The sequence below is a fragment of the Helianthus annuus genome, chromosome 4 (assembly GCF_002127325.2).
Source record: "Helianthus annuus cultivar XRQ/B chromosome 4, HanXRQr2.0-SUNRISE, whole genome shotgun sequence".
Classification (NCBI taxonomy): Eukaryota; Viridiplantae; Streptophyta; class Magnoliopsida; order Asterales; family Asteraceae; genus Helianthus; species Helianthus annuus.
Window position 1 is genome coordinate 279,428 of NC_035436.2, and position 144,179 is coordinate 423,606.

The 144,179-nt window shown below is 39.2% G+C and overlaps 4 protein-coding genes and 1 non-coding gene across 8 annotated transcripts; 2 read left to right on the forward strand and 3 right to left on the reverse strand.

Moving 5' to 3' along the window:
• Nucleotides 1–18,799: 18,799 nt before the first annotated feature.
• On the reverse strand, nt 18,800–18,906 carry LOC118491810. The gene has a single exon (XR_004892255.1). It is a non-coding gene; the product is annotated as a small nucleolar RNA R71 (small nucleolar RNA).
• A 19,818-nt stretch (nt 18,907–38,724) lies between these two features.
• On the forward strand, nt 38,725–44,199 carry LOC110935430 (E3 ubiquitin-protein ligase MARCHF8). 3 transcript variants are annotated; one of them, XR_004891878.1, is made up of 10 exons: nt 38,725–38,879; nt 39,575–39,639; nt 39,712–40,010; nt 40,095–40,180; nt 40,261–40,407; nt 40,509–40,611; nt 40,800–40,912; nt 43,662–43,738; nt 43,811–43,884; nt 43,969–44,199. XR_004891878.1 is itself a non-coding variant. In XM_022177814.2 (9 exons), the coding sequence occupies exons 3-8, from the start codon at nt 39,785–39,787 to the stop codon at nt 43,752–43,754; spliced, it is 768 nt and encodes a 255-aa protein (XP_022033506.1). In that variant the 5' UTR covers nt 38,725–38,879; nt 39,575–39,639; nt 39,712–39,784; the 3' UTR covers nt 43,755–43,773; nt 43,969–44,199. The 3 variants fall into 3 exon arrangements, 2 of the variants coding, with proteins under 2 accessions (XP_022033506.1, XP_022033505.1); XM_022177814.2 differs by lacking the exon at nt 43,811–43,884 and having other exon boundaries at nt 43,662–43,773; XM_022177813.2 differs by lacking the exon at nt 43,811–43,884 and having other exon boundaries at nt 43,662–43,773; nt 43,939–44,193.
• Nucleotides 44,200–46,794: 2,595 nt separating this feature from the next.
• Nucleotides 46,795–48,677, forward strand: LOC110935431 (beta-glucuronosyltransferase GlcAT14B). The gene is made up of 4 exons (XM_022177815.2): nt 46,795–47,630; nt 47,705–47,774; nt 47,855–47,970; nt 48,040–48,677. Exons 1-4 carry the CDS (start codon nt 47,081–47,083, stop codon nt 48,528–48,530), a joined length of 1,227 nt encoding a protein of 408 aa, XP_022033507.1. The 5' UTR covers nt 46,795–47,080; the 3' UTR covers nt 48,531–48,677.
• A 464-nt stretch (nt 48,678–49,141) lies between these two features.
• Nucleotides 49,142–50,460, reverse strand: LOC110935432 (B-box zinc finger protein 32). Its single transcript, XM_022177816.2, has one exon. The coding sequence runs from the start codon at nt 50,081–50,083 to the stop codon at nt 49,457–49,459; it is 627 nt and encodes a 208-aa protein (XP_022033508.1). The 5' UTR covers nt 50,084–50,460; the 3' UTR covers nt 49,142–49,456.
• Nucleotides 50,461–60,622: 10,162 nt separating this feature from the next.
• Nucleotides 60,623–62,993, reverse strand: LOC110935433 (D-3-phosphoglycerate dehydrogenase 3, chloroplastic). 2 transcript variants are annotated; one of them, XM_035989644.1, is made up of 4 exons: nt 62,973–62,993; nt 62,217–62,889; nt 61,568–62,148; nt 60,623–61,482 (listed from the first exon to the last, which is right to left on the reverse strand). In XM_035989644.1, the coding sequence occupies exons 2-4, from the start codon at nt 62,797–62,799 to the stop codon at nt 60,817–60,819; spliced, it is 1,830 nt and encodes a 609-aa protein (XP_035845537.1). In that variant the 5' UTR covers nt 62,800–62,889; nt 62,973–62,993; the 3' UTR covers nt 60,623–60,816. The 2 variants fall into 2 exon arrangements, with proteins under 2 accessions (XP_035845537.1, XP_022033509.1); XM_022177817.2 differs by having other exon boundaries at nt 62,217–62,982.
• Nucleotides 62,994–144,179: the final 81,186 nt, after the last annotated feature.

Here is a 144,179-nt window from a genome sequence, read left to right on the forward strand (position 1 = left end):
AACAGATTACCTTTTGCCAGATTTCCTTGATCGGTTTCCTGATCTCTATCTGTTAGGATCTCATCCTCTTCCTCATTTTCTGATTCAGAGTTGAGATAAAAGGAACTAGTAACCTCTTCATGAACATCAATCTTTTTATGTTCTAACTTGTAAGAAACATGAATTTAACTTTCTGATTTTGTTTCTTTTGAGTGAATATCAACTAACACAGTTTTTGAAAGAGATGTACCAGCAATTTGAGATTCATCATGATGTATAATTTCAGTGGCTTTAGTTTGAGCACTGTCAAAGTGAGTTTCTTCATAATGTTGGTGTTCAGCATCTTCATGAATTCCTCTAGCAATATGTGACTCTGCATAGTGTTCATGTACTTCCTCTTGATGACTATCAAAATCATGATGAATTCCTCCTTCATGAATCTGTTGACTATCAGCATGTTCTGTCTTGTTTTCTGGTGAGTTAGTTATCTCCAGAATTCTTTCTCCTCCTGCAGCCTCTGTTCCTGATGACCAGGACTTCTCAACTTCTTCTTCTTCTGGTGATAAAGAACAGTTAACAACCTCTTTGCTGGCCCCTTCTGTTGGAGAATCTGATTTGGTCAGAAGTTCTTCATGTTGTATTCTGTATTGTGAGTCTGGTGCAATGAGGTATAGCATGCTTTCTGGTAACTCAGGGATATCTTTGTCAGATTCCCATCCATGATTGGAACTCCAGGCCTTCATGGTATTTGAACTCCACATATCTTCCAAAATTGGAATTTCTATGTCTCCTGCAGCAAATGTTACAGAAATAAAAATAGAAATTAACCTTGGATATGGCAGATGGGAGGTTATTCTTCCATTTCTGGTGATGATTTACCTTTTGAGTAGGTTGAAAATTTCTGACCCATAATCAATTTTAAACCCAGTTATGAGTCCATACATGATGGTCAGAATAGCTTGACTGACTTGATCAGTTCCTCCTATCTTTGAGGTGAGACATTTGTTTAGCACTTCCATCATCACTTGCCAGATGGCTGGCATTTCATTTCTTCTAATTGCTCCAATTTTGTTGATATCCTTTTTCTTGTAACCAAGCTCAATGATGAAGCTTATTAATTCTTCTCTGCTTGGTGCTTCAATGTAATTATCAAGAATAGGTAGTTCAAGCCATTCTCTTACCCTTGCAGGGGTTAATGTTAAAAAAACATTTCCCCATACATGAGCAGAGACCTGATTTTCTTCAACTTCATTAAAAGTGTGAACAAATTGCTATAGTAGCTTTTCTGGTACTTCTCTTCCTTTTGTTAGTGCTCCTGAGATTGGACATTTCATGAGATATTCTACCAGAAGTTGACATCTTACATCATACTCCGAATGCTCTGTATTCATCAGCAGATTGTTTTCTTTCATTGGTAAAAATTCTGTATCTTCAACAAAAGGTACTTCATGTTGAACAATTGGGATGTTGAGGTTCACTTCTGCCATTGTTGAATTTTGTGAAGTTGGGTTTGAAATTTAGGGATTTTTGGATTTTGAGTGAGGAACAGGGGATGTTTCGGTTTGAAGTTTTTGTGAGGAAGGTGTGTGATTTTCGACTCTCTGCTAAGTGTGAGTTATATAGTGAGGGTTTTAGCAGAGAATTGTGGGTTTATGGAGTTGAAGGGATATGGAACGTTCCATGTAATGGTGGTTAAAAGATCATTAAATGTCTTTATTACCGTTAGATCGTGTGACGTGAGTTTTGGTTCAGAATGTAACCGTTGGATCGTGGATATCAAGACGTTAATGATGGTTGATCATTTAGTCGTGGTTATGCCCTTTCAACTTGTTCTTTCAATTTGTCGTTTCTTCAATCATTCCTTCATGGAAGTGTTAAACTGAATTTTGATTGGAGAAAGCTATCGGTTATATGACACCTTTTCAACTTTGTGGACCCCATTTTGTAAAGAGGTCCAATCATTTTTTTCATCTGCATCCTCTCTTTCATGTAAGTCAAAGTCCCATTCTGATGATGTCATCAGAAATTCACCATAAATTCTGTTAGAAATATGTATTTCCTTTTGTTCTGACTTCTGTTGACCTTTTAGATGTGGTCAACAGAAGTCAACAATTTTCAACAGAATTTCTTGGTTGTGTTTCCCCCTAAACTTGTGACCCTTTTCAGCAGATTTTGATGTTAAACTTTTGATTGATATAGAGGTAAACTGGCAATTTATTTTATTTTATTTTATTTTATTTTATTTTGAGATGAGAGGGAATGAGATAAGTTTAGAAGACTCACATTTGTTTTTCTGATGGCATCCAGGTCTCTTGGCTTTTTCTGATACTTTCTAAAATTTTTATCATTTTGAAGTTTTACCAAAAAAAATTTAGAGAACCATTTTAAGCTTAAACTACCAGATTTTGTCTTTTATCATCAGAAACTCAGAATTGTGTGTCAAATTTTTGATTTTTGGTGATCATTTTCATTTTATTTACCCATTACCCAATCCAAAAGCCAGTTAACAAAGCAATAGAAGAAGCATACCATATAAACATATTAACATGCAAACTATCTACACAAACAAGATTCAAACAAGGAAAGTCCTAATCAATATCTATCCCTACTCCATGCTCTATCTCAATGAGTACCCAAAGTTCAGTCATCAAACCAGAATTCTGATTAGTAGGTCTGAGCAGACTGATATTCATGTTTTCTTGGAGACTCATCTCAGCTCTGAGATAACCAGCAGGAACTCCTCCAAAGCCTAGCTGGCTTGTGATTATCTTCATTAGAAAATGAGGATACATCAAAAATGGCCTGCTCGACCACATATTACTTGTAAAATCTTTCATTAAATAATAAGAGAAGTTGTAAGGAATGTTTAATATGAGTGCTCGAACAGTTTCCAACAACCTATGGGATGCTTCATGATGATTGATGACCTTCTTTGAGAAGCTTGCACCCATTTGTGTGATCAGAAATTGCCATGGCTTGATAAAGCCATTTTTGTTGACTGCTCGGGGTTCGTTTATAGGAATGTACCCCATTTGCTGCAAGGTTTCTTCAATCTCAGTCTTTGAGAATATCAGAACATTATAATCATCATTGAGTTGTAGAGCCGTTCTGATGATACCTTCAGTTACTCGAACTCTTTGGTTGAACACAACATTTTTAATAAATATCTGTCCCCTATCCTCAGAGTCTGACAAAGTTGCATTTTGCCAGAACATTTGAAGAATTTCCGGGAAGACTATTATATTGGCTGTGAGGGCATACTTCAAGTTACTCCCCATAAGCAGATTCACCACTGTTTGGCATCCTTCCCAGTGAGGACCCTCAAAGCTGGTTCTAAGTTTGAGGTTGTGGTATGGATGGTGAGGAAGTGGGAAATGATCAGCTCTTATTGTAAGCATTTTTGTGAGTGAGTGAAGATGTGAGTGTGTGTAGAAGAAGATGAAGAAGTTTTCTGGTGATTCCTTATGTGATGGTGACAGACTTTGCTTAATGTGGTGATCATATATAGTGAACTTAAAGTTTGCCATAAATGGCATCTACCTACTAATTGATTTTGTTTACCACAATCTTTGTTATTAAATTTCTATCAGGTGGCATAAAGAATAACTTAGATAAAACTTTCTGCATTAAATGATTTAGGCGGCCATTTTCAGATCATCTATCATGATTACCTACCATTGTCACTTCAGTGTATTTAATGAAGGAGAGAAAAAGCTTTACACCCACTAACGGGTTCCCAGAAAAACTTCTGTCATATGACGTTTTCAACACAAGAGAAAAAAATAATACAGAAAAGAAAACAAAATAAAGAAAGCTAAAACACACATAATACAGATTATGAATTTGCCAATATGAGATATAGATAAAGGGATGACATGCATAAACTTGTTCTAATAATCATTCAATGATTCTGATTTTTCAAAACGTTTTCTGATGAGGTACCAGAATTTATGATGATTTATTAGATATTCTGATGATGTATCAGATTTTCTAATGATACATCAGATTTTCTGATAATTTATCAGATTTTCTGGTGCTTTATCAGATATACAATCCTTTTCTTTTGATTATCACTGAGACAAGTTGTTAAGCATTTTTCTGGTAATAAGGTTATTTGAAAGACCTTTATCACAAAATTGACCAGGATTTAGCAGATTGTACCTTAAGCCTTCAACATAGGCTACTTTCTCTATGGTCAAACATCCATACCTTATGCATCCATATCCCATGATTCTCCCTTTCACTCCATTTCCAAAGTTTACCAATTTACCCAGCTTTGAAACAAAGTTGCTGAGTAAGCTCCTGTCCCGAGTCATGTGCTTGGAGCTTCCTGAATCGCAGTACCAGATCTGCTGCACATGATGGTCCTGAAATGGAAGAGTTAAAGGGTTTTTGGTACCCAGGCATGCTTGGGTACTGTTTCTTGTTTTGGTCAAAAATCACACAAGGATAATGTAACCAAACTTTATGTAAACGGGGTATGATGCTTGGTTAGCTATGAAAGTAAAGGATCACTTCCGTGATAAAGATACAAAGACACAGTGATTTATACGAGGAAAAAGCCCTTGATCAATGTATGATCTCCGGCATAAAAAACCTCGGGTGATGGCAACTACCGATCACCAACTTCAATATAATAAAAATGTAGTTACAACTTCGGATGATAATGAGCTGAGTACAAGGATCACTGAGTGTCTAAGTGTTGAGAGTTGTGTCGTATGTTGTGTGTGTTCTTCCGAATGAGGAAGATGGGTATTTATACATGTGTAGGTAACTTATTTTAGGTAGATAGACCACTAATCAGCTCATCACCCCTTTAGAAATAAAGATAATCTAGCCTAAATTGCTGCCCTTAGATCAAGCCATGTTTCCATATCCGGCACAACGTTCATCTTCAATTCAGCTCTTGCCATATTTGTAAAAGCGCGTCCCTGGATCATGATATGTAGGGCATATCCTGCTAGATATTCCTGCAAAATAATATTGTAGTAATCGAAAATGACCGTTAGTACTAGGATCACCTCAATGTCCCGTGATCCTGATCCTGAGGTCCGGCTGAGGATCACTGCCTGCCAAAGAAATAAGGATCACTGGTTAGGATCACGTATAAGGATCATTCATAGTAAAAATCCAGCCCTAACAATTGCCCCCAAAATATAAGGAGTTAAATGTAAATGGATGAGTTATATTTTGTTTTGAGCTTATCTCTAACGGACGATTCCGATTTACTAGCCGTTGCACATGGACTAGCCGTTATGATATTTACGTCACTGATGTGACAATCCCTGCGAATCATCATTATAAATAGGAGATAGGGTTAGGATCACTTTGTATTTAAATTCGAAGTATCTCCCTTTATAATCGTCACCGAAGGCTTTGATCAGGTATCATTCTCCTCTTTCTCTTCTTTGCTCTGTTCTTTCGTGCTTTTACTCTGTTTTCATCTCGAATATGCTTCTTCGGAATTCACCGCACAAAGGCTCTAAGAAGGATAGTCCCTTGAAAAGCCAGGGGATTATCAAAGATTCTCCTATGGAGAGATGCTGTTTTACCGATATCCAAATAGACAAGATTCGCCATTGTTTCCCAGCGAATGTTGTTTTCAAACCCTTTGATCCTACTGCTCTGAGTGATTTTGTTTCGGACACTTGGGTGGCCTTTCCTGCTACTCCTTTCCTCATCGGGTATTCATATCCTTTTCCGACATTTACCCAATCTTTCTTTTCTCTTACCGGCATCTCATTTATCCAAGCTATGCCGATGATCTGGAGGGTTCTATATACCTTTGAGAGGATCATCGAGCAAGAAGGGATTGATTTGGGGATGTCAGAGTTAGCTGAGCTCTATGATCTCACCACCTTTGGTTCTCACCGGTACTTGTTGAAACGGAAATCTGGGGAGGATCACCCTATCTTCAAAGTTACCAAGAATGATAAAAACTGGAAACGTCGGTTTTTCTTTGTTAAGAGGGATTCCATCCCGGATGGGAAGGATCTGCCCGAGGAATGGGTCACTCATGGTAGGGTAGAGGATCCTTGAAGGATCACTATCAGTCCTGTCTCGTATGATGAGGATCACTGATATCTTTTCTTTTTTGTCTTTTTATGCAGCTATCTCCGTTGCTCACTTAAGGTTGACCCCTGCTGCCAAAGAAAGAGTGTTAGCTTTCAAGAAGCTTGATCCTGAAGTTCGAAGCTTTCAGATTATTATCCAAGATTCTCAAGAGATATCCTCTGCATCTGCCACAATGTCAAGTAAGTATCTTCATAAAAAAAATAAGTCTTATGTGAAAGTATTCAATTTAATAAGGGAACTTATCTTGTTTTTGAATTGTGTAGGTGCCGGAAAGTCTGCCAGGTCCGTTAAGTCTGCCTCCATGTTTGGGATAAGTGACCTTGCCAATGTCACGTCTTCTAAGAAGAAGAAGGCTCCTGCTGCCAGCCCTTCAGTCTCAGCTCCTAAAGCGTCCATTCGGGGTAAGGGAAAAAAGAGGAAAGCCTCCGATGAACTCCAAGGATTCCCTCTCCTTCGTCAGCAATTTCTTGACTATGTGAACGAGGTGAGGATCACTGCCCCTGTTGGTTATCTAGTATCTTTCGAGGATCACCTGATTCCGAGCTTGTCTTTATTTCTTTTGTTTGCAGAAACTTGCTGAGATTGAAACTTATCTTGGCAATGTTGAGGACCAGGAGAGCCAGATTGCCGATCTTCAGCAAATGGGTGTGTTGAAGGATCTCAAGATAGCGGATCTTGAGAAGGAACTCCAGGCCACCAAGGATGAAGCTGCTCAGAGGCTGATTGACATGGATAATGAGAAGCAGGAGATCATCCAGGATGCCAAGGTCTCTGCCGCAACTGCTATGTACAAGATACAACTACAAATGGCTGCGGAGGCTCAGGATCCTGCCTTTGACAAGAGCTCATGGGATGTTGAAGGTTGGAAGGCAAGGCTGGTAGACTTGGATGATGAGGAGGATGCTGAGGATATCCCAAGGCTGGAGGGAGGTGATGCTGGCAAGGATCATGGTGAAGATGCTGGTGGAGATGGAGCAGCGGAGAAGTAGGCTGCATGATTGGGCGATGATGGATATTGTTGACTAGGCCGGAGCCCAATTTTTTAGGTTTTTTGGTAGTGGTTTGTGGTTTGTGAACAATTATGGTCTGTAATCTCTGAACAGTAGTTTCTTTAGGGTTAAGGATCCTGGATCCTTTGAACAATAGGTAGGATTACACATGGTGGAGGGATCCTCTGTTTGGGGGATGAAGCCGTTGTGATCCTGCCGCCTTCTAATTTCCCTGCAATACTTTTGAACCTATTATCATGGACACCCTTTACCTACCCCAGCGGACGGGCCACGTATTGCTGGTAGAAGCTTTGGGTAGGTAATTTTGACAACTTTTTTGAAAGGGTTAATGATCCTTTGGTTTAATAATATAACTTCAATCTTTCTGGCTTATCTTGTGTTGTTATCCTTTTTGATTTTCAATTGTTTTGACACATGTTTGTTTGAAAAGTTTGAGCAAATTATGTTTAAGAAATTTAGGATATGATCCTGGATCAAATATCCTATAATCGAAAGTTTCCAAGATAGTTTATTTTAAGGATCATAGGTTCAGTTGTCAAGGTCTAAAGGTTATTCAAATGAATAATGAAATTAAAAGTAGTTAAGGATCATACCTGAGGATCCAAGTTAGGATCCTAACCTTTAATCGAAATTACCATAGGTAAAACTTTAATGGATAATAAGGATTAAGGATCCTTAATCGTTTAACTTCGAAAACCTGAAAAAATGGAATATAACTTGGGACTAAGCCAATATAAAAGATAAGTTAGTAACTGGGGACAAGCCCAAAGGATAACTGAGAATGATCCCGGAGGATCACTGGGGACAAGCCCAAAGGATAACTGGGGACGATCCCGGAGGATCACTGGGGACAAGCCCAAAGGATAACTGGTGATGATCCCGGAGGATCACTGGGGACAAGCCCAAAGGATAACTGGTGATGATCCCGGAGGATCACTGGGGACAAGCCCAAAGGATAACTGGGGACAAGCCCAAAGGATCGTATGTAAACTGGAGTATGGCCCTTTCTGGCAACTATCCAAACTTAGTGACATGAAAATGTCAAAACCTTAGCTAACGTGAAAACGTTAGAAACCTTAGGAACGGATGTATGGTGCGTCCACCATTATACGTAGGATCCCAAGTATAGCCAGTACGATGAGGTCGCCAGCCCCGAAAATGGGTACTGATCCCAAAGACATGAACTATATCAGGATCATCGTGCGCTGCTGGCGGAAACTGGGGATAATCCCAAGGATAACTGGGGTTGGACCCGAGGATCTGTGATGCTTTTGAAGATCTTTGATGATATGCTGGAGATACCTGAACTATCATAACTCAAATGGTTTGTGAGTAGAGGATGAAGGATACATGATCCTTATCCTTAGGCAAAAGGTAAGAAAATGCAATAGTTTTAGGATAAGCATATTACCTGAGTAGGGATCAACGATATCTCCAGGATCCTTCAAGGATATTTCAATGTAAGGATCACATGCAGGAGGGATCATGTTCACATGAAATATTTCTTTAAGTGAACAGCATTCCAGGCTCTTGGTAACAAGTTTCCTTCCATGGTTAGCAACCTGTATGCCCCCTTTCCTGCTTTAGCTTCAATCAAGTAGGGACCTTCCCATTTTGGTGCTAGCTTCCCGTCAGCAGGATTGATGGTGTTTTGAAATGCTTTTCTCAACACCATATCTCCGACTTGGAACTTCCTTATCCTGACATTCTTGTTGTAGGCACCAGCCATCCTTTGTTGGTAGCTTGCCATCCTTATCCTAGCTAGATCCCTGTTTTCCTCAATAGTATCCAAATCCTGAGCTAGGATTGTAGCGTTTTCTTCAGGATCACGAGCACTTGTTCTAGCGGTTGGGATCACCATCTCTGTTGGGATCACTGCTTCTGCCCCAAATACTAAAGAGAAAGGTGTTTGGCCAGTGGCATTCTTGGGAGTTGTCCTATCAGCCCATAGCACATAAGGTAACTCCTCTGCCCATTTTCCTTTCTTGGATCCTAGCTTCTTCTTCAGATTGTTGATGATGATCTTGTTGGATGATTCTGCTTGACCATTGGCTTGTGGATGAACTGGTGTTGATGTTATCATCTTGATTCCCCAACTGTCACAAAAGTTAGTGGTTCTCCTTCCAATGAATTGAGAACCATTATCACATATAATTTCAGAGGGGATGCCAAATCTGGTTATAATGTTTCTTTTAATGAAGGATATGACTTCCTTTTCTCTGACTTGAGCGAAGGCTTCAGCTTCTATCCACTTGGAAAAATAGTCAGTCATGGCAAGCATAAATACTTTTCCACCAGGTGCTTTAGGGAGCTTGCCAACTATATCCATTCCCCATCTCATGAATGGCCAAGAGGATGGTATGGGGTGTAGTAATTCAGCTGGTTGGTGAAGGATATTGCTATGTCTTTGGCAAGGATCACATTTCTTAGCATACTCTACAGCATCCCTTTTCATGGTTGGCCAGTAGTATCCTGTTCTAAGGATCCTTGAGAATAATGCCCTGCCCCCAGTGTGGTTTCCACAATCTCCTTCATGGAAATCCTTCAACACCTCTTCAATTTCAGGATCCTCGATACATCTCAAATATGGTCCTGCAAGAGATCGCTTATATAATACATTATTCAGAATTGTGAATTGAGATACCTTAATCCTGAAAGCTCTAGGATTTTCTCCCATCGGGATCTCCCCGTGTTGCAAATATCCCATGATCGGTGAGATCCATGATCCTGAATTAGGTTGGGCTTCTTCACTAGGGATCATTGCAGTATCCTCTTCTATTTCCATGGCCACCTGTTTTTCAATAGCAGGAGCCAGGATATGGATGATAGGGATACTTATATCTTCTGGAATCTTCAAAGATGATCCTAGGTTGGCCAATGCGTCAGCTTCCGTGTTATCCTCCCTTGGTACCTGTGTTAAGCTAAAAGAAACAAAAGAGAGTGCCAATTCTTTGACTATCTCTAAATATTTGGTTAGTTTTTCACCTTTAACAGCATAGGATCCATTAAAGTGATTGGTGATCAATAATGAATCTACATATACTTCGAGATACTTTACCCCCATATCCTTAGCAATTTGTAAGCCAGCAATTAAGGCTTCATACTCAGCCTCATTGTTAGTTGCCTGGAACTCACAAGCTATAGAGTGGGGTATTATGTCCCCCTGTGGCGATTTTAGTAGGATCCCTAGCCCTGTGCCTTTGATGTTTGAGGATCCGTCAGTGTGTAGGATCCAAGGATCCTTGGTCTCATCCAGCTGCTGGACCTCCAATTCTGCTTCCTTTTGTAGATCACTACTGAAATCAGCCACAAAGTCAGCTAGTGCTTGAGATTTAATGGCTGTTCTTGGTTCGTATCTTATATCATGGGCACTAAGCTTCACTGCCCACTTAGCCATTCTCCCTGACATATCCGGTTTCCTGAGGACATTCTTAATTGGAAAATTAGTTTTAACAATAATAGTATGAGTTTCAAAATAATGCCTTAACTTCGTGGATGCCATGATTAATGCAAGGATGAGTTTTTCGAGGTGTGAGTACCTGGATTCGGCATCAAGTAGACTTTTACTTACATAGTAGATAGGATATTGTGTACCTTCGTGATCCTTAACGAGGACAGCACTTACAGCGGTTGAGGATACCGCCAGATATAAGGATAACACATCTCCTTTTTCCGGTTTTGCTAATGCTGGTGCTGAGGACATATACTCTTTTAGGGCTTGTAAAGCATTTTCATGCTTCTCAGTCCATTCGAACTTCTTATTCTTCCTTAGGATATCGTAGAATTCTTTGCACTTTTCTGAGGATTTCGATATGAACCTGTTCAAAGCTGCTATCCTGCCTGTTAGTCTTTGAACATCCTTGGCATTGGCAGGAGACTTGATATTTATTAATGCTTTGATTTGTTCCGGGCTTGCTTCAATGCCCCTCTGGGTTACCATGTATCCTAAGAACTTTCCTGCCTTAACACCAAAATGGCATTTTGAAGGATTAAGTTTCATGTTGTAACTATCAAGGATATCGAATGCTTCTTCCATGTCCCTTAGGTGATCCTCAGCTTTCTTTGACTTGACCACCATATCATCTATGTACACCTCCATAGTTTTTCCAATTTGATCTTTGAACATCATATTTACCAGCCTTTGATAGGTTGCACCTGCATTTCTTAGTCCAAAAGGCATGGCAATATAACAATATAAACCGGTTGGGGTCATAAAAGCTGTATCCTCTTGGTCAGATGGTTCCATCTGGATTTGTTGGAATCCAGATGATGCATCCATAAAAGTTAACAGTTCATGCCCCGCTGTTGCATCCACCATGGAGTCAATGTGGGGTAATGGGAAAGGATCCTTGGGACATGCCTTATTCAAATCGGTGAAATCGACACATACCCTCCACTTTCCGTTTTTCTTTTGGACAACAACCACATTGGCTAACCATTTAGGATACTTTACCTCTCTGATCATACCTGCTCGAAGTAGTCTCTCTACTTCTTCTTGGATAATGGCATTCCTTTCTGGTGCAAACTTCCTCCTTTTTTGATGGATTGGCTTGATAGACCTGTCAATGCCAAGTTTGTGAGTAATAATATCCTTAGATATACCTGTCATATCTTCATGTTTCCAAGCAAAGGTAGATTTTCTTCTTTTGAGGAAGGATATCATGTCTTCTTTCATCTTGCCAAGGATCCCTGATCCGATATAGATTTTTGATTCAGGATCACTAGGGTCCAAGAGGATTTCATCTACATCTTGTTCCCTTGCCTCCAAGACGTTCCTCGGAGGATACTGTAATTGCTATTGCTCCCTTGGCTTCGAGGTTGGCTTCATGGATGAGGTATAGCAATCCTTAGCTTCCTGCTGGTCACTGTCGATCTTGATTATCCCCCATGGGCTAGGGAGCTTCACACATTGATGGTAGGTAGATGGAACTGCTTTCATGTCATGTATCCAAGGCCTGCCAAGGATAACGTTGCAACAAGATAAACAGTCAATAACACAAAATTTTTGGTAATTATGTAATCCTTCCACGTAGATTGGGAGTTTGATGTCCCCCAGAGTTTTCTTCGTTTCTCCACTGAATCCTACAAGCACGGAGGATCTTGGTGTGATGTCTGATTCTGGGATTCCCATCTTCTTCAAGACATCAAGCTGGATTATGTTCACTGAGCTCCCTCCATCGATAAGGATCCTGCGGACAAAATGGTTAGAGATAAAGAGAGTGATAACTAAACTATCATGATGAGGATCCTGGATGTTGATGCGATCATCCTCATCAAATGTTATCATCTTTTCTTCTGAGACGCTTGAGGTTCTAATAGGCCTTTCTCCATTGTCCATTTTTGATTCCTTTGCATGTCTTTTGGCCGCTGAAAAGGATGTTCCACAAATGTCTGATCCTCCGGATATGAAGTTAATCACTTGTGCGTTTGCCGGAGGTGCTGGAGCCTTTTCAGGGATCCTTTCAGGATCCTGGGTCCTTTGCTTTTTTCTTCCCAACAATTCCTTTAGATGCCCCTTGCTTAGTAGGTATCCAATTTCTTTTCTTAAGGCTATGCAATCTTCAGTTAGATGGCCGAAATCCTCATGGTATGCACACCATTTGGACTTGTCTTTAGTCCCGGATGGTTTATCATTCTTCCTGGGCCACCTAGCCTTTTCACCTAGATTCTGCATTGCAAGGATTAGTTCGTGATTGTCAACGGAAAAACAATATTCTGAGATTGGAGGATATTCTTCATCATCCTCTTCTTGGTCGACAGCATGCACATTCTTGTTCTCGTTTCTATGGTAGGATTTGAGCTTGTTGTTTTTGAAGGAGGATCCTTGCTTATCTTGTTTTGAGGATCCTACTTGTCTCTCCTGGATCCTCTTGTCATCCTCTAGCCGGATAAACCTGAGTGCTCGAGTTCTTACTTCATCTAAATTCCTGCAAGGTGTCATAACAAGATCATCATAGAATAATGAATCCTTAAGAAGTCCCATTTTGAAGGCTTCAACAGCCGTAGCCATATCCAAGTTGGGAATATCCAAGGATTCTTTACTAAATTTAGTTATATAATCCCTTAATGATTCGTTATTATTTTGAGTTATCCTGTACAAATCACTAGTTAATTTTTCAAATTTTCTACTACAAGAGAATTGGTTATTGAATAAATTAACTAAATTAGCAAATGAAGTAATAGAGTAAGGGGGAAGACTTAGCAGCCACTTAAGAGCTGATCCAGTTAGAGTGGATCCAAATCCTTTACATAGGCATGCTTCCTTTAACTTTTCTGGGATAGGATTGATTTCCATCCTTTCCCTGTATTGTGCTATATGCTCCTCTGGATCCGTCGTGCCATCATACAGCTTCATGGTAGGGATATGGAACCTTTTGGGCACCTCTGCATCACAAATTGGTGGTGCAAAGCGTGATACCTTGTGGCTTCCATCTGCAATCTCTGGGATAGGCTTGACTACCCCTGGAACACTTGAGATCATGTCCTTTAGTTTCTGTAATTCCCTGGCCATAGCGTGATTGGTACCTGTATCCTGCATGAATCCATGGTTAGTGGTAGGATAATTATTTAAAGTGTTACCTCCCATTGGGTTCAAGTTAGGGAATCCGTATTGCTGGGATTCTGGAATAACGGAGGGACCAGTGGAAGCAATGGTCTGCATTGGAATGAAGTCCCCTTGATGGACATCTAGATTCCCTGCTTGCAAACTTTTTAGGGATCCTGGCATCTGTAAGGATCCTGGTATCTGGGATGATCCTGGAACGAAGGAGGATCCTTGAACCTGGGATGATCCTGGAACAAAGGAGGATCCTTGGCCCTGGAACGATCCTGGAATAAAGTAGGATCCTTGAAACTGCTGTGCCCCCGGATAGGCTCCCGGATTCATGAAGGATCCCATATATTGAGGATAGGATCCTGCTGGCTGAAAATACGAGCCCGATGTCTGAGTCATTGCTGCTGACTTGAGATGTAATCCTCTCGTCTCCCCTGTGATCTGTACGTCTGGGATCCCTGATGGCTGAGAGGTGACCATTGGAGTCTCAAAACTCAAGGATTTTGGCATCAGTGGGGAATGATCCTCTGCCGCTTTCTTTTGTCTTTTGAGATCTCCAATCTCCCTGAGGATCCTGTCATTAGTTTCATCCTGCCGCTGCATACGATCCTTCATCTGCAAAATTAAAGCAAACACATCACTAGTACTGGGAATAGAAGAATTCATAGCAGAAGAAGATGGAGTTTTAGAGAAAGAAGGGGTTGGTCTCTTCTCAGCATTTCTCTGGGATCCTGTCGGTGGAGGAGGTAGAGTGGTTTGTGCTGAGGTGACTCAGACATCGCCGTGGAAGTGTTCTTCGATGATGAAGCCATGTAACTCTTTGAAATGATTTCGAACAAAAGATTTTCTTTATGAATGAAGCACCAATTGCCCCACGGTGGGCGCCAAACTGTTTTGGTCAAAAATCACACAAGGATAATGTAACCAAACTTTATGTAAACGGGGTATGATGCTTGGTTAGCTATGAAAGTAAAGGATCACTTCCGTGATAAAGATACAAAGACACAGTGATTTATACGAGGAAAAAGCCCTTGATCGATGAGATTTTAATCTGATTATTTCTTCTTAATGGCTGTTCATCAGAATTTCTGTTATATGCTGAGCCATAAACAGATTCTTTTTTTTCTTTTGGAGTTGGTGTTGAACAAGCTTCAGTATGTCAACACACATACAAGATTGATCAGAATTTTCTAATATTCTTTCTTGTGATGGAATGATGAGATAGTTTTGAAAAGATGAGTGAACTGCTTCTGGAGTTTTTACAAACTCTTGTTTGCATTCACTTCTTTTTGGTTCAAAGTTGGGTTTATCAAAAGAGTATTCAGAACAGGTAGACTTGCAAGTTTCAGAATCAGATTCTGATGTAAATTTATCATAAATCTGTTGAGTTGCTTTTACAAAGACAATGGGTTTGCTGTTACTTGTTCTTACATATCCCAAACCCTCTCCTTTGTTCTTTGGTGTGGACTCAATGAAATTTATGAATTCTTTGGCTTGTTGAAAACATCTTACATTAATTTCTTTATCATTGATTTTCTTGTAAAGATCTTTTCTTTCATTTTCATAGAACTCAATTTTAGCTCTTTGATCTAAACTTTCTTCTATTAGTAACTGGTTTTCAAGAATAATTTTGTTCATGGTCCTTTGCAACTCATCAGATTTTTTATTATCTGATTGATGTTTATCTTGCAGATTTAGAAAATCTGACATGAGCTCATTTAGCTTGTGTTCAAGATCAAGATTATCTAAATTTACATGTTGTCCTGAAGTTTCTGGTATGTCATCAGAAAGTGCCATGAGGCAGAAATTGGCCATTTCTTCTTCTTCTTCTTCATCAGAAGAATCATCAGATAGCCATGTATCTGTCCCTGCAATTAAGATGACTTGCTGCTGCTGCTTCTTAGCTTCTTCCAACTTCTTCTCATAATAAGCAACATCTTTCAGCTTCGTGGTCTTGCATTCTGATACATAATGACCTCTTTGCTTGCACTTATAACACACAACTTCAGCCTTCCCTTTATCTTTAGATCTAACTTCTTTCTTAGATCTTCCACCCATCCTCCCTCTGTCACTTCTCTGGTACCTCTGGCCTCCTCCCCTCAACCTCTGCTCAAATGTTTTGGTGAGCAGTGCTATTGCTTCAGCAAAAGCTGAAAAATCTGATGTTGTATCAGAAATTTCATGATTTTGGTTGTTTGATGATTGTGGATCATTGATAGGTTGTATTCTTTGTGAGTTTGAGATAAGAGCTAAAGATCCCTCTCTTTGAATGGTTCTTCAAAGATTTCTTCCTCTCTGGGGATCAAGATGTTGTATAAGTCATGAAGACTCCTGTTTCCTAGTTCTAAGGTTAAGGACAAAGTCATGGTTAGACTTCTCCATTCTCTAGGTAAAAGCATCAAGAAATTTTATGTTTCTTTCATCATTGGACTTTGTTATACCAAATTTCTTTAGCTTGTTTAAAAGTTTTGTAAATCTTTGATATGTATCATTTAATCTTTCAGTGGGTAAACTTTTAAACCTCTCATATGAGGAAACATTATTTGTTCTCTTGTTTCTCTTCATCCTTTCTCCTCCTTCACAAAGATTTTCCAACTAATCCCATATTTCCTTGGCTGATGCATGATGTGCACAAAATGCAACATATAAATTACATCAATTGTGGCATAAAACTAACCCTTTTTTAGTACTAATGTTGGAAAAAGTGTGCTTTTGTCTTCCTTTTGTATTTTCAGGATTAAATGAGCTCAAATGAACAAAAGAAGCAAAAATACAGCTAAATCTAACATAAATATAAGAAAAGGAACAAACGTGGCATGCCCGACCTCCCGACAGCATCTTCCCAAAGTAAAACAAGAAGACAGAAGACTGAACACGCCCCGTGCTCAGTGAGCACGGGGGCGTGCCCAAGTGTCAGCAGAAAAGACAAAGTGATAGAAGCTTCTACTGCCCACCACGGGGCCGTGCTCAGCGGACACGGGGGCGTGGTCAACTGTTGCAGACGCATTTAATGAAATTGCGAATTGCAATTAATGAAGAGAGAGAGTCGGATGGACACGGGGCCGTGCCCAGGCTTCTGTTCAGCCTATAAATAGGAGTGCTTGGAGCTCTTGCAACTCATCCCTTGGCAAACCACCTCTCTCACACTTCACCCACCACCCACCACCATCATCCACCACCATCATCCATTATCCATCATAGAGTGTGTGAGTCGTCTCGGGATCCAAGATTGATCGTAAGAGTTCTTGACAATCAAAGGCCATGTTTGCCTAAGTCTCTTACATCACTTGGTGAAGACAAGTGTTTAGTGTAATACTTTTTATTTTTAATCTTTTGCACTTTTTAATTGGTTTTGTATTAATGACTTTAATTACTAGTTTCTTATGTTGAAGGTGATTCTTCCTTATCGTTTGTCCATGGTGTCTTGGCATTATTTTACCGTATATATAAAATAAAAGATTTTCACCATTCATATCTCCATGGTCTATATGGAGGTATGTTGGCTACCTGGTCGGGGGTTAAGGGAATGGTTTGGTAAGAGTCTTGCCATTGTTTAGTGTATAGATCCTGCAAAGGACCTGGATCAAATTTAGTAGGACCTCCTTCAATACCCAACGATATTGGATGGCGGGGGTCCAAACTCTTTGATCCCCTCATAAGTTAAACTACTATTAAAACTTTAACCCGGCTACTTAGGACTGTATCCCTGTTGACTCAGACTACTTAGCCGAGGGTAACGTCGCCTTCAAAAGAGGGGCCTACCACATTATGCATTAATAACTTAATTAATTATCTTTCAATAATCCGACCCTTTAGGATTGTATCCTTGCTGACTCAAACTACTAGGTTGAGGGTAACGTCACCTTCAAAAGAGGGGCCTACTACAATAACTAAGATAATCTCTTAAACAAGTGCAAAAGTGCGAAAATAATCAGAGGTTACACTACACACGAGTCGGATCCAAGTGATTCATCTTGTCTATCTGTTTTTACTTTTATTTTCTTTTTCAGCATTTTAGTTAGTTTTATTTTTCTAGTTTAAAAATCTTTTTCTAACATTTTGAGTTGATTAGACGTTAAGGATAAATCGGTACTAAAAGCTCTTGTGGCCTTGGACGACCTCGGTATCTTACCAACACTATACTACGTCCACGATGGGTGCACTTGCCCATATGTGTGTTTAGTGTTAGTGAATATCGTGTTTATAAATTTAAAACTTGGCTAAAAAGTGTAAAAGGGGCTTAAAATATACACCTAAATTATATTACACCTAACGCACATCAAGTTTTTGGCGCCGTTGCCGGGGACACAAGGGTTTTAAGAAAGTTAGGAATCTGCGGCCTAATCATTTTTTCTGTTTTATTTTTATTTTTTAGGATTTTCTTAGTTTTTCAGCTTCTGCAGAGCTCAGCACGGGCCGTGCCTGGTCGGACACGGGCCGTGCCCAGCAGTGTCACTGGCAGTTTTTATTTTCCGAGTTACAGAGAGCTGAGCACGGGGCCGGGTTGCTGCAACACGGGGCCGTGTCCAACTTTTCAGTAACAGGGATCCGGAAAACAATCGTTGTATCTCCGACCACGGGCCGTGTTCACTGAGCATGGGGCCGTGGTGAACTTCCTGACCAACATTCTTTTCTGTTTTTATTGCAGGACTTGGAACCAGACACCACATCTGAACCTTCTACATAGTGTACGAGCTCCAGTTCTAGTAGAGACATAAAAGAACCTCTAGAAGAACCCGAACGCTTTCTCAGAAAAAGACTTAAAGCTAAAAACCAAGAGAAGGTTTCGGGGGACCCACTTCCAATGGCGGACCAACGTACCCTCATGGATTACCTACGACCCACCGTGGGTAATCTCGGCGCCGCTATCAATGCACCGAATGTTGAAGCTAATAACTTCGAACTTCGGCCACATTTGATACAAATGCTTCAAAACTCCGCAACCTTCCACGGGCTTGTGGACGAGGATCCCCATCTACATATTACTAATTTCTTAGAAATATGTGATACCTTTCGGATCAATGGAGCATCAAATGACGCCATCCGCCTTCGAATGTTTCCATTTTCACTAAAAGACCGAGCTAAAGCTTGGCTCAACGCCCTCCCAGTTGGTTCGGTAAACACCTGGGATGAACTAGCCCAAAAATTTCTATATAAGTATTTCCCTCCCGCTAAAACGGCTAAATTAATGACTGAAATTAATACATATTCACAAGAGGATAGGGAATCCTTATATGAAACTTGGGAAAGGTTCAAGGAGCTATTGTGAAAGTGTCCTCATCACGGTCTTGCGGTATGGCAACAAGTATCCACTTTCTACAATGGGTTGTTGCCACACACAAGACAAACACTTGACTCTAGCTCCGGGGGACTTTTAGGTAATCGCCGCCCACATGAAATATACAATCAAATTGAGGAAATTGCTCAAACCAATTTTCAGTGGCACACTCCCCGAGGCAATAAATCTATTGCCCCGGGCGCCCATAAGGTTGATGAAAGCACTTCTTTACATGCCCAAGTCGAGGCCCTTTCTTCAAAAATCAAAAAGTTAGAAATGACAAAAACGGTCTCGGTTATGGCTTGTGAAGGGTGTGGTGGGCCACATGAAAATTGGAGTTGTATGAAAGAAACAGATAATCAACCAGAGTCGGTAAACTACATTGATAATAGACCTAGGCCCTCGGGTCCTCCAACGGGTACCTACAACCAAGGATGGTGTAACCACCCTAACCTTGATTGGAGAGAACCCGGCAATAGTAGTAACCAACAAAGCCTAAACCAACGAACAAACTTTCAACAACCAAGAAATGAGTCACAAAATTTCCCTCAACAACAAGGTGGACGAGAAAGGCATGAAGATACTGTATCTCGCCTCATCTCCGACACTGAAAAGAAAAACTCGGATCGATTTCAACAATTGGAATCGAATTTTAGAAATCAACAAGCTAGTATACAAAATATTGAAAAACAAATAAATTAATTAGCTCAAAATTTCTCCGAGAGACCACAAGGAGCATTACCAAGTAATATAGAAACAAACCCAAAAGCACAAGTCCATCTCATAACGTTAAGAAACCGTACCGTAGGAGCTCCACCACCGCCAACTGAGGGAAGCACAACACCGCCCCAACAAGAGAAGACTTCTCCTCTAATTAAAGAGCCTACCAAGGCTCCTCCGGTTCCATACCCGGGTAGGTTAATTCGTCAAAAGACCAATGAGCAATTCGCAAAATTCGAAAATCTACTAAAACAATTGCATGTTAATATTCCTTTTGTCGAAGTCCTAACTCAAATGCCTAAATACTCAAAATTCATGAGGGACTTCCTCACTCATAAAAGGAATATTGAATCATTGCAATTAGTTAACTTAGGCGAAGAATGCTCCGCCCTCGTACTCAACAAACTGCCACAAAAGAAGATTGATCCTGAAAGCTTCACAATTCCTTGCTCGATCGGGGAATCCCCCGTTCGTAATGCACTAGCCGACCTTGGGGCTAGTATTAACCTCATGCCTGCATCAATGTTCAAACGACTCGGCCTAGGAAAAACAAGCCCTACCAAGATGAGTATACAACTTGCCGACAAATCCGTCAAATACCCACAAGGTGTCGCTGAAAATCTATTGGTCAAAGTCGACAATTTTGTCTACCCGGCCGACTTTGTCATACTAGATATGGAAGAGGACACCGAAGTCCCCCTCATACTAGGGAGGCCATTTCTAGCCACCGCGCAAGCAGTGGTAGACATGAATGACAGAACACTTACTTTGAAGTTTAGGGATAAGGAAGTGAAGTTTGGAGTTGGGAAGAAAGTAGAGGACGATGACCCGGTCAATTACATGAAGGTCATTGATTCGAGTTTGGATGATGCTCTTCGACGGTGCAACATGGGATGCAAAACATCCCGCTCGGAAAAATATATGACCTTACTTTGGGTCTAGCCAAGGACCCTTATAAATGTGGCGCACCACGGAGGCATTCCGCGGAACTATCCTTAGTTTAGCTTAGATTAATTTTTAGTTTAGTTTTAATTTGCAGGAATAAAACACACTCGGGATGGTCGAGGATAACAAGGGAGACGAAAAACATCACCCCATGCACGAAAACAGGGCAATCCGACAAAAATTTCTTCATTACAGCAAGTTCAGCATGGGCCGTGTCCGCCCAATACGGCCCCGTGCTGCACAATCTGCAAACATTGCCCAGTTCAGGTAACTGGACATGGGCTGTGTTCACTGAACACGCCCCCATGTCCAGGCTTCTGTTTCTCTTTACTAAATTTTATCACTGGCACCTGAAAACAGGGCCGTGCCCGGTCACCACGGGGCCGTGCCCAGGATGCCAGTAACATAAAATTTTGCTTTTAACACCCTTTTACACATTCAATCAACCTAAAAACTTATTTTTGGGACACATTGAGGACAATGTGTAATTTAAGTGTGGGGGGGATGATAAAACTTTGAATCTTGCAAGTCCTAGTTAACAAGCCTTACACAAAACTCTATTGGAACCGCTAATCACCCCAAATTTTTTTCAAAAAAAAAAATTTTCAATTTTTTTTCTTACTTGTCTAAGTTTAAGTTGGGAATTTCAAGTTCTAACAAGGTTATATTTTTACAAGTTTACAACCGATAGCGGCGTGATAAAAAGAACCAACATAAGAAAATTATGAAACGGCATGACAAACTTAGTTAAAATTTGATTATATATACTTGATCACATAAAAACTCATTCCCACAAAAGTGAGTTTTGAGCCTTTATTGAGCATACAAATACATATCTTTACACTAAATGCTCATTTTTCGTTTCTTGTGTGAATAGCCGCTTAGTTTGTACGACTCTAGAACTTGCCACGACAATGCATTCCCGGTCCTTACCAACTTAAACCCGAGTAAGTAAATGATGGAGGCATTAGAACTAACCCTTTTTTCTTTCTACACCATTATTTTTCATTTTTTTTACCACCTACCCAAAATCCCCCTAGTTAACCCCTTTGAGCCTAAACCTTTTCATTTCTTAACCCAAAACAATCACCCTTTTTACCCACCTAAACATTTTTATTTTACCACTTTCTTTTAGTAACAAAGCTCGGTTTTTCCTATGACTTTCCTTAAAAAAAATTAAAATTGTGAAAAATAAAAAGTCTTTGAAAAACCGATGCTTTTTACGCTTTTCGCCCTTTTACTAACCACTAACCCAACCACCCACCTTTAGCCCAAGCCTAACCCTTCACCCAAAAAGTCCTCTTGCTATTTACAAAGGTATATAGTTAAAAAAGAGGAGGATTGATTGCTTGGCAAGCCTATGTTAAGAGTAAGTTCCATGCCGCTCTCGAGTGATTTACTAAAAATACACCTTCGGCCGAGTGTTGAGTGATCCCCCGTGAGGTATGTGAACTTGTATATAAATGGAATTTTAAAAAGGCATGTTATGCCCTAATAAGTAATTTATCTTATGAAACGTTTTTCATAAATCATGACGAATAGGATTGTAAATAAATAAAAATAAAACTTAAATAAAGAATCTTGGAAATCCCGACACTCTATGACAAGTCCAAAAACCTTCTCTTCTACCCATTCCATTTGGGAGTGAAAAAGCCACATTAAGGACAAGCAAAGATTCAAGTGTGGGGGTATTTGATGTGCACAAAAGGCAACATATAAATTACATCAATTGTGGCATAAAACTAACCCCTTTTTAGTACTAATGTTGGAAAAAGTGTGCTTTTGTCTTCCTTTTGTATTTTCAGGATTAAATGAGCTCAAATGAACAAAAGAAACAAACATACAGCTAAATCTAACATAAATACAAGAAAAGGAACAAACGTGGCATGCCCGACCTCCCGACAGCATCATCCCAAAGCAAAACAAGAAGACAGAAGACTGAACACGCCCCGTGCTCAGTGAGCACGGGGGCGTGCCCAAGTGTCAGCAGAAAAGACAAAGTGATAGAAGCTTCTACTGCCCACCACGGGGCCGTGCTCAGCGGACACGGGGGCGTGGTCAACTGTTGCAGACACATTTAATGAAATTGCGAATTGCAATTAATGAAGAGAGAGAGTCGGATGGACACGGGGCCGTGCCCAGTGGACACGGGGCCGTGCCCAGGCTTCTGTTCAGCCTATAAATAGGAGTGCTTGGAGATCTTGTAACTCATCCCTTGGCACACCACCTCTCTCACACTTCACCCACCACCCACCACCATCACAACACCATCATCCACCACCATCATCCATTGTCCATCATAGAGTGTGTGAGTCGTCTCGGGATCCAAGATTGATCGTAAGAGTTCTTGACAATCAAAGGCCATGTTTGCCTAAGTCTCTTACATCACTTGGTGAAGACAAGTGTTTAAAGTAATACTTTTTATTTTTAATCTTTTGCACTTTTTAATTGGTTTTGTATTAATGACTTTAATTACTAGTTTCTTATGTTGAAGGTGATTCTTCCTTATCGTTTGTCCGTGGTGTCTTGGCATTATTTTACCCTATATATAAAATAAAAGATTTTCACCATTCATATCTCCACGGTCTATATGGAGGTAGGTTGGCTACCTGGTCGGGGGTTAAGGGAACGGTTTGGTAAGAGTCTTGCCATTGTTCAGTGTATAGATCCTGCAAAGGATCTGGATCAAATTTAGTAGGACCTCCTTCAATACCCAACGGTATTGGATGGCAGGGGTCCTGTAACAACTCTCACTAAAACCTATAATTGGGATAGTAATTATTAAGGAAACCCTAATTGAGACACCTAAGTGATTTGGCATAAACCCTGAAATTTCCGGAACAATCGGAATCAGGATCAGGGCCCCTAAAACTCAAGGGGGGTTTACCCTAGTTAAACAGTTATCTAAATAAAACGTTGGGTAGATCTGATTGGGCCAATTAGTTGATTCAGCAAGCCTAGTCCCGAGCCTAGGCAGCCTATAATTAGACTACTTAGCTTACGGACCGTAAGGGAAAGGGCATACGGTCCGTAAGCGTGTCCCAAAAATCAGTATAAATAGCAGACCTTGGGACTTGCATTCTGTTGCTAGTTCGACGAAGAAATTCGTTGTGTATAGTACGTTATAAGCAGAAACAATCTATAACACACACGGGTATCGAAACGCTGCCGCAATCAGGGTAATAACTCGATCGCTATTACGATTCAACGTCCGATCGATTATAACTATCCAACGATTGTCCGAGTGCTGCTCAAATTGAGCTTGTACTTTGATTATTCGTCGTGATTTCAACTTGAATATTTGAGTGCTGTTCGAATTCGGACTATGCTCTGTTATTCGTTGTGAATCCGATTGAATTATTAAGTATTGCACTTGTTAATCATTGTGAGGGTTTAATCTCGTGAATTGACGTAACTGCTGTATTAGTTACTAACCCGTTTGTGTGTGCATTGTGTTAAATTAGGTTTAATCAAGGCTAATCAGTAGGCTTATATCCGGCTCGTTAAATCTGCAATGTGAGTCATTCTCTTTTTATCAACTATTTTACAAAACTCCAAGTTATTTTTAAAGTTATAATTACAGGGATTAAGTCTTTGTAATCACCATATTACAGCCGGTATGTGGGGTTTTGTATACATTACTTGTTTCCCGTCACACTTGGACAAACGGGTGGCCAAGGGGTGATCTGACCACAGTCACAGACACCATTGGACAAATGGGCTAGCCAATGGATGGTCGAGTGACAAATACTGTGGGTAGTTGGGTTGATATCAGAAACATTGTAATCGCTCTTAATACTGTAAATTGTAACTAATGGGTCGTTTTAGAAAAACTGAATGATTCACTCAGTATTTCCCCGCTGACAAAACCTTTTTCAAACATGTTTCAGGTGATCTGTGTGATCTAGGAAAAGTGCAGTGAAGCACTACAAGCTCTGAGAAGTGGCTCATTGTGAATAAATAAAATAAACATGTTTTGAGAAATAAAGATTTCTTTGTGAAATCAACTTATTGTAAATTTGGGGATTTTATCCCTAAACTTGATGTAATATATTAAACGAGCATTTTCAAAATATTAAAAGATCCTGTATTAAAAGACTTCCGCTGTCGCCCAAATTAGATACCGCAGGTTTCCTGACTCGCGGCTCTGGAACCGGGTCAAACCGGGGCCGAGGGCCGTGACAGGAAAAAGGTGGTATCAGAGCCACTGATCGAGCCACTGATTTAAGCCTATAAATTGAGTATTTAACAAAATACTTAATATTTGCTATTCTGTGATTCTGTGTTTTATTAACTGATTATTTGTTAGATACAGTATGGGTAAACAAAAGCTTTCTGCTATCTACCACAAATTAGATACTGCATCCCAGGAAAAAGGAACTTCTTCCTCCAAACACCCAGCAACCCTAGAAGAAGGGATTTTTGTCCGAAAAGCCCAATATGAAAATCCTCTTACCCCAGAGAAAAGAAATTCGATTATTAAGAAAAGTCGGAAACCCCAAGTCAAGAAAGTGTGGTTTAATCCTGAAACCCAGGAATTAGGCAATAGTCCACCTTGGGAAGATAAACTAGACGAAAAATGGGCAAATCTTTATATGCTAGCTACTGTAGCAGAAAATGCAAACCTCTAAAAATCCAATAAGTCGGGTCTAGTAGAAAATCACTATCTAGTAAATAAATAAATCCCAGTGTGTTTCTTTCTGTTACCCTCTGTACAAATTAGTATGCAATAAAACTTTAGTGTTTATTTGTAAAACTTTGTTCCAAAGTTTTAACTTAGCATTTTTGTGCATTTCGCATATATGCTATGCAGCATGAATGAGATCTCGGAAGCATTCCAGAATCTCAACTTATATCTAGTGCCTATCGAAGTCTCCCACGACTTTACTGGTTATATTGCTGACATAGAAGAACCTCTGGAATTCCAAGCTCCACCGCTGGAAAAAGCCAAACCCAAAAAGAGAAGAAGATATGTAGGATGGAGGAAAGTGCGCAGGAGGAAACCAACAACTAGGAGACTCCCTAAAATAGAAAATCCGGTGAGTAAAGGGAAAGAAATAGAGATGGGAGAAAGTTCAAGACAACCAGGAATAGAAATAAGGGAATATATTAAGCAAAAGGGAATAGAGATCGGAGAGAGCTCTAAACAACCTGAGGAGATCACATTCCAAGACGAAATAGACCGTCTACTGGCAAATTGTGATATCATAGAACCTATTAACAATAATCTCTACTCTTACCCTGCCACAGCCCAATTCCCAATAAACCTAGGACCAGCTATTCCAGACCCACTAATCCACACCCGACCTTTAGGCCAAATGGAAGAATGGTGGACAAATGACTGGCAATTCCAAAGCATAGTTAATAACCCCTACACCTTCCTTCCTCAATTCGATCCAGAGCCTATCCCCAATCCTCCAATGAGCAATGAAAACTTAGCCGAACTTCGTCAGTTTGGTGAAGAACTGATATGTACCGGGAATAGGATCAGGGAGATGGGGGAACAACTATCCTGGAAGTACGATGAAAGGGAACATCGTTACTAGGACTGCCAGCTAAACAAGCAAGAAAGTGAAGTCAAGGAAGTAGGTTGTATAATAGCCGTTGATGTGTGTAAAATGCAACATATAAAACACATCAATTAAGGCATAAAACTAACCCTTTTTAAGTACTAATGTTGGAAAAAGAGTGTTTTTGTCTTCCTTTTGTATTTTCAGGATGAAATGAGCTCAAAATCACAAAAGAAGCAAAAAGACCACTAATTCTACCATAAATACAAAAAAAGGAACAAAAGTAGACTGCCCGGACCCTCAACGGCACCTCCCAAAGCAAAAAGAAAGAAACGGAGTCTGAACACGCCCCGTGTCCAGCGAACACGGGGGCGTGCCCAGGAAGCAGCAGAAAAGACAAACCAGTAGAAGCTTCCATTGCCCACCACGGGGCCGTGTCCAGCGAGCACGGGGGCGTGGTGAAAGTACAGCAGGCGCATTAATTGTAATTCGCAATTACAATTAATGAGGAGAGAGAGTGTCAGGCGGGCACGGGGCCGTGTCCAGCGGACACGGGGCCGTGTCCAGCCTTCTGTTCAGCCTATAAATAGAGGAGCTTGGCTTCATTCTCTCTCATCCCTTGGCACACCACCTCTCTCACACCTCATCCACCACCCACCACCACCATAACACCATCATCCACCACCATCATCCATTGTCCATCGTAGAGTGTGTGAGTCGTCTCGGGATCCAAGATTGATCGTAAGAGTTCTTGACAATCAAGGCCATGTTTGCCTAAGTCTCTTACATCACTTGGTGAAGACAAGTGTTTAGTATAATACTTTTTATTTTTAATCTTTTGCACTTTTTATTTGGTTTTGTATTAATGACTTTAATAACTAGTTACTTATGTTGAAGGTGATCTTTCCTTATCGTTTGTCTGTGGTGTCTTGGCATTATTTTACTGTCTATATAAAATAAAAGATTTTCACCATTCATATCTCCACGGTCTATATGGAGGTATGTTGGCTACCTGGTCGGGGGTTAAGGGAACGGTTTGGTAAGGGTCTTGCCCTTGTTCAGCGTTTAGAGGTCCTGCTTGGGACCTGGGTCAAATTTAGTAGGATCTCCTTCAATGCCCATAGGTATTGGATGGCGGGGATCCAAACTCTTTGACCCCCTCATAAATTAACTACTATTAATACTATAACCCGGCTATTTAGGACTGTATCCCTGCTGACTCAGACTACTTAGCCGAGGGTAACGTCACCGCCAGAAGCGGGGCCTACCACAATTTGCATTAATAACTTAATTCATTATCTTTCAATAATCCGACCCTTTAGGATTGTATCCTTGCTGACTCAAACTACTGGGTTGAGGGTAACGTCGCCTTCAAAAGAGGGGCCTACTACAATAACTAAGATAATCTCTTAAACAAGTGCAAAAGTGCGAAAATAATCAAAGGTTATACTAATACACGTGTCGGATCCAAGTGATTCATCTTGTCTATCTGTTTTTATTTTATTTTTATTTTCAGCATTTAGTTAGTTTTTATTTTTTTTAGTTTAAAATATTTTTCTAACCTTTTGATTTGATTAGACGTTGAGGATAAACCGGTATTAAAAGCTCTTGTGTCCTTGGACGACCTCGGTATCTTACCAACACTATACTACGTCCACGATGGGTGCACTTGCCCATATGTGTGTTTAGTGTTAGTGAGTATCGTGTTTTATAAATTTAAAACTTGGCTAAAAGTGTAAAAAGGGCTTAAATATACATCTAAAATATACTACACTTCACGCACATCAGCCGTAATAGTAAAAACCAGAACTTTGTGAAATGGGCAATAAAACCTTGTAAGATACTGTGTGTATGGACGCATATATATATATATATATATAATTTACAACCCTAAAATAGAAGTCGAGAAATCGACAATTTTGCTAGAAATGTGTCGTGATAAGATTTTGTGATTATGTGCAATTATTTTACTAAATTTGCAACTACTTGACACTAATAAATTTATATCTATAAAAATCATCAGATGGAAAACGTTAATAATGAGCCAGTCAATGAAGAGAATCAATCTGAGCAAAACCAGGAAAATTAGTATATGACTAGACAGGATATTGAAAATATCATTACTCAAGGGATAGCTAATGCTATTCCAGAAATCATGGCTGCTGCTAGGAACCCTGTTGAACCGCAACAAATTATTCCTAGTAAACGCACTCAGGAAGACAATTTTAGCCATAGTGTAAATGGAGGAAGCCATCATGATAATCATGATAATGATCCACGACAAGTCCCACTTCCTAAGAAAATGAAAGCTGCAACGTCTGGTTGCACTTACAAAGAATTTCTGGCTTGCAAACCCACTGAATTTGCAGGTAACGAAGGGGCAACTGCAACACTGCGTTGGTTAGAGAAAACCGAAGCAGTAGTTGCAATAAGCAAATGTGCCGAAGAAGATCAGGTCATGTATGCTTCGAATCTGTTCAAAGAAGGGGCACTAGAATGGTGGAACACCATATTACAGGCAAAAGGAAGGAGAGTAGCCTATGCCATGAGCTGGGAAGAATTTAAGAGTCTTGTAGAAAGAAAATTCTGTCCCGAATATGAAAAAGATCAGATGGCAAACAAATTCCTAAGTCACCGCATGACGGGAGTAGATTGTCGTAGTTATACTTTGACATTCTTTGAATATGCGAGAGTGGTACCAACACTGGCTTCGCCAGAACCGGTACTCATTTCCCGTTACATTTGGGGTTTAATTAGTGAGATCCGTAACATCGTTAAAGCTGCGAGACCTCGTACTATTGACGATGCTGTGGAATTAGCTAATACCCTAACAGATGAACTGGTGCGCACAAGAGAGGAAGATCGAAAGAAGGAATTAGCTCAAAAGATTACCCAAGGATTTCGTGTGGGTAATACTAAGAAAAGAGGAACAGGGCAATCCTCATCACCTCCTTTCTGCAGAAATTGCAAGAAGAAACACTATGGACAATGCAATATAATTTGCAATTTTTGCAAGGCAAGAGGACATCGTGAACAAGACTGCAGAAGGAAAACAAGAGTTTGTTATAATTGCAGAGAAACATGACATTTCCAATCTGAATGTCCTAAGTTAGCTAAACCAGCAGACAATAAAGCTAAAACGGCTGAGGGAGCAACCAAGAAGAATGTACGAGCATTTCAGTTGACCACTCAAGAAGCCGAACTCATTCCAGACGTGATAGCTGGTACGTTCCTAGTTCACGACGTGTTTGCAAAAGTATTATTTGACTCTGGCGCAAACCAAAGTTTTATTAATACTTCATTTTGCCAAGCTCTTAAGCTACCCTTAACCACTCTTAGGCAGATGTTTACAGTCGAAACAGCAGAAGGAAATTCTGTTAACATAGATAAAGTTTTGCAAGAAGGAAAAATAAAACTATTAGGCCATAAGTTTTCTGCAAACTTGTTACCTATGAAATTAGCCGGATTCGATGTGGTACTAGGAATGGATTGGTTAATAGCCAACCGTGCTCGAATTCTATGTGATAAGAATTCTGTAGAAATCCAAACCCCCACAGGAGAAGTAATTTTAATTACAGGAGATAGACCGCGAAAGCCACTAAAATTCATCTCAGTAATGAGGTTGGCTGGTTATTCGAGAAAACAGGAAATGGTGTATATGATTTCCGTAATCATTAATACTAAAGATAAGGAACTTCAGGACATCCCTGTAGTCTCAGAATACGCAGATGTTTTTCCAGAAGAATTACCTGGATTACCACCCGATAGAGAAGTAGAATTTAGAATTCATTTAATTCCAGGTACTGCACCAATAGCTAAAGCACCTTATCGATTAGCACCCACCGAAATGCTACAATTGAAAAAGCAATTAGATGAATTACTAAGCAAAGGATTTATACAACCTAGTTCATCCCCTTGGGGAGCACCAGTGTTGTTTGTAAAGAAGAAGGATGGATCCATGAGAATGTGTATCGATTATAGAGAGCTGAATAAGGTTACCATTAAGAATCGATACCCATTACCTAGGATTGACGATCTTTTTTATCAACTCCAAGGTGCTAGGTATTTTTCTAAGATAGATTTAAGATCCGGATATCACCAGTTGAAAGTACAAGAAGAAGACATACCTAAAACTGCTTTCAGAACTAGGTATGGTCATTATGAGTTTACGGTCATGCCATTTGGATTAAGGAATGCACCCGCAGCATTCATGGACATGATGAATAGGATCTGTAAACCATACTTGGATAAATTTGTGATCGTTTTCATCGACGATATACTTATTTACTCCAAAAGTCAAAAGGAACATTGTGAGCATTTACATGTACTCTTAACTTTGTTAAGAAAAGAGAAGCTTTATGCTAAATTCTCAAAGTGTGAATTTTGGCTGCAAGAAGTGCAATTTTTAGGTCATGTGGTAAATCACGAAGGAATCCATGTAGATCCTGCTAAGATAGAAGCAATTACGAATTGGAAAGTTCCGCAAACAGCTATGGAAATTAGAAGTTTTCTAGGCTTAGCTGGATACTACAGAAGATTTATTAAGGATTTTTCTAAGATAGCCGTACCCCTGACTAAGTTAGCTTGTAAAGCCGCTAAGTTTGAGTGGGGATCTAGACAAGAAGAAGCTTTTAAGATTTTAAAGCATAGATTGACAAATGCACCAATCTTAGCCTTACCTGAAGGAACAGAAGATTTTGAAGTATATTGTGATGCTTCAAAATTAGGATACGGATGTATATTGATGCAACGCAAGAAGGTAATTGCGTATGCTTCTAGGCAATTGAAAAAGCACGAAGAAAATTACACAACTCATGATTTAGAATTAGGAGCCATAATTTTTGCCCTTAAGATCTGGATACACTATCTGTATGGAAGTAAGTTTACTGTTTATACAGATCATAAAAGTTTAAGGTACATATTTGGGCAAAAGGAGTTAAATATGAGGCAAAGAAGATGGATGGAAATCCTGAGCGATTACGACTGTGATATTCAATATCACGAAGGAAAGGCGAATGTAGTCGCAGATGCCTTAAGTCGTAAGTATCACGAGAAGCAAAAGCGAGTCCGTGCTCTTAGATTAAATCTACAAGTAGATTTAATGGAGCAATTGAAAAAGGTACAGGAAACAGCAATCAAGGATGATGCTGAAGGAATGAAAGGTTATCTGAAAGAACTAGAACAGGGAAACGATGGAATTTGGAGATTCCACAAGAAACGAATTTGGGTACCTAAGCAGGGAGAATTAAGAAATAAGATTTTAGAAGAAGCCCACAAATCTAGATATACTATGCACCCAGGAAATAATAAGATGTACCAAGATTTAAGAAACCATTTCTGGTGGATAGGAATGGAAAAGGATATAGCTAAATACGTATCTAAGTGTCTAACCTGTTCACAAGTAAAAGCCGAACATTAGAAACCTTCCGGACTACTACATCAATTGGAAATGCCTGTATGGAAATGGGAACTTATAACAATGGATTTTGTTACTAAGTTACCCAAAACCCAAAAAGGTAATGATGCGATTTGGGTAATTGTGGATCGATTAACCAAATCAGCTCATTTTCTACCAATGAAAGAAACCTTTAGCATGGAAAGGTTGGCCCAGCTGTACGTAGATGAAGTGGTATCTTTACATGGAGTTCCGCTCTCCATTGTATCGGATAGAGATAGTCGTTTTACTTCTCATTTCTGGACTAGTTTCCAGAAAGCAATGGGAACTCGACTGAATCTAAGTACTGCATATCATCCGCAAACAGACGGACAAAGTGAAAGGACGATACGAACTCTGGAAGACATGCTCCGAGCATGTGTAATAGATTTTGGTGGAAATTGGGATAGCCATCTACCTTTAATTGAATTCTCCTATAACAATAGTTATCATTCAAGCATTGAAACTGCTCCATTCGAGGCACTGTATGGACGAAAGTGCAGAACTCCAGTTTGTTGGGCAGAAATAGGAGAAAGTCAATTATCAGGTCCTGAAATTGTACAAGAAACTACTGACAAGTTAACTCAGATCAAGGAAAGACTTAAAACAGCTCGAGATCGCCAGAAGAGCTATGCGGACAATCGCCGTAAGCCGTTAGAATTTCAAGCCGGAGATAAAGTACTTTTGAAAGTTTCTCCTTGGAAAGGAGTAGTACGATTCGGTAAGAAAGGAAAGCTGAGTCCAAGATACGTAGGACTATTTCCAGTAGTCCAACGAATAGGACCAGTTGCTTATCGTCTACAACTACCAGAAGAGTTATCAGGAGTACATGATGTATTTCATGTATCCAACCTCAAGAAATGTTTATCCGACGAATCCCTGGTAGTACCTCTTCAAGATGTAGAGGTCAACGAAAAGTTGAAGTTCGTAGAGAAACCACTGCAGATCGAAGATAGAAAAGTCAGGTTTCTCAAACACAAACGACTAGTGCTGGTCAAAGTCAAATGGAATTCAAAGAGAGGACCAGAATACACTTGGGAGCTGGAGTCAGAAATGAAGCGAAAATATCCTCATTTATTCCAGTAAATCTTGAGGACGAGATTTCTCTTAAGGTGGGGAGGATGTAACAACTCTCACTAAAACCCATAATTGGGATGGTAATTATTAAGGAAACCCTAATTGAGACACCTAAGTGATTTGGCATAAACCCTGAAATTTCCGGAACAATCGGAATCAGGATCAGGGCCCCTAAAACTCAAGGGGGGTTTACCCTAGTTAAACAGTTATCTAAATAAAACGTTGGGTAGATCTGATTGGGCCAATTAGTTGATTCAGCAAGCCTAGTCCCGAGCCTAGGCAGCCTATAATTAGACTGCTTAGCTTACGGACCGTAGGGGAAAGGGCATACGGTCCGTAAGCGTGTCCCAAAAATCAGTATAAATAGCAGACCTTAGTTCGACGAAGAAATTCGTTGTGTATAGTACGTTATAAGCAGAAACAATCTATAACACACACGGGTATCGAAACGCTGCCGCAATCAGGGTAATAACTCGATCGCTATTACGATTCAACGTCCGATCGATTATAACTATCCAACGATTGTCCGAGTGCTGCTCAAATTGAGCTTGTACTTTGATTATTCGTCGTGATTTCAACTTGAATATTTGAGTGCTGTTCGAATTCGGACTATGCTCTGTTATTCGTTGTGAATCCGATTGAATTATTAAGTATTGCACTTGTTAATCATTGTGAGGGTTTAATCTCGTGAATTGACGTAACTGCTGTATTAGTTACTAACCCGTTTGTGTGTGCATTGTGTTAAATTAGGTTTAATCAAGGCTAATCAGTAGGCTTATATCCGGCTCGTTAAATCTGCAATGTGAGTCATTCTCTTTTTATCAACTATTTTACAAAACTCCAAGTTATTTTTAAAGTTATAATTACAGGGATTAAGTCTTTGTAATCACCATATTACAGCCGGTATGTGGGGTTTTGTATACATTACTTGTTTCCCGTCACACTTGGACAAACGGGTGGCCAAGGGGTGATCTGACCACAGTCACAGACACCATTGGACAAATGGGCTAGCCAATGGATGGTCGAGTGACAAATACTGTGGGTAGTTGGGTTAATATCAGAAACATTGTAATCGCTCTTAATACTGTAAATTGTAACTAATGGGTCGTTTTAGAAAAACTGAATGATTCACTCAGTATTTCCCCGCTGACAAAACCTTTTTCAAACATGTTTCAGGTGATTTGTGTGATCCAGGAAAAGTGCAGTGAAGCACTACAAGCTCTGAGAAGTGGCTCATTGTGAATAAATAAAATAAACATGTTTTGAGAAATAAAGATTTCTTTGTGAAATCAACTTATTGTAAATTTGGGGATTTTATCCCTAAACTTGATGTAATATATTAAACGAGCATTTTCAAAATATTAAAAGATCCTGTATTAAAAGACTTCCACTGTCGCCCAAATTAGATACCGCAGGTTTCCTGCCTCGCGGCTCTGGAACCGGGTCAAACCGGGGCTGAGGGCCGTGACAGGTCCAAACTCTTTGATCCTCTCATAAGTTAAACTACTATTAAAACTTTAACCCGGCTACTTAGGACTGTATCCCTGCTGACTCAGACTACTTAGCCGAGGGTAACGCCGCCTTCAAAAGAGGGGCCTACCACATTATGCATTAATAACTTAATTAATTATCTTTCAATAATCCGGCCCTTTAGGATTGTATCCTTGCTGACTCAAACTACTAGGTTGAGGGTAACGTCACCTTCAAAAGAGGGACCTACTACAATAACTAAGATAATCTCTTAAACAAGTGCAAAAGTGCGAAAATAATCAAAGGTTACACTACACACGAGTCGGATCCAAGTGATTCATCTTGTCTATCTGTTTTTACTTTTATTTTCTTTTTCAGCATTTTAGTTAGTTTTATTTTTCTAGTTTAAAAATCTTTTTCTAACATTTTGAGTTGATTAGATGTTGAGGATAAACCGGTACTAAAAGCTCTTGTGTCCTTGGACGACCTCGGTATCTTACCAACACTATACTACGTCCACGATAGGTGCACTTGCCCATATGTGTGTTTAGTGTTAGTGAATATCGTGTTTATAAATTTAAAACTTGGCTAAAAAGTGTAAAAAGGGCTTAAAAATACACCTAAATTATATTACACCTAACGCACATCAATGCACATGCATCAACTTGTGAAAATATGTCATTGGGGATGGCCATAATTAAAAGTGACTTTGCCCTTTCATCCCCAGCCACCAGATCCTTGTCTTCCGTGCTCCAGTTTATTTCACTTTTGGGAACACAGGAGGCATGGATTCCTGGTGATTGGTCTGTTGCTGGAATTGCTGGTATTTCAGTCATTGGTATATGTGGAGCCTTTCAATGGATTGAAACAGAGCTCGGTCATGACCATTAAGGAACTGACCATCCTGATTTTCCACTCGGGGTATTCCTCTCTGACCAGAGTCGGAGGTTTAGACATAGAACCAATGTTAAAAGCATTATTCCAGGATTGAAAGCTGGCCATATTTAGAGAAAAGAAAATGAGCCATTGATCGTTTGAAAATAGTCTATTTAATCTGCTCTGATACCAATTGTTGGACCCAGTATGGCGTTAACAACTTCTTTTCACGTAATATGGCAAGTGATTTCAGTAGATGTGAAAAAGATGTGCTGAAATGGAAATCAGACTTTCAGAAACAAGACCTACAGAATTATCAAGTTTATATCACTTGAAACAAAATAGTTTACAAGGTGATTGTAAGATTATTATCCAATACAAATGAATCCTGAATTCTGTGGGTGAGAAGGGCAATGGAGTTTGTATGGTATATATGAATGCTAAGCTTCAAACTCACTTGTCTTCTGCTGGTTGAGCCTTCTATTTATAGAAGGCTGGGTACATGAATAAACAATAGTTTATTCATGCAACAAGTACTGCAAAAAGTAGTAATTTGACATATTCATTTAATCCAACGTTCAAGTTGCTTTTGTAATCATGATATCCAATAATGTCAAGTTGTTTTGGTCATGGTGGCAGGATAGAGTTGAGTTTTAGACAAGTGGGATATTCATCAGAATTTCTAATAAACCACTTCATCAGAAATTCTGGTGAACAAATCATCTGAAAATCTGATGATCAGAATCGTCAGAAACTGATGATATTTCATCAGAAATATCATGTTATTTTGGGTACTTAGCATGAAGTCTAGTAACTAGGAATACTTAACCTAGTTAGATAATGTTGTCTTTTTGTAGTAAATAAGCAGCGGTGGCTAAATAAGATAACTAATAAAACTATAGGGACTCAAAGTGCACATTTAGAAAGATGATTTAACAAAAAGAAGGAAAAACAAAAATTTGTGCAATGTGTGTGTGTGTCCTGGTCAGAAAGAGAAAGAAAGAGAGAACACACTCTCTTGAATCCAAATTGTTAAAATTCAGCAAGATTGAAAAGAAATTGGTGACAATCCCCTGCATAAACTCAAATTCTTAATCTTCTAAACTTGCTAATCATAAGGTATGTTGCCATTTTCCATTTAATGAAGTTTGCATGAAGAAGGAGTATGAAAGTGCCAATCTTGAATGGGTTTTGATAGTATGATATAAATTGTTGTAGGGATTTGGTTTGAAAGCATTATATGAATGAAAATATGTGTAGAAATTGTGTATGTATATGTTATAAGTAAAAACCCTTATGTAGGATGAACGATGAAGTGGGTTGTTGGCATGATCATGAAATTCGAGCTTTTAGGTTAAATTGTTGATACTAATTAAATAACACGGAGCTTTTAAGACACCTTTCGTTTGGTAGCCCGACTCAACAATAACAACTATGTTATTCGTGGGACTTCTGATAAGGTTCCATCGAAGAACGCACACCAAGCCACAACTGATACCACCACCGTTGAACACTCCCCCTCGCAGTCATCCAAGAAAAACAAAGGCAAGAAGCGGAAGGCTTCAAGCCAAAATGGTGCGGTCGTCACTCCGCCAAACCCCAAGCCATTTCAATCTGTCGCTGCAACTCCTCACCCTGAACCACAACGCAAGGCTTACACTGGGACTCAACCCAAGTGTAACAATTGTCTTTACCACCATTCAACCAACGCACCATGTCGTTTGTGCACGAACTGCACTCGGTATGGGCATTTTGCCCCTCAATGTCACAAACTCACAGCCAATCAAAACCAGGCCATTGTAGCCCATAATCCTGCTCCTAACCAAGCTCAACCACAAGCCAACACCGGTCGGGTGTGTTACAAATGTGGTGACCCAAATCACCTTGCCAATGCTTGCACTCAACGCGCCAACAACAACAACAACCAGCAACAACAACAGAAAGGGTATTTTTGGTAATTTTTAGTATTTCGGTGTGAAAGTTTAAAAATTTAACGTTTTTATTCTTGTTTTAACCTTACGAAATTATGGGCGTTATAGAATTAGGAAAAATTGCCATGCCTTTAACCTAGTATATAGTTAAGAAGTCCCATACTTGACCATTCTTGTGTTCATGCTTAAAATACTTAAATTCTCCCTAATTTCATCTTATCTTTTGTCATAAAATACACATGTCTTTCCTAAGGCAAGCTATACCACAAACACGGAGACACAAAGATACTCTTATACCACAAATGAGACGATCTCACCAAAATAGGCGTGAAAAGCCTTGCTTTAGTGATATTTCTTAATCCGCCTTCATCAATTTTCATGAAATTGTACAATCAAAATAGGAGTGATTTCTTCACCTTAATGGAGAATTTCTCATTCTCATTCTAGTGGACACTTACCAACGAGTCAGATTTAGTTCATTATCTCGTTCAGTAAGTACTAACCACACTTAGGGAACGACGTTGTCAAGTTAGGGGTGACACCCACATCTTGATAATAAGTCCCACTCCTCGATTTTCAATCTCGCCAAGGTCTCGAACTTTCGTTTGAATTGGGACATGTAGTAACCGGAAGGGTGAATATCGTTAACTGAAATTTCGGCGAGAGTATTCTACCTATTAGGCCAAAGCATGTTTCCCAAACTCAAAGGAATTTTCGACCACTTTGGAATAGTCTTAGTTTCATTCCAAGACACTCCAAGGTTTTTACATTGAATCTCTTTTATGCTATATCAATTATAATGTGTTTTACATTTGATACCTCTTCATTTCAAAGTCGAAGACCCGAATCACACTTTACTCGCAATCTAAAGCAATAATAATAGCCGAGAACAAATTATAATCCTTACATCACTATTTGTTTATATTCAAGGTGAGTTCATGCTATGTATATGTGACTTAACTTGAAACTTACGTGCTACGTGACATACTACCATGCTAAAATATACAACTTATTTTCGAACACCTTATGATCAAGTCTCATCCTATCCTTTCACTTGATCTTAAAGATGTCTTCAAGCCGTCTCTCCAACTCCAAGAAAAGCTCCAAGTCGAGCTTTCCACCATTGCTATTCATTCAAAAACTCTAAAAAACACTAGAATCAAGTAAGAATCCCGAAATCCACCAAAACAACCCGTGGAAACCAACCAAAAAACAACTAATACACAATCCAAATGGATTAACCAAGCCGAAATCTATCAAGAATCACCAAATTAGTTTGAAAATCAAGAACCCACAACCAAAACCTCAAGAACATGAAAAACACCCAACATAACCCAAAAGTCCCACGAATAAACCCGAAATCATTCCCAAATGAGAAAAAGGCTCTAAGACCACATGTAAGTCCCCTAAAACACGAATCAAACACGAGATAAATGTGTTATGTATCCCACTAATTAAACACTTTGAGAGCAAAGGTCTTGGATTCAAGTCCCACAGAAACAAGAATTAAAGAAATTTGTCGTTCAAGTCTCACAGAAAACAAGAATTAAAAACTTTTGCCCGTGCCATTATAGCCTAGTGGCATATGGGGGGGGGGTGAGATAAGACTTAGGGACCATTAGGTCGCGAGTTCGAGTCTCATAAAGGGGGTTTTTTCCCAGATTTATTGGGTTTCCTCCTGAATTGGTGTAGACTGTAGAGGCATTATTGTCTAGTGGAGATGGATATGATCGGGTGGAGATGGATATGATCGGGTGATTCCGCTGGTGACACGATGATACTACAGTAGTCCGTTAGTGATTAAAATTTGAGATTCAAAAAACAAGAAAATATATAATGAGGTTAATGAGGTGTATAATGAGAAGCACAATAATTATGGGAAGATGGATAAAGACAAAGTTGTTTTTCAATTTGTATCGTTGATGAAATCTCCGAAACCCAATTCCCATCGGCCGCCAATCCTCAGGAAGACTGGAATGTCAACAGCGTTCGTAATCGTTTCTTGAATTGAAAGCACCCAGGTCAACCCTAATTTACCTTCTTCACCATTGCCCCCGCTTACATCTTTGTATTGTTTTGATGAATAATAATATCTATCTTGAATTCCCTCCTTTAAACCAATTACTCTGTTCTTTTCTGATCTAATCGAATTACTTAAATTGTACTTGTGTATCCTAAGATCTTCTTTCTTTCTACCAAGGAGAAGGCTTAAAAGATAATTCAGTTTGTTCTTTCTTTCTTTCTGGCTGGATATTATTATATAAGATATTGATGAGTTGAAAACTTAACTACCTGAGTGGGTTTGTTTGTTTGTTTGTAGAGGAAAATAATAATAATATTGAATTGAACCTTGAGTTCATTCACCAAGTTATATAGTGTTTGGTTCCCCCCAAAATGAACTCGGGGGATTAGAAGAAACAAACTGGATTGTTTTGCCTTTTAGCCAGTTTCTTTCAAGTATAACAACAAAACAAAACAAATCAAACCGGTACAATTGATGTATCTGATTTCATACTACTGTAATGCGTTTTTCGTTTACATGTTGAACCTTGCCTCGTCATGAAAAGAAATCTCCTTTTCATGGTTGAATGACAAGCAATGCTTTTCCCTTTTTTATGTGTTAGTAACTTTACTCATTCTACTTCACTCAAAGTTGATGATGATGAGGCATGAACCATTCATCTATCTTGACGTCTTCCTTAACCTTTCTATACAGTAACTCAAAAAGAAAGATCCACACTAGTTGATTTTGGCACCATGAGAAGTGATGAATCCTAGAAGGTGAGCAGAATGCTTTTTTTTTCCCTCGGGTAGCATTTTGCATTGCTGATTCTGTTTGTGCTGCTGCTGCAGGATTTGGAGTTTATGTTGAAATGGTACATAGGAGAAATTTGTTTGCCTGGATCCAGATTATTATTATTATAAGATGCAACTAATGTCGTCAAATGACAGTGGAAGAGAAGGCAGTTCAGAAACAGAACCCATCTTAAATGAGTGTAAGAGTGTGGAAAGCTGTTCATCTACATTTGAAATAAGAAGTGATTGTTCAATAGCGGTTGTTGAGGAGGATTCACAAAGTCCGGATTTCAATGAAAATAGCAGCCTGGTTGCTTCAGACCAACCCCAGTGCCGCATATGCCTGGATACTGAAGGTCTGTCTGATGACTCTTTCTTAATTTATAAATGAAGTAATAATTATGTGATGTATAAGATTGTTAGTTTAAAATGATTGACAGGAGAAGACTTGATTGCACCATGCCATTGTAGAGGCACCCAAAAATATGTCCACAGGTCATGTCTTGACAATTGGAGGTCTGCCAGGGTAAGTTTTTTTAAAATATACTCTAGTATATTGAATAATTAATAATAATTAACTCTTACTTACATATGGGTGGGGTGCAGGAGGGGTTTGCTTTCTCTCACTGCACAGAATGTAAGGCAGTGTTTATACTACGTGCAAATGTCCCACCTGATCGCTGGTGGTTGAGGTTGAAATTTCAGTTACTGGTTGCAAGAGACCATGCATTCATTTTCATCATTGTCCAACTGGTATGGTATCATCAACAAATTACATGAATCCTCCTTGTTCCTTCCTTCCTTCATATCTATCCAAGGAGTTTCTTGCGTGTAACAAGAATTTTGTTTGGCAGATTGTGGCCTTCTTAGGTGTCTTGGTCTACAAATTTTATGGAGATGAACTGAGAGAAATGTTTGGATATGAAGAACACCCATATGGGTTTTACACCATGGCTGGTAAGCAGCCCAATGCTAATTTGATATGTGTGTGTGACAAGGCAAGAGAGAGTTGTTTATACTTTTCGGAAACTATTAGTCTCAAGTACCTTTTGAGTGTAGTTTATTTTGGGTTCATGCATATTTCTACAATCTGTCTTTTTGTCCGATCATGCAATCTATTGTAACCTGTCATTTGTTAATTTCAGTGTTAGCAATTGTGTTGGTGGGGTTGCTCTATGGTTTCTTTATAGCCATCATCTGTGGACAGCGAATCAACGAACGCCACTATCACATTCTTGCCAAACAGGAACTCACAAAGGTTAGCCCTTCTTCCATTGCTTTTACGAAAATCATGGATTGGTAGGAGTTAAAGAGCCTGTCCATACAACCTTTATATAACATCATCTATTGGTAAATTTCTAATCTGGAACACCAACTACCTGACATTGTTACGACCAGAAATGGATGCAAATATGGTTCTCATGGTTGAGAGAAAATGCTTCCTTCTTGAGGAAGGATCTTTAATATGTATTCAGACAACTATAGTCTTCTTCGAGTACATATTTAAAGGGTTATTTCACTTTATAAAGATTATGCATTATGAAATAAGAAGAAACTAGCAATAAGACCCGCGCGCGTTGCGGCGCGGGCACATCACAAACATTGAATGGATTAGTTCAAGCATTATGTGTTCGTTAACCATATGAAAACGCGTGTTTCGACGTCTCTGGTTGAACTCGATATAACCTATATGAGCATTGCGACTAGATCAAAACGTAAAGTAAATCGAGTTTATACCGTACAATCGTAACATATTATATGTGACACGACTCATACATAGAAAACGCAACATGTATAAAGGAAAAACTAACACTATGATCAAAAGGGATAAATTGTTTTTTAAGAAAAGGAAAAAATGAAACCACAATTTGACTCCACTCAGCTCGGAACAAAATTCACGAAACATACATAAAATAAACATGAAAACGTATTATATTTAACCTGACTCGTTTCTCAAAAAAAATTACATTGAAACGTAGACCAACTCGAATTTATATCGACACGTAAATAACTATATGCACGTAAATAATTTATATTTCAAACGAAAACGTATTATACTTGATCTGGCTTATTTCAAGAAAAAGTTTACGTCAAAACCTAAACCAAATCAATTTTATATCTACACGTACATAAAATTACGCTACATATTAGTTTTGGATCAATGCTATATATATTTAATGTACGAAAAACATTATTATTAGAATACTAAAATAACACACAAAATTCTTAGCTTAAAATTAAAAATTATTTTACAATATAGTCGAATTATTTATTATTTACTTCTTAAGTTGTAGAAATGAAGCAAACAAAAATCAAACATGAATTGCCAATGAAAAAAAAGGAGGGGCATAAGATAATGGTAACGAAGATATGAAGAATAGACAGGGGTCAAAGCAAACAAAAAAACAAGAAGGATCAAGGTAGAAAAGCAAAAGGGAATAAACACGAAAAGTCCACCGACTTTTATGTTTTAAGTTATACTAGTAATAAGACCCGCGCGCGTTGTGGCGCGGGTACTTCGCAAATATCGAACAGATTAGTCCAAGCGGCGTTATGTGATGTGTTAACCATATGAAAACGCACGTTTTGACGTATCCGATTGAACTCAATGTATCCTATAGTTGCATTGCGATTGGATCAAAACGTAACGTAAATCGAATTTATATCGTACAATCATAACGTATTATACGCGATCCGACTAACTCGAATTTATATCGTCAAGAAAAAAACTCTCGAGAGGGTCAAAGTGGCATTTACAAAGTTCATAAAAAGTTAAGTGGTTAAAAATTGCATTTCCTAAACTTAAGGACTAAGAAAGGGTAAAGATAATATTTGATAAAGTTTTGGGTAAGAAGGAAAAATAACAAAGTTGGGGCTGAAAATGAAACTACCACAAAGTTGGGGCGCTAAAAGCAAACTATTTGTAAAATGGAGTAGTAGTTTAGGGACTAAATTTACCATTTTATGAAACTTTGAAGGTACCAAAGTCAAGGGACTAAAATTGCAAAATCGTGAAAGTATGAGGGAGGGGGAGGCAAAGCCGGTGGGGTTTCCACCGACTTTGTATTTTAAGACTATTAGTAATAGTAATTACTTGTCAAGTAGGTTTCACATAACAAGTGTGACACTCGTATTTTTATAATCCCTTTCCATGATAATACCGCTAGATTTCAATCCTTCTTTTCAAATTTTAATAGTGATAATTTACAACTAAGGTGGCATGCAAGTGGTGACCAAAACTTGATCCTAAAGCTGGTTGAGCTATATTACATAACGATTATACAAATACATGATTTGTTCACTTTATTCTCGAGGCTCATTGTTCCATTTTAACTCGTTTTGGTGCTTTACATAAAAGCGTACACCACAACACATTAGCACAGCTAAATGAATACACAGATGTTAACCTTGAGAGCTAAATTGAAATTTTACAAAAATAGGGCAATTTACTAAAGTGACATAAGGGAGGGACACAGGTATATATATAGCATTTCATCACATTGCCGTTTGATGCACTGTGCAAAATTTGGAATTCAGTTCAAGGGACACTATTATGTGACTTTGCAGCACAGCCTCGTGGCATGTAATTGCCAAATTGACCAAAACTCAGTTTTTAATACACATCGTAATTGGCCAATTCATCAAATTGCTATATTTGGCCAATTTTTTTGGTCAAAATCGCTATCTTTGCTAAATGTTGCACTTAAACCTTGGATTATTATTGACTGAATCGCTATTTTTTTGGTCAAAATCGCTATTTTTTTGGTCAAAATCGCTATTTTTTTGGTCAAAATCGCTATCTTTGCTAAATCGCTATTTTGCTCCCGCAATTCATGATTTAAATTGGATTCACCAACACTATTTAAATGTAAATTTCTCATTTATTACTAGAATTTAAATACATTGAAAATTTGGGATAGGTATCCTCTTGATATGTATTTGTCTTTGTTAATTTTCTTGACATAGTTGTGCAAAGTCTTATAGATGAAAGGTGGTTTTTACCGCAGGAGTACATTGTAGAAGACAGAGAAGTGAACAATGATGTTGCTGAACTTGACCCCAGCCATGTGACAGAGCTAAGAATGTTGGGTCTCTATTAAACTTTCAGTTATTTGCTTGGTAAGCTCCATCTTATTAGTCTATTCATTGCTTCTAGTTTACCTTGAAGAGCCCAAGAAGTGTAAAAGGAGCATGGGTTTTTGTGTGAATATCTTTCGCTTGTCCACTTTGGTACCAATAGATGCTTAATTTACCTTTTTTTAATGATGTTTTGTAATTTGCTAGTGAATCGTTCACTTCCATGTCTTGTGGTAGGAGATATGTGGTATTTGAGGAGTGAAGCTGTTGCATTGAGCAAAGTATTTTTATTCCATATAGACTGGCTTGCTGGCTGATGATTGGCTTTGAGTTTCTACTTGGAGATAATTATCTTGTGTTGTAAATGTACTTTTTTACACGTACAGATGATTCATTGATCCCGTATATGTATATGGATGTAAGCTTGACATCCATTATATAAAGATACAAGATTAACCCTTGCTTTTATGCATTGATTGGAGGGGAGGGGGGGGGGGGTGTTTGAGAGGTTGATTTACCTTATACATACATGTGCACGCAACTTGTTTCTTTTTAGAATGAAGTTATTTCCTTAGTGTCTTAGGCTATAGGGTGTGGTCATGACCACTATGACCCTCCACGTCAATGCCATGTTACCCACCTCTAATCCACAATCCAAAATCACTACCCTAAGAGTGTGGTCATGACCCAAACCACTATCCTCTTATTTATTTTAATTTATCTTTGTTTAAAGAAAAAAGAAATGATTACTTGAAAAATAGAAAGGAGGACCATGGTTGCTATAGTGGATTAGGGAAGGGGGTGGTATAGTCTTCCATTCGTGTTCCTACGTGACGAATCATGTCCCAACCACACCCTTTAGCCTTATAAGTCAACATATTACTGAACAGAGAAGTTGAAAAAAAAATATGCAACAGCTTACAACATAGAATCTCCTCCCATAAATAAACTTGTTTCATTCCACGCAAGGAAGATAAAAAAAACACATGGTGGAGGCGGAAATGGTTCATAATAATAAATTAGTTTAAAATCAAAAGCTTAATTAAAGGTGTTCCAACTAATCCAAAGCCGTTAAGGGTCTTTGAAAGTGAAAAAGATTTCACATTGGGTGCCAGCCAGCCAAGTTTGAAGAATAAAGTCTGGTTGAAATGAAAGTATTGTATAAAAATTGGAGTTGAAGGATAGGTATTAAAGAGGAGTGAATTATTTGGGCCATGGGCAGGATTCAGAAGAAACGAAAGCCCCTTTGTGGAACGTATGGTATTAGGGTTGGTGGGTTGTCTGAAAATGACGATGAGGCAGGCAGGGGGTGAAGGTGAAAGACGTCCCTGCCTGGTGACTCCATCCAGAGAGACCCCATCCAACCTCTGTATCATCTCCAACATCACGTATCCAAGTTCAGTTATAAATCCTACCTTAGCTTATTAGTTCATGATAACATGGAATTCCTATTAGTGGATGATGTAACTTGTTGTTTAAACTCTATCAAGTGTTGTAAAAACTGTGGGATGATTTTCTTATCATTGCAGTGATGATGATGTGGAGGATCAATCAATCTCTTGTATTGTTTTCTTTCTTTCTTTGGTATCAGCTATCTGAATAATTAACTTGAGACTTTCATTCATCCTTATCTGATTGTTATTCACCTTCTAGTGTTTTTTGATACTTGGGTCGTCGAGGAGGAGATAACTTGTTACCAGTATGCTGCTGCAAGTGTTGGAAATGATATTATTCCTCACCAATGGCATAACTACTATTTCTTCATTTGGACTATTTTTGGGTCTGATATTGTTCTCAATCGCAGGCAGGTTTGAAAACTAGAAAATAAGAGTGCAGGTCAGATTAGTTGGAAAAAAAGAAAACAACTGGTCGTCATTTGGCTCTCCAGGAGAACGCATCTGCGGAAACATCTTTACCCTTATGAAATTAGTTTGTTAGTACTTGTGATTTCTTACTTTTGACGATTGGGGGCATTTGAAAGTTTTCTTGCTTGATTGGTTATGCAAGCCTGACTTTTTTGAATGATTTTTTGGCGATTGCTTTCTTTTCACATAGACCTTAAGTTATTTTTTTACCTTTCAAATTAGGTGTTTCACATTGCTTTCGTTGTTGCACAGTATAAGAAAAAATCACATATGTTCTTAAATTGACTTTTTACCAACTTGAAATTTGGCATTTCACATTGCTTTAGTTGTTTCTCTAAATTAAAGCAATAGTGTTTTCCTTAATGTAATCGCTTGTGTTTTCTCTAGACCAGGTAGAAGGTGTTATTTAAATTGCGACTATTTTTTATGCCTACACTGTTTTTAGTATCTTTTATGTCAATAGGATTTAAATTAACATGTTTTGTTGAAAACATCATGTTCAATTCTTAACATAACTTAATCAAATACAATGTGACGGGGAAATTATTATGATACAAAAAAACATGTCCACTTGCAAAGTTTTATACGCACAAATAAAAGACCACCCGTAGTGGGGCGTGGTTTTTAAAAAAAATTGAAAAAAAACGCCCCCTCCCCCACTACACCGGGTGTTATCCGGCGTTTTTTTTTGAAAAAATTTGTTGTTGGCGTTTTATTTAAAACGCTGAATTTGGTTTGTGGTCTCTGACAATCACTTTTGTCCACCAATCACTTTTGAGCTACCCACATGGTCTCTGACAACTTTTGAAAATGGTTTGAAGCAGTGTGTATTTCGTGTGTTTTTTTTTTTTTTTTTTTTTTTTTTTTTTTTTGCATTAAAAATAATATGGGCATGTAATGAATCTAAGTCGATAAAAAGGTATATATGAATTATTCTTGCTTGAAGCATGAAAAATGTAAAAGAAAATAAAGAGGGAAAAGGAATTGAAACGCAAGGGGGGTTAGGTTGTGGGTTTTGGTCCAGGACGTGGTTCGTGATTATAATAAATAATACAGTAATATATTTAAAGAAGGTAACAGCAATGAGTAATGAATAATTATTTAATTTGTCTCTGTAGTTGCATTGAAACCTCGCACATGATTCCCAACGCTTTTGTCTTATATACATACTAGAAAGAAAACTGCCATGCGTTGTGCAAGCCCGGCCGTAATATTATTATTATTATTATTACTATTATTACTATTATTATTATTATTATTTAATAAAAATCAAGCATCTCTTGTAGCCAGCCAGTCCATCTGTTTGACAATGGTTGGTCCATCACCATCTACCCTATTTGACGTTTCTTCTTCCTTCACTCGATCTATCTATCAAACTACTGAATTTCACTTCATTCTATTTCTATCACCCCCTTTTTTCTTTTTCTTTTTCTTTTTTTTTTATTATTAAATTTCTTGCTTATTATGATTAATAATTCAAGATCATGAAACTTTCCAAGCTTCAATCTTTCATTGTTTCCAGTAATACCCACCTCAAGTTTCTGGCTCTTGTTACTTTATTATTGATTCTTGGAGCATCATACTTCCAGCAGCAATATGGGGGTTACTCAGATGGAGGCACAAAACTAAACCCTGTTCCAAACAGAAACAGAGCATTGATAGTTCCATCAAAAAGGGCAGGTGAGCCTCCAGTGTTAGCTTACTGGATTTACGGATCCAGTGGAGATGGGCAGAGGATACGGAGGGTGTTGAAGGCTGCTTATCATCCCAGAAATCAGTACCTTTTGCTACTGGATGCGTCTTCCTCATCAGATGAGAGGGCGGATCTGGCTCTGTATGTCCAATCTGACCCCTTGTTTGCTGCTTTTGATAATGTCAACGTTGTTGGGCGGAGTTATGCCGTGAACCAGATGGGAGGATCTGGACTGGCTGCCTTGCTCCACGCCTCTGCATTGCTCCTCAAATTAAGTACCACCTGGGATTGGTTCATCCCACTTAGTGCTACTTCTCATTACCCACTCATGACTCAGGATGGTATTATATTGGTCAACACAACACAATTTCTGAATGTGATTCTTCAAATGTATACTGATTATTCATAAATGCAGATATCCTCCACGCTTTTACACTCTTGCCCAGGGACCTCAACTTTGTACATTTTGCAAACACCTCCCATGAGTAAGACATACACGATATATATGCTGCTTCACCAGAAAGAATGAATGAATGAATGATATATAACATTTAATGCGGTGCAGGGATCAAAGGGTCAAGCAAGTGGTTGTGGACCCTAGCGTCTATGACACAAAAACCACTCCAATTTTCTATGGTAAACAGACCAGAAATGCGCCCAACACGTTCAAGATCTTAGCAGGTAAACTTGTTTTAAATTCGATTGATGTGTGGTTTGGGTTTGGGTTTGTCACATATAGGTTTTATGCAGGTTCCCCTTGGGTGATCCTAAGCCGATCTTTGATAGAATTCTGTGTCAAAGGATGGGACAACTTCCCTAGGAAACTGCTTATGTACATGACCAACTTAGCATCTCCTCTAGAATTCTACTTCCAAACCGTCATATGTAACTCGCCCGCTTTTCAAAACACCACAATTGACAGTGATTTGAGGTATGTTATGAGCCAAAACGATAGCCTCAGCAATATGGGGGACAGCCTGATTGTTGCAAGGCCTTTAGATGATGATGCACTGCTGCAGGAGATTGACAACAACGTATTAAACCGTTCAGTAGACGGGGTTGTGCCTGGAAAGTGGTGTTTGAAACAAAAGCAGAATGTGACTATAAATGTTGAAATAGAAGATAAATGGAAATGGGGAGATATTAACTCCGTTGAGGCAAGTCCTCAAGGGGTGAAGCTGGGACTAGCACTGTCCCGGCTTGCGAGTCAGAGAGTTGATGTGTGCCAAAGCAGACGGTGAAAATTTAGTTTAAGAAATATTTCGTTCGGAAATTAGGAAACATACTAGTGCATTGTTGAAACATGTGTTCTTTTTCATCTGTATTATTAATAAAAGAAAAGTGTAGTTATGTAATTAGTAAAACAAATATATTGATTGTTTCAAGTATAGAGTAAGAAAGAAGAATTATTGGTGAAGAAACACCCCACCCCACCCCACCGTATGGCTTATGGCTGAAATGGGCCCATTTAACTTTAGATTCATGTGTCTACTAGAAGCTCAAAATGTAATCAATTAATATTAACCAACCATTTGGACCATTGGTTGGTCAATTGAAACTATGATTGGTGCAACTGCAACCTCACTTGATTGCTTCTTTTTCAATTCAGATGATAAAAAAATTAAAAAAAAAAAAAAGAAAAAAAAACAAAGGGTTGTAGAGATCAGATCAGCCTACAGTCTTCTAAACAATTCATTTTATATTCCTTTTTTTTAATGTTTGCAATATTTTCTCCATAACTTTTTCCAATTCGATTCTAACCCACACAATTTACTTTCTATTTTGTATGCTTCTAATTTGTTTATACGAAAGATTTTCTTCCTTGTGAATGTTACCAAAACACACTCATGAGTAAGTATCAAGGCACAAATAATCTTGCAATATCCCATAAGTTATGTGTATTTTGATCAATCAAGGGCCATGACTAACCAAGATCACGAAATTGAGAAAGAACACACACCCTTTTGATCTTTTCTTCATAGAATATGACTTGTCTATGTATTAGAAGAAATAGTTTCTCATTTTGCAACCATACATGTGTTCTTTTTAAGAAAAGTGAAAACAAAGATAACATGCTAGTGTTATTTGGTTGTGATTAGTCCGCATTCTTAACACTCCATTCTTGCTACAAAACCAATGATTTCTACATGCAAAAATTAGTTACTAGCTAGCATTCCGCCCAGCTCTCCTCCTCCTCTTGGTGTAGGTGGTGGCGGTGGCGATGTTTCATGGTTTTGGCAAGTAGTTTTGATTGCTCAAGCACTATGGATTTAGCTGGCACCCCGGAGATCTCCTCTAGTCTTTTGAGCAATCTTATTCTCTTCTTCATGTCATGCACGTCCTTTGTGAGTCCCAACCAAAGCGAAGCCGCCAAACCCACCCGATATGGGCATTCCATTTCCGACCTACTCCTATTCACCCACCACGCTTTAAAAGCATGTCTAGCCGCCTCTATCACGCTGCTGCTACCACCCCCGAGCCTTGAACACCAACTCACCAACACCTCTCTCGTCTTCCAGTCGGCTGATTTCGTTGTCTTAGAATTGGTCTTGTTAGAGATGCAAACAGTGGATGAAGAAGATGAAGACAACGCATCATCATCATCATCATCATCTGAGTGATATGATTTGCAAATGGGAACACGGATATGGCGAGCAACGAGAAAGTTGGCGGTGTGAACTTGAGAGTCACAATGGAAGCAAAGGAAAGCTGAGTCGGAGGAACAGTAGAGAGAAGGTTGGTGGTGGTGGCAGAGGTCACAAACCGCACCTGCTGCTGCTAGTTTCATGGTCATGTTATTTATTCATGCATGAGGTGAGCGGGTTAGATATATATATATATAGGATTTCTAAGGCGGAGAAACTGGTGGCTGACAAAAGACCCCAAGGGAACACACACACACCAATGTACAATATTATTATATATGTGGTTCATATATGTTTGCTCATGTGGTTAACATTACCAATCTAATAGTATTCATTCGCTTAATCAGTAATTTCAATCATTCTTTTCATTCAAGAAAAAAAAAAACAAAATAGTTTTTACTAGAACGTACCCCTCTTTTGACTAAATCATCAGCATCACCTCTCCTTTTTTTTTTGTTTACCGTATAGGCTGCCATTAAGACTTAAGCTTAAGCATATAGGACGAATACTTTCAGCTTCACCCTTTGTATAAGCTCCCTTGCATGCGTCTTCCATAAAATGGAATTGATTATAGTTTCTTCCACATGTGATTAAAAATTAAAACAATAGCACGTGTAATTTCATACAAACGCGTTAGTTGTTTGTCTAAAATTTACAACCAAAAAATATATATAAAAAAGGGTTTAATTGGTTATTTGAAATTATTTACGGTTGAAGGTGGGTCAATGGACGAAGACTACCACGAATCCCAACGGTCCATGGGAGTCGGGGTATGTGGCAAGAAACAAAAGAAAAAACGTGTCGTACTAAGAAATGGTCGAAATCATCTGATACGCTTCAATTTCTTCCACCAACCACACAATTACTTTTCAACCATCCAAATATTTGAGGACATCGACGACCCTTGCGCTCAATACCACCAAGGTTTTCAACAATTCAGGCGAAGCCAAGGTCTATCACGAAATAATCCAAAATTTCTTTTGGAAAATCAAATTAACATAAATACTCTGTTTGTTAAAAATAAGTCATTTATTCAACCATGTTGTCTTTATACTTTCCAACTATGAAATTTTATAAAGAACTAAAGGGGTATAGTCTCAAATCCTGTCTGTGCGAAGAGATATAACACGCGCGTGCAAGGGGTTATACCCACACTTAGCAGAACATTTCCTGATGGTTATTAAACGGGCACGCGAGCCCTTGATGGTGCACCCAGCACAACGACAACTAATATAAGTACAATTAGTATAGGTGTTAGGTGGCAGGAGCTATAGCCAATCAACTTGCACCAGACCTTGATCAGACAACTCTCAGGATGGTCAATCGTGCAGAAGACAAGAAGTAGAAGAGGATGGTGACATGGAACCAATCAGCTTTCGCCGTTCACTGCTCCATATCATAAAAGAAAATTATATTCCAATAAATTAATAATAAAAATGAATGCTAAAAACTATTTACAACGTTAAAAAAAAAGTTCACATTTAAATAATAGAGTAAACTGCCATTTTGGTCCCTGAGGTTTGGTCACTTTTGCCACTTTAGTCTAAAACTCAAACCTTTTTACATCTGGGTCCCCGTGGTTTCAGTTTTATTGCCATTTTGGTCCAAAAGTGAAATTAGATCATATTTGTTTTATAAAATCCTGCTATTTTGTCCTTTTCCCCAGGGGCAAAATAAAGGACAAAATAGCAGGATTGTATAAGATAAATATGACATGATTTCACTTTTAGACCAAAATGGCAATAAAACTGAGACCACAGGGACCCGGATGCAAACGGTTTGAGTTTTGGACTAAAGTGGCAAAAGTGACCAAACCTCATGGACCAAAATAGTAGTTTACTCTAAATATTAAAATATGTTTGTGTTTGCTCCTCAAGTAGTAGAGTTTCACTTTGTATAAACAGTACCTTTTCCAATTTTTTTGTTTTTATTTAGTTTCACCTTCCTTTTCTAAGTAAAAAAAGTAGAAAAATCGACACCTAAGGACATACTTCATCGGCCAAATATGTTCTCATGCAAACCGTGTGCCATACCCGTAGACACGTCTTTTAAACTCAGTGATTTGCTAGGGCACTTCAACATCTCACCTTTATGTGTTCTGCCATCCGTATGTTGTGCAACAGGTTTGCCTCTTTATGCATGCATCACGAGAACCACACTTTGACTTTATGAAAAGAATTCTCAGATACATACAATTCACACTGAGTATGGAATTCTTCTAGTTCCCTCACAGTGTAACTCTATTACGGCATACTCAAACGCCGATTGGGATGGTTGTACGGACTCCAGACCTTCTACTTCAGGTCACTATGTATTCATGGGTGACAACATTTTGTCGTAGTCCTTCAAAAGACAACCTACAGTTTCTAGATCTAGTGCAGAGGCGAAATAAAAAGGCCCAGCAAATGCGGTAGCTGAGACTAGTTGGATCCAAAATCGGTTGCTTGAGCTTCATTTACTATTTCTCTTAGCTACTGTCTACTATTCCGACAATGTGTTAGTTGTGTATTTATCAGGTACTCTTGTTCAACACTATAGAACGAAACATGTAGAGATTGACATTCACTTCATTCGAGAGAAAGTTCATCTCGGTCACATTCGAGTTCTACATGTCCCTTCCTCCTTTTAGTATGTAGGCCTTTCTCGCCATTTATTTTAGAATTTATGAGATAGTTTAAGCATTCGTCAATGCTGTGCTCAAACTGAGGGGGATTATTAGCGAATATTACGATATATATATATATATATATATATATATATATATATATATATATATATATATATATATATATATATATATGTGAGAAGGATCCGTTAGGAACCACCCTTTATTGCGAGAACCGCGACAACCAATGTGAACACAACAAAAAATACCTAAAAATAGCTAAAAAACACACAATTTTTTAAATATTTTTTTATCAAAAAATCGCGACTTTTAGTAGCCAAAAACTTTTTTTTAATTTTTTTCTAACTAAAAGTAGCGACTTTAATGTAAAAAATATTAAAAAAAATTGTGTGTTTTTTTGATTTTTTTTAGGTTTTTTGGAGATTTAGTTTTTAGCATTTTAGCTTGGGGGGGGGGGGGGGGGGGTTAGGTTTTTTTGGGGGGGGGGGTGGGGTGAGGGGGTTTAGGTTTTTTTTAAGGTTTTTTGGAAGAGTTTAGTTTTTAGCATTTAGCTTGGAGGGGGGGGTTAGTTTTTTTTTTATTTTTTTTTTTTTGGGGGGGGGGGTTAGGTTTTTTAGCTATTTTTTGTTGTGTTCACATTAGTTCTCGCGGTTCTCGCAATAAAGGTGGTTCTCGCATGAACCTTACCCTATATATATATATATATATATATATATATATGAGTAGGAGTTGGGTGGAAAGTCTATTTTTCCTAGAAAGTCTAGGAATGAATAAGAATTGGACATGTGTCATTGAGAGATTTTAAGTAGAAGGGCTATCATGTAATTTCACATTTTAATTTTATTTTTGGAATGTATCTTCATTAACTAAAATTCCATGATTTTCAGAATTTTTATTATTTTCGAATTCAAATCTGGAAGTCAATGTGTTCATTAACTAAAATTCTATGTCACATTACATCGCATATTCCATTGTTCAGAAAATTACTAGAATTTATCAGCATGTTCTTGGTGCTGTGTTTTAATAGTTTACAGGGCTAAAGTCAATTTTTTTTATAGATCCCACAATATAAAGATGGTAAAACACACGGTATGAATCTGATTGCTGTTAAAACACAACTGTATGAATCTGAATGCTAAAACACAACTGTATGAATCTGATTGCTGTTAAAACACAACTGTATGAATCTGAATACTAAAACACAGCTGTATGAATCTAATTGCTGTTAAAACACAACTGTATGAATATGAATGCTAAAACACAGATGTATGAATCTGATTGCTGTTAAAACACAACTGTATGAATCTGTTTGCTGTTAAAACACAACTGTATGAATCTGAATGCTAAAACACAACTGTATGAATCTGCTTGCTGTTAAAACACATCTGTATGAATCTGGATGCTAAAACACAACTGTATGAATCTGAATGCTAAAACACAAGTGTATGAATCTACTTGCTGTTAAAACACATCTGTATGAATCTGCTTGCTGTTAAAACACAACTGTATGAATCTGTTTGCTGTTAAAACACATCTGTATGAATCTGAACGCTAAAACACAACTGTATGAATCTGCTTGCTGTTAAAACACAACTGTATGAATCTGCTTGCTGTTAAAACACAACTGTATGAATCTGTTTGATGTTAAAACACATCTGTATGAATCTGAATGCTAAAACACAATTGTATGAATCTGCTTGCTGTTAAAACACATCTGTATGAATCTGGATGCTAAACCACAAATGTATGAATCTGCTTGTTGCTAAAACACATCTGTATGAATCTGAATGCTAAAACACAATTGTATGAATCTGCTTGCTGTTAAAACACATCTGTATGAATCTGAATGCTAAAACACAATTGTATGAATCTGCTTGCTGTTAAAACACATCTGTACGAATCTGGATGCTAAACCATAAATGTATGAATCTGCTTGTTGCTAAAACACAACTGTATTAATTTGCTTGCTGTTAAAACACAACGTCAAGAAAACGGAGATGATAAGAACAATATTTGAATGGTGATGATGAACTCGGAGATGGTGTAGATGGAGCAGTGTTTTAATTTGATCCGGTGCTCTCCATCGTTTCTAAAGTTATCTTCTTCCATGATTGTAGTTATTTTTGGTAGGGATTGGGGTTTCCAAGATGGGTTTGGAGAGATAGAGAGAGAAAATCGCTTGAATTTAGGAACTGGGCGGTTATCTAATTGATTTAAAACACGTCCATTGACAAAATTGCCCCTACTCATTTCAAACAATCAATTAATTAAACTCAAATATTACAAGATTGCCATTGATTTAATCTCAACCCTTAAACACACCAGTCGGATGGACCAGATCGCTTCCTAGACTTTCTAGGAAAAACACACTTTTCGTGCGAACCCTACTCTATATATATATATATATATATATATATATATATATATATGGTTGGAGTTGACTACAAAATCCAAATTTCCTGAAAAGTGTAAAAAGTCTTAAAACACACAAAAAAACTCACAAATAACATAATGAATATTACTAAAACATCATATCAGTGGGTTTTGTGTTGTGTTTTGGATGATAAGGCTCTAATTATGGAATGACAAACATTATAGTGTTTTATGTTGATTAGCATGTCGTGTGTTATATTCATAGTTCTACAATGGTGTGTTTTTATTTTAAGGGTATATTGATAAACTTACATTGTCACTAAATTGTATTCTTCCTTTTTAATAACTAAGTAAATTAAATTTGTAACTCCTTTTCAAATTATATATATTTTTTTAAATTTAAAACAACTTAATTTAAATTGTAGAATAAATTACAATGTGTGTAAGATAAATTACGAGATGTGTAGGATAAATTTTGACGTGTGTCGGATAAAATTCTATAATGTGTAGGGTATATATAGAAAAATTTTGATATGTGTAGGTTTTGTAAATTATATGTAGGATAATTAATGATTAGTTAACTAATTAATTAAAGAGAGAAAATTAATGAGATAAGTTATAAATGAATTAGTATTTTACCAATATGTTCTTTCTTATTTTCTTTTTTCAATAATTTTTTTCTCATTTAGTCATCTCCCTGTATGAGAGGCATGACTTCATCATTTAGACAATGTCATCGTGTAATTGGAATAACTTTTTGGTAAAAAAACATTTTCAATGGCTATTCTCTATATATATTAATTTGTAACACACACATTGAGGAATAGTACCATGTTTTTTTTGTCTTTTGTATCTTTTTTAAAGTCAAATTTAGGGTCTTTTCATTGTTTTTTAGAATAACTTTGGGTTAGTAACATCGTTGCCACTATCATAATGAATTGAACCGATACCGACTGAATTCTCGTTGCGTCCCACCGCAACAGGCGGGTTTCGTCACTAGTTTTGTTGATTTTATTAGTTCAAATGATTATTCATTTATTTGTATCATCTTCCCTTGTTGGTCAACATGATTTTTTAATATTTTTCATGCCATTATAGAAATTGTGTTGAATTCAAAGGTTGTCCATCTTTATTTTCAGTAATTTGACAAACCGTGACCTACTCAATGAAAGCCATTCTTGAAGGTTCCATCTGCCAACGTCCTAACCTAATAACTTGAGCGAACTTGTATTTCTTTAAACATACACAAAATAATAAGTAAGCTGTGGAATCATGATTGGTTTAGAGATAATTCATAGTTTTTGACCTGCAACCAAACACTAATCTATATTTCTTCTGTGGATATGATTTTGTGACCTTCATCATCTGATCTGACTTCCAAACTTCATTTCATCAGCTAATAAGAGTTGAAATGCAATTGATTAACCAATCCAAACTTCATTTCGCTTTCTTCTTCTCCAGATCTTCCTGTTTAACCAATTTCAAACAGTTTCAAAATTTAAGAAATCTATTCTTTCTTTCTGTGCCCTAATTTTATTTTCTTTTTTATCCGTGGGTTTGTTCCATTTTGCCCTCTTCTTCACACCCACTTCGCCCCCATTTCTCGTTAAATCACTGTCTCAAATCTCCATTTTCAAGTAAGTTTTGGGTTTCCCATTTCATTTTTAAAATGAGATCTGAAAGTTTTGGGCATTTTTTTCGAAATCCGGCGTTTTTCTGTTGAAGATTCTGTGTTTTTATCATTCCGGTGACTTTTCCGGCGAAATTAATTTCAGGCGAATTTAAATCTTGAACGCGAGTTCAAGTTCTCCGGCGTATTTGGTAAATACGCCGGTGGGTCACGTTTTCCGGCCTCGTTATTCCGGTGGTTTGTATCAAATTGGCTGGGTTTTCATCTCGATTCACCAACCTAAAATACTTTCACAAAACCCTAATTCTTCAATCTTCATCTGGTCAAAAGTGGATGATTCTTTTTGTTCAAGATTGTTAGGATCTGGTGATTTGGGGAAAAAAGGTCTGATTTGGGGAGGAAAGATTTGATTAAAAAAAAAAAAAGGGAAAAGGTAGCCGAGATAATACTAATAAATAGTTGTTATTTCTTTTTGTTTTTGTTATTGTTATGGGGTGACACGCTTGTGCAGGGGGCGTTTTTTAGGGTGGGCAACTTAGGGTTGCTACCCTCCCCCGTCTTATAAAGGGTCTTTTCTTTTGGTCCCTGAGTTTGTTCTCTTTTACCCCTAACTCCCCTTGAGTTAGCGGTTTATTGTGTTGTTTTTTTTTTGTTTGCGTTTGGCTTTGCGCATGGCCCCCGCGCGTAGAGGTAGAAATGTCAAGACTGTTGGGTTGGCGTCAGCGTGTGATAGTGGGTTAAGGGCTTGCCCCCTAAAGCATTTCCACGAATGCAAGGATGGTAAACCGGGGTCTAGTGGGTTTTTTCGCCTTCTTGAACACATGCAAAGCACCCATCTTAAGACTGAAAACAGGAAGATTCATGTGAAGGAGGCTATTACTAAGGATTTGGATCTTTTTCTGGATGTGGGGGAAGTCCTAAGGGAAGGAGGCAAATGGTTATGTGGGGAGTGCATGGTTATGCATGCTCTTAGTAGGGGGTGCAAGCATGGTGATGAGATGGTGTCTTTTGCTCCAACCTCGGGGGACGTGGATGATTTCATTGTTGGGATTAGGAAGCCATGCCAAGTGGTAGCCGACACTTTTACACTCTCTCCGGAAGGGGTGGTAACCGATGTTGCCCTTCTCGAGCGTGTTTTTTCCCTCCGTTTTCAAACCGTTAAATGCATCCCCCCCAGTTGTCGACTTGCGTTCGCTCAGGTTTTAACGGGTGCCCTACGTAAAGTGGTGGCGTCTCCAGGCTCAATTGAAAATTGGGTTCAGTTGCTTTTGTTGCCGTGTTGTACACTGAGGGTTGTCAGGCCTTCTTCCAGGCAAGAGCGGAGATCAGGAAATAGAAAATCCCTGCAGTGCAGCAGCATCTTGCAGGCGCTTGCATTGTGGAAAGATGGGTCTGGTTTCACAGATCTGGTCTCTTCTCTCTTGAATAGTGGGGGGACGTTCGGGTGCCTAAGGGGGTTTTCCGGAAGGGGCGAAGACAATAAAAAGGATCCCAATATCAAGCAATGCCTGCGGAAGGTCAGGGATGGGCATTTTACGGCGGCGGTCAAAGTTTTATGTTCCAGTGGGGTTGCCCCTGTTGGAGAATCGACCATGAAAGCTCTTATTGATAAACATCCGGTGGTGCCACCCCCATCACTGCCTTCCAACCCTATTGCCCAACCCACTATTATTGCAGCAGAGGATTGCGTGCTTAAATGTATCCAATCCTTCCCTAGAGGGACATCTTGTGGCAGAGATGGGATGCGGGCTCAACACTTGTTGGACGCTATTGGTTGTGAGGGTTCGGTTAGTTTCTCGGGTCTACTCACAGCTATTACTGGAGTCGTCAACCTATGGCTTGAGGGGCTTTGCCCTAAGGTGTTGGCAGAGTTTGTGGCCTCAGCCCCCCTCACCCCCTTATTGAAACCTGATAATGGTATTAGGCCTATCGCCGTGGGGGGCATCTGGCGTAGGTTGGTCTCTAAGGTGGCTATGAAGAAGGTTGGGAAGGACATGGCCCAGTATTTGGGGGATTTTCAATTCGGGGTTGGTACACCAAATGGGGCGGAGGCGGTGCTTCATAGTGCGAACAGGTTCCTGAACTCTTTTCATGAAGATGGGTCCATGGCCTTGCTTACGGTAGACTTCACCAATGCTTTCAACATGGTTGACCGCTCAGCGTTCCTCCAACAGGTCCACCAACGTTGTCCATCTATCTATCGGTGGGTCAAGTTCCTGTACGCCCAACCCGCTAGGTTGTATGTTGGCAGTGAGTGTATTGGGGCCACCACTGGAGTGCAACAGGGAGATCCATTGGGGCCCCTTCTCTTTGCCCTAGCCTTACACCCCCTTATTCTCCGTGTCCAGGAGCACTGTAACCTCCCCTTTAATGCGTGGTATTTGGATGATGGCACGATTATAGGTAATGCAATAGAAGTTGCTAAAGCCTTGGACATCATCAACACGGAGGGACCATCCCTAGGGCTCCATCTCAATATTAAGAAAACGGAAGTGTACTGGCCATCGTGTGACGGTCTCAAGGATCAGGACGGCCTTTTCCCGAGAGGGATAGGTAGACCTGAGAGGGGGGTTAAGCTCCTTGGGGGGGCGGTTAGCCGAGATTCTGCTTTTATCGGGGAATTAGCTGGGCGGCGGGCATCGACAGCGGTTGACCTTATGAAACTCCTGCCCTGCCTCCAGGACCCCCAGTGCGAGCTTCTTCTTTTAAGGTCTTGCATGGGGGTAGCTAAGTTACTATTTGGGTTGCGGACCTGCCAACCCCACTTGATGGCAAATGCAGTATCCTGTTTTGACGATGGTCTCCGAGAGGCTATTGAAGACATTGTTGTTTGCGGGGGGTCCTACTTTGGTGACCTTCAGTGGCGTTTGGCGTCTTTGCCGATGCATTTGGGTGGTTTGGGCATCCTCTCAGCTCGGGAGGTTGGAGTTTATGCTTTTGTGGCGTCTAGAGCTCAGTCGTATGTATTGCAAGACCATATCCTTCGGAACAGTGGAGTTGTTAAGCTTGATGTAGACTACCAACAGGCCCTTGAGTACTTAAGTGTCTCTCTTCCAGACTTTGATATTGGCGGTTTCTCTAATATGGACCCCGCCCCCCCAAAGCCACAAAAAACTTTGGCGAATGCTCTATTTGACAAAATCGCTCAGAGTCTAGGAGAAACATTTGATCTGTCTCCCCGCCAGAAGGCGGTGATTGAGTGCTTGAAAGGCCCCCATGCGCAAGACTTTTTAACTGTTATCCCGATCGAGGGGCTAGGGCAATGCATGTCGGCTGTTGAGTATAGGGCTATCCTCAAATACCGGCTGATGATCCCTATGTATACAGAAGATGAAACCTGCCCAATCTGCCGTAAAGCCTGCATGGATAAATACGGGGAGCATGCTGTTCATTGTAAGGAGCTCCCTGGTTTCAAATATCGGCATGACTGGGTGAGAGATGTTTTGGGGGACATCTTGAGGAGAGCGGGGATTTCTGCGAAGAAGGAGGCCCCTGTGAATTTCCTTACAGACCCCATGGAAGGGAGATCTACACTGAGACCAGCGGATCTGCTCGTCTTTGGCTGGGCAAGAGGGAAACATGCTTGTGTGGATCTCACAGGAGTCTCCCCCTTAGCTGGTTTAAGGGAAAGCGGGTTTGTAGCAGGACAAGCTATAAGGAAAGCAGAATCAAAAAAGGTGGATAAACACGCTAAAGCATGTGCTGATAACCAACATGTATTTGTCCCCTTCGCCTTCGACACCTTTGGCTCCCTAGCTCCAGAAGCTATCCGTTTGTTGACTAGGGTCCACAAGGTTGTCCATAACAGTTGCTCATCAACAGGGGGGCAGGGGTTTGTCTTTAATAGGCTAGGGTTTGCTATTCAGAAAGGGGTAGCGGCGCAGCTTGTTGCTCGCTTACCTGCGCTATTGATGTAAAGTAATCAAATATTATATTAGTAACAAAAATGAGAAAACCATAGTTTCCAACCAAAAAATTAATATCAAAAAGGGTTTTTTCTTTTTCCAAGAACGGAAGGACAGCTAAACTATGCGTTTTGCAGAGCCATGACAGAGCAAATATTAATTAAGATTTAAGGCTGTGTTATTTGATCATATAAATGCATGCAGGTTCTTGATTGTAAGCACGCTATTATGTGGTACAACACAAGTAAGAATATCACAACCAGCCTAACTAAGCATACATACATATTAAACACTCAAATACTGGTGGCTACCTTATTCTCTGGCAGTGTAATAAGAGAAGAGAAGAGATTATAGGTTGAGGAACACAAATTCTTCGATCGCAGGTACATGCCCTATTTTGTCGAGGGTATCCTTGTCCGGTTCCTCATCCACACCAATCGCCATGATGGCCTTTTTCCTCCTAACATTCCTTCCAACACTCATAAAGCTCACATTCACATTCTTCTCCCCAAGTATCCCTCCCACCTTCCCTATCATCCCTGGTTGGTCTACCTGCCGGCACAGTATCAGGTTTCCTTCCAGGCTTACATCCACTTCAAACCCCCCCACCCGCGACAGGTGTGGCTTTCCGTATTTCACTTTCCCTTCCACGCTGATCTCCTCGTTCTCAGACACAGCACTTTGAAACTTCGATTTTACATGGCCTATCCTCACCTGAATCGAATCTACCGGACCCCCCGAGTTGGCAAACACTCTTTCCTCAGAGATGACCAGGCCTTTCTGCTTAGCAATGAAATCAGCATTCACCAGATTGATTATGGTATCAGAGATGGGTTCGATGATTCCTTTTATGATCATGGCCCTCAAAAGTCTAGTGTCCAGGTCATCCGGATCCCGGCCTGATCTGTACACCACCTTCACGGACTGGATTCCACTTCCTCCGCTAACCAACTGCACAGCTAGTCTTCCCAGCTTCTCAGCTAGTGTCACATAAGGTGCCAGCTCAGACAGAACCTGCAGTGCAGATCCGATCCAAGGTTAACTGTTTATCTCAAACAATCCCTCTGGTTAAGCTATATATATATGTGTGTGAATTTACCTCAGGAGGGACCATTGGAGCGTTGACAGCAGTTGCAGAAAGTTCACCTTGTAAAGCTCCAACTACAGCCTCTGCTATTTCCACAGCTACACCTTCCTGTGCTTCTTTAGTGCTAGCCCCAAGATGAGGTGTGGCTGTCACATTCTCATGCAGCACCAGTTTGCTATCCTTTGGGGGCTCCTCACAGAACACATCTAACGCCGCCTGTGCAACAATTCCAGAATCAAGGGCCCTCAATAAGGCATCTTCATCAATGACTCCACCCCGAGCCACGTTGATGATCCGGACTCCCTTCTTCATCTTAGCAAAGGTTGCATCATTGAACACCTTTGAGGTAGCAGGGGTAAGTGGCATATGAAGTGAAATAAAATCTGCAGTTGAGACAGCCTGATCAAAGGAGACCAATTCAACACCGATAGCACGTGCTCTGTCTGCGGGGGCGTATGGATCATGTGCAACAACATGCATCCCAAGCCCCTTTGCACGTCTGGCTACCTCAGATCCAACTTTTCCAAATCCCATGATTGCTAATGTCTTGCCGACCATAGAGACTCCAACATACTTGTTCCGCTGCCATTTCCCTGTCGTCAAAAAGTATCATGAATGAATTTCGAGATCTAGTTAAAACAAAAGAAAAATAGGTGTGTACCAGCTTTCATGGAAGCATCAGCCTGTGCGATATTACGCGCCATGGCAGCCAAGAGAGCGATGCCGTGCTCGGCAGCAGCAATAGTGTTGGCGGTGGGAGCATTGACAACAAGGCATCCAAATTCAGTAGCAGCCTGCAGATCGACATTGTCGATGCCCACCCCAGCCCTACCGACGACCTTCAAGCGGCCTTTGGCGGCTTCGAAGACCTGGCGGTTGACTTTGGTACCGCTCCTGACGATCAAGGCATCGCAGGAGGAAATTTTGGAACAGAGGTCTTCAGGAGAGAGGTTGTAGCAGCAGTCAACGTTAGCGAAGCTTCGGAGGAGGTCGAGGCCGGCATCTCCAAGTTTCTCGGAGACAAGGATAGTGCGCTTTAGATTGAGAAGGGAGTTGAGATCTGGAGCAGCAGGTGAGGATAGATTTAGGGAATCCGCGATTTTAAGGACACTGGTGATAGTCGTCAGAGGTTTGCGACATTTGAGGGGAAGGGGGGAGGAGAAAAATCTAAATCTGGGTGGTTTAGGAGTGAGAGTGGTGTAAGGCGGGAGGGTGGTGGTGGTTAATCTTGAAGAGGCGATCATGGCGAAATTTGAATACGGCTGGTTCCTCTCTCAAGTTAAAGTTGCAGTTGAAGTGATCTGCGTCGGTTGTTTATAATAATTCATGAGCATCTGTTGCAATTAAAAAAACAATTCAATTATTAGTGGAGGAGTATGGACAGGCTATTCACTTTTACTTCGCATATTCGACTTACCCGTATGTATGTATGTATGTTACTCCGACTTAACATTAACGTTACTAGATTTTAGAATAGTAGTTATCTAATTTCATATTTTTTTTTGTACCATATTTCATCTATTAGTTGTTTACAAAATTCCGTTTTATCCAATCTTTAAATAAGTATTTTGTAACAACTTTTTAAATGAACAAGGTTGTTAAAATTTTATAATATAATAATAAGACCATGGGGTGTGGGGGTCGTTCCCACCCCGTCTCGGCTCGTCCCCCACGTCGAACACCGCCCCCTTGGGCTCGTCACCTCGCCAACGGCGGAAGGAAGACGGAGGCGATGATGCTTCTTTATTGGCTGATGGGTGATGGTGGGGACCACATAGAGAGATAGAGAGAGTTTCTTTTTTAATTATTTATTATATATTAGTTTTTTATTAACTTTGGGTAGTCCCCACACCTTTGGATAGTCCCCTTTCGGATAGTCTTTTATCGAACGTGACGTGGCGCCTACGTGGCAGATAGTCCCCAAAGGGACTACCCAAACCACACCCAATGATCTAATAGTCTTGATGTATTTTAATCATCCGTTTACTAGCCAATTTGCCCGTCTCATTTCGTTTTGTGCAATAAGGTTCTCAGTTTCTCACACATTTTGGGAAATGTGAGGAAAGTTTCAAATCAACTCAATCTTTTATGACTTCCTATGCTTAGTCTTGTGGTGGTCGATGATTTGAATTTGAATTTTTAAGTTTTAACCACTAACGTAATCAGACTGGTATACTGGACCTAGAAGAAAAATTGAGGGGTACCCTCAGTTTTTTTTAGCTGCGTTCATTCTTGAGAATTAAAAAGTCTATGCGGGTAGTAAAAATGGGCCCTTAGTTTTGTTTTTTTTTTTTAACCTGGGCCTATCCCCTGAGAATTCAAGAGCCCTTAGGGGACCTCGGCGGCTAGTAAAAATGAGTCTTAATATATATAATTACACATCTGTGTATTACACGGGTTGAAATTATGTATTGTTAGGGATAGACACATTTATATTGAAACTATTTTTGAAAATAAAATCGTTAATTATTTCTTTATAATCCATACTCTATAATAGAGTGTTACTCTCTAATAAAATGTGAGAACAAAATTTATTGACTTGCAAGATCCGAATATAATTTTATTTCTATATACATTGATTATCATTTTTTACTAATGAGTGTATGAAACACACAGTAGAAGGTTATAAATTATTTTTATAAAACTTTAAATGTTATTAAAAAGTTTTATAGATATAATTTGTAATAAAAATATATTCAACAACAAAAAGAATCAAAAATTAAAAAAAAAGTAAATCTAACACTTTTTTTGAACGGAAAATTTGGATCACTGACGGACCACTGGAGTATCATCGTGCCACCAGCGAAACCACCCGATCATATCCATCTCCACTAGGCATAATATACTTAATAAAAAGGATAAACAAAGAAATAAAAAAAGACAAACAGATAATGTTTGTAGTAACAAATTAAATATACTAAATGTTTAGATATTAATTAAAGTAAATTATTTTTTTTTCTTGATAATTTTTTTTCTTGGTAAATATTTTCTTACAACATTTTATGGTTTTATTAATACTGGCCTTTAAGAAAAAATAGAGTAAATGGGTAAATGCAATAGTTTGACTATTGACTTGAATATAACTTCTGGCATTCCAACTTGCTTTGTTTTTTATGTTTCCAATGCTCCTCACTATTATTATTTATTATACTTCATATTTTCCATCTTAAACAATTTTTTTGCAGGTCGACCGAAAACGTTTCCGTCGATTGAAAATTTTGATTTCATTTAATCTTCACCTATTTTCACCTTAGGTAGTTGTTTAGGGGGGTCCTCGTAGTTGTTTAGGGGTGTCCTTAGTATAAATATCAAAAAAAAATTACCCGGAAAAAAGTTGAGCCGTAGCCAGAGGCAGTTCTTAATGGTGCTGTGGCAGGGCCACGGCCGGGGCAAGTTTTTCGGCCGTAGTGCTAATTTTCCGTATTTCGATTGAAATTTTTTATATATACTATGTTTGGCCCGGGCTTCCCGGGTTTTTTTTAGTGCCCGTGTCTTTCGGCCCTGACACGTTCAACGGGCAAGATCCGCCACTGGCCGTAGCCCGGGCTACGCCTAGACCTACACTAGGTCCGCCCCTGCCATATTTATAAGAGTAAACTTTCGTTTTGCTTCCTGTGGTTTGGTCGTTTTAACGGTTTTGTCTCAATCCTTTAATAATAGTCATTTTAGTTCCTGATCTATAAAGGTTATCTCTATTTCACACCCCGCCCCTAACGCCATCCAGTTCTACTGTTAAATCCTAGTCACATGCCCCTCATATGAGGGGCAATTTAGTCTTTTCTCACTCAAATTTATTAATATCCCTATTTAATTTTTTCTCTCTCTCTCTCTCTCTCTCTCTCTCTCTCTCTCTCTCTCTCTCTCTCTCTCTCTCTCTCTCTCTCTCTCTCTCTCTCTCTCTCTCTCTCTCTCTCTCTCTCTCTAATGTTACACCACTCTCAAACCCTAATGTTTATGTGTTATACTTCAACAACAATCTCTATACAAAATGTATACATCACACTTCAACTCAACTATGCAGTAACAATCTTCATCATTTCATAAATTGCATCCATCCTAAAACCCTTTTAGGGTTCATAAACCCACACAACAATCTCTATACAAAATGTATAGATCACACTTCTACTCAACTATTCAGTAACAATTTTCATCACTTCATCAATTTCATCCATCCTGAAACCCTAATTTCTGTCGTTGTACGTTCGTACAACGAGATTCGTCATGCGCAGCGGCAAAACGGCAGCTCCGGCAATAGTCGGATCTGAATCGGCCACCGGAGTTAGGTACAAAGGCATAAGGAAGCGACCGTGGGGAAAGTTCGTTGCGGAAATAAGAGATCCGATGAAAAAGCTAGGGTTTGGCTTGGTACTGTTGTTTAAGTATAACAATCAGAAGACTCTAAAATCGAAGAACACCCTGGATATCAATCTTTCCCCATTATATAACCCATCTACCTCTGATCATCCTTCTCATCGAGAAAAAGAAAAACATTCTTTACAACGAGTTTCTTCCAAAGCTATTCCGATCCGTCAATGCAAAGTGACATGAAGCACCGGCCTTTCAAAGTAGTCCATAGAGCTGGAGACAAGCCGATGATTGTTGTCTCATACAAAGGCGAAGAGAAACAGTTTTCTGCTAAAGAAATCTCTTCAATGGTTTTAATTAAGATGCAGGAAATCATTGAAGCTTTACTGGAGACCACCATAAAAAATGTTGTGGTCATATTCCTGTGGGAAAAGACTAAAATGCCCCTCATGTGAGGGGCATGTGACCAGGATTTAACAGTTGAACCGGATGACTTTAGGGGCGGGGAGGAAAATAGAGATAAGCTTTATAGATCAGAGAGTAAAATGGCTATTTTTAAAAAAATGGGGCAAAACCGTTAAAACTACCATAGTTTTGTCAAAAAAAAAAAAAAAAACTAAAACAATGGCATGATTATAATTTTACATTGGGGGCAAAATCGTAAATTGACAGAAAAAAACAAAAACGATGGCAAAACAATACATTTGAACTGAGGACAAAATCGTAATTTGGTTAAGAGGGAAAAAACAATGACAAAACTATAAATTTAAACATGAGTAAATTGCCAAAATCGTCCTTAGGGTTTGGGCATGTTTGACATTTGCATCCAAAACAACTTTTTTGCACCATATAGTTCTTAACTTTTGGGATTTTTTTGCCATTTTCATCCAACTTCATCTGATTTTTTTTGCCAAAATCGTCCCTGCGAGTTGGGATTTTTTGCCATTTTAATCCAAATGTTTGATAGAAAAAATAAAGCAAATTAGACGTTTGGATGAAAATGGCAAAAAATCTCAAAAGTGAAGAACTATATGGTACAAAAAATTTGATTTGGATGAAAATGGCAAATATGCCCAAACCTCATGGACGATTTTGACAATTTGATAAAATCATAATTTAGCTGAACCAATGGGGAAGTGCCAGACAGTTGCCTGACACTGTTCCCCTCCATGGTATTTGTATTGTATATAAATATTAGAGTAAACTTTCATTTTGCTCCATGTGGTTTGGTCGTTTTAACGGTTTTGCCCCAATTATTTAAAAACAGTCATTTTCCTCCAATAGTTTGCTATGTTTTTTTCCCATTTTACTCCCCACCTCTAACTCCATCCAAATTATTTGTTAACTGAAATGGTATTTTGGTAACTTTAAGTATAAAACTAAGGGTATTTTATTAATTTTACACATAAAGATTTAATTATTTATTAGATTTATGTACATACATATCTATAAAATATAAAAGAAAGAGTCTCTCCATCTCTCTTATCTCTTTCATTCTGTACATATTCTCTACCAGACACCACCACCACCTCCAACTGCCACCTGACCACCGCCACCAACCCACCACCACCATCTGGTCACTAAAACTCGTCGGCAACCTGGAAACACCCAACCCCAAATTGAAACCATCCTCGAGTGAAATCTTAGAGTGAATACCAGCCACCACTCCACACCGCCAAAGGAGCAGTAGGTTAGAGTTTGAAATTCTCATCTCGTCGCCCGCAGTTGCGGGTGAATCCTCCAAAATCGGGGGTTGTGGTCGGTAAATCTTGACTCTTCTATCGTTGGTTCTAAACACCCAGATCTGGAAATCCCTAGAGTGAGGTATCTTGATCTTTCAATCACCCCAAAATTTAATCTTTTTTCTTTTCAAGAATCGGGGAAAGTCTTCTTATCCACAAGAGCAATCACATCCTTTGTTCATATCTACTTATATAAATAAACTAAAAAAATCACTTTGTATGAATTTTGATTATATTCTAAACACCCAGATCTGTGTATCTTCAATGAATTAATGATCAATGGCGATGAAGGCGGCGGCCGACGAGTGGTAGTTATGGTGGTGGCCGCTGTGGTAGTTGTGGTGGTGGTGGTGGTGGTCATTGATGTTTTTTCAAACTTCAACAAGAATATAGGTGAAATTATTCCACTATAAATAAGCAACTGCATTTTGCTTGGATGAGTTGTACCATGTGCTTGGGGAGTGTTTAAAAAAAAAACTTAATTTTTCATTTTTAACCCAAACATTTCATATTTTATATTCTGACCCCTTTTATTTTTTTTACTTTTAACTCAAAGTTTTACATCTTTTATAATTTAACACAACACTTTATTATTTACAACTTTGGTCCCCCCAAACTTTTTATCTTTCGCAAGCTTTTCGTTTTACGTTTCGTTCTAAATTTTTTGAGTTAACATGTCGTAGCGTGCATGTGAGGTTTAACATTTTTTGCCCTATTTTTTCATATTTGACAGACCCATCGCAACGTGTCCATTTTTTCCCTTTTGAAAAGTTCGCCGCAACGGGCAAGTCCTAAATCGACTAAGTTATTATTTTCTACGTTTTACGTTTCTGGTTAATTTCTTCACTAACATGTCGTAGCGTGCATGTGAGGTTTAACGTTTTTTGCTCTATTTTTTCATATTTGACAGACCCGTCGCAACGCGTCCATTTTTTCCCTTTTGAAAAGTTCGCCGCAACGGGCAAGTCCTAGATCGACAAATTTATTTTTTTCTACGTTTTACGTTTCTGGTTAATATCTTTGCATTAACACACTGTTACGGGTATACGTGGGTCAACGATTTTAGGCTGCTTTTCGTTCAGTGTAATTTTTACCATTTTATCTATTTTATTTTTACGATGTTGAGAGTCGATGTCGTTGTGGCATTGGTACTACTTGGCACGATTTTACGAACGTTTTTAACCTATTAAATTTTTTACTAATATTTTGTTTCGATTTACCCCTATACTTTCTTTACTTAAAAACTATTTTTACGTGCATATTTTATGTACGGGTATGTATAAATATGATTTGTTCTAGATTCCGACGTAAACGTTTTTTATAGACGAGTCAGGTCAAATATAATACATTTTCGTTTAAAGAAACCATTTTTACGTGCATATTTTTATGTACGTTTTGGTATAAATTCAAGTTGTTCTACGTTTCGACGTAAACTTTTTTGGGAAATGATTCATGTCAAATATAATATGTTTTCGTGTTTATTTTATGTATGTTTCGTAAAGTTTGTTTCGAACCGAGTGGATTCAAATTATGGTTTATTTTTCTCCCCTTTTTTCGTGTAACACCTCGAAATTTTGTGTCCAATAATGTGTTGACACGTGTCATGAGTTTACACGTGGTATTAAACATTAAATAAAGGACTGAAGTTGACAAACCTTAAAAGTATGTAAATTCGAGGGTTAAAAATGTCAAGGAGGGGTAAATATACTGCATAGTAACCCTAAATGATGCTCGTACCGTCAAACGAATGAATCATGGATCGTACGGAGCGAAATGCGGAAGAAAGTGAGAGATTACAAACTACAGGGGCTAATTGTGTCATCATGTTTAATTTATACCTCTGAGTGACCCTTTGACGAACCCGAGACTTTGTAACAGTAAAATACGCTCACTAGAATATACGATATAAATTTCGCGAAGTTCCGTTTTAAAACGAGAAAGTTATGATCAAATTCGTATGCGAGGGGTTAAAAGCGTCAACAATAAAAGTTAAGGCTTTTCGGATAATAATTAAACCAACCGGGGACTTAACAATGCGGGTAATAGTCACGAGGCCCTTACCCGTAAATAATCGAGGGCCAAATCGCAAAGTTACCCCTTCAAAACCGAAAGGTCAGGCTAATCATGGCAAAAGATTTGAAAATCTTGATTTACAGGCCTCAGGCGGGTCGCGTTAATGAAACAAGCAAGCTGACGCGGGCCGCGAGCCACCTGCAGATTCGGTTACTGACATTAGGATTCAGTCGGCCCGCGTAAGCCTAGCCTGAATCTTAATGCGGGCCGTGTGAGAGTGCCAGATGCAGAAAACATGGGCAGATTCACTGTTTGAGCTTGTGAACGATCTTGTGTGCATTAATTGAAGCATGGGCGCCCTCTACATGTCCCCTAGCACTATAGGACACCTGCTGATCATCCATGAGCAATTGTAGGATGAGTTGTAATGATTTTGGGCACCATATTTCACTATAAAAGGCAATGCATTGCACCAATGTTCAACACACCTCAAACCTGCATTCTAGTTCACTTCTGGAGCTCTAAAGCATTCCTCTAACATCTCTAGTCGTGCACCAAGCTTCTGTAAGTATGCCTACCCTTTTGTGGCTTAGTTTTTGCATAGTTTAGCTTAAAAGTCAATCCGTCGTAATTAACGATTGACTTTGCGATAAATCACCAATGGTCCAGTGGTTTGTCGAACCAAAGGTAGTTATATGTTGGTAATCATGTGGGCTTTAAACCCCTCAAAGGGCACCCTCTGATTCCCACTCTAACTAGTCCGAATGTCGAGTCAAACGTGCTTAGAAAAAGTCATCAGAAATGCTATTTTGCGATTTTATGCATAATCAGTAATGTAGATGGTGTGTAACCTGTTTTAACACTCACAAAACATGATAATAAGTATATTAACTAGTCTAAGCTTGTTTGATCCGACCATTTACTGTTTTGTCTCGGTTCGGAGCCGAAAGTCGCAAAACTTTGACTTTTGCTTTGACTTCAGTTCTGACCCGTTAAAGTATGATTTAGATATGCCTTAGGACTCTCTTAGGACCAGGTTACATGATGGTATAACCCTCTGTGACCGGTTCGTTGTTTGTCCGAGTCTTTTACACCTTTCCGTTAAATGCTTAAAAGTTGACCGTAACGCCCTTTTTAAATTAAAACGAGAATTTCGGACATGTGAAAGGACCATAACCTTGGTTACTGATTTCTAAGCATGTCCCTAAAATTACACGTCAATCCGAGGTCCAGAATAGGAGTTATGCTAAATAGTGCAAATTACGGAAACTTTAGTAATTAAATAGCGCAATTAGCATAACGCCTATCTAAACCCAGATTTCGACACCAAACCTTTTACACATTGAGGTAAAATAATATTTTGGGATTTTTAATTATTTTTAACATGCTCATAACCTGCGGTTATGGCATCGGTTCGGTAATTACCGAATATACCCTTTTCGGCCATAACTTGAGTTCTACAAGGTCTTTTGACCCGATTCCAGTCGCTACTGATTTTAAATAATAAATAAAGTATTTTGAACTTTATAAACTGTTCGGGAAACTCAGATTCCCTGTAGAACTCAGAAACCTCTTTTATAATCTTTAAAATGACCGAAATACCCCTTCGGGGCATAAAATGGATTTAAACTCGTTACGGGCATTATGGAAGGTATCCTACTGATACCACAACCTCTTTAAAGCATATTGACTTAGGAAACCAGTGTAGGACTCTTACGGTTACCCGTTACGCCTTTTGCGCGCACGGTTCGGCTTATGTAACTAGTTTACATAAACTAGCCGAGACGGGTCAAACCATATTGTTTTGACCTCAAAATACAGAGTGTGGTTATTATACCCATATAAAACAAGTCTTCAAACTTGTTGGGTCCAAATCACATTCCATTCCCGGTTTTTGCCTTTCACGCGATTAAACCGTAACTATCATTTGAAACTGACCGGTCTAAGCTACGGCTAAATTAAAGACCTGTTAGGATTCTAATAGGTTATTTTAAAACCTTCGTTCCAGAATAGGAGGCTAGTAAAAGATATTTGCATTTATTCAATTAAGGATTTATACTTGCAAAGGTAAATACTTTTAACTTATTTTCCGTTATACGGGCTTGGGTTAAGGTATATAGCATACCGCTTGATCGGGCTCAAATTCTCCACCGTTGAGTGGGTAATTGAATAAATTTGATCGGCTTGTTTAAACAGTCTTGCTACTTAAAGCCTTTAGGGGGTTAATAACCATGGCCCGGATATCCTTGGCAGCATTTTACGAAATGGCCACGACCTTGACATCCGGGTATAGGCGTACACCCGGCATTATGTCCATAATTATAAAGGTATAGCCGTTGGTTTAACCGCCACGGTTTTATGCTATGTGGTGTGTCTATTAATCTTTAACCCGGACAAGATCCGGGCTACTGAACGCATAAGGAACATGTAATCCGTTCACAAGATTATAAATTTAAGTAATTCTCCCAAGTTATAAAAGAGTTTGTGCCTTGTGCATTCAAATCAATTTTAATAAACATTTTACAAAAGTGTCGGTTGAATGTATTTACCAGTGTAAACTGACGTATTTTCCCAAAAAGACTAAATGCAGGTACTAAGCGTAATTGGCTGGATATTTCTCCTTAGCATCAATAAAGAGTCTCGCAAGCTTAAGATGCCTACGTCTATTGAACAATTATTTTTATCTTATTATTGATACCCTGTGGATTTTATTTCAACAATGGTGATACTTTGATATTACATTAAATGTTGAAATATATTTATCTTTATGCTTCCGCTGTGCATTCATATAATTGTGTTGTTTGACTATATTGTTGCCAACTACGTCACGGTAATCCCCCACCGGGCCCACCAGTGAGACACGTGGAAATCGGGGTGTGACAGGTTGGTATCAGAGCCAACACTGAGTGAATTAAACACTAGCCTTTGTGTTTAATCTCAGTTACACAATTGCACATACTTGAGTCTAGACAAGAACATAGGACAAATTCGAATTGTTATTCCAGTTTGTCTTTTTATTGTTTATTGTGATTTAAAGTTTTGAAAGCAGGAAATATGCCACCAGCAATTAGAAGAGGAAGAGGAGGAAGAGGCAAGGGGCCGATCATTACTCACAATGATCACGAAGCTGGACCTTCGAACATGCGAGCTCCTTCGAGTACAAGGAGTGAGGAACCACAGAGACGTAGAAGGAACCTCTTCGAACCTGCAAGACATTCCACCTCGCACAGTTCAACACCTTCATACCGTCATTCTTTTGGACCAAATTCGGAAAATGAACCCAATAACCCTCAACCTTCGTTTATACCTCTCCAGCGATCTGCTTCGCACCGTTCCTATGGAGATCCTACTCCCTACTTTCAAAGCCGATTTAATCCGGCTGATTATATCCAGGAACCAATAGGTCATAACCCTTTAGGACCTAAAGACCATTTCTCCAAAGATAATGCGGTAGATATGGATGAAGACACAGATCCCATAGAACCTGCAAGGGGTACTCCCAACCATCCAATCGAGATCTCTGATGGGTCATCCTTTCATGGAACACCCTATCAAGGTCCCGACAGTTATCAGGCAAGGTTTGATCAATGTAATTGGTACTTCACACCTTCACATCATTTCTCACCTCATGACCAACAGCAACAACAGGATCCTTCAGAGGATTCGCGGTTCGTGGCAGTTACGCCACCGCCTCCACCGCCACCAGTTCAACCAGTACTTCCTGATCCACCAAGGCGTAGAAGATCAGGCGCACGGATGTCCACCCAAGGAGGGGAATTCCATTTCAGCACCCCTCGCCACTCGAGTGCGAGTCTCTTTCCGTCAGTGCCTGAAGAACCACAATTAGGGGAACCTTCTGGTCACCCTGCAGAGGTGAATTCTGCACCAGTTGCACCACCTCCGCCACCTTTCGGCTATGATAACCCGATACCAGCGTACAGCAGTTCCACCGCGTACAATCCGTTTGAGCAGCCGACTCACACGCACTACAACTATAACTATGATGCCGATCCATATGTGGTAGCGGCTAATTACAATGCCCTCCATGGAACCTCTTGGAGACCAGATTACTCAGCTCATGGGTATCCAATACCTCCTAGACCTCCGGTTCAGCAACCGTCGCAACAGCCACATTTTTCTCCACCGGAGCAGGAAGAAATCCTCCACCGTCTAAACCGAGTGGAACGAGACTTCGAACAAGAACGTAAGAGTAATCGTGGATTCCTCAAAGGCCTAGCAAACCTACTGAAAGGGAGGAAGAAACGAGATCATTAGTCTCCTTATGTATTGTTGTATTTGCTATTACAGTTTAGTCCCTACGTGGACATTTATCGTGTTTAGTCCCTGCGCGGACAATTACTTTCAGTTCCTGTGTGGACTTATATTTTAGTCCCTGTGCGGACATCTATCTATGTATTTGGTCCCTGCGCGGACTTGTTTTCTGTAAACCCTCTGCGTAGGTATTTATTTATTTAAAAGTCCCGTTTAGGGCAGCGTGTAATCATTATTATTATTAATGGAATGCTATGTTATAAATTTCATTATTGTTATTATATATGAAATAAATCAAAAATCATTCCTCTTAAATTAATCTGCCTAAATAAAGAATCTTAATGGTGAAACCTAGCCAGGTGTCATTATAAGACCCGGCCAAGATGGTAAGACCTAATTAAAAGATTTAGACTTCCAGTTAACCGCTGTAAACATGTTAACGTTCTTGACAGATGTGATTCGTTAAAATCGCACGCGTCATTCTTATATGAGAATCCTTCTAAGGACTCCAAAGCCCAAATCAATGATTTGTAAATCATGGGTTAAATCATCAATGAAGATGATCACTTATTAAACATCCATTAGAGATGTAGTGCCTACGGGCCACACTCATTAAACACCCATTAGCGATATGTTGCCTACGGGCCAAATTTATTAAACATCCATTAGTGATGTAGTGCCTACGGGCCATACTTATTGTCATATAAGACAAAAGACAGTTGTAGTCTATGACTCCCTGTCAGAAGAGGTAAAAGGATTACGGTTCAAACCTTCATGCCTCGATTCTCTGTAATCCCGGCTTATATTATAAAAACGTCCTTGTGACTAGGCTTTTGTGCCACTAACAATATTGTTTGTAATTAGGATAAGTAATATTCAAATCCTAAATAAAAGTGAGTAACAAGTTAACCAGACATGGTCTATGTTTACCATGGTTAACGAATTGCTGTAAAAGACAATTCCATAATAAACTCCTAAATAAAACTTTGTCATTATCTTCTGTAGCAGATTCAAGTTACAATGGCTGACCCAAATGAAGTGAATAGTCATACGAAAGAAGATGAAAATGATAACGCCCAGATTCATATCACGGGCGCGGAATTGAAAGCTCTTGTCGACGGCGCTGTTAAGGCGGCCTTGGATCGACAATACGAAGAGTACACCGAGTCCCGGAGCAGAACCATATCTAAACCACACTCAAAGCCGAAAACCCACTCAAAATCTCACAACAAACCACCGTCTAAGCCTAAAAAGGACGATGATAAACACTCATCCAATGAAAACAATGTCAGTCCTAAGGAAAAAGTGTTTACTGATGCATCTCACGCCAGGGGTTGCACCTACAAGTATTTCGTATCTTGCAAACCCCGAGATTTCACTGGGGAGAAGGGCGCGGTAGATTGTATGACTTGGTTAGACGAGATGGACACCATGGTGGACATCAGTGGTTGTGCAGAGAAAGACGTGGTAAAGTTTGTTTCGCAATCATTCAAGGGCGAAGCCCTGGCTTGGTGGAGATCTCTGGTTCAGGCCTCGGGGAAGGCTGTTTTGTACATCATGTCGTGGGAGGAATTCATTTCTCTCATCAAGGAAAATTACTGCCCTCAACATGAGGTTGAAAAGATCGAGTCCGACTTCCTATCGTTGGTTATGACGAACCTTGACTGTCAAGCTTACCTCACGAGCTTCAACACAATGTCCCGGTTGGTTCCGTATCTGGTAACCCCGGAACCAAAGAGAATAGCTCGTTTTATCTGTGATTTAGCCCCCGAGATAAAGGCAAGCGTAAAGGCCTCTCGGCCAGCGACCTTTAGATCTGTAGCTGACATATCTTTGTCCCTCACTCTGGATGCGGTCAGACAAAGATCGCTGAGGAACAAAGAGGCTGAGAAGAGAAAACGTGAAGATGATAATTCACGAAGGTCGAGCAAGAAGCACCGTGGAAACGGTGACAACAAGAGAGGGTCTGAGTCAAGGAAAGATGGGCAACAATCTGGTGAGAAGCCCAAATGCAAGATTTGCAAGAAACAACACTTTGGAAAGTGCAGACTCGAATCGAACTCGCAGACTCAGTCAAAGTCATTTGCTTGCGGGATATGCAAGTCCAAGGACCACAAGACCTTGGATTGCAAAAAGCTGAAGGATGAAACTTGCTACAGTTGCAATGAGAAAGGGCACATTAGAACCAACTGCCCTAAAAACGCCAAGAAGCCTGAAGAGGCCAAGAAGACCAATGCAAGAGTCTTCAGGATGGATGCGAAAGAAGCTGTGCTAGACGATAACGTGATCACATGTACCTTCCTTGTAAATGATATCTTTGCAAGAGTACTTTTTTATTCAGGCGCTGATAAGTCTTTCATAGATCATAAATTTTGCAAATTGCTGAATATGCCTGTCAAAACCTTAAATGTGAATTATGCGGTAGAGCTAGCAGATGGCACCATAGAAACCGTCTCCACTGTGTTAGATGGATGTGTGATATCCATTAAGAACCACTCTTTTCCTCTATCTCTACTTCCCTTTAAATTGGCCGGTTTTGACATAGTATTGGGTATGGACTGGTTATCTCACAACCAGGCCCAAATCGTCTGCAACAGAAAGCAAGTGGTGATAAAGACTCCGTCTGGTGAATCGCTTACCATTCGGGGAGATACCCAGTATGGATTGCCTGAGCAAGTGACTATGCTCAAGGCTTCTAAATGTTTAAAGAAGGGTTGTGTCATCTACATGGCACAAGTGATTATTGAAGAGCCAAAACCGAAGATAGAAGACATCCCCGTCATCTCTGAATACCCAGAGGTTTTCCCTGAAGAACTACCGGGTTTGCCACCAAGTAGGCAAGTGGAATTCAGAATTGACATCATCCCTGGAGCAGCACCTGTTGCTAGAGCACCTTACAGGTTAGCACCAACCGAAATGAAGGAGTTGAGGACCCAACTGGATGAACTGCTAGCTAAAGGTTTCATCAAACCTAGTTCGTCTCCCTGGGGAGCACCTGTCCTGTTTGTCAAGAAGAAGGACGGATCGATGCGTCTGTGCATCGATTATCGCGAGCTTAATAAAGTCACGATAAAGAATAGGTATCCTTTGCCGAGGATCGACGATTTGTTCGATCAGTTGCAAGGGGCAAGTTATTTCTCGAAGATTGACTTGAGGTCAGGCTACCATCAACTGAAAGTCAGAGATGAAGACGTACATAAAACCGCATTTAGGACTCGTTATGGTCATTATGAGTTCCTAGTGATGCCTTTTGGGCTCACTAATGCACCGGCCGCGTTCATGGATCTCATGAATCGCGTTTGCAGGCCATACTTAGACAAATTCGTTATCGTTTTCATCGACGATATTCTTATCTACTCGAAGAACAAAGCTGACCATGAGAAACACCTTCGCTATATTCTCAAACTCCCGCATCATGAGAAACTCTATGCCAAATTCTCTAAGTGCGAATTCTGGCTTCGAGAAGTCCAATTCCTTGGACATGTTGTCAGCGAGCGTGGTATCCAAGTGGATCCCGCTAAAGTAGAAGCTGTAATGAATTGGCAAGAGCCGAAGACGCCTACAGAGATTCGTAGTTTCCTGGGGTTAGCAGGATATTACAGGCGTTTCATTGAAAATTTTTCAAGGATTGTTGCGCCCTTAACTTCCTTGAACAAGAAGAAGGTAAAGTTCATTTGGGGCCCTAAGCAGCAAGAGTCCTTTGATATTCTGAAACAGAAGTTGAGCAACGCTCCTGTACTAACATTGCCTGAAGGTACCGAAGAGTTCGTAGTTTACTGCGATGCATCACACACTGGCACGGGGTGTGTGCTTATGCAGAAAGGCAAGGTTATTGCCTATGCTTCAAGACAGTTAAAGGTGCATGAAAAGAATTACACCACCCATGACTTGGAGTTGGGTGCTGTTGTGTTCGCACTAAAACTGTGGAGGCATTATCTGTATGGTATCAAGTTTGTGATCTATTCTGATCATAAGAGCCTTCAACATCTGTTTGATCAGAAGGACCTAAACATGAGGCAGCGCCGTTGGATGGAGACTCTAAATGATTATGATTGTGAAATCAGATATCATCCCGGCAAGGCGAATGTAGTCGCTGATGCCTTGAGTAGAAAGGAAAGGGTGAAACCCATCCGAATCAATGCCAAGAGCATTGAAGTGAAGAATAATTTGATTGAAAGGTTGTTAGCTGCACAGAGAGAAGCTGTGTTGGAAGCTAACTATCCTAAAGAAAAGCTAGGAGTAACTGAGGAGCAGTAAACTCTTAGCAAGGACGGAATTTTACGATTAAATGGACGAATATGGGTTCCAATTTACGGAGGACTTCGAGATGTCATCCTCCGGGAAGCCCATAGTTCTAAATACTCCGTTCATCCTGGAGCTGATAAGATGTACCAGGATCTAAAGGCAAATTATTGGTGGATAGGCTTGAAAAAGTCTGTAGCCGCTTATGTAGCCAAATGCTTGACTTGTGCGCAAGTCAAAGCTGAGCATCAAAAGCCGTCAGGCTTGCTACAACAGCCTGAACTTTCCGAATGGTAGTGGGAAATGGTAACTATGGATTTTATCACCAAGTTACCCAAGACGAGGAAAGGAAATGGTACAATATGGGTTATAGTTGATAGAATGACTAAGTCAGCACATTTCTTACCCATCAAGGAGACTTATAGCTCCGACATGTTGGCCCAGTTATACGTTGATAAGATTGTAGCCTTACATGGCATACCTGTGTCTATTATCTCTGACAGAGATACTAGATACACGTCGCATTTTTGGAAAAGTTTCCAGCAATCTTTGGGCACACGTTTGAATTTCAGTACGGCTTACCATCCTCAGACAGACGGTCAGAGTGAGCGTACCATTCAGACGTTGGAAGACATGCTACGTGCATGTGCGATCGATTTGGGTGGTAGTTGGGATAAGAACCTACCACTAATCGAATTCTCCTACAACAATAGCTACCATACCAGCATTAAGGCCGCGCCCTTCGAGGCATTATACGGTAGAAAGTGTAGATCGCCCGTTTGTTGGGCGGAAGTTGGAGATGTCCAATTATCAGGACCAGAGATAGTCTTCGAAACAACAGACAAGATTGTCCAGATTCGAGACCGTCTCAAGGCTGCCCGAGATAGGCAGAAAAGTTACGCTGACCCGAAGCGTAAAGATTTTCACTTCGAAGTAGGTGATAAAGTGTTGCTTAAAGTATCACCTTGGAAGGGGGTGATGCGTTTCGGTAAGAAAGGCAAACTAAGCCCGAGATACATAGGACCTTTCGAGGTTATCGAACGTGTCGGATCCGTTTCCTACAAGTTAAACTTACCGGAGGAGCTCAATGGAATTCACAACGTGTTCCACATCTGCAATCTAAAGAAGTGTTTCGCTGATAAATCAATGGTAATACCACATACAGATGTGCACATAGATGAGAGCTTAAAATTTGTGGAAAAACCTTTGTCGATTGAAGATCGACAAGTAAAGAAGCTTCGAAGGAAGCATGTACCTATAGTAAAGGTCAAGTGGGATGCCCGTAGAGGTCCCGAATTCACGTGGGAGGTTGAATCCGCGATGAAAGAAAAATACCCTTATTTGTTTCAGTAAATCTCGGGTCGAGATTTATTTTAAGGGGGTGAGGATGTAACACCTTGAAATTTTGTGTCCAATAATGTGTTGACACGTGTCATGAGTTTACACGTGGTATTAAACATTAAATAAAGGACTGAAGTTGACAAACCTTGAAAGTATGTAAATTCGAGGGTTAAAAATGTCAACGAGGGGTAAATATACTGTATAGTAACCCTAAATGATGCTCGTACCGTCAAACGAATGAATCATGGATCGTACGGAGCGAAATGCGGAAGAAAATGAGAGATTACAAACTACAGGGGCTAATTATGTCAACATGTTTAATTTATACCTCTGAGTGACCCTTTGACGAACCCGAGAATTTGTAACAGTAAAATACGCTCACTAGAATATACGATATAAATTTCGCGAAGTTCCGTTTTAAAACGAGAAAGTTATGATCAAATTCGTATGCGAGGGGTTAAAAGCGTCAACAATAAAAGTTAAGGCTTTTCGGATAATAATTAAACCAACCGGGGACTTAACAATGCGGGTAATAGTCACGAGGCCCTTACCCGTAAATAATCGAGGGCCAAATCGCAAAGTTACCCCTTCAAAACCGAAAGGTCAGGCTAATCATGGCAAAAGATTTGAAAATCTTGATTTACAGGCCTCAGGCGGGCCGCGTTAATGAAACAAGCAAGCTGACGCGGGCCGCGAGCCACCTGCAGATTCGGTTACTGACATTAGGATTCAGGCGGCCCGCGTAAGCCTAGCCTGAATCTTAATGCGGGCCGCGTGAGAGTGCCAGATGCAGAAAACATGGGCAGATTCACTGTTTGAGCTTGTGAACGATCTTGTGTGCATTAATTAAAGCATGGGCGCCCTCTACATGTCCCCTAGCACTATAGGACACCTGCTGATCATCCATGAGCAATTGTAGGATGAGTTGTAATGATCTTGGGCACCATATTTCACTATAAAGGGCAATGCATTGCACCAATGTTCAACACACCTCAAACCTGCCTTCTAGTTCACTTCTGGAGCTCCAAAGCATTCCTCTAACATCTCTAGTCGTGCACCAAGCTTCTGTAAGTATGCCTACCCTTTTGTGGCTTAGTTTTTGCATAGTTTATCTTAAAAGTCAATCCGTCGTAATTAACGATTGACTTTGCGATAAATCACCAATGGTCCAATGGTTTGTCGAATCAAAGGTAGTTATATGTTGGTAATCATGTGGGCTTTAAACCCCTCAAAGGGCACCCTCTGATTCCCACTCTAACTAGTCCGAATGTCGAGTCAAACGTGCTTAGAAAAAGTCAACAGAAATGCTATTTTGCGATTTTATGCATAATCAGTAATGTAGATGGTGTGTAACCTGTATTAACACTCACAAAACATGATAATAAGTATATTAACTAGTCTAAGCTTGTTTGATCCGACCATTTACTGTTTTGACCCGGTTCGGAGCCGAAAGTCGCAAAACTTTGACTTTTGCTTTGACTTCAGTTCTGACCCGTTAAAGTATGATTTAGATATGCCTTAGGACTCTATTAGGACCAGGTTACATGATGGTATAACCCTCTGTGACCGGTTCGTTGTTTGTCCGAGTCTTTTACACCTTTCCGTTAAATGCTTAAAAGTTGACCGTAACGCCCTTTTTAAATTAAAACGAGAATTTCGCACATGTGAAAGGACCATAACCTTGGTTACTGATTTCTAAGCATGTCCCTAAAATTACACGTCAATCCGAGGTCCAGAATAGGAGTTATACTAAATAGCGCAAATTACGGAAACTTTAGTAATTAAATAGCGCAATTAGCATAACGCCTATCTAAACCCAGATTTCGACACCAAACCTTTTACACATTGATGTAAAATAATATTTTGGGATTTTTAAAGATCTTTAATTATTTTTAACCTGCTCATAACCTGCGGTTATGGCATCGGTTCGGTAATTACCGAATATACCCTTTTCGGCCATAACTTGAGTTCTACAAGGTCTTTTGACCCGATTCCAGTCGCTATTGATTTTAAATAATAAATAAAGTATTTTGAACTTTATAAATTGTTCGGGAAACTCAGATTCCCTGTAGAACTCAGAAACCTTTTTTATAATCTTTAAAATGACCGAAATACCCCTTCGGGGCATAAAATGGATTTAAACTCGTTACGGGCATTATGGAAGGTATCCTACTGATACCACAACCTCTTTAAAGCATATTGACTTAGGGAACCAGTGTAGGACTCTTACGGTTACCCGTTACGCCTTTTGCGCGCACGGTTCGGCTTATGTAACTAGTTTACATAAACTAGCCGAGACGGGTCAAACCATATTGTTTTGACCCCAAAATCCAGAGTGTGGTTATTATACCCATATAAAACAAGTCTTCAAACTTGTTGGGTCCAAATCACATTCCATTCCCGGTTTTTGCCTTTCACGCGATTAAACCGTAACTATCCTTTGAAACTGACCGGTCTAAGCTACGGCTAAATTAAAGACCTGTTAGGATTCTAATAGGTTATTTTAAAACCTTCGTTCCAGAATAGGAGGCCAGTAAAAGATATTTGCATTTATTCAATTAAGGATTTATACTTGCAAAGGTAAATACTTTTAACTTATTTTCCGTTATACGGGCTTGGGTTAAGGTATATAGCATACCGCTTGATCGGGCTCAAATTCTCCACCGTTGAGTGGGTAATTGAATAAATTTGATCGGCTCGTTTAAACAGTCTTGTTACTTAAAGCCTTTAGGGGGTTAATAACCATGTCCCGGATATCCTTGGCAGCATTTTACGAAATGGCCACGACCTTGACATCCGGGTATAGGCGTACACCCGGCATTATGTCCATAATTATAAAGGTATAGCCGTTGGTTTAACCGCCACGGTTTTATGCTATGTGGTGTGTCTATTAATCTTTAACCCGGACAAGATCCGGGCTACTGAACGCATAAGGAACATGTAATCCGTTCACAAGATTATAAATTTAAGTAATTCTCCCAAGTTATAAAAGAGTTTGTGCCTTGTGCATTCAAATCAATTTTAATAAACATTTTACAAAAGTGTCGGTTGAATGTATTTACCAGTGTAAACTGACGTATTTTCCCAAAAAGACTAACTGCAGGTACTAAGCGTAATTGGCTGGATATTTCTCCTTAGCATCAATAAAGAGTCTCGCAAGCTTAAGATGCCTACGTCTATTCAACAATTATTTTTATCTTATTATTGATCCCCTATGGATTTTATTTCAACAATGGTGATACTTTGATATTACATTAAATGTTGAAATATATTTATCTTTTTGCTTCTGCTGTGCATTCATATAATTGTGTTGTTTGACTATATTGTTGCCAACTACGTCACGGTAATCCCCCACCGGTGAGACACGTGGAAATCGAGGTGTGACATTTCGAAAGCTCTAATTAATCCCTTTCGATTACATGTGCATATTTTCCTTCATACCCGTTACGTTTTTTATGTATGAGTTGGGTCACATATAATACGTTATGATTGTTCGATATGAATTTGATTTACTTTACGTTTGATCCAATCACAATGCTTATACAGGTTACATTGAGTTCACTTGGATACGTCGAAATGTGTGTTTTCATATGGTTAATGCATCATATAACGTCTGGACTAATCCATTTAATGTTTATGATGTACCTGCACCGCAACGCGGGTGGTTCTTAACCCTAGTTAGGGATTAAATATGAAAGGGGATAAAATATCTTGGAAGGAAAAAGACTGAAATGCCCCTCATATGAGGGGCACGTGACTAAAAATTAACAAGCCAAAATGGACATCGTTTGTGATGGAGAGCAAAATTGTGATAAGCTAATAAGATTAGGGAGGAAAATGATCGTTTTTAATTAAATGAAGCAAAACTGTTAAAACGAAAAAATCAAGGGAGCAAAACTGAGTAAATAGAAACTATGTTCATTACTAAAACAGTCCAGATGCATTATTCTTACTCTTGTTGTTATTTTAACGTGACTGGCCCACTCATTTTAAGAAGAAAAAGAAAAGGGAAGAATAAGCGACAAAAACACGCGACCTTTAATGATGCTTATTGTTTTTTATTTTATTTTATAAAATGTGCATATGCATGTGCATAATGTCATGCCTATTATTGGATGTGGCACACCGCAACAGGAGTGTCCGATTTTACTTTTGTTTATATTCTTTTAACGGTTAACAGAATCAATTACGAGCACTTCTGGTGTATTTACTGGATCAAACGGAGTACTCTAAGAGTAACCTGAGTTCACCATCAATTCTGGAGAAAACCTGGTAACCCACCTGCCATAGGCATGATGGTGAACTTACCGGTAAAACCTATTTGGCTCAAGGATCGAACTCAGGTTTCTCTGGGTCTCCTATCATTGCCCATCAATGCCTCACTCTGCACCAAATGAGAGTTAAACTTGCATCTCTCAAGAGAAATGCAAGCCTTCCACCACTTGATCTAGAGATCATTGGCTTACTTTTGTGTATATAAGGTCAAAATCTGTTACATATTCTTTAAAATAATTATTTTAGATTGGTTTATTATGTGGTACAAATAGTCGAGAATAACCATCTGATCATGACATATTTTACCTGTTATAGCACTGCGTTCGTTTTTTTTTTCTTCAAGTTAAACATGAAGCTTGATAGCTATTTCTTTTCCAAATTTCGGTTCCGTATTTGATCAACTTAGGCTATTAATGTAATATTTTCAAGATTCAAAGGAGGTAGTTGAGATAGCAACTGTGATAGTGATTGTGATGTTGATTTAATATATATTTAAAAATTTATATATTAAAATATAATAGCCGTCACTGAGAGTTATGTATACGATTTCAATTTTCAAGTTTAATATATGAAATACGAGCTCCAAACCATTGCACGCGGATCCGAGGTTAAAACCACTAAACGGAAAGAAAAACAATTACATGTCCACAACACTGACATGGGACCTTCTCTCCACTGATCGAGCCTGATAAAAGCTACGCCAATCAACTCAACTAGTATCCTTTATTCCCCACAATAAATGATTGAAAACACAAATATAAAAAACAATTACATATATAAAATATAACACATACTTCAATTTCAAGCTTTAAACATATAACTCAAGAAGATGCGAGTTTAACTCCTTTTGAATTAAACTATACAAACTCAAATTTGATCATTTTTGACTTATGTCACACGCTAAATATTTGAATTTCACATTTGCTTAGATGTAAAGTGTATGTGTCTAGTCGTGTCGTTTCTATTCAATAGAAATACCACTGGTCGCAACAGGGGCAGACCTGTGTGGTAGTGAGGAGTAGCCCGAGATACCCCTCAACTTTTTTGACGGAGTGGTAATTTTTTTTCTAAATCTCCATTTTATTTATCAGGGATACCCCTAAACATATGTTAGGATACCCCTAAGTGTAGGTGAACATTAGATGAAATGAAATTTTACCCGGAAAACAAAATTTTCCGGTACATGGAACTTGCAGCGGGACACCATGTTATTGAAGGAAGAAGATGACCACTTATATTAATATAATGTAATCTATACTTTCGATAAAATGAGAAATCCCAATGACATAAGAAAAACTGATGTGTCAGCTGGAGAGACTGTCCAACAAGGTTTTTCTTATATCATTATTACATCATAAAGCCTAATATATAAATCACTTTAAAATTGATTTAATTTAATTTCAAACCACTGCCTTGTGTATTCAAATGTTAAAGGTCTGGCTCACATTCCAAAGGGCAAACCACTGCCCATCTATAAGAAAGTAGCAGATGGTTCCTTTGGCAAACGTATACCTAGTAGCAGATGTTTTGAAATTGCGGGTACTTTGAAATTCAAAATGCATGGGGATATGTAATTTTCAATTAAGGCATGTCACTCACTCACTTCTGCCAATCATCTTCTTATATAATCGTGTTCTCTTCTTTTGTATTTTCAAACCACATTTCTAATGTATCTCTCCCTCAAATTCCTTCTTCTCAATACTCGGCATTTGTTCATAAAGGATAAGAGAACTGAAGCTTTCTCTGACCCACTTTGGGGATATGTGGTTTGCCTTGATCATGGTAATCTGATATATATATGATTATGTTTGTTTTTGTTTTTGATTTTTACTAAAGTTTTGTTATCTGAGTTATGACTAAATGATGATTGTGAATAATCTGCTGCAGATGATGATGATGATGATGATTGTTCTACGGTTGTTTCCAGTATCATTGTTCCAACATCGTTTAAAGTATGTGTTTTTTGCTACTCCAATTTTGAAATTTTGAATTTTTAATTTTGAAGTGATATACTCTAATTCTCGCTTTATATTTCAGTCTAATCACAGTTGTTCGAAATTCATACAATCTGCTGCGGGTTATTATAGGTTTGTATTAAAAGAAGCATAAAGTTAAATTAAACACAAAGAAAGATTATTAAATGTACATTTAAAATAATTTTTGCTTATGACTAAATGATGATTATATATGACTTTGGGCAGATGATGATGATGTAGGACCCGTAGTAGTTCCTACTAAACGCAAGAAAGGATCTGCTACTGCTGTAAGATAAGATTTTATCTTACTAGAGTAATGGTCTTTTCTGCCTTTTTTTGTATTAAAAGAAGCATAAAGTTTGGTTTAAAGCAGCTCTTTATGAACAAAGTTAATGATTAAATATATGAGGACATGGCTATTCTTCAACAGCTGAAGAAGTGTTTTCATGTACTGCATCTTAGTTTGTTTAAGAGAGATCAGGTTTCTAGAAACCTGATGTTAATGCATTGAGTACTTCCGTGGAGTTCATGGCGATTGTCGAAGATATACATTGATGGAGTTTAAAGCTAAAAGCACTAAATTTTAAGCTAGAAGCACTAAACTTGAACTGTTAGGTTCGTAAATTTCTTGGTGTTGTTGTTAGATTTTAAAGTTTCGTTGTAATTTTAAGCTGAATAAGTATTATTATGTAATTTTTAATATCATCTGATTATTGCAGATCGGTACTTTTGATGTAGAAGTGAAATTGTCTCTGAGTTTAATTAGATTATGTTGATGTTGTATCAATTTCTGTTAGTGTATAGATCTGTCAAAGTTAAAGTTTGCCAAAAGAGAACATCTGCTCTAAATCATCATCTGCTGATCTAACGGCTGTTTGACTTGCTACTGGTGCCAACATCTGTTGTTGCCTAATAGAGCTTTTCGAAGAATTTCCTCATCTCAATTGCCAAACATCTGTTGTTGCCAACATCTGTTTGACTTGCTACTGTTGCGAACAGGAGAGGCTTTAACAGATGTTCGCCTCCCCTTTGTATTCCAAATGAATAGATTTTTTATCTGAGTTATGACTAAATGATGATTGCTGATGTGTCATTTTTTTATCTGATATTTTTTATCTGAGTTAAAATACATTTAATTTCAAACTACTGCTCTATATTTAAATGTGAAAGGTCTGGCCCACATTCAAGAGTGCAAACTACTGCCCATAGCCAAGAAAGTATAACTTAGCAGATGTTTCCTTTGGCAAACATATACCATAGCAGTGATTTTGAAATTGCCGTTAATTTCAAATTCAAAATGCCTGGGGATATGTACTTTGCAATTAATGCACGTCACTCAATCAGTTATGTCTTATGGTAAAGGCGTCTTATAGGTAAATGAAGAGGTTCATTGTAATTATAATAACGTGTTTAATTTTATATTTTGCCCATGGAAATGTATTAAAAGCCTAACGAGTGTCGCATCATATTCTTTCGTCTGACGATGTATTTAGTCATAACCGCCTCCAATGGGTATACAAAATACATTGGGCAAAGGTTTTGATCATTACTGTTTTCATCCATCTACTCAATCATTGATGTGCACAAATGCAACATATAAATTACATCAATTGTGGCATAAAACTAACCCTTTTTTAGTACTAATGTTGGAAAAAGAGTGTTTTTGTCTTCCTTTTGTATTTTCAGGATTAAATAAGCTCAAATAAACAAAAGAAGCAAAAAGGCAACTAAATCTAACATAAATACAAGAAAATGAACAATTGTGGCATGCGCGGCCTCCCGACAGCATCTTCCCAAGCAAAACAAGAAAACAGAAGGCTGAACACGCTGAGCACGGGGGTGTGCCCAAGTGTCAGTAGAAAAGACAAAGTTGTAGAAGCTTCTATCGCCCACCACGGGGCCGTGCTCAGCGGGCACGGGGCTGTGGTCAACTATAAGATTCGCAGAATCCAGGCAAATCTTGATAGTACAGATACGCTTCTGCACACGGGGTCGTGCTCAGAGGACACGGGGGCGTGGTCAACTAATGTAGACAAACTACAATTAATGAAGACAGAGAGAAGGATGGACACGGGGCCATGCCCAATTGACACGGGACCGTGCCCGAGCTTCTGTTCAGCCTATAAATAGGAGTGCTTGGATCACTTGCAACTCATCACTTGGCACACCACCTCTCTCACACTTCACCCACCACCCACCACCATCACAACACCATCATCCACCACCATCATCCATTGTCCATCATAGAGTGTGTGAGTCATCTCGGGATCCAAGATTGATCGTAAGAGTTCTTGACAATCAAAGGCCATGTTTGCCTGAGTCTCTTACATCTATAACACCTCGAAAATTCATGTCCAATAATGTATCGACACGTGTCATGTACTTTAAACGTGTAAAAGATTACTTTAGAGGGACTAAAGTTGACAAACAAGGAATCTATGTGTGTAAAAGGGTTCAAAGTGTCAACAATGGATAAATTTACTTCACAATAACCCTACATGATGTTTATACCCTTAAACGAATAAATCATGGATCATACGAAGCTAATTGTGAAAGAAAGTGAGGAATTACAAACTACAGGGGTTAAATGTGTCAACATGTTTAAAATATACCTCTGAGTGACCTTTTAACGAACCCGAAGCTTTGTAATGATTAATTATACTCACAAGAATAAGTGATAAAAATTTCACAAGGTTTCGATAAAGTATGAGAAAGTTATGACAATATTCGTATACGAGGGGTTAAAAGCGTCAACGTTGAAATTTAACACTTTTCGGTGATCGTATGAATAACCGGGGACTTAACAAAGTTGGTTTATGACTTGGGGTCCTTAAAAGTCAAGTATGGGGGTTAAAAGTGCAAGAAACCATGTTAAAATCAAGTTTGGAAGGACCAGGGGCCCAAAGTGCAATTATGGCAAACTTGGAAACCGGATGGACGAGCCATACCAGGCGCGTAAGCCCTCAAGGGGTCCTTACACGGCCCACCTAAAGTGCCCAGATGCATATTCTTTGGACAGGTGCCTGTTCCAGCAAGTTTAACCGACTTAGAAGCTTGGTTTTTGATACCTGGGGCTTGTTTGATGGTTTATAAGGGCCTAGGGACACTTGGGATGATCAGGAAACATCCATAGGCTTTGTTGGAATGATCTTGGAGCTCTAAGAATCCTATATAAGGGCCATGAGTTTATTTGTTCAAGTGCTCATTCACTTGCAACAATTCAAGCACTCATTTCTGGAGGTTGCTGACTTGGGAGAAGATTAAGAAGTATAGAAAAGATAGCAAGGACCTTAAGTAAGAGTTCTAATCCTTGTTTAGTTCTTTTAATTAGCTTTTAACCCAAAAAGTCAAACCGTCGTAATTAAGATTTGACTTCGTCATTAATCTTAATTTGTCCAGTAAAATTTCAAACTTAAAGTATCTATGAGTTGGTAATTATGTGGGCAATAAACCCTTAAAAGGGCACCCTCTGATTCCCACTCTATCTAGGACAATTGTCGGGTCAAACTTGATATTAAAAAGTCAACAGAAAGGTTATTTTCAAATAAATGCATAATTAGCAATGTAGAAGCTATGTAACCTGTTTTATCATTAATATAACTTGGTAATTAGTGTAAGAACATGTCTAAACATGTTCAACCCGACAATTTTCAGTTTAAGCTCGGATTGGAACCGAAAGTCGCATAAGTGGACTTTTACTTTGACTTTCAGTTCTGACCTGTTTGAGCATAGTGTAGAAATGCCTTAGAGCTTTACTAGGACCAAGTTACCTATAAGTATAACCCTCTGAGATTATACAACTTGGTTCATTAGTTATCCGATTCATATGCATATTTCCGTTAAATGCTTAAATGTTGACTATTATGCCCTTTTCACCTTAAAACATGATTTTTGGAAAAGTAAAAGAGTAGAAACCTTCACTACTAATTTATAAACTTGTCCCTAAAATTTGACATCAGTTTGAGGTCTAGATTAAGAGTTATGCTCATTAGCGTAATTAGAAAGTTCTTAGTAATTAAATGGTGTAATTAGCATATAGCCTATCTAAACCCGATTTTTGATACCAAACTTTATACCTACTGATATAAAATAATATTTTGGGATTTTTGGAGATTTTTATTTATTTTTAGGCTAAGCATAACATAGAGTTTTAAGCTTAATCCGGTAATTGTCGATTTTGCCCTTTTAGGCTATAAAATGAGGTTTACCAATCCTTTTGATACCAAACCTTTTTCTACTGATCCAATATGATAAATAGAAAATTTTAAGCCTTCTGGAATAATAAAAAATATCAGCTTTTCTTATAAAACTCGAAAATCGCTTAAAATCGCCCTTTTACGCGTTTTAAGCGGATAGTATGTATTAAAACCATTTTAGATATATAAGACTTGATATCTACTGATGTTTTAAGTAAATTTCTATACTTTAGCGATAAGCAAAAGTTTTAAACTCAGATTTCCAGATTTGACCTTTAAACCTTAGGTGAAATTACCAAAATGCCCATTCGGTGCATAGTATGGTTAGAAATGATAAATTTCACATATAGGTAATACCCTACTGATATAACTTAGTAAATTAAGTATTTTTACTTATTATATCAGACACGGTCTCAGAATTATATTTAAACACTTTTATAACCTTTTAAATGACCAAAATGCCCTTACGGGGCATAATTTGAGTTTAAATTCATATGGGGCATAATAGAAGATATCTTGCTGATGTCACAACATATTTAAGGCACATTAACTTTGGAAACTTGTATATGACTCAGTTGGTTACCCGTTACGCACTTTTCGCGTTCGGATCGGCGTATGTAAACTAGTTTGCATATATTAGCCGAAACGAGTCAAACCATATCATTTTCATCTCAAAATTCAGAATGTGTTTAGTTTACCTATATTAAACAAGTATCCAAGCTTGTAGGGTCAAAACCACATTCTAAACCGGTCTTCGCTTTATCATGCGTTTGAACCGTGTCTTCCTTTTGAAAACTAACCGGTCTAAGTCTAAGCTTAATTAAAGACCCGTAGGATTCTAATAGGTTATTAAAAACCTGCATTCCAGATTAGGAGCCCAGTAAAAGCTATGTGCACTTGCTGTATTTGATTTATACTTTGCTCAGGTAAATACTCTTAACTTATTTTCCCTATACGGGCTTGGGATACGGTATTATAATAATATCGCTTGGTCGGGTATGTAATCATTTAAATCGGATTGTGATTGATGTATTTACATAACTCGTTTTATTCTGTATTATTTGGTGTATGGCCTTTGGGGGTTAAATGACCATGTCCCGGATACCCTTGGCATCATTCAAAGACATGGCCACGACCTAAGCACGGGGTGTAGGCGTACACCTGACAGTTGCATATGTAAAAACTGGTAGTCCACTTAAAGGAATCAACCTTGTGGGTATTATACCTGTGGCGTGCCAGTTAATCTAGACCGGCCCTGACGGACGACAAATAAGTAAAACTGTATACAAGATTATTTTTAAATAATTGTCCCAAGTTATAAAAGATATTTCTGCCTAAGGGCATTCAAACTAATTTTCAAACTCTTTTCAAAATGAGTCAGTTAAGTTGTATTTACCAGTGTAAACTAACGTATTTTCCAAAAAGGCTAAGTGCAGGTACTATACGTAATAGGCTGGCTACTCCAGGCATCAATAATCAAGTCTCGCAAGCTCTAGATGTCAAAGTCTGTTGAACAGTTTTCCTTTTTATTTGATCCGCCTGTGGATCTGTTTCAACTGTTTTGTGATACTTAATATTACAATTTATTCAGTTGAAATAAATCTATCTTTTGCTTCCGCTGTGCATTTATAATTTGTGTTGTTTGACTATGATGATATCAACTACGTCACGATACTCCCCACCGGGCCCACCGATAATACGTGGAAATATCGGGGTGTGACAGGTTGGTATCAGAGCCAACACTGAGTGAATTAAACACTAGCCTTTTGTGTTTAATCTCAGTAACACAGTTGCACATTCTCTAGTATAGACAAAGAATATAGGACTAATCCTAATTCGTTTTATTTTGTCCTTTTTTGTTCCTTGTTATTTTTCTGATTAGCCCTTGCATGGGCAAGTCATTTCGGTTAGAAGTCCCGTTTTGGGCAACCATGTACTTGTTTAAATTTTAATGGAACGGTTAAATTAAAATATCATTCCTATTATAAGATATACCATTATGATAAAATGGCAAAATCTAAAAAGGACAAGACCTAGCCATATGTCACCTTAAGACAGGGCCAAGATAGTAGTTCCACAATTAGATTCAGATCCTTGTTAACATCTCAATTTAGGGTTGTTCTGCGTTAAATATTAAAAAGAATCTTAAAGGTAAAACCTAGCCTAAATGTCGTTGCAGACATGGCCAAGATGGTAAAACCTGTTCAAAAGATTCAAATCCTTGCTAAACATCTGAAAGCATATTAACATGCTTGACAAATGTGATTCGATAAAATCACATAAGTCATTCTTAAATTAAGTTATTCTAAATTCCCTTATTTATATAATCATCCCTTAAGGATGAAGTGCCCACGGGCTATAATTAACGTCTTCTGGGACTAAAGACAGTGGTAGCCTACAACTCCCTGTCAAGAAAAGGTAATGAACTTTGATTCAAACCTTAATGCCTCGATTCCATAAAATCTGGGCTTATAAATTAATCTTGTCTACGTGACTAGGCCTTTTTGTGCTATTATTAACTTATAATTTAGGGTTATGATAAAGATCCTGAATAATTATATACTTAGCAAATTAACTAAAATGGTTCTTAAAACCATGGTTAATAAATCATCAAATGCTGAATAAGCTTCTATATAAACCTTGTCCTTATTTTCTTTTATGTAGCAACTAAAGCTACATGGCTAGGTCGGAGGAAGTAAACAATCATCCAGTAGAAAATCATGAAAATACTAAGATACATGTGACCGGAGCAGAACTGCAAGCATTGATAGATAATGTTGTTGCAAAAGCTATGGAGCGACAGTATAATGAATCTAATGGGATGCATAGTAGAACCTCTTCAGTACCCCACTTTAAATCCGTCCCTAAAACTCATTCTGAAGCTCACAGCAAGCCACCCTCTAAGAAAGAGGATGTTCGACATTCCTCAAACCAACACAATGTTCCATCTAAGAGGATTGTGTTTGATGATGGACCGCGCACCAAGTCCTGTACTTATAAGTACTTTGTTTCCTGCAAACCCTAGGATTTCACTGGGGAGAAAGGGGCAATTGATTGGATGACTTGGTTAGATGAAATGGACACTGTTGTTGACATCAGCGGTTGTGCTGAAAGGGATGTAGTGAAGTATGTATCCCAATCATTCAAAGGAGAGGCATTAGCTTGGTGGAAATCTCTCATTCAAGCTGCTGGGAAGATCCCACTCTACAATATGTCATGGGATCAGTTCGTTGCTCTCACTAAAGAGAACTACTACCCTCAGCATGAGGTGGAAAGGATTGAATCAGATTTCTTATCGTTGGTGATGAAGAATTTAGATTGTCAAGCTTACCTCACCAGTTTCAATACCATGTCCAGACTGGTTCGGTATCTGGTAACCCCGAAACCCAAAAGGATTACTCGCTTCATTGGGGGTTTAGCCCCAGAAATTAAAGCCAGTGTTAAGGCTTCAAGACCTGCTACTTTTAGATCAGCAACTGATCTATCTCTGTCTCTTACCTTAGATGTGGTCAGGTTGAGAACGCTAAAGAATTCTGAAGAAAGTAAGAGAAAGCGTGAGGATGATAACTCACGAGGGTCGGAGAAGAAGCACAAGGGAAACACTGATTCCAAGAAGTTTGGGTCTAGAAAGAATAGTCAACGAACAGAGGAGAAGCCAAAGTGCACGACTTGCCAAAAACGCCACTTTGGAAAATGCAGGCTTGAGACCAAGTCTCAATCAAGACCACCTGCATGTGGGTTATGCAAGTCTAAAGAGCACAAGACTATTGATTGCAAGAAGATTAAAGATGCCACATGCTACAACTGCAATGAGAAAGGGCACATTAAGACCAACTGCCCTAAATACGCTAAAAAGCCTGAGGAAGCCAAGAAGACCAATGCAAGGGTCTTCCGGATGGATGCAAAAGAAGCCGTTCAGGACGACAATGTGATCACAGGTACCTTCCTCATAAATGATGTCTATGCAAGAGTACTTTTTGATTCAGGAGCTAATAAGTCATTCGTAGAAAATAAGTTTTGTGAATTGTTGAAATTACCTGTTAAAACCTTAAGTGTGAAATATGAGGTGGAATTAGATGATGGAACCATAGAAACCGCATCAACCGTGTTAGATGGATGTGTTATATCCATTATGAACCACTCTTTTCCATTATCCCTACTTCCTTTGAAGTTAGCCGGTTTTGATATAGTTATAGGCATGGATTGGTTATCTCATAACCAAGCCCAGATCGTCTGCAATAAGAAGCAAGTGGTAATTAAGACTCCGTCTGGTCAGTCACTTACCATTCAGGGAGATACCCAATATGGACTGCCTGAGCAAGTGTCTATGCTCAAGGCATCTAGATGTTTGAAGAAGGGTTGTGTCATTTATATGGCACAGGTAACTATTGATGAGCAGAAGCCTAAGGTTGAAGATATTCCCATCATTTCTGAATACCCTGAAGTTTTCCCTGAAGAACTACCTGGTTTACCACCAGATAGGCAAGTAGAATTTAGAATTGACATCATCCCTGGAGCAGCGCCTGTTGCGAGAGCACCTTATAGGTTGGCACCAACAGAGATGAAGGAATTGAGGACACAACTAGATGATTTGCTAGCCAAAGGTTTCATTAGACCTAGTTCGTCTCCATGGGGAGCGCCAATCTTGTTTGTCAAGAAGAAGGATGGATCGATGTGTTTATGTATCAATTACCGTGAGCTTAATAAGGTCACTATCAAGAATAGATATCCTTTGCCCAGGATCGAGGATCTGTTCGATCAACTGCAAGGAGCAAGTTATTTCTCTAAGATCGACTTGAGGTCAGGTTATCATCAATTGAAGGTTAAAGACGAATATGTACACAAGACTGCGTTTAGGACCCGCTATGGTCATTATGAGTTCTTAGTGATGCCTTTTGGGCTCACTAATGCACCTGTCGCGTTCATGGATCTCATGAATCGTGTCTGCAAGCCTTACTTGGACAAATTTGTTATCGTCTTCATCGATGACATTCTCATTTACTCAAAGAGTCAAGCTGACCACGAGAAGCATCTCCATTGCATTCTGAAACTGCTTCATCAAGAAAAGCTCTATGCCAAATTTTCAAAGTGTGAATTTTGGCTTCGTGAAGTCCAATTCCTTGGACATGTTGTTAGTGAACGTGGTATCCAAGTAGATCCCGCTAAGATTGAAGCTATTATGAACTGGCAAGAGCCAAAGACGCCTACGGAGATTCGCAGATTTCTAGGACTGGAAGGATACTACAGGCGATTTATCGAAAACTTCTCAAGAATTGCAGCACCCCTTACTCTACTCACTCGCAAGAATAGCAAGTTTGACTGGGGGCCTAAGCAGCAAGAATCCTTCAATATTTTGAAGCAGATATTGAGCAATGCTCCCGTATTAACGTTGCCTGATGGAATTGATGAGTTTGTGGTATATTGTGATGCATCACACACCGGGATGGGATGTGTGCTTATGCAGAAAGGCAAGGTCATTGCTTCATGACAGTTAAAGGTGCACGAGAAGAATTATACCACCCATGATTGAGAGTTTGGTGCCATTGTATTCGCACTAAAACTGTGGAGGCATTATTTGTATGGAACTAAGTGTGTGATCTATTCTTATCACAAAAGCCTTCAACATTTGTTCAATCAGAAGGACTTAAAGATGAGGCAGCAACGATGGATGGAAACTTTGAATGATTATGACTGTGAGATAAGATACCATCCAGGCAAGGCAAATGTGGTTGCCGATGCCTTAAGTAGAAAGGAGAGAGTAAAGCCTATAAGAATCAATGCCAAGAGCATTGAGATAAAGAATAGTTTGAATGAAAGGTTGGTAGCTGCGCAGAAGGAAGTTGTATTGGAAGCTAACTATCCTGATGAAAAGCTAGGAGTAACTGAAGAACAGTTATCCTATGGCAAGGACGGAATCCTGAGGTTAAATGGACGAATATGGGTTCCAGTTTATGGAGGACTTCGGGATGTTATCCTCTAGGAAGCCCACAATTCTAAGTACTCCGTTCATCCTGGAGCTGATAAGATGTACCAGGATCTGAAGGCAAACTATTGGTGGATAGGCTTGAAGAAGTCTATAGCTACCTATGTAGCTAAATGTTTGACGTGCGCACAAGTCAAAGCTGAACATCAGAAGCCGTCAGGATTGCTACAACAGCCTGAAATTCCCACCTGGAAATGGGAAATGGTGACAATGGATTTCATCACCAAGTTGCCAAAGACCAAGAAAGGAAATGATACTATTTGGGTGATAGTTGATAAACTGACTAAGTCAGCACATTTCCTACCCATTAAGGAAACTTACAGCTCCGACATGTTAGCCCAATTATACGTAGATAAGATTGTATCGCTGCATGGTGTACCAGTATCTATTATCTCGGACAGGGATACTAGATACACATCACATTTTTGGAAAAGTTTCCAACAGTCTTTAGGCACGCGCTTAAATTTTAGTACGGCTTACCATCCTCAGACAGATGGGCAGAGTGAACGTACCATTCAAACCTTGGAAGACATGCTTCGTGCATGTGTAATTAACCTAGGTGGTAGTTGGGATAACCACTTGCCGTTGGTCGAGTTCTCTTATAACAATAGCTACCATACAAGCATTCAGGCTGCGCCTTTTGAGGCATTATATGGTAGAAAATGCAGAACGCCTATTTGTTGGGTAGAAGTAGGGGAAGCTCAGTTATCAGGACCTGACATAGTTTTTGAAACGACGGACAAGATTGTACAGATTCGTGACCGCCTGAAAGCTGCCAGGGATAGGCAGAAAAGTTATGCTGATAAAAGGCGGAAACCTCTGAAGTTTGAGGTTGGAGATAAGGTTCTGCTTAAAGTGTCACCCTAGAAGGGGGTGATGCAATTTGGTAAGAAAGGTAAGTTAAGCCCAAGGTATATAGGACCATTCGAGATTATCGAATGTGTAGGAACAGTGGCTTATAAGTTAAACTTACCAGAAGAGCTCAGTGGTATTCACAATGTATTTCACATCTGCAATCTGAAGAAATGTCTAGCAGATGAATCGCTAGTCATACCACATACAGATGTGCACATAGAGGAGAGCTTGAAATTTGTGGAAAAACCTTTGTCGATTGAGGATCGACAGGTTAAGAAGCTTCGGAGGAAGCATGTGCCTATTGTAAAGGTTAAATGGGATGCCCGCAGAGGTCCCGAGTACACGTGGGAGGTAGAACCCACAATGAAAGAAAAATACCCTCATTTATTTCAGTAAATCTCGAGGTCGAGATTTCTTTTAAGGGGTGAGGATGTAACACCTCGAAAATTCATGTCCAATAATGTATCGACACGTGTAAAAGATTACTTTAAAGGGACTAAAGTTGACAAACAAGGAATCTGTGTGTGTAAAAGGGTTCAAAGTGTCAACAATGGATAAATTTACTTCACAATAACCCTACATGATGTTTATACCCTTAAACGAATAAATCATGGATCATACAAAGCTAATTGTGAAAGAAAGTGAGGAATTACAAACTACAGGGGTTAAATGTGTCAACATGTTTAAAGTATACCTCTGAGTGACCTTTTAGCAAACCTGAAGCTTTGTAATGATTAATTATACTCATAAGAATAAGTGATAAAAATTTCACAAGGTTTCGATAAAGTATGAGAAAGTTATGACAATATTCGTATACGAGGGGTTAAAAGCGTCAACGTTGAAATTTAAGACTTTTCGGTGATCGTATGAATAGCCGGGGACTTAACAAAGTTGTTTTATGACTTGGGGTCCTTAAAAGTCAAGTATGGGGGTTAAAAGTGCAAGAAACCATGTTAAAATCAAGTTTGGAAGGACCAGGGGCCAAAAGTGCAATTATGGCAAACTTGGAAACCAGATGGAGGAGCCATACCAGGCGCGTAAGCCCTCAACGGGTCCTTACGCGGCCCGCCTAAAGTGCCCAGATGCAGATTCTTTGGACAGGTGCCTGTTCCAGCAAGTTTAACCGACTTAGAAGCTTGGTTTTTGATACCCGGGGCTTGTTTGATGGTTTATAAGGGCCTAAGGACACTTGGGATGATCAGGAAACATCCATAGGCTTTGTTGGAATGATCTTGGAGCTCTAAGAAACCTATATAGGGCCATGAGTTCATTTGTTCAAGTGCTCATTCACTTGCAACAATTCAAGCACTCATTTCTGGAGGTTGCTGACTTGGCAGAAGATTAAGAAGTTTAGAAAACATAGCAAGGACCTTAAGTAAGAGTTCTAATCCTTGTTTAATTCTTTTAATTAGCTTTAACCCAAATGTCAAACCGACGTAATTAAGATTTGACATCGTCATTAATCTTAATTTGTCGGGTAAAATTTCAAATTTAAAGTATCTATGAGTTGGTAATTATGTGGGCAATAAACCCTTAAAAGGGCAGCCTCTGATTCCCACTCTATCTAGGACAATTGTCGGGTCAAACTTGATACTAAAAAGTCAACATAAAGCTTATTTTCAAATAAATGCATAATTATCAATGTAGAAGCTATGCAACCTGTTTTATCATTAATATAACTTGGTAATTAGTGTAAGAACATGTCTAAACATGTTCAACCCGACAATTTTCAGTTTAAGCTCGGATGAGAACCGAAAGTCGCATAAGTGGACTTTTACTTTGACTTTCAGTTCTGACCCGTTTGAGCATAGTTTAGAAATGCCTTAGAGCTTTATTAGGACCAAGTTACCTATAAGTATAACCCTCCAAGATTATACAACTTGGTTCATTAGTTATCCGATTCATATGCATATTTCCGTTAAATGCTTAAATGTTGACTATTATGCCCTTTTCACCTTAAAACATGATTTTTGGAAAAGTAAAAGAGTAGAAACCTTCACTACTAATTTATAAACTTGTCCCTAAAATTTGACATCAGTTTGAGGTCTAGATTAAGAGTTATGCTCATTAGCGTAATTAGTAAGTTCTTAGTAATTAAATGGTGCAATTAGCATATAGCCTATCTAAACCTGATTTTTGATACCAAACTTTATACCTACTGATATAAAATAATATTTTGGGATTTTTGGAGATTTTTATTTATTTTTAGGCTAAGCATAACATAGAGTTCTAAGCTTGATCCGGTAATTGTCGGTTGTTCCCTTTTAGGCTATGAAATGAGTTTTACCAATCCTTTTGATACCAAACCTTTTTCTACTGATCCAATATGATAAATAGAATATTTTAAGCCTTCTGGAATAATAAAAAATATCAGCTTTTCTTATAAAACCCGAAAATCGCTTAAAATCGCCCTTTTACGCGTTTTAAGCACATAGTATGTATTAAAACCATTTTAGATATATAAGACTTGATACCTACTGATGTTTTAAGTAAATTTCTATACTTTAGCAGTAAGCAAAAGTTTTAAACTCAGATTTCCAGATTTGACCTTTAAACCTTAGGTGAAATTACCAAAATGCCCTTTTGGTGCATACTATGGTTAGAAATGATAAATTTCACATATAGGTAATACCCTACTGATATAACTTAGTAAATTAAGTATTTTTACTGGTTATGTCAGACCCGAAGCTCAGAATTATATTTAAACACTTTTATTACCTTTTAAATGACCAAAATGCCCTTACGGGGCATAATTTGAGTTTAAATTCATATGGGGCATAAGATATCTTGCTGATGTCACAACATACTTAAGGCACATTAACTTAGAAAACTTGTATATGACTCAGTTGGTTACTCGTTACGCACTTTTCGCGTTCGGATCGGCGTATGTAAACTAGTTTGCATATATTAGTCGAAACGGGTCAAACCATATCATTTTCGTCTCAAAATTCAGAATGTGTTTAGTTTACCCATATTAAACAAGTATCCAAGCTTGTAGGGTCAAAACCACATTCTAAACCAGTCTTCGCTTTATCATGCGTTTGAACCGTGTCGTCCTTTTGAAAACTAACCGGTCTAAGTCTAAGCTTAATTAAAGACCCGTTAGGATTCTAATAGGTTATTAAAAACCTGCGTTCCAGATTAGGAGCCCAGTAAAAGCTATGTGCGCTTGCTGTATTTGATTTATACTTTGCTCAGGTAAATACTCTTAACTTATTTTCCCTATACGGGCTTGGGATACGGTATTATAATAATATCGCTTGGTCGGTTACGTAATCATTTAAATCGGATTTTGATTGATGTATTTACATAACTTGTTTTATTCTGTATTATTTGGTGTATGGCCTTTGGGGGTTAAATGACCATGTCCCGGATATCCTTGGCATCATTCAAAGAAATGTCCACGACCTAAGCACGGGGTGTAGGCGTACACCTGACAGTTGCATATGTAAAAACTGGTAGTCCACTTAAAGGAATTAACCTTGTGGGTATTATACCTGTGGCGTGTCAGTTAATCTAGACCGGCCCTACAAAACGGCCCTGACAGACGACAAATAAGTAAAACTGTATACAAGATTATTTTTAAATAATTGTCCCAAGTTATAAAAGATATTTCTGCCTAAGGACATTCAAACTAATTTTCAAACTCTTTTCAAAATGAGTCAGTTAAGTTGTATTTACTAGTGTAAACTGACGTATTTTCCAAAAAAGGCTAAGTGCAGGTACTATACGTAATAGGCTGGCTACTTCAGGCATCAATAATCAAGTCTCGCAAGCTCTAGATGTCAAAGTCTGTTGAACAGTTTTCCTTTTTATTTGATCTGCCTGTGGATCTATTTCAACTGTTCTGTGATACTTAATATTACAATTTATTCAGTTGAAATAAATCTATCTTTTGCTTCCGCTGTGCATTTATAATTTGTGTTGTTTGACTATGATGATATCAACTACGTCACGATACTCCCCACCGGGCCCACCGGTAATACGTGGAAATATCAGGGTGTGACAACATCACTTGGTGAAGACAAGTGTTTAGTGTAATACTTTTTATTTTTAATCTTTTCGCACTTTTTATTTGGTTATTTATTAATGACCTTAATAACTAGTTTCTTATGTTGAAGGTGATTCTTCCTTATCCTTTGTCTGTGGTGTCTTGGCATTATTTTACTGTCTATATAAAATAAAATATTTTCACCATTCATATCTCCACGGTCTATATGGAGATATGTTGGCTACCTGGTCGGGGGTTAAGGGAACGGTTTGGTAAGAGTCTTGCCATTGTTCACTGTATAGATCCTGCAAGGGACCTGGGTCAAATTTAGTAGGACCTCCATCAATACCCATCGGTATTGGATGGCGGGGGTCCAAACTCTTTGATCCCCTCATAAGTTAAACTACTATTAAAACTTTAACCCGGCTACTTAGGACTGTATCCCTGTTGACTCAGACTACTTAGCCGAGGGTAACATCACCTTCAAAAGAGGGGCCTACCACATTATTCATTAATAACTTAATTAATTATCTTTCAATAATCCGACCCTTTAGGATTGTATCCTTGCTGACTCAAACTACTGGGTTGAGGGTAACGTCACCTTCAAAAGAGGGGCCTACTACAATAACTAAGATACTCTCTTAAAAAGTGCAAAAGTGCGGACATAATCAAAGGTTACACTACACACGAGTCGGATCCAAGTGATTCATCTTGTCTATCGGTTTTTACTTTTATTTTTATTTTCAGGATTTTAGTTAGTTTTATTTTTCTAATTTAAAAACCTTTTTCTAACTTTTGATTTTATTAGACGTTGAGGATAAACCGGTACTAAAAGCTCTTGTGTCCTTGGACGACCTCGGTATCTTACCAACACTATACTACGTCCACGATGGGTGCACTTGCCCATATGTGTGTTTAGTGTTAGTAAATATCGTGTTTTATAAATTTAAAACTTGGCTAAAAAGTGTAAAAGGGCTTAAAATATACACCTAAATTATATTACACTACACGCGCATCAAGTTTTTGGCACCGTTGCCGGGGACACAAAGAATTTTAAGAAATTTAGGAATCAGCGGCCTAATCATTTTTTTTTCTAAATTTTCTATTTTTTTAGGATTTTCTTAATTTTTCAGCTTCTGCAGAACCGAGCACGGGCCGTGCCCGCTGAACACGCCCCGTGCCCAATCCTTGGAACTGGCAATCCTGTTTTACGTCAGACAGTAAGCTGAACACGGGGCCGTGCCCACTCAACACGCCCCGTTCCCAAGATTCAGTTACTGAAAACAGAACCGTAAGATCCCGACGGTTGGTAACTTCTGACACAAACATGAGTGATAATGATAATTTTTACTTTCGGCACTCTTATGGTGCGTGGTGTTAATTATGTGGTGGCTCCCATAAAGAATTAGAATGTTATTTTCAAAATTATAAGCCCCACTATATAGACCCATCATTTTCCTGTATCCTTAAGAGGGGCGAAAGTAAGAATAATACCTATCTCTCCCTCGAATGCTCTCAACCGGACCTTCTAGGAGAAATGCTTCTTGATGAACTATTTCAATTAAAAGATCTAATTCTTAATTGGTTAAAAGAACTTAAGATGGATTTCCTTAATTTATCTCAAGACGATACCCAAGAAGAATTGTCGGGATCGCATTCAAATAAAAACAACTTTGTTGTTCCCGACAATACCTTTAACTCTAGTGAAGACTTGGGCGATAGTCGTCCCTGTGCCGATTGTGCCGTGAAGGACTCTCCATCGACTTCGTTCGGTGGATACATAGACCTGAGCGATTCGGCATACTCCTTCTTTAATGAGAGCCCGGGAAAGGGTTGGACTTGTCCACCTACATTTAGCATAGGAATCACCCTCACCGACAACCTCTTGCGTTCTCGTCTTAATCTAGAGCAATTAAGGTATCTTAGGAACTTTGGGGTTGTTCCATCCAGTAAGGAACCACCCGATAAGGATAGATTCCTTAGAAATAGACAAACTCCATAAGACAGCTTCCAGACACGGGGCCGTGCCCAGGTCAACACGCCCCCGTGTCCACAAAAAGATTCCCTTTTGATTTTTATCAGAATACATACAAAATGTGTCAGGATTCTTTCTGCACATGGGGCCGTGTCCAGCCGACACGGGGACGTGTGCAGCGTGCTGTCGTTTTCTATAAATGCAGCAAGATTCCTGCTCATTTGGACCACTCCAAAGACAAAGATTTTCTGGGATCTTCACTCATACCATCCAAGGTATGTTCTAAAGAAGGTTCTCAACAACCATCTTGTCTTTTCCAATTTTGTTCATTGCCTTCTTCTTCAATTTTCACTCAATACCTCTGATACGTGGTTGTAAACCGGTGCTCGTTATTGTTTAACTTAATGTTTTTACGTAAGTTTTAGTTTCGAATAGCCTACTTTTAATTAAGAATGTGTTTTGCAGGTTTGATGGAGTTTAAGGAGCTTTTCAGGAGCTTTACGGGTCACCGGGTTGAAAACCGGAGCACCGGGATGCGTTACGGATCAATCGAGAGTGCAAGGAGCGAAAAAATGAGAAGTGAGTTTCAAGAGGCCGTCGCCGACGGGCTACAGGCCGTCCCGGACGGGCTCTAGATAACCCCGTCGGCTAAAAACCTCCGTATCCAGTCATTTAACCCGTCGGCACCAGTTCAACTTTTGGGGACCCGTCGGCGACGGGGTCAGGCCCGTCGGCGACGGGTAGTGGATTCTCAAAACGCGAAATTCGTTAATATGAAGGCTAAACTCGATTTTGATTGGTGTTCTTTCATTCAATACGGGAGTTACACGATTTTTGGAGTTTGAACCTGTGCTTGGAGCCAATTACCATCCATCTTTCACCTACCATTCCATCTCCTTCATCACGACATCATCCGAATCAAGATCATCATCCATCAATCATTCACTCATAATCCTAAAACCCTAATTCTCCATTTTTCATCATCCATCTCACCATCATCACCCACCAACCTCAATCATCCATCATTCCTTCATCCTTCAAGATTCAAGATGACTTCATCCGCATTCCAATCATCCGGTGATCGAGTTTTTTCAACCATGAGCGGCTAATCATCTCGGTTTCACCCCGGTGTAGGTAGTTGTTAATTTTAGGGTTTCAATTTGTTCTTGTTTCATCTTAGTGACAATTTGTATTTGGTTTTTGAAACTCTTGACAATAGTATTACATTTGTTACGAATTCGTGAATTGTCGAGCGATGTTAAAAGTTATGACTTTGCGAAACGGTGATATGTAATTGTACATTGTCATTGTTAGGATTTACTTGTGTTGATTACAAAGTGTCTTTTTGTCCGTTCTTCGGGGCGTTGATAGTTAGTAGCACCTAAGTCACGGTACACTAAATCCGTTAATCAAATGCATTTGAGTTGAAACTAAAATTTGTAGAAATCCTAGGTTAGCAATTACCGAAACCGGGTGTGATTCCTTTTTATCATTATTGTTCTAGTATCCAATTTTCTTGCAATCGTTAATTAGTAGTAGTTAATTAATTAATCCAATTCCAGTAGTTCAAATTCACATCTTTTTATTAAACAAAAATATAAAAACACTTTAGCAAGCTTCATAATTGTGACAATTCTTTATAATTCAGTCAAATCCATACACAAACCACATACTCTTCGTGGATCGACCCCTTACTACCACTAACACATTGTTAAGGGTAATTTGGGCTTATAAATATTATCTTTGACCGGAGCGCGACACTCCGATCAAATTTTGGCACCGTTGCCGGGGAGTGCGTGCGCTTTGCGTTTGGATATTCTTTGAATTTGTGTGATTAACTGTTTAATCTGTTTAGCTTTCTTTTTGTATTTGTCTTTTTCCGTGTTACGCGGGGTGTGTTACTTGTGCAGGTTACAGGTAGTGCATGCATATGCGGAACTCCGGGAGGACTTCACCTTTAGTCTACGAACCGGAAATCGAAAGACTCGCAAGAAGGAACCTAGCAAGCCGGTTAGAAGCAACTCTTGCTTCTAATCAAACCAACCAAACACCACCACTCACGCCGACCATTGAAACCGATTCAATGGCGAATCAAAACTCCAATCAAAACCAGAACCAATTCCAATACCGGAGCAACTTTAATCCCACTCAAAACACCCAACCTATACCTCAAGAACAACCGGGTGGTAACACCAACGCTAGACCACCCACTCCACCTTTTCGAAACCAAAATCTCAACAACACCCAACGAACACCTCAACAACAAACCCTTCACCGACAAGCATCGTTACCTATCAACCTTGATGATCGGAATGTCAATTCCGATCGTAGAGGTAACCGTGATCGCGGCAATCCCGCAAATGAAGACCCGTTTTTCAACATCGACGATTTAAGGAATGCAATCCCCGATGATGAACCGTATAGTGTTCCCGGTTATCAATCGCCGGAACATGTAAGCATTCATACGGAAAATTCGGACGATGGGGGGGTACTACGATAATCGGGTTAACGATGATGAAGATTGGGTCTACGTGAATAGGGGAAACATCTACAACGCTAGAAGGTATGATGATGAGGAATTTGGCTACCAAAATGCCAATTACGTTGGGGACGATGAATACGGTTACGGAGGTGGCAGAAATGATGGTTATGGGAACAACCGTCAACCACGGAACAATAACCAACGAAACCGGAATGATGGGTTTTATAATAACAACAATGCAAACCCTAACCGGATTCCTCGTTTCGTGGGAGGTGGTAACCCAAGGGAGAATCGACGGGAGGATCGAAGAGGTGAAAGACGGGATAATAGAAGACCGGTCGATCAAGAAGTTAATGGTCCACAACGTCGTCAACAACCTCCACGGGGAGTAAATGACCGTTTCCGACCGATAGTGACCGAGAATAATTCTCCGATAGTGTGCGAAAGGAGGATGTTTGATTGTAAACCGCATTACATCAACATACTTCCTCACTTCAATGGGAGGTCCAATGATGAACCATACACACATTTAACGGAGTTCTCTTCCATTTGTGATACTATTGGGGGGCACAATTTCGCACTAGAGGAAGTTAAGCTTCGGTTATTTCAATTTTCGTTGAAAGACAAGGCAAAACAGTGGTTCCTCACACTTCCGGCCAACAGTATTCGAACTTGGGAACAAATGCAACAAGCATTTTTGGATGAATACTATTCTATGGCAAAGACCGACGATGCTAGAGATGAAATTCGGTCGTTTCGTCAACTTTCGAGTGAGCCTTTACATGAAGCATTTACACGATTCAAGGAGTTGATGAGGAGATGCCCACATCACCAAATAGAAAAATGGGAGTTGGTGAAATGCTTTGTACGGGGTTTGGATGATGCAACTTGGAATCATCTAGAGTCAACAAGCAATGGAACACTCTTGAGCAATCATGAAGACGATGATTGGGAATTCTTGGAAAGGATGAGCAAGCGGTCTAAAGAAAAAGAATCGGCCGATAGAGCAAAGAGACATCCAGTTTCCCGGTCACTTCTCGATCTTGATTCCAAGGATCGAATCTATTCTCTAGAGCGGGAAATGGCTCGTCTAAAGAAGAAAGAGGTAAATGCGGTTCAGTTTGCGGTTTGTGAAGAATGTGGAGATATTGGGCATACAACCGAGCAATGCCCAACGGGGTCGAGTGGTTACACTGAAGAAGTCAACCAAGTATATGGAGATAGGAAACAGTACGACATGAACTCCAATACTTACCATCCGGGTTTGAGAAATCACCCCAATTTCCGGTATGGCAACGCTTCAAATCAAATGAACCCGAACTTCCAATCGGGTAATCAAGGAGGAAGTGGGTCATCATATCAAAACCGTCAAGGTGGTAACCAAGGAGGTTACCAACGAAATTACAACCAAGGGTACCAAGGTGGGTACCAAAAGAATTATAATAATCAAGGCGGCAACGGGAACGGGTCGAACAATCAAACCGGTGGCGATGACTTGAGTGCCAAGATGGATGCTTTGCTAAACATGCAAAAAGAATCTCAAAACAACATAAAAGAGACTCATAATGATGTCAAAGAGATAAAGAAGACAAATGAGATTCGAGACAAAGCACATGAGGCATTGGCGAAACAAGTGGGTCAACTAGCGGAAGAAGTGGCCCAAATAAAGGGAAGCATGGGGAAGCTTCCAAGTGACACCACCATAAACCCTAAGCATCAAGGGTCGAGCTCGAGGAACACACGTGAGGTACCAATTAATAAAATTACTTTACGTAGTGGTCGAGTTGTTGATAATGGTGTCAAAACACCACCACCCTAATTTGTTGAAGGGGTGGTGGAAGATGCTAGTGATGATGAGCTTGAGGATGGTCAAACGGGTCAAAACAAAAATGATGTGAAAAAGAATAATGTTACTCCCGTTGCGACCATCCCCGTCCCCAAGGCTAAGGAAATGGGTGTGGAGGCTAATACCGCCCCTTATCCCGAAGCATTGAAGGGACCCATGAAAAAAGTTGTAAACAAAAGAGGTCCACAACAAGAAGAGTTGTTGGAAATTTTTAAACAAGTCAAAATTAACTTACCTCTTTTAGATGCAATTAAGCAAGTACCGTCGTATGCTAAGTACTTGAAAGACTTGTGTACCCAAAAACGCACTCACAAATTTCCGAAAAAATTAGATTTAACCAAAAATGTGAGTTCGATTCTTTCGGGTGCACTTCCACCTAAGCTCCAAGATCCGGGTGCGCCTATCATTTCAATTCAAGTAGGCGATTTTAAAATCAACCGGGCACTTCTAGATCTTGGTGCTAGCGTAAGCATTTTACCGGGTAGCTTGTATGACCAATACGAGTTTGGTCCACTTCAATCGTCAAACACCACCGTGGTGTTAGCCGATTTGACACCCAAACTACCCCGTGGAATTGTTTCGGATGTGATAGTGAAAATCGAGGATTTTTACTATCCGGTGGACTTTCTTGTGCTTGATTATGTGGCCAAGGACCCAACCAAACAACCTACGGTGATTTTGGGTCGACCGTTCTTAGCAATTGCAAATGCTCAAATTGATTGCAGAACAGGAACGGTTGACATGACATTTGGAAACCGAAGGTTGAGGTTGCATGTTTTTTCCGGACTTATGAGCCCTCCAGTTGATGATGAATGCTACATGGCAGACATTGTTGACACGTGTATACCTCTTTGCGACACAGTCGTTTATGGGGAAAACACAATGGAGGATTGTTATATGTTTGACAGGTCACAGGTGGAGGTGGAGCAAAGCATGGACGAGGAAGTAAGGAGTTTGGAGGTGCTTGCGGTTAGAGAAGGAAAACCGACATGGACGCACCAAGTTGAAAGCTTACCGGAGAGCATTGACACTAAATTGAAGCCGTCATTAGTAGAGCCTCCGGAAGTTGAGTTGAAAGCATTGCCAAAGCATCTCAAGTATGCTTATGTTGGAGAAGGCAATACCCTCCCGGTTATTATTGCATCGAATTTAACCGTGGAGCAAGAGAGAAAGTTGATGGAGGTGTTGGTCACCAATCGGGCGGCGATTGGATGGACCATTGCGGATTTGAAGGGTATTAGTCCCTCGGTGGTGATGCACAAAATCATCACGGAAGAGAATGTGACTCCCGCTCGAGATGCACAAAGGCGGTTAAATCCGAACATGAGGGAGGTCGTGAAGAAAGAAGTGTTAAAGTGGCTGGATGCGGGTATCATTTACCCGATCTCAGATAGCCAATGGGTGAGCCCAACACAGACGGTTCCCAAGAAAGCGGGTATACAAGTCGTCAAAAATGACGCAGGTGAAGAGGTAGCCACTCGGCCGGTAACCGGGTGGCGAATTTGTATTGATTATAGGAAGTTGAATACCGCAACTTCCAAAGATCATTTTCCTTTACCTTTCATAGATCAAATAGTTGAGAAATTGTCGGGGCAAAAATTTTATTGCTTCTTAGATGGTTATTCCGGTTATAACCAAATTGCCATCCATCCGGAAGATCAATCAAAGACTACGTTTACATGTCCCTACAGTACCTTCGCATTTAGGCGGATGCCGTTTGGATTGTGTAATGCTCCCGCCACCTTCCAAAGGTGCATGATGAGTATCTTCTTCGATATGGTGGGAAAGTCTTTGGAAATCTTCATGGATGATTTCTCAATTTTTGGATCATCCTTTGAGACTTGTTTGGACCAACTAGATAAAGTGTTAAAAAGATGTGTTGAAACTAGTTTGGTCCTAAGTTGGGAAAAGAGCCATTTTAATGTTCAAGAGGGAATTGTGTTGGGGCACGTGGTGTCAAGTCGTGGGATAGAGGTTGATCGTGCTAAGGTACAAGTCATATCTACTTTACCATATCCCACGACTGTTAAAGGTGTTAGGTCGTTTCTAGGTCATGCGGGGTTTTATAGGCGATTTATTAAGGGTTTTAGTGATATAACAAAGCCTTTATGTAATTTGTTGCTAAAAGACCAACCGTTTGATTTCAATGAAAAATGCCAAAATGCTTTTAACAACTTGAAAGAAAAATTAGTGGAGGCCCCAATCTTGCAATCGCTAAATTGGTCCTTACCTTTTGAAATAATGTGCGATGCAAGTGATTATGCAGTGGGGGCCGTGTTGGGACAACGGGTTGACAAGAAACCCGTTGCCATATACTACGCAAGTAAGACTCTTTCGGATGCGCAATTGAACTACACAACCACCGAAAAAGAGCTACTTGCGGTGGTATATGCATTGGATAAATTTCGGTCTTACATATGGGGTAGTAAAGTGATTATTTATTCTGATCACACTGCAGTTAGGTACCTCATGGAGAAGAAAGATGCGAAGCCGAGGTTAATCCGATGGGTGTTGTTGCTCCAAGAGTTTGATTTGGAGATACGGGACAAGAAGGGCATTGAGAATGTGGTAGCGGACCACTTGTCCCGACTGATGGTTGAAGAGGATCCGAAGGCCTTAGAAATCAATGAGTCCTTCCCAGATGAGCATATAATGAAATTGTATAAATTGCCATGGTATGCTAACATTGTCAATTATCTTGTTACAGGTGATATGCCGGCACATTGGGATAGACGGAAAAGGCAACACTTCATGTCCCAAATCAAATACTATCGGTTGGAAGAACCGCATTTGTGGAAGGAGTGTGCGGATCAAGTTATAAGAAGATGCATTGATGACGAAGAGATTCCGAGCGTGTTGCAGCATTTACACTCGTTTGCATGTGGTGGTCACTTTAGTGGTCACAAAACGGGTCACAAAGTGTTGAATAGTGGCCTTTATTGGCCTACTATTTTCAAAGATGCAAATGAGTTTGCCAAAAATTGCATAGAGTGTCAAAAATTAGGGGGTATCACAAAAAGGGATGAGATGCCCATGCAACCAATCCTTGTAGTCGATGTTTTCGATGTATGGGTATTGATTTCATGGGCCCATTCCCCAATTCCTATGGCAATTTGTATATCTTGGTGGCCGTTGACTATGTGTCAAAATGGGTCGAAGCAATAGCCACCAAGACAAACGACCATTCCGTAGTATGTAATTTTGTCCAAACCAATATTTTCTCAAGGTTTGGGATTCCTCGTGTCATCATAAGTGATGGAGGATCCCATTTTAAAAATTTTCGGTTTGGGAAACTTCTAAAGCGGTTCGGTGTTGACCATAGGATTGCTACCCCCTATCGCCCGCAAACAAGCGGGCAAGTTGAGGTGTCAAATAGGCAAATCAAAGAGATTTTGCAAAAGACCGTGCGGGCGGACCGTAAGGATTGGTCAATTAAGTTGAACGATGCTTTATGGGCCTACCGTATGGCACATAAGACACCCATAGGCACTACACCTTACCGGTTGGTCTACGGTAAAAACTGCCATTTACCGGTTGAACTTGTGCACAAATCGTTATGGGCTATTAAAGAGGTTAATGTGCAATATGATGATGCAGGTAAAGAACGGAAGCTCAAATTATGTGAGTTGGAGGAGCTACGGGAGATGGCATATGAATGCGCATCCAAGTATAAGGATGGGATGAAAAGAGCGCATGATGCCAAGTTGAGGAAGAAAGAGTTTGAAGTGGGTCAAAAGGTGTGGCTCTACAATTCGAAGCTCAAATTCTTTCCCGGGAAGCTCCAGAGCAAATGGATGGGACCCTATGTTATCACCTGGGTCGGACAATTGGGTGATGTTACTATCGAGGACCCGAAGGACGGGGTACGGCAAACGGTAAATGGTCATCGGCTAAAACCGTTTCTTGAGGGTAACGAGAAAGTGGATGAAAACAAGGAATCGGTAAGCTTCGTGGTAAGTTTCCCGGTTTACGAGGTCGAATGAAAAGGACCGGTAATACTTTGTGTAAAGTTATGTACCATTTTTTATTGTTTGTGTGTTTCGAGGATAATCATTTTCAGTTCCTACTAATCCCTCTTGATTGTGTGAAGTCCAGACATTACGAACGGGTCATGAAGATACAAGGTATGTTTTTAGACTTGTTTATGTGTATTGAGGACAATACACGAGTTTTTGGGGGGTGGTAGGACCGTCGACGGTTGTCGCGTTTAAAAATTTTTAACTTATAAAAAATCACAAAAACATTTTTAATAATTTTTAGGAATTTTTAATGTACATAGTCCCTTTATTAAATAATCATAATTTTCTTTCTAATTTAAAAAAAAATTGAAAAAATTAAAAAATGGGAAAACCACAACCCGTCGGCGACGGGTGTAGTCCCATCCGGGACGGGCAACAGAAAAACCCGTCGGGTGACATTCTCCGTATCCAGGAACATAGGGCGTCGGCACGGGACCACATTTCCACAACCCGTCGGCGACGGGGTCTTGACCGTCGGCGACGGGCAGTCTTTTGTGAATCCGCCCAGCTTCGTTCATTGCTTAAAAAGTCGAACCAAACTCTTCCTAAACCTAATAAAACGTAACCAAACTCTACATACACCAACCAAACTCGACCCACTTCAAATCTACATCACATATTCCACCTAAATCCCTGTTTTCTCTCTCGTAACCTCCATATCTTCCTCATCTTTACCCCAAAACCCTAGAGACCTTCAAGCTACCATAACTTCCTCAATTCTTCACCAAATCAACTGATTTTTGAGTCTATCTTGGGTAATTTTTCAAGAGGAACAAAACCCCCAACACGATTTTCATCAATTCTTGCTATTTTGCAAGATTTCTGGGCGTGGTAGTTAGGGGTTTTTGACGGGGTGTTCATCAATTTACTTGCTTTACATCTTTTCACTGTTTTTCTTGCTTCAACAACACAAGGTATGGATTCTCTTTAATCTTATGCTTGGTTATCATATATGTAATGTTTTTCCTCCGAAGTTTTAAACTTTTTAGTTTAAGAGTAGGTTGTTTAGACAATGTATGTTGTTCTAGCATGATTTTGAGTAAGATTAGTTGTTGTTGGTGGAATTTGAGCATGTCTTAACTATAGTGAAGTAATTACACTGTTATGCACATGATTGAACATGAAAGTGATGTTGAATACATTGTTGAAATTATAAGAAGTTGTAAGATTAACAAGGAAATTAATAAGTTCATGATAAAATTTGCGACTTTGAAAGTTTAAAAATGCGATTTTACTTTCACTTGTTAATTAAAAATTTCAACATCGCACCTCATGTTCAAAGTTTGGGAGTTTAATGAAGGTTGAATTTATATTGATGTTTGCTTGTTTGTGATTGTAGTTATGGCGGGTGGCAAGAGACAAAAGACTACAGGCCAAGCATCATCATCAGGGGTCGGTTCTTCTTCCAGTTTAATACCGAAGAAGTGGGAGCAACTAAGCTCCATAGAGGAGAACGATGCAAGATTATACAGACAGGATTGGGAGTGGGCGAAGTTTAGGGATAGCCAAAGTGCTAAAATTTGGGATGACGAGAAGAACAAACCGTTGTCGGCTTATCAAGACAGGAAGTTAGAGGCTAAGTTGTGGAAATGGAAGATGGTGAACGGTGTGAACACTTCAGTTCCAACAAGGGTAATATGTGAACGAGTTGTGAACGTAGAAGATTTCGTCAGATCAGGATTGTGCAGATGTTTGAACGTCTAGGATGGGAAAGTGTCCTTGATTGGTGTGAAGATAATACCTCCAGGATATACTTAGCGGAAGTATGTGAATGGTTATCCACCTTGAAGCTCATGAACAAGAATGAATCTCCATCACAGTGGAAGTTGGTGGGAAAGACTACTCGAGGGAACATGACAATGTCCTTCGAGACGATGAATCGTATTGCTCGTTTCGACTCCTTGGGAGTACAAGCATATGATTACCCAACCATCGAGCAGTTTTTGGATAATCATTTGAACAACAACGATGCCGAGCAACTGTTAGATGTTATCTTACCGTTCCACAAAGGGGGAGAAATGAAAAGAAAGCGAATGTCGCTTGAGGGAAAGATTCCTCAAGGGATTTCTGTTGAGAACATCTTGGCGAGGTTTGGTGATCGTGGAGGTGTTAGAGTGAGCGACTGTAGGGTGGTGCACGCTTTGCTTTATGGAACCCCAACATTGTCATGGCGACATATAGTGATGATGAACACGTGGGCTACTAGGGAGTCATCCCAGAGGCATTTTATTCCGTACGCACGCCTCATTAGCGCCATGATTGTGCAACAAAATTGTTTACTCCTGGACTCACTATGGGTTTCTAAGCCAGTGGAGGAATTTAACTTGGCGTACATGAGGAAGAATTGGAATATAGAAGTTAAGTTCTCGGGAAACAAGTACGTTGTGACCGATGATTTGGGCAACAAGTATGAGATCCGTACTTCTGGAGCACCACCAGTAGAGGAAGAAGATGAAGAAATGGGGGATGAAGAAGAGGAAGTTGAACCCGCCAGTGCACAAAGACCAAGGCAACGATACATGCGGCCACATAGGGAAATTAACGCAGATGTGGCGGGTTTTGTGACCATGAGAAGGGTGCCTTCCTACAAGAATTTTGATCGGGGGCAACAGGAGCTATATGACAATGTCTCCGCTTGTATAGGTGAAGGAAGGGAGTACAATCGAAGAAGGGAAACTTGGGAGGGGTCGCATGGATCTTCAATGCAAGAATATTGGGCAGCTCAAGAAGCCCAGAGGGAAAGAATGAACAAGTTTATGGAAGAACAAGAACTGTTCCAGGCGATGCAAAGATCACACATGGAACAGTTGGCAAAGAGGCAGGAGGATGAGGCTGCCCGAAGACGGGCATGGGAAGAAGCAGCGGCAGTGCGTCAACAAGAAGAAAGAGAATTGAACCGACGCCGTTGGAGTGCTTTGTACGTCTCTCAACAAATGGCAATTAATAACACCAAGGTGCTCCATGATCAGGAGCGACACCAAAGAGACTACCAAGCTGGCCTCCCCTATGCTGAGCACTCGGGGTGGACAAATTACTCCGAACTTCCTCACCCGCAAGGCCCATCCGACCCGACTCCACATTGGCCCGAAGCGGTAGGGTCTAGCTTTGTCCCGATCCCGTACCAACCACCGCCTCAAGGGGAGCAAAGTCCCCTCGATAACTATAGGGAGATGTTCGAGGCCCTCACTGGTTATCCTTACCAACCCAACCCGCCAATGGATCCAAACGAGCGATATCAGCGGTAGAGGTATGGTATAGTTTATGTTGTTGTTGTTGTATATTTTGTTCCTTTAATTCTTGTCATTTTTATTTAATTTATGTCTAGTTAAATGAACTTTGTGGGTGTGTTCCCTATATAACCCTCACGAGACCTCTCGTCCTCCCAAGCTATTGGGGGGTTTAAAAGGGCTTGTTGCATAAGCTAAATGCAACCGTGATTCCTACGAAAGTGAGTTAGGCTTGTTGTTGTTGTAAAAAAAAATTTCCACAAAAATCAAAGTAAAATAACACATGCTTTGGTAACGTGTTCGTAAAAAGGGTAGACTAAGTAACTAACAAATTGTGATGGTTGTGAGAAGCATGCTTCTACACAAGGATTAGAATTTGTAGGTACAACATGTTCGCGGGACAACTATTTTTATGAAGAGACGAAGGATATGAGCATCAACCGATAAAAAAAAAAATCAGGTGCATGTGTTTCTTTTTACTTTGATTGTTAGTTAGGAATAAGTGGATTGTAATGTGTATTTTAATTTCCGGGGTGAAAAGTTGGGGAGGTTAGTCGTGTCACATCCCTTGTGCAATTTTAAAACTCTAGTTCTTACACATTGAGGACAATATGTGCTTCAAGTGTGGGGATGGGGGAGTAGTAAAAATTTTCGATTTTGACCCGTTCATTTAAACATTACACATTGAGGACAATGTTTACCTCAAGTGTGGGGATGGGGGAAAATTCCAAAAATTTTTCAAAAATGTCTTGTTTTTAAAGCGATCTTAAAAGCACAAGTAACCAAGTCAACGAGGGATGGCACAACCCATTTGGTCTTTTGTCATGGTCAAGTTCAAATTAATAACATGACGGGTATTTAGCGGGTGGTTATTTGGGAATAATCCGCCTAAGAAACTAGTATATCATGCATATCACATATCATACCCTTATACGTGAGGTTTGAGCCACTTTTATATCATAGATTTACATTTACATGTTTCTTTGTTTGAGTGGACCATTAGTCGCGTATTGTAGAACTTGCAACTTTTGATACGTTTGAGACTATAGACCAAATACAAGCACGAGAATGATTAAGGCATTAGGTAAACCTTTTCTCTTAAAACCATTTTTCTATCCTTACCCGAACAAATTCCCTAGTCGCCCCGTTTGAGCCTAAACCTTTCGTTTGACCACCCCATAGCCCATAAACCTTAAACCTTTTCTTTTTAAACACGTGTGATGAAAATTTGATTATAGGAGCTTAAGTTTGTATAGTTGTTATGATTCTAAAAAAAATGTTGCGAAAAAGATTGAAAAACCTTTGAGAACAACACAAAAAGAAGTGTTAGTAGTTGTTGAATAAAAGGCTTAAGTTTTTGCCTTGTAGTGATGTTTACAGTTTACTTTTGTTTAGAATAGTCTTTTGTAACAAAAATCGAATTTTCATCGCCATAGCCACTTTAAAATGTCCTATTCCTTACCCTTAGCCTAGCCCCGTTACAACCCTTCAAAGACCTTTTGACTTGTGCTTAGTATTTGTGTTCGGTGGTGGAGAATGATTGAGTTGCAAGCCTATGCGGGTACGTGTTCTAATCGGTTTTGAGCGATTAATTGTTGAAGTGCTAATACATTATACAAGTTAGCCAATTTTAAGCCGAGTGGAGAGCACATTGTGAGGGATATGCATGAGTTGTTAGTTTTACGGGCGGGTTAATCTTGGATAACCATTAGTATATGCGATTATTCACTTAACCGGTAAATATGTGAAATTTGTAAAAAGTTTGAACTTTTGTATGACAATAGACCTTAACCTCTGTCTCGGGAATGGGATGTGTGTTCGTTGTTCGACCCACGTGAAAGTGAAAAACAGATTTGCTTGAGGGCAAGCAAAAGACAACCTCCATTAAAGCTTGGAAGCTTCATGATTCCAAGCTTTATTGTAATGTTTGTAAGGTTATTATTCAAGGAATCTTGTTTACAATAAGTTATATTACTTCGTTTTGAATTATTGGTGCTTAAAAATAAGTTACAAGTTAGAAAAATAATTTAAAACTCCAAGAATCCTTGCTCTAAAAACCTTCAGACAGCTGAACACGGGGCCGTGTTCATTGAACACGGGGCCGTGTCCGAGGTACTGATCCATAAACGTTGAACTCTTTTCGGTCTGTTTTCTCATAATGGCGAGCAGAACAAGCGGAACGTCTTCATCTCACTCAAGGAAAAACCGACAGGGGAGGAGGTCATCGACGGCGGAAGACTCTCTTGTAAACTATGTTTACGCCTTAAGATAGGCTATTGATGAAATGACGGGGGTGGAAGAAGCATTGGTCGACCGTATCAATCACCTAATGGTGGGACTGGAAGGGTGTCTTCGAGAGGTCAACCTTTTGCACCAGAGGTTGAACATTCTCGCTTCTCCTCCTTTGGTACTAATAATAACCCAAAGGGCATGGAACGTGGTGCCTTGTTAGGTCCAAAAGTTTTACGCTTATCTTTATTACTTTTATTTATATTTATTTGGTTTAGATTAGATTTGGGCTTGGGCTTAGGCCATGTGGGCCAATGGGTAGTGGCTTCTATATATAGTCCTTATTAGATTATTGTAGGAGAGCTTTCCCATTCTTGTAATGATGTAGCCCCAATAGAGAACCTTGTACCCGACAATCCTACGGATTGTGTGCAAGGTTCTCGAAGATCGTACCAGACGGTTCGTTGAAACCGTGTGCGATCTAATCATCGACACTTTGATTTGCAATGAATATTTCTTTTTATTCTTTTTTTTTCTGGTACGATCTTCGAGAACCTTTCACACAATCCGTAGGATTGTCGGGTACAAGGTTCTCTATTGGGGCTACATCATTACAAGAATGGGAAAGCTCTCCTACAATAATCTAATAAGGACTATATATAGAAGCCACTACCCATTGGCCCACATGGCCTAAGCCCAAGCCCAAATCTAATCTAAACCAAATAAACGTAATAAAGATAAAGCATAAAACTTTTGGACCTAACATGCCTGAAGTCATCATACCAGCCGAGTGGTACACCATACACCAGGGACCTCCTCGTGATGTACTACAAGGGGTCCCGGTTGGTGTTTCTCCCCCTTCGCAAGATGTTGAGAAAAATGAAGTTGCCTTCTTCCTCCCAAAAGATATAGAAGAATGGCTTTAAAAACATCTAGGGAACAACCCTCGGCCAAGAGTTCCACTACACTTCTCGATACTGGAAAACTATTCCTGGAATTTTGGTTCTTAATGAAAAAGTAGGACTCCTTATGATAATTTTATGTATCACTTGACCTATCTAGTTTAGGACTTTTAACTTTTATCTTTCTACTTTGTTTTCAATTTTCTAGGATTATTATGTAGATCTCTCTATGGTTTAATGAATGATGGTTTTAGTTAATTTGGTGTTTGGATGATGTTGTAATGGGTAAAACACACTCTGGATGGTGAAGGATAACAAGGGAAATGTGAACCAGCACCCCATGCACGAAAACAGAGCTTCCCGACAAAATTTCTTCATTACAGCAAGTTCAGCACGGGCCGTGCCCGCCGAGCACGGCCCCGTGCTGCACAGTCTGCAGAAAATGCCCAGTTTAGGTAACTGGACATGGGGCGTGCTCACTGAACACGCCCCCGTGTACAGGCTTCTGTTTCTTTTTACAAACTTTTGTTACTGGCACTTGAACACGGGGCCGTGCCCGGACACCACGGGGCCGTGTCCAGACGCCCGTAACATAAAATTTTGCTTTTCACACCTTTTTACACATTCAAACAACCTAAAAACTTATTTTTGGGACACATTGAGGACAATGTGTAATTTAAGTGTGGGGGGGATGCTAAAACTTTGAATCTTTGTAACACCTCGAAAATTCATGTCCAATATTATATCGACACGTGTCATGGACTTTAAACGTGTAAAGGATTGAATTAGAGGGACTAAAGTTGACAAACAAGGAATCTATGTGTGTAAAAGGATTCAAAATGTCAACAATGAATAAATATGTCTTTCAATAACCCTACATGATGTTTATACCCTTAAACGAATAAATCATGGATCATACGAAGCTAATTGTGAAAGAAAGTGAGGAATTACAAACTATAGGGGCTAAATGTGTCAACATGTTTAAAGTATACCTCTGAGTGATCTTTTAGCAGACCCGAAGCTTTGTAATGATAAATTATAAATGTGTGATAAAAGTTTCACGAGGTTTCGATAAAGTATGAGAAAGTTATGACAATATTCGTATACGAGGGATTAAAAGCGTCAACGTTGAAATTTAAGACTTTACGGTGAACGTATGAATAACCGGGGACTAAACAAAGTTGGTTTATAACTTGGAGTCCTTAAAAGTCAAGTTTGGGGGTTAAAAGTGCAAGAAAACAAGTTAAAATCAAGTTTAAAAGGACCAGGGGCTGAATTGCAACTTTGGAAACTTATTTGAGGTTGTGGCGACCCATGAAGGACTAAGGCTTTGCCCGTCGCGGGTAGCCATACCTTACCAGTTTAGAAATAAACTGCCAGCTGCCTGTACAGCCGGTTTAACCGACTTAGAAGCATGGTTTTTGATACCTGGAGCTTGTTTGATGGTTTTTAATGGACTAGGGACACTTGGAATGATCCCATAACATCTATAGACTTGTTTGGCATGATCTTCTTGCATCAAGAAACCTATATAAAGGCCTTAAGTTGTGTTCTTCATTGCTTATTCATTTGTTAAGTTCACAACTCACTTCTTGGAGGTTCCTGGAGCTCAAGCATCTTTCCTATGATCATTAGTTATGCTTAGGACTATTGTAAGTATGCTTAACCTCCTTTAATTCAGTTTTACCTAGTTTATTAGCGTTTAGTCAAACCGTCGTAATTAAGGTTTGACTTCATCATTAATCTTAATTGCTCCAGTCAAATTTCATTTTGAAAGTACCTACGAGTTGGTAATTATGTGGGCATTAAACCTTTAAGAGGTTACCCTCTGATTCCCACTCTAATTAGGTCAATTGTCGAGTCAAACTTGATTATAAAAAGTCAACAGAAAGCTAATTTTCAAATAAATGCATAATTAGCAATATAGAAGCTATGCAACCTGTTTTGACATTAATATAACTTGGTAATTAATGTAAGAACATGTCTAAACATGTTCAATTTGACAATTTTTAGTTTAAGCTCGGTTCGGGACCGAAAGTCGCATAGTTTGACTTATGCTTTGACTTTCAGTTCTGACCCGTTTAAGCATGATTCAGGAATGCCTTAGAACCTTATTAGGACCAAGTTACCTATAAGTATAACCCTCTGAGATTATACAACTTGGTTCATTAGTTATCCGATTCATATGCATGATTCCGTTAAATGCTTAAATGTTGACTATTATGCCCTTATCATCTTAAAATGTGATTTTTGATAAAGTGAAAGAATAGAAACCTTCACTACTGATTTATAAGCTTGTACCTAAAATTTGACATCAGTTTGAGATCTAGATTAAGAGTTACGCTCAATAGCGTAATTAGAAAACTTTTTAGTAATTAAAAGGCGTAATTAGCATATAGCCTATCTAAACCCAATTTTTGATACCAAACTTTTTACCCACTGATATAAAATAATATTTTGGGATTTTTGGAGATTTTTATTTATTTTTAGGCTGATCATAACCTAGAGTTCTAAGCTTATTTCGGTAGTTGTCGGTTTTACCCTTTTAAGCTATAAAATGAGTTTTACCAAACCTTTTGACACCAAACCTTTTTCTACTGATCTAATATGATAAATAAAGTATTTTGAGCCTTCTGGAATAATAAAATTTTCAGCTTTCCTTAGAAAACCCGGAAATGGCTCCAAATCGCCTTTTAAGCGTTTTTAACGCATAGTATGTATTAAAACCATTTTATAAATATAAGGTTTGATGCCTACTGATAATTTTAGTAAATATTTACATTATAACAGTAAACAAAGGTCTTAAGCACAGATTTCCGATTTTGACCTTTTAGGCTTATGTGAAAATTACCAAAATGCCCCTACGGTGCATAGCTTAGTTTTAAAGGATAGATTTCACATATAAGTGATACCCTACTGTTATAACTTATTAAATTAAGTATAATTACTGATTATATCAGACTCGTAACTCAGTTTAGTATTTAAACCCTTTTATAACCTTTTAAATGACCAAAATGCCCTTTCGGGGCGTAATTTGAGTTTAAATTCATTTGGGGCATAATAGAAGATATCTTTCTGATGTCACAACATATTTAAGGCATATTAACTTAGGAAACTTGCATGTGACTCTTATGGTTACCCGTTACGCATGTTTCGCGTTCGGATCGGCCTATGTAACTAGTTTGCATATATTAGCCGAAACGGGTCAAACCATATCGTTTTTTCCTCAAAATCCAGAATGTGTTTAAGTTACCCATATTAAACAAGCATACAAGCTTGTCGGGTCAAAACCACGTTCTAAACCGGTCTTCGCTTTATCATGCGTTTGAACCGTGTCTTCCTTTTGAAAACTAACCGGTCTAAGCATAGGCTTAATTAAAGACCCGTTAGGATTCTAATAGGTTATTAAAAACCTTCGTTCCAGATTAGGAGCCCAGTAAAAGCTATCTGTACTTTCTGATTTGATATACGGCTGGGATTGAATTTATATTCACCTCAGGTAAATACCCTTAACTTATTTTCCCTATACGGGCTTGGGATACGGTACTATAAAAGTACCACTTGGTCGGGTGTGTGTAGTCATTTAAATCGAACTGTGATTAATGTATTTGCATGACCCGTTTGATATATATTATTTGGTGTATGGCCCTTGGGGGTTATATGACCATGTCCCGGATATCCTTGGCATCATTCAACGAAATGGCCACGACCTAAGCACGGGGTGTAGGCGTACACCTGACAGATGCATTATGTAAAAACTGGTATCCCACTGTAAGGAATCGACCTTGTGGGCATTATACCTGTGGCGTGTCAGTTAACTTAAGTCCGGCCCTACAAGCCGGCCCTAATGGATGACAAATGAGTAAAACTGTATTCAAGATTATTTGGAATAATTGTCCCAGGTTATAAAATATTTTTGCCGAAGTGCATTTAAATCAATTTTCAAACTCTTTTCAAAATGAGTCAGTTAAGTTGTATTTACCAGTGCAAACTGACGTATTTTCCAAAAAGGCTAAGTGCAGGTACTAGTCGAAATAGGCTGGCTACTCCAGGCATCATTACTCAAGTCTCGCGAGCTTTAGATGTCAAAGTCTGTTGAACAGTTTTCCTTTTTATTTGATCCGCCTGTGGATCCGTTTCGACTGTTTTGTGATACTTAAACATTACAATTTATTCAGTTGAAATGAATCTATCTCTTTTGCTTCCGCTGTGCATTTATATGTTGTGTTGTTTGACTATGATGATATCAATTACGTCACGATACTCCCCACCGGGCCCACCGGTGACACGTGGAAAATAGGGGTGTGACAGGTTGGTATCAGAGCCAACACTAAGGGAATTAAACACTAGCCTTTTGTGTTTAATCTTAGTTACACAATTGCACATTCTTTGATTCTCGAGTCTAGACAAAGAACATAGGACTAATCGTAAGCTGTTTTATTTTGTCCTTTAATTGTTCCTTTGTTATTTTCTGATTTGCCCTTGCATGGGTAAATCATTTCAGTTAGAAGTCCCGTTTAGGGCAACCATGTACTTGTGTAAAATTTTAAAAGGAATGGTTGGATTTAAAATAACATTCCTATTATAAGATCTACCATTGTGATAAAATGGCAAAATCTAAAAAGGACAAGACCTAGCTCAAGCGTCGTTCTAAGACAGGGCTAAGATGGTAGTTCCCCAATTAGATTCAGATCCTTGTTAACATCTCAACTTAGGATTGCTCTGCGTTAATATTAAGAGAATCTTAAAGGTAAGACCTAGCCTAATTGTCATTACAGACATGGCCAAGATGGTAAAACCTAGCTTAATTGTCATTACAGACATGGCCAAGATGGTAAAACCTAGCCTAATTGTCATTACAGACATGGCCAAGATGGTAAAACCTAGCCTAAATGTCATTGCAGACATGGCCAGGACGGTAAAACCTAGCCTGAATGTCATCGCAGACATGGCCAAGATGGTACAACCTATTCAAAAGATTCAAAACCTTGTTAATATCTGAAAGCATAAATTATTATGCTTGACAAATGTGATTCGATAAAATCACATAAGTCATTATTAAAATGGGTTATTCTAAATTTCCTTATTTATATAATCATCCCTTAAGGATGAAGTGCCCATGGGCTATAATTAACGTCCTCTGGGACTAAAGACAGTGGTAGCCTACAACCCCCTGTCAAGAAAAGGGTAATGAACTTTGATTCAAACCTTAATGCCTCGATTCCATAAAAATCTAGGCTTATAAACTAAACTTGTCTACGTGACTTGGCCTTTTTGTGCCACATTTATATTTTAATTAAATCTAGGATAATTATAATGAAAATCCTGAATAAAATAAATATTATTCCTTTTCTGCTAGTATATGTATTAAAAAGAATCTTAAAAAGGTATAACCTAGCTTGAATGTCATTAAAGACCTGGCTAAGATGGTAAAACCTGTTTAAAAGAGATTCAGATCCTTATTAACACCTGAAAACGTGTTAACACTCCCGACAACAGTAATGCGATAAAATCACACTTGTCATCTTTATATTAGGAACTTCCAAACCCCTTATTCAGCCTAAATGATCAATAGGAATCATGGCTAATAAACGTCGAACATGATGTACACATCTAAACATCCATCTGGGATGTATACTTACGGGCAAAGATGTATACAAGAAAAAGATAGTTTTATTTCATAAGTTCTTGTCAAGGCAATGAATTATGAAATTTTCCGATCCAAAGGAATCATTGATTATGTTTTAAAAAAAAAATTCCCTAGTGACAAGGCATCTGTGCCATCGAAAAGTCCTTTGGAACAAGCCCTTGTGCTATATAAAATGTCGGTACGACATTGACAGTCGTGACTTATGTCCCCTGTCTAATAAATATGAAGGATTAAATTCCGTTTAAACGCCAAAGATGGTTTATTTAAAAACCTAGGCAAAACATAATCAAATAAATTAAATACTATCTATTAGTCTATATGGCTGATTTACACCATGGCTATTTAATCATCAAGTTCGACAATTCAGCAAATATTATTACTCGGTTTGTAGCCTTAAAAGCTTCACCATGGCTGGCTCATCTGAAGCTCACAATCATCCAGTTGATCAGAATAATGATGCAAGACTGAATTTAACGGGCACCGAGTTACAGGCTATGTTAGATACAGCCGGAAACAAAGCCGTGGACCGAGCATTAAGGATCATAAGCGAAAGTGCGATAATACCCCAAATAAAGGTTACAAAAAGGGTAAGGCCGAATCAAATCGGTCCAAGCCGAAAGAGGCAAAACCCAAATGTAAAACCTGCGGGAAGAAGCACTTCGGAAAATGTTTCTCTGAACAGACCATGGGATGTGGCATCTGTACAGAGATGGATCACAAGACTCATGAATGCAAGGACTTTAAGGACGCCACCTGCTATGGTTATGGCAAGAAGGGGGCACATAAAGACCCGCTGTCCTTGTTTCTGTTAAAATAAGAGGGACTTGTTATAATGATAGGAATGGATTGGTTGTCTTAAAACCAAGCCCATATTGTACGTAATAAGAAGCAAGTAGTTATCAAGACTCCTTATGATGAGCCTTTGGCAATTCGAGGAGACACTGGGTATGGATTGCCTAGCACTTGCTGAATTTGGTATTTAGTACCAAAGCTCCGAGTATGGAAAACTCGGAAGAGATAAACAACAGTCGCGATGTTAGAGATGCGACAAATGTTAATGGTGCATCAAATATGAACCTCGATGTTAATGGAGTTAATCTCCAAAACTGTGATTAACGCAACTGTTAGAAAGGCTATGAGAAAAGTCATGAAAGGGTTCAAGAAGCCGAATGCTGCTTGCTCTAAAACACACGTCGCTGCTCATGAGAAGAGCTTGATTCATACTTCAAATACGAAGAATAATCTTAACAGAATCATATATGGCAAGGAGCCCATTCCTTTTAGGATGTACTTAAAAGTACTTCGTCTCTTGGAAGTCAAGAGACTTCAATAGTAAAAAGGGGCCATCGATTAAAGGAAATTGTTGGATGAAGTAGAAACCATTAGGTGTATCAGCGGTTATGCTAGAAAGGACACGGTGAGGTATGCATCACAGTAATTCGATGGCAATACCCTTAATTAGTGAGGACATTAATGAAGTCCACAAGAAAGAACCCCTTATACAAATATGGGATGGTCCAAGTTTTAAGGACCTTATTAGGGTAACCTATTATTCGCATCGCGAATGGAAAATGATGGAATAAGAAATTTCTGACTCTCACCATAAAGGTTTTAGACCGTCGACAGTGTGTTGCAAGTTTTAATTCATTGGCTGAGAGAGTACCCTATTCAATCTACCCAAAGTCTAAGCTTAAATGAAATAATTATTGGTGGCTAGCATCGGAAATAAGAGGGCACATTAAGGTTTCAAAGCATGCCTATTATAAGTCCATTATGGATCTACCTCAGCTATTCACGTTGTATAGATTAAGAAGTAACCAGTCAAAGCTGAGACTGCCCTAAAATTTGTCAAGGATTGTGCAGCTAGGTTTAAAAGGTTTAAGAATGGAGGCGTTTTACCCTCCTGATGAATGATTAAAGGCAGTTCACATAAATAATGACACTGGATAGATCCTTTATTGTGATTTATTTTCTAGGAGTTACGTTTGGTTTCAGATACTGCTAAGTCTCTCATAAAACCATAAGCTTAGCAAACTTTTAGAAATTTTCCTGTAAGAATCTCAGATATTAAGTGTAAGGTAAAACTTACAGGCGAAATCATAAGAACCATTTCTTCTGTACCTGTCAGAAACCTTCAGTTGTAAAATTCTAGTGTACCCTCTCTCCAGATGAAGTACGTCAGAATATGTAGTTAATATCTCTTGATCTCTATCGATTAAGAATACCAGATGGTATGACAAAAAGCGCCATATGAGGATTGGTATATCTTAATATGTTCCATAGATTGCTTCCATGCCTGATCAGTATGGAGGTTTAATGCATGGAACCACAAAGATATTTCAATGGTCATATGGTACTAAAGTCAGCTAAAGGTATTCAAAGAAGATATCCAGAAGGGAATTGACCAAGTAAAGGTCTTCGATTAAGGAAATTCGTGGACTTGTAACATATAATGTGTCACTTATTTGACACAAGCAATGAGGGATGAACTGGAGCCAGAGATTTGGAAATCTCTGTAACCTCCTTATGTCTTGATTATCTTTTCCTAATATTACCCTATATACCTCCTAAGAGGTAAGTAAAATTAAGATTTATACCCCATTTAGGGTTGTATTATTATGAAATCTACAAGACGGCTAGTACCGTCATTGGAAGATCGAAACCCTGATTAAGTAAGTTTTAAAATAAAGGATTCATGTAGCCTAACTCAATATTCTGAGAATTCAGGTATAGTTAATTAAGAAAGACGGTTCATTTTGCGTATGCATTGATTACCGCAACCCTAATTAGGCAACAATTAAGAATTTCCATCAGCTGCCCAGGATCGTCGATTTGTTCGACTAACGGCAAGGGTTAGCTATCCCTTAAGATTAGTTTTAAGCAGTGATTGGAATAACCATTTCACCTTAAGATAAGCTTTTATATAATAGCTGATGTATAAATATTAAGGCTGCTCCTTGGGAGACCTTGTATAGATGGAATGTTAAGCATCTAATGTTAGACAGAAGATTTGTAAGTCCAATTATCAGGATCTGAAAGTTGCCTTGGAAACAACGAATAGGATAAAACAAATCCATAATCATCTGTAAATTTTCCAGTTTTAGGCAGAAAATCAAGGACTATTGAAAGCCGCGAACCTCCTGAGTTCTTGTTAAGGAATAAGGTTCAACAAAAGATATCACCCTGGAAGGGTGTGCCAATCTGTTAATTATCAGGCTAGTTAAGCTCCGAATATATAAAATCATTCGAAGGAATCGAATGTATCAAGATTAAATAGCATATGAGCTAAAACCTACTTAAAGAGCTTGGCGGAAATTGCCATGTATTACACACTAATGATTTAAGGATATATTTCATCAATAACTCGAGAAGCATTATCACATAATGATATGCAGATTTATGATATGATGAGAAACCTGCATCGATGAAGGATCGACAGGTTAAGAAGCTCCAAAAAGGATACATATACCTATTATAAAGGTCAACTTGGGAGCTTGGAGAGACTCCAGATATGCTATAGAAGTTAAGAACATTATGCGACAAAAAGAACTTCCAGCATTATAGCAAATCTCGACGTCGAGATTTCTTTTAAGGGGGTGAGGATGTAACACCTCGAAAATTCATGTCCAATATTATATCGACACGTGTCATGGACTTTAAACGTGTAAAGGATTGAATTAGAGGGACTAAAGTTGACAAACAAGGAATCTATGTGTGTAAAAGGATTCAAAATGTCAACAATGAATAAATATGTCTTTCAATAACCCTACATGATGTTTATACCCTTAAACGAATAAATCATGGATCATATGAAGCTAATTGTGAAAGAAAGTGAGGAATTACAAACTACAGGGGCTAAATGTGTCAACATGTTTAAAGTATACCTCTGAATGATCTTTTAGCAGACCCGAAGCTTTGTAATGATAAATTATACTCACAAGAATGTGTGATAAAAATTTCACGAGGTTTCGATAAAGTATGAGAAAGTTATGACAATATTCGTATACGAGGGATTAAAAGCGTCAACGTTGAAATTTAAGACTTTACGGTGAACGTATGAATAACCGGGGACTAAAAAAAGTTGGTTTATAACTTGGAGTCCTTAAAAGTCAGGTTTGGGGGTTAAAAGTGCAAGAAAACAAGTTAAAATCAAGTTTAAAAGGACCAGGGGCTGAATTGCAACTTTGGAAACTTATTTGAGGCTGTGGCGACCCATGAAGGACTAAGGCTTTGCCCGTCGCGGGTAGCCATACCTTACCAGTTCAGAAATAAACTGCCAGCTGCCTGTACAGCCGGTTTAACCGACTTAGAAGCATGGTTTTTGATACCTGGAGCTTGTTTGATGGTTTTTAATGGACTAGGGACACTTGGAATGATCCCATAACATCTATAGACTTGTTTGGCATGATCTTCTTGCATCAAGAAACCTATATAAAGGCCTTAAGTTGTGTTCTTCATTGCTTATTCATTTGTTAAGTTCACAACTCACTTCTTGGAGGTTCCTGGAGCTCAAGCATCTTTCCTAGTGATCATTAGTTATGCTTAGGACTATTGTAAGTATGCTTAACCTCCTTTAATTCAGTTTTGCCTAGTTTATTAGCGTTTAGTCAAACCGTCGTAATTAAGGTTTGACTTCGTCATTAATCTTAATTGCTCTAGTCAAATTTCATTTTGAAAGTACCTATGAGTTGGTAATTATGTGGGCATTAAACCTTTAAGAGGTTACCCTCTGATTCCCACTCTAATTAGGTCAATTGTCGCGTCAAACTTGATTATAAAAAGTCAACAGAAAGCTAATTTTCAAATAAATGCATAATTAGCAATATCGAAGCTATGCAACCTGTTTTGACATTAATATAACTTGGTAATTAATGTAAGAACATGTCTAAACATGTTCAACTCGACAATTTTTAGTTTAAGCTCGGTTCGGGACCGAAAGTCGCATAGTTTGACTTATGCTTTGACTTTCAGTTCTGACCCATTTGAGCATGATTCAGGAATGCCTTAGAGCCTTATTAGGACCAAGTTACCTATAAGTATAACCCTCTGAGATTATACAACTTGGTTCATTAGTTATCTGATTCATATGCATGATTCCGTTAAATGCTTAAATGTTGACTATTATGCCCTTATCATCTTAAAATGTGATTTTTGATAAAGTGAAAGAATAAAAACCTTCACTACTGATTTATAAGCTTGTAGCTAAAATTTGACATCAGTTTGAGGTCTAGATTAAGAGTTACGCTCAATAGCGTAATTAGAAAACTTTTTAGTAATTAAAAGGCGTAATTAGCATATAGCCTATCTAAACCCAATTTTTGATACCAAACTTTTTACCCACTGATATAAAATAATATTTTGGGATTTTTGGATATTTTTATTTATTTTTAGGCTGATCATAACCAAGAGTTCTAAGCTTATTTCGGTAGTTGTCGGTTTTACCCTTTTAAGCTATAAAATGAGTTTTTCCAAACCTTTTGACACCAAACCTTTTCCTACTGATCTAATATGATAAATAAAGTATTTTGAGCCTTCTGGAATAATAAAATTTTCAGCTTTCCTTAGAAAACCCGGAAATGGCTCCAAATCGCCTTTTTATGCGTTTTTAACGCATAGTATGTATTAAAACTATTTTATAAATATAAGGTTTGATGCCTACTGATACTTTTAGTAAATATTTACATTATTACAGTAAACAAAGGTCTTAAGCACAGATTTCCGATTTTGACCTTTTAGGCTTATGTGAAAATTAACAAAATGCCCCTACGGTGCATAGCTTAGTTTTAAAGGATAGATTTCACATATAAGTGATACCCTACTGTTATAACTTATTAAATTAAGTATAATTACTGATTATATCAGACCCGTAACTCAGTTTAGTATTTAAACCCTTTTATAACCTTTTAAATGACCAAAATGCCCTTTCGGGGCGTAATTTGAGTTTAAATTCATTTGGGGCATAATAGAAGATATCTTTCTGATGTCACAACATATTTAAGGCATATTAACTTAGGAAACTTGCATGTGACTCTTATGGTTACCCGTTACGCATGTTTCGCGTTCGGATCGGCCTATGTAACTAGTTTGCATATATTAGCCGAAACGGGTCAAACCATATCGTTTTTTCCTCAAAATCCAGAATGTGTTTAAGTTACCCATATTAAACAAGCATACAAGCTTGTCGGGTCAAAACCACATTCTAAACCGGTCTTCGCTTTATCATGCGTTTGAACCGTGTCTTTCTTTTGAAAACTAACCGGTCTAAGCATAGGCTTAATTAAAGACCCGTTAGGATTCTAATAGGTTATTAAAAACCTTCGTTCCAGATTAGGAGCCCAGTAAAAGCTATCTGTACTTTCTAATTTGATATACGGCTGGGATTGAATTTATATTCAGCTCAGGTAAATACCCTTAACTTATTTTCCCTATACGGGCTTGGGATACGGTACTATAAAAGTACCGCTTGGTCGGGTGTGTGTAGTCATTTAAATCGAACTGTGATTAATGTATTTGCATGACCCGTTTGATATGTATTATTTGGTGTATGGCCCTTGGGGGTAAATGACCATGTCCCGGATATCCTTGGCATCATTCAAAGAAATGGCCACGACCTAAGCACGGGGTGTAGGCGTACACCTGACAGATGCATTATGTAAAAACTGGTATCCCACTGTAAGGAATCGACCTTGTGGGCATTATACCTGTGGCGTGTCAGTTAACTTAAGTCCGGCCCTACAAACCGACCCTAATGGACGACAAATGAGTAAAACTGTATACAAGATTATTTGGAATAATTGTCCCAAGTTATAAAATATTTTTGCCAAAGTGCATTTAAATCAATTTTCAAACTCTTTTCAAAATGAGTCAGTTAAGTTGTATTTACCAGTGCAAACTGAAGTATTTTCCAAAAAGGCTAAGTGCAGGTACTAGACGAAATAGGCTGGCTACTCCAGGCATCATTACTCAAGTCTCGCGAGCTTTAGATGTCAAAGTCTGTTGAACAGTTTTCCTTTTTATTTGATCCGCCTGTGGATCCGTTTCGACTATTTTGTGATACTTAAACATTACAATTTATTCAGTTGAAATGAATCTATCTCTTTTGCTTCCGCTGTGCATTTATATGTTGTGTTGTTTGACTATGATGATATCAATTACGTCACGATACTCCCCACCGGGCCCACCGGTGACACGTGGAAAATAGGGGTGTGACAATCTTGCAAGTCCTAATTAACAAGCCTTACACAAAACTCTATTGGAACCGCTAATCACCCCAAATTTTTTCAAAAATTCTCATTTTCTTTTTACTTGTCTAGGTTTAATTTGGGAATTTCAAGTTCTAACAAGGTTATATTTTTACAATTTACAACCGATAGTGTCGTGATAAAAAGAACCAACATAAGAAAATTATGAAACGGCATGACAAGCTTAGTTAAAATTTGATTATATATACTTGATCACATAAAAACTCATTCCCACAAAAGTGAGTTTTGAGCCTTTATTGAGCATACAAATACATATCTTTAAACTAAATGCTCATTTTTCGTTTCTTGTGTGAATAGCTGCTTGGTTCTTACGACTCTAGAACTTGCCACGACGATACTTTCCCGGTCCTTACCAACTTAAACCCTAGTAAGTAAATGATGGAGGCATTAGGACTAACCCTTTTTATTTCTACGTCATTATCTTTCTTTTTTTTACCACCTACCCAAAATCCCCCTAGTTAACCCCTTTGAGCCTAAACCTTTTCATTTCTTAACCCAATTCAAACACTCTTTACCCACCTAAACCCTTTTTCATTTTAAACCATTTATTTTAGTAACAAAGCTCAGTTCTTCTTATGACTTGAAAAAAAATATATATTTTTTTTGAGGATGAAGCCAAAGAAATAAACAAACAAGTTTATCAAAAACAACTTTGTTTGAAAGAAATGCTTCATCAAAATAAAATTTTTTGAAAAATATCGAGTCTTATGAAAACCGATGCTTTTTACGCTTTTCGCCCTTTCACTAAGCACTAACCCAACCACTCACCTTTAGCCTAAGCCTAACCCTTCACCCAAATAGTCCTCTTGATATTTACAAAGGTATATAGTTAAAAAGGAGGAGGATTGATTGCTTGGCAAGCTTATGGTAGGAGTAAGTTCCATGCCGCTCTCGAGTGATGCACTAAAATACACCTTCGGCCGAGTGTTGAGTGATCCCCGTGAGGTATGTGAACTTGTATATAAATGGAATTTTAAAAAGGCATGTTATGCCCTAATAAGTAATTTATCTTATGTAATGTTTTTAATAAATCATGATGAATAAGATTGTAAATAAATAAAAATAAAACTTAATAAAGAACCTTGGAAATCCCGACACTCTATGACAAGCCCAAAAACCTTCTCTTCTACCTATTCCATTTGGGAGTGTAAAGCCATATTATAAAGAGTTTTGCTTGAGGACAAGCAAAGATTCAAGTGTGGAGGTATTTGATGTGCACAAAATGCAACATATAAATTACATCAATTGTGGCATAAAACTAACCCTTTTTTAGTACTAATGTTGGAAAAAGTGTGTTTTTGTCTTCCTTTTGTATTTTCAGGATTAAATGAGCTCAAATAAACAAAAGAAGCAAAAAGGCAGCTAAATCTAACATGAATACAAGAAAAGGAACAATTGTGGCATGCACGGCCTCCCGACAGCATCTTCCCAAGCAAAACAAGAGAACAGAAGGCTGAACACGCCCCGTGCTCAGTGAGCACGGGGGCGTGCCCAAGTGTCAGCAGAAAAGACAAAGTTGTAGAAGCTTCTATCGCCCACCACGGGGTCATGCTCAGCGGGCACGGGGCCGTGATCAACTATAAGATTCGCAGAATTCAGGCAAATCTTGATAGTACAGATACGCTTCTGCACACGGGGTCGTGCTCAGCGGTGTGACAACCCTCACTAAACCAGGTTTCCGTACTACTTAATTAATAATAATTTACTGCTTAATTACTGTGCTTACTTGAATTTATGGATAGACTGCTACTTGACTGTTGATACCTGTACATATCTGCATCATAACTTACATACTGTCACTACATTATTACCAGGCTGAACCCTAGTAACAAACATGATGCACAAAAGCACAGTAGCACTATGAACGGATAACCTACTGAACATGCTGATAAAAGTCAGCATCAGGCAGATACTGCCTCTAAGGCCTGTATGAGCCAGAAATACTTTACTACACCCATAGTGTGTGTAGGGATACAAGGGTTGTGAAACTGCGTCTCTAGGAATAAGATATAATGATTGGATGTGCCTAAAACGTACTCTAAGCACAAAACACAACACTTTAATTATCAATTCAGCATCTAATTAGCTAATAAAATGTCAAATCATTAGAAAAATATTACTAGGCACTTTCCAAAGTGTCGGGAGTAAGTTGCGTCACTAAAAATGGTATTAACGACACTTAAAAGCTTTGTTAAGCGCTTTAACGAATTACTATCTAACCGAACAACCGGACTTTACCCGGAACATAAAAATATGGCCAATAATATTATTGATCTTTTTCTAAGCCAGTTAGGGTCCCTGATTACCCTAACACCCACGTTAAAGCACAACATATGACTAACTAAGTTAACCCCTAAATCTAACTTGGTTTAAAGTAACTAAACTCTAACTATACACTTGAAATCAAACCAAGACCCCCCCCCCCATTGGAAATCGGCCAACTAAAGGGAACACAAGAGTACACAAGTTTGATTATTTTAATTGTGTTGTCTAATATCTAGAAGACATATAAACCAATGGATTAAGATCTTGGATTTGCCTATAAATAACAACACTAAACACATGAGATCATAACTCACCACATTCCACCCAACATCACTCTCTCTTTCCCTCTTCCAAACTCACGGCCAAACACCCCTTGTCTACACATCCATCTTCGATTCTTGTTCATCCATTCCAAGTATACACAAGCTTCAAGGGTCACGTATTAGGAGTCTTGGAGCAAACGGAAGCGGAAGGACCTCGTTATATCGCTTTTATCCACCTCTTTTCGCCTAGAATCTTCCCTAGCCCCGAGCTAGAGGTATAATGCTTAAATCTCATTCTTGAACATATCTAAGGTGGTTAATAAGATTTATAACGGTTAAAAGTCGGAAACTTGCATTTTGAATCTTTAAAGTTTACTAAAACATGAATATTGATGGTTAAAGGCATAATATTTGTGTAAAAGTTGTAGTGTTTGAATATGGTGATTATTGAGGCCCGATCTACGTTGTGGTGGCTCGGATCATCGTTTAACCCGACTTTGTTAAGATCATAAATCTTGACATAAGCTTGTTTCTATCGGTACAAGGGTTAAAAGGTGAAACTCTACCACACGAAAGACATGAACTTGTGTAAAAGTAATTTTACTAGTAAAGTGGTGTTTAAAACTAGCGGATCTACGTATCTGCAAGTGGTATTTTCGTAGAACCAAGTGTCGAAAAAATCATGTTTTATAAAAGTCGGATGACATACTAACAAATGTGATTTCACAAACCACAAGTGTATAAACATTTGTGAAATAAGAAGTTTTCGACAAAATATCAATCTTTGAGAAAGATGACGGGAAGTTGTAAAGAATGATTTATTCTAAAAAAAAAACGGGGTTTTTACAAGATTAAACTATTTCATACAAAGATCCACCAAATATAAGGGGATCTACACAATAGTTTTCGGAAAAACTACAAGTTCATGTAATAATGCGATTTACATACTAGTCGGCAAGTTTGGTGTGTTGGAAACTAGTTTAATGCGTTGGAAATTGTTTGATTGAATCAAAAGGTTGTTGAAGTGATTTTTGTAAAAGAAAATGATACGCTTGAAAGCGTGGCCACCTCCAGTTACAGGGGAAACTCTGCCGAAATTTTTCTAAAATCTAACACTTAGAATTATTTACAAGTGTTAGAACTATTTTTGATATATTTTCAAATATATTTCGCCATGACTTTATTTACTAAATAATCGGAGGTGGGATTTTCACGAAACTAAACGTGATAAATATTTATTCGATAAATATATTTGTCACCACACTGTTTATGATTATTTTGTGAAAATATATAAATATTATTTTTAGAGTAAAAATAATATTTACAAACGTTGACGAACCCAAAATAATGCAAACGCTTACACGACAAACATATAAGTTACAACGGTAATTACTATTACCACCCGATTACTAAAACGTAACTTACGCATTAGGCGGAAATATTCATGAACGCGTATTTTGTCAACGTATTATTTTTGGAAATATTATGTGAAGTGAAAATATAGTATTTTTGAGAAAAATATTTATATTTTGGAATGAGAAGTAAAGATATATTAAGTGAGACTTAAGATTATAAATTGAACGCACATGTATTAAATCCCCCATCCTTGGGAAGGAAATTAAATTACCAAGTACATACAAGGGACGGTTGTCTAACTGTTTCCCCAAAACTGTAAACTATAAAGCCAAGGCACGGCCATCCGTCTAATAAAGTTAGCACATGTAGGTCGTTGCACAGCTGTCGGACATTTGGAGTACTTGGTATAGCGACGCACTGACTGTGAGTTCATGTCCCCCTTTTCTCTTAACTGTTTCAGTTTTCTAAACTGCGGGGGTGAAATACATGTTACTATGTTTGCGAATATTTCTTATATGGTATGGTTAGCGTAAGGAGGGTTGTTATTTAGATCATGTGAACTGGGTAGGCGGAAACTTGAGGTCATTAATCCTCAGGGTAGGACCGAGGGGCAGGAGCGATAGATCTATTTGGGTGTAGCGAGCCCAGTCCCAGGCCCAGCATAACGGACCTCGGGATGACTTTGTACCCGGCGCATAAGTCTGCTAGGTTTGAGCCTTCCTACTTGCATTTCACACATATCAATGGCCTTGCAAACCATTGGTGATCTCTTTTTTTTTCCTTATTTGCTACATACCAGGATTCTATACTTACAAAGGTTTTTACTTACTCACTACACATGAACTTGCTCAACAATTTTTGTTGATTTTTCCAACTTACATGTATTTCAGGTAATTAAGGATCTGGCATGGTATGATACGTTTTCACGCTGCGTATGAGAAATAAGGTCATCCAAGTTTAGGGGTCGTGGCTCTTGCCTGGACGAGCCACCGCTCTTAAACTACGTCTGCTTTATGTTTGTGATTCTGAACAATATTTTTATGTATTAGGTTGTAACTTCCGTTGCATGTGTTGGTACTTTAAAACAATGTTGTGGTACTTCTATTTTGAAACTAAATCAATGGATGATCTTGCATGGTTTTACTTTCATATAGCTTTGTTATGATTAACCTATGGTATTAAGAAGTCACACCAAATTAACCACGCTTCCGCAAAGCCAGGGTGTGACAGCTTGGTATCAGAGCTCTGATCATAGCGAACTAGGATTCCTTCTCGAGTCTAGACTATGATCACTAGGGCTCTCACGAAAACATTTTTACTGCATACCACTTAAGTCCAGATCCAAAACGTTTTTACAAACACATGTTGAGCACATTTTATTTATTTATTAGGCTCAGTCTTGGAGGCTGAGGCTCGGTCTTGGAGGCCGAGGCTCGATCTTAGAGATCGAGGTAGATGTTTATTATTTTTAGGCTCAGTCTTGGAGGCTGAGGCTCGGTCTTGGAGGCCGAGGCTCGATCTGAGAGATTGAGGTAGATGGCTAGTTGGACTAGGGAGAATAGGCTCAGTCTTGGAGGCTGAGGCTCGGTCTTGGGGACCGAGGCTCGACCTATGAGGTCGAGGTAGATGATAGAGCAGTCTTAGAGACGGGGAGAATTTGGAATGTCAGTCTAGGAGACTGGGAGGCTAGTGGGACTAGGAGAATTATGTGATTATTATTTGGTAACTTATGTGATTACCTGATTTACTGATTCTTTGTGCATATTTGTGTTTGTGTTACAGACACATGGACTCACCCGGCACGGGTGATTCGGATACCACCGGACCTTTACCCATAGTATCTGACGACATTATATCCTCAGAGCACGAGGTGCATACCTCCGATTACACGAGCACTGATGACGATGACTTCCAGCCCTTCGCTCTGCCCGATGGCGCTGATGAGCCTATTGATGACCCTCCTGCTGAGTACTTACCCCTAGTTGTGATTCCGGCTCCTATTCCTTTAGCCGTCTATCCCGCATACGACTTGCTACTCGACGCCGAGGCTGACGACGACATCGATTTGTTTGAGGACGAGCCTATTGAGGATGAGATTCCGGATGCAGCCCTTCTTCCCGCTGGCGATCTTCTGATGATCGCTGACACCCCTGCTGAGGATTCACCCGCACATTCACCGGTCCCAGACTCCATTGAGTCTGTGGCCTCTGCACCTTCACACACTCTGAGCGCACAACACTTTACACCTGGATCAGATCCTGACCAGGCATCCTCTGTTGCCCCTATTCCTAGTTTTGCGTTCGACCATGATGACGTGGAGGATTCCGATCCTATCTTTCCCCCAGGATTCGACCCCGATCAAGACATAGAGTTCATACCCATGGATCAGCCTATGGAGGATCCAGTCAACCCAGTAGACCCAGTTGATCCCATCGACCCTGAGTTTGATTTTGAGATGGCCTTTGATGATCCCGAGCCTACCGTAGCCCCCGAGCCAGTAGCTGCTTCAGACCCCGTATTCGAGCATGACCCTATTCGTGCAGATGTACCCGCTGTGGATCCTTTGATTGATGATGTACCTATCGATGACCATCCTATTGCTGCTCCACTATTGGAGGATGAGCATGCTGTTGATGCCCATATTGATGCCCCTCACATTGCTGATATTCCTGCTGATCCTGTTATTGCCCCTTTTCCTGACCTTGTACCTGTACAGTTCAATCATGCGCTTCTTGCAGCCCAAGTTAATTCTCGATACGCGCACACCCGAAGTGGGTGGATAAACGATGACAATAGTTACCCACCTTTGGAGTTTCCTGTGACACTCCCTTGTTACTCCTGTTTCAGCCCCTGTTCCAGTTCCTAAGGATGCACCTTTGTTTCCCACACTCACCACTGATACTCACCACGCCGCTACATGACCAGAGCCTGTACTTGAGCTAGCTACTACACCATCAAGACAGCTCGATATTGCACCTGCTGAACCTGCACCTTTACATGGTCACGATCCTGTCTCTTTTTAGTCTGCCAGACGTTGCACCCCTTATATCTACCTGCATAGGACAGCCCCCCCTCATTTGTGAAGAGGTTCGTTTTCCCCTTGTGAAGATCGATGCCCGTTGCGCCATCATGCCTAACACCTTCTATCAGGATATACCCGCACCTAGAAGAGATTCCCCAGGCCGCACCGCTTGCTACACTCACCACTACAACGTTCGATAAGCCAATTGGATGGTGCCTACAAACGCACTATGCTAACTATAAACCCTTACCATTTCTCACATTATGAAAAACGCACACAGGATAAGTTGCTCCAGTAACATCAACTGCAAGTTAAGGATAAGAGTCGCGGAACGTTGAAGCTGAGCTGACACCTCGAAGGGCAACTTCAAATGCAAAACATTACATAACTAAAAACATGAGTTAAGTGTCTACATCACAAGACAGCATATTGTCTGAAAACTTTAAGTAAAACACCACGTCCTTCACCAACATGCCTTGATCCGCCACATACATCAGCATCCCTTTTATGCTCTTAACCTTTGATATTCCACCGTCCCCCGGGATTTTTGATAAACGTTCCTTTTACCATTAAAAGGCAAATCAGTTAACTACTTCGAGGAATATACAAGCTCGCGGAGGAATTCAAGCATGTCGACAATTTACTACTCTCTCCTCCCCCACCTTAGTTACTAGAAATGTTGATACCGGGATAACGCAGATTGCGTTACGATTGGGTAGAGACCCCAAGATTGTGGAGATTTGTGAGGACCACGTCTGACTACGCAATTTAGATATGCTAATATACTTGTTGGGCAAGGGTAGGGAGACCCGATGGCCCTGATAATGTGATACATTTTGTAAGGCAATGAAATTGTAGCCGGAAAACGATGGAAACCAATTGTCATAAAGCATGTGCTAAAACATTATGGCCAATAATCAACGAAAGCTCAGTCACCATGTCATTGCTAAATACGATCGGAAACGCTTATGCGCGTACTAAAATTTTGATACTACGTGTTTACTTGCTATACTTTTATCCAACGAAACCCTCAAATTACGTACGAACGTTATGATTTTGATGCAAGGTGCTTACCCGTATAATGAAAACCTAATCATAAGACGTAATACCAATATAATGGGAATGTGCTATGACTGAGAAACACGTGTTTGTTTGATATACGTTCGGCAAGCATGAACCCAATTACTTGCTTGATGAATTGCGTGATGTGTAATATAATGACTTAAACATGTGAGATACATGTGCTCCAAACAACTATTTATGTTCCCTGAATAGAAGAGACCTGACTAACATGAACTTCTTCCTAGAAGATGTCGCATCAAGAGATCACCCGACTGACTGAGGCAGAATGGTTAGCACACGCCTCTCGAGTCAGAGCTCGGCACGAGGTTCTTCGCTACCAACATGGCGAAGGTGCCTCGGGGAGAGACCTACCTAACGGTAATGTTTAAGTCACTTGAGACACATTACAATACGTTGGAAAGTCCCTAAAGTGCCCTGCTAATACCTATTGTGATGATGAATTCTTGGATACAGGGTGTACCTATTAGTTTTTCCTAGAATGCAACCCTCCGAATTTCGGTGGCACGGGGGGTGCCATAGCATTTGTAAAATGGGCTGAGAATGTGGATGTCGTTGTGCGAATGAGTGGTTGCACGCCAGAGCAGCAAGTCCCATACATTTCCGGATTGCTACAAGATGGAGCTCTGTTATGGTGGGACCGTAAGGTTCGAGAGTTGGACGAGGCTGTAGCTTATGCGATGTCATGGAGCGAGCTGAAAGAGATAATGCGAAAGGAGTATTGTTCTCAGAAGGATATCCAAGGGTTGGAATTAGAGTTCAGGGAGCTACAGAAGGAAGGTCCAGATGTGGTAAAGCACGTGAAAAGGCTTTACGATTTGTCGCGAGTCATTCCGTACCTAGTGGAACCCGAGTTGAAGAGAATGGAGCAATCTATTTGGGAATTGACACCTCAGGCCTTGAGCTTGATGATGGCATCGACGCCGCCATCACCCGTGATTGCCCATGTGACAGGACTGGAGCTCACTAAGGAAGCATTTAGGTTGGTGAAACTATCGATCCCGGATGAGAAAAAGGAAACAACAATGGAGACATCTGGGAAGAACAAAAGAAAGCTTGGTAAATCTCAGGGAAGTGATCAGGCAAAAGAAAGGAGAAGGGCCAAAAAGGGAAAGATGTACCTGGGTAATCTACCTAAGTGCGAAGTATGCCAGCGCCATCATAAAGGGAAGTGCAGTATTAGGAAGTGTGACAACTGTGGAAAAAGGGGACACGACAGGGAAACGTGTTGGCAGGAGACGAAAAGAGGAAAGGAAGGTTGTAACTGCGGTGGTATGGGGCACCTTGGAAAGGATTGCCCAAGGGAGACTAACCAAGACCACGAAGAAGCATCCAACACCGGAGCTAGTAAGGCCTGCCAGGATCCAGATATGGTCACTGGTATGTTCTTTGTCAAGCCTAAGTCTTGCATTCACGTTATTTGATAACGGTGCCGACCTTTGTCTCGCATCTCATGAATTTAGGAATCTACTTAGGTTAGTAAAGAGTAAGTTAGCCGACCCACTCTTAATGAGACAAATTAATAAACGACCTCGACATAGTAACTAGGATGAACCCGCGATCGAGCAACCAAGCGGAAAATCGTTACCCGCGTCCCGGAGATGAACGACGAAACAATCATGACTCATGAGGAAAGACACGCCTCTACAAACTACAAAGTGCCTGGAGGCATGGAGGATGTTGCGTGAAGAATAGGTTGCTTCTTGGCCCATGTCGGGGACAGGAGGAGCCAAAGAACTAAGATCTTCTTATTACAAGAAAATGCCCTAAGGTCTCCACGAGGACTTGCCAGAATGTTCTCTCCTACGGCTAATCCTGTTCGCGTCAGATAAATTCTCAACGTCACACCTGCGGTCGATACCCCTTAACGACTTATATCTTCGGAAGCGCAAGGATTGACGGTGAAGCTACAGAAGCTGATGGAGAAGGAAGATATCAGACCAAAATCCCTTGTTGGGAAAAACCCCTGTCACACCCCAATTTTCCACGTGTCACCGGTGGGCCCGGTGGGGAGTATAGTGACGTAGTTGGCATCATCATAGACAAACAACACAATATATAAATGCACAGCGGAAGCAAAAGATAAATATATTACATTCCAAATATAAGTAATGTCAAAGTATTACAACGGAAGGTAAAGGATCCACAGGCGGATCAATAAAAGAAAACTGTTCAATAGGCTTTAGGCATCTAGAACTTGCAAGATTCCCTAGTGACGCCCCGAGCTCCCAGCCAATTACGCTTAGTACCTGCCACTCAACCTTTTGGAAAATACGTCAGTTTACACTGGTAAATACAATTAACTGACTCATTTTGGAAAAAGAGTTTGAAAAGTGATTCGAGTGCAAACGGCACAAAACATCTTGACACATTGATTAAAATGCACAGAGGCAAAATTAATCTTTATACTTGGGACAATTTTATTAATAAAAATCTTGTATCCGATTTACATGGTTGTCCAACATTTAGGGCCGGTGATTATACAATACAAGTCGGACAAGATTAATCGACACACCACAAATATAATCTCACAAGAAGATACTCTCACGAGTGAGTATACGTTATACATATGCAACAGGAGGTGTTTTGCCTACACCTTGTGCTTACGTCGTGGCCATTCACTTTTTAAAATGAGCCAAGGATATCCAGGACACGGTCATTAACCCCCAATGTTATTTGTTATCAATCAACACAGATTAAAACGGGATTATGCAATTTAATCATCTCCGATTAAACAGTTTCTACACCCGACCAAGCGGTATTTTTATAATACCGTATCCCAAGCCCGTATAAGGGAAAATAAGTTAAAAGTATTTACCTGAGCTAGCTCCTGTCTTAAATAGCAAGAATTATAATAACTCAGCCGTATTCACTTAAGTAAGCGTAGGTACAATTTACCGGAAGGCTCTATTAAAGATCCTAATGAAGCTTAGTTAACACCTAGAGGCTGCCTTGTCGTTTAGAAATGCTCCAGAAGTTGCCTTGAGAGTTTTGCAAGATGTGTGTGTTCTTGATCACAATGCAAGTGCCCAAAAATGAGAGCTTTTGATCAATTTATGGTGAATTCAGATGTTAAAGGGAGGTCACAGTAGCTTAGGCATGCAAGCATTCTTATTGGAGCAAAAGAGAGGTGATCCCAGCTGTATTACACTTCAAATTCGGACCCAAAATACCCATTTTCGCGAATTCTGCATCTGATAGGGTCACGCGGCCCGCTTGGGCATGTCCAGGCGGGTCGCCTGAGGTCTGCTGCTGTCAAACTTCTTTCAAACTTGGCAGCTTTGGTCCCTGTCCTTGCACGCGATGTTTCGGCTACTTATTTTGACTCGTAAACCCCCAAACTTGGTTTTTAAGAACCTTGGGACATTTACCAACATGGTAATGTCCTCGGATAACTTTGCGCTCAACCGAAAAGTCATGAAATTCGACGTTGACGCTTTTAACCCCTCAAGTACGGTTTTGGCCATAACTTTCTCATACGTTAACGAAACTTCACGAAATTTTTACCACATATTCTAGTGAGTATATTTTAGCATTACAAGGCTTCGGGTCTGCCAAAAGTTCACTCAGAGGTATAAATTCAACGTGTTGACACTTTTGGCCCCTATAGTTCGTAATTCCTCACTTTTGTGCATTTTCCGCTTCGTATGATCCATGATCCATCCGTTTAAGGTTATAAACATCATGTAGGGTTATCATAGAGTCTATTTATCCATTGTTGACACTTTGGACCCTTACGTTCCATAGTTTTCACTGTTTGTCAACTTTAGTCCCTCTAAAGTTTGTTTTCACATACCGGAACCTTATGACACGTGTCAATACATTATTGGACGGAAATTTTCGAGGTGTTACAACCCCATATCTGCTCGTCGAAAGGAAGGATGATGATTTTCAAGTAGACATCAGCTACCAGGAACCGAACAAGCTAACCCACCAGAGTCAGTGACTCTTGCTAAAAATTAGCAGACTCCTTACACAACCGACTATGATGACTCAACTACTACCACACGATTGATCGACAATCGAACATCGTCAGCAGAGAAATTCAGGATGTATACCAGGATGAAATTGTGGGACAATGATTGTGCTTAAGCATAAACAAAATGCTGCTTCCTACTCGATATATAAACTAGATCCGCACGAGGTGCGGAATCCAGAGAAACTAGAAGCCTTACATCTAGGAACCGTATCTGTCAACTCAATCAAACATCATTAACTTGATCAACCTGTCATTATAGTTAACGAACCCGAAAGTACTTAAATTTTCTTCCGTTGAAGTCTTCACTTTCACTTCTAACAAGTAGAAATTTGCATTTCTGCTCCCTTCAAGTAGTTGCATCGCGTTGTCTTCCTTCGCTGAGAGCGAATGCACGTTTGCTTCATATATTTGGTCACTTCTTCGTTTTAGTAAGAACGCATCTCTTCATAACCCATGCACCATTTGCTACGCATGTGGTTTCATTTCGAATAAACGCTTCATGAATGTTCAAATATTACGTTGTCAAATCTAGTTACTAGTTGTGATTCGAATGACCTACATTTTTGTCATGCTTGACTCTTCCGATATCAAGTCAACACATTTGTTGAAACTAACTTCTTTCAAGTTACATGTTTGCTATCATGCCAAGATTTCCTTGTTGACATGTACGTATATTGTTGGTTACGTTGAAACTAGGTTCAACTGCTTGAACTTATCCAGTTCACATGTTTAATTTGAGACGCAATATGATGCATTGAGAGCATCATATTCTAATACTTTGGCACAGATTCTTTTGTTTCGGATCGTAGTAGACTTATTTAGTCTATGACTCCACTAAATCGTTGATAGATTACAGTGACACCTTCACAGAACTGAAGCTTGCGCTTATCTGACTACTCACTTCGTACACGGATTTAATTAATTATTTGACAACTTGCCCTAAATCCGTCTTCTTTATCACATTTAAATCACTCGTAACGCACGCTTGTGTGCTGGGTCAAAAAGGTACATAAATTCATTTTATATCATGGGTACCCCCCCTAACGATTCCCTCGTTGTCAATCAAATGCCTTGCGGTACTTATTACTTACATTTCATCTTCGATTGGAATCAATGGATCCTTGATATTCCGTATTTAATTGGAAACTCTATAACGTGGTTTAAGTCGAATCTTCATGTTGTTTCAGTGCACCTTCATCTGTTTCCAAACTCGGTGATTTTGTTCAATCACCGCTATTTCGAATTTTGTCATTACGATACCTTGCGGTGTCACTACAAACTTGTAGCTTGTGCTAATCATGGTTAACCGTTCCACGCAAAATACATAAACTTTTGTTGACTTGTCAATTACATATTCTTGATGCAACTACAAATCAAAGCAAGGATACACCAGATTCATCTGTATTCATTCGGTGTATCCTCACAGTTCAAAAGGGTCAAACGCACTGAACCTTGCCACTTGGCTACTTGGGAGTTGACAGATTCCTTTACCATTTCAATTGAGTAGAAAATTACTGAATTTATATAGAGGGTGTGGATTGTTAAAAATTCTTGGAACCACCAAGGGTGAGTAAGCTTTGATGCAGTTTGATGACTATCTACCTCGATGTTATACTTGCGTGACGTGACCAAAAGGAGTTAAGGTAGTACAAATTTCGAGGACGAAATTTCTTTAACGGGGGGAGAATGTGACAACCCTCACTAAACCAGGTTTCCGTACTACTTAATTAATAATAATTTACTGCTTAATTACTGTGCTTACTTGAATTTATGGATAGACTGCTACTTGACTGTTGATACCTGTACATATCTGCATCATACCTTACATACTGTCACTACATTATTATCAGGCTGAACCCTAGTAACAAACATGATG

Bases quoted from the DNA above. Each gene is read 5' to 3' on its own strand.
- LOC110935431 (XM_022177815.2), top strand. From the start codon at position 47,081: ATGAAACTTTCCAAGCTTCAATCTTTCATTGTTTCCAGTAATACCCAC. The intron at 47,631-47,704 runs GTATTATATTGG...TCATAAATGCAG, and splicing joins CCCACTCATGACTCAGGATG to ATATCCTCCACGCTTTTACA. The intron at 47,971-48,039 runs GTAAACTTGTTT...GGTTTTATGCAG, and splicing joins CACGTTCAAGATCTTAGCAG to GTTCCCCTTGGGTGATCCTA.
- LOC110935432 (XM_022177816.2), bottom strand. From the start codon at position 50,083: ATGACCATGAAACTAGCAGCAGCAGGTGCGGTTTGTGACCTCTGCCAC.
- LOC110935430 (XM_022177814.2), top strand. From the start codon at position 39,785: ATGCAACTAATGTCGTCAAATGACAGTGGAAGAGAAGGCAGTTCAGAA. The intron at 40,011-40,094 runs GTCTGTCTGATG...AATGATTGACAG, and splicing joins CATATGCCTGGATACTGAAG to GAGAAGACTTGATTGCACCA. The intron at 40,913-43,661 runs GTTAGCCCTTCT...TTTTTACCGCAG, and splicing joins CCAAACAGGAACTCACAAAG to GAGTACATTGTAGAAGACAG.
- LOC110935433 (XM_035989644.1), bottom strand. From the start codon at position 62,799: ATGATCGCCTCTTCAAGATTAACCACCACCACCCTCCCGCCTTACACC. The intron at 62,149-62,216 runs GTACACACCTAT...TTTTGACGACAG, and splicing joins TGATGCTTCCATGAAAGCTG to GGAAATGGCAGCGGAACAAG. The intron at 61,483-61,567 runs GTAAATTCACAC...TCTGCACTGCAG, and splicing joins CTCCAATGGTCCCTCCTGAG to GTTCTGTCTGAGCTGGCACC.